This window comes from Brassica napus, chromosome C1 (assembly GCF_020379485.1).
Source record: "Brassica napus cultivar Da-Ae chromosome C1, Da-Ae, whole genome shotgun sequence".
Classification (NCBI taxonomy): domain Eukaryota; kingdom Viridiplantae; phylum Streptophyta; class Magnoliopsida; order Brassicales; family Brassicaceae; genus Brassica; species Brassica napus.
Genome location: NC_063444.1, coordinates 16,067,557 through 16,202,338, shown reverse-complemented (window position 1 = coordinate 16,202,338; position 134,782 = coordinate 16,067,557). Strand labels below are relative to the sequence as shown.

Genomic DNA, 134,782 nt, shown 5'->3' with positions numbered 1-134,782 from the left:
TTAACTTGACCGCTAAGAAAAGACACGTGAAAAACACTGCCCAGTCTCTGAGGTCACCAGTAAGAGCGTGTATTTCACGCGACATCAGATTCGACTGGCCTCAAGTAGAAACTAAAGAACGAACGTACGGCCACTTTCCTTTTCTCACAATTCTTCACCGCAAACACTTACCCCAAAAAAAGGAATCAGAAGAAGAAAGAACATTAGACAGAGAAAGCATATATACTACCACAAGTGTTACCAGCAGACAGAATCATCAGATCTGGTGTTTCAATGGCGGACAATGAAGAACAGGAGAGGACGACCTCGTACAAGCTGTTTTTGAAAGTAATAAGCAAGAGAAGAACATGGGTCTGTCTCTTTCTTGTTGTCTACGCGATCCTCTTGTCTTCTTCTTGGAACTCGCTGAACTCGATTGTAGATTGGTACGGTGAGAACCATCAGACGTCGTCTGGATGGCCGGCGGTTTACGCTTCGGTGCTTCTCGGGGTTGTGTTCGGAGTTCTATCGATGGCGGCGGCGCTGTTCATAGCCGTGCCGGCGATCGTGGTGATATGGATATCGGTGGTGGTGTCGATGGCGTTCGCTGGAAAATCGAGGAGGAGAGTTGTGGTGGAAGGGAGGAAAGTGACGAAAGAGATCGCTGGGTTTGTGTTTAGGGTTCTGCTCAAAGAAGGAAACGTTGTGGCTCTTCTTTGCGCTCTTCTTGCTTACTTCGTCTTCTTTAATTCTTACTCTATCTCTTCTTGATTCAGTTTAGCCACTTTGTCACTAAAAATAACATTTTCAGCTAGTTATCATCAGTAATTTTCTTTGGTTTAACAAGATTTTTGTGTTCTTGAATCTGAAGATCGATCTTCTTTGTTGGATAGTTCTGATGTCAGATCGAATGCTTCCACGTCATGATACCAAGTTACCAACACGTGAAGTAATGAATGACTTTTCTTTTACTATTATTTCTTCTTCTTCTTTCGGTCTGTCTCTTTGTCGGTCTCTCTGTCTCTGTCCCGTAAAAATACTTTTGAACCACAATTGGAGTTTAGAGCCCAGTGGGCTTAATATTTACCGTGAATAGCCCTCTTTATTTAATGAATTAATGGAAAACATGGTTGGTAAGTGAAAACATTAGATATATGGTTGGGCTAATCTTGTTTACAAATGATAATCTCTTAAATTTTTCAAACCCAGATAATGTCGTGGTTTAATAATTGATATATTTTAAATTTAGACGAGAGCCCAAATGCTAGGCTTTGCTATATATGGTTCTCTAATAGCAATGTACTAGGTATTTTGTCCACAGAGATAATATTTTCATGAATACTTATTATTATATGTTTTATTAATTAAAAAATCAGCATAATAATTGATAAGTTATTATTCTGTTTTCAAAAAGTTTAAATCAAACATACAATTATTTATATTTGACAAAAAATTCATCAAAATATATATGTTTATTGTGTATTAAAATTTTAAAAACACTCATATATTAATAATATTTTTGAAAATATCTTTATAAAAATATTTTTGCTTAATTAATATTTAATATAAAATATTTTATAATTTAATTGTTAACTTTTGTAATAGAATAATATTATTTTCAGAAGCAAAAATCAAATATATATAGAAACACAATATATATATATATAAGAATTATCATGTTTTCCTCCGGATAACAACAAAGTTATCTTATTTTTTGACAATTTTATTATATTAATTTATAATCATTATCTAGGATAACATATAAATCTAGCATTATTAATATAAATTTGTTTTAGTTATATCAAAAATTATATAAATAGATTTCATTAAGAGTATTAATAATATCTTAGAAAATATCTTTATAAAAATGTTTTTGCTTTAATATTTAACTATAAACTATTTTATACCTTAATTTTTAACTTTCATAATAGAATAATATTATTTTCAGAAGCAAAAATCAAAAAAATATATATATATATATAAGCACTATATATATATAAGAATTATCATGTTTTATAATATTATTTCCAGATAACAACAAAGTTATCTTATTTTTTGAAAAAAAAAATGTTTTTATTTTTGACAATTTTATTATATTAATTTATAATCATCTCTATGATAACATATAAATTTAATATTATTAATATGATTTCGTTTTTAATTATATCAGAAATTATATAAACAAATTTCATTAAGGATATTAATAATATTTCAGAAAATATCTTTATAAAAATATTTTTCTTAATTAATATTTAACTATAAACTATTTTATACCTTAATTTTTAACTTCTATAATAGAATAATATTATTTTCAGAAGCAAAAATCAAATATATATATATATATATAAACACGATATATATAAGAATTATCATGTTTTTACAATATTATTTTCAGATAACAACAGAGTTATCTTATTTTTTTGAAAAAAAACTGTTTTTATTTTTGACAATTTTATTATATTAATTTATAATCATTATCTAGGATAACATATAAATATAATATTATTAATATATATATTTTTAATTATATCAAAAATTACATATAAAAATTTCATTAAGAATATCATTGAGTTTAACCACTCTAATTTTTAACGTGGGAGTTCCGTTGCAAAAAATCATTTCACAAATAATAGTATAGATAATTATAAAATCTGATATTAATATATTAAGAGCACCTTAAAAAAATGATCTTGACGAGTCTCTAATAATTAATAAAGAAAAAAATAGAAATTATAATAAAGGTAAGCAAAAGTTCTCATTTAATGAACTTTCAGAATTGTACTATAACTTTTTTTTGCCACATGTCAACATTTAGCTATTTTAATCATTTAACATAATTTTAAAATCAATTAGGCTTGGACATTCGGATAACCGGTTCGGATCCAGATCGGATTTTTCGGATTTCAGATATTTCAAAACTAAAGAAATTGGTACCAATCGGATAATTTAAAATTCTGGTTCGGATACGGTTCAGTACATGTCGGATCCGGTTACATCCGAAATAACCAAAAAATTAACGGATTCGGTTTGGTTCTTAGTATATACCAAACCATTTAACCCGATACCGAATATAATCCAAAAGAATCGAAGATATTCTAAATATCCGAAAAAATATAAACAAGATAACTAAAATTACAATACAATAACATAACATAACCATTTTAATATAACCAAAGCAAAGTTTAATCTCCAAAATGAAATCAAGCATAATAGATTACTAGGGTTATTTTAATTAAGGTTTAATTCGGGTCTTTCGGATAACCCATACGGATATTATCCGTATCCGACCTGGTACCCGACCAAATTTTAAACTTTATCCAACCGGGTATTTTCCTGTATTCGAATCCGATCTGAAACCCGATTTTTGGGTAATTGCCGGTTCAAGTCTTCGGATCCGAAAAATATGTCCATGCCTAAAATCAATTGTCTCATTAATATTTGTTAAACTAATAATTTTTCTTTTGTGAGAACCTTATTTTGGGTATTAGACCGTTGAGCCTGCTCTAAGATGTCTAATATTCTTAATTAGTTTTAAAATATGATTGTAGCCTATACATTATGAAATAGATTGATTATGATGACAAAAGAAGATAGACTGCGTTTGATAGAGGAAGTGAATGTGAGTAGGTATGGTCAAACTGATGTTGTTGGGTAAAACCTATAAAGGTGTTGAGTAAGATGATTCTCGCCCCTTTCACACATTCTTCATCATGCATCGTTAATAATAGAGGTGAGAAAGAAGGCGCTCAATCTCAGTCAATGCATTGTCTATAAGATAATTCAAAGATATTATTATGCATGTTTGACAAACATGTTTCCATACTCATGATCTAATGTAGATTTAGAGTTCTCACACACCATTTATAGCATAACTTTAATTCCATTTCACATTGTCTTTAACTTTTATTTGGTCTCATTGGTTGGTGGTGTACATCATGGTTTCAAAAGGATAATTGGTCTGTCTGAGTGTTTTTCTTATTACACTTACGATGACTGCTTTTGTATCCTTTTTTTCTTTAAATTAATTTTAATTGCAAGATCTTAGATGGCTAATAATAAACTTTACACTTCGATTACTTACCTTTTACATCCTCACAGATTTGTCAGGTGTCAAGAAAAGCATTGCCGGCAAAAATAAGAAAAAGGGTCACCGACAACATTTAAGTATAGTAGTTCTGTCTTGGAGTGCTAGATAGTACTAAGGTGTCGGCAGAAAAGGAGTATTACCTAAGATTCTAGCTGATTTCTGTTTTTAAACTTTGAAAATTTTAAATAGTCAAGAAAACATAAGAAAAATACAAAGGCGGAGACGATTGTGATGAACATGTTCAGACAATTAATATATATTTGTTGCTAAACTACAATGATGATAAAAAAGGATATTACCACAAATGTAACTGTCACGCCTATCTGTGTTATTTTTATTCAATCATAGCAACGTGGACAACACCATGCTGTTTCTCAACATTTTCAACTAATAACTTAGATGTAAAATGTATTTATTTTATGTTTTTTTTTTGTCGATTTTCGGACCACAACGGGCCGACCCAATAGTCCAAACCTCCACCGAAGGGAAATCTTCACTTTATCAGGCAAGGAGGGATTGAACCCCTGATGCCAAAGTTCAAGAGGGACTGTCAATGGCCGCTAGGCCGTGAGCTACTCGGCAATGTACTTATTTTATGCATTATGCAGAACTGACTAATTTGATTTTTGAAATAAATTGGTATCCAGAGTAAGGGAATTATCTTGGAAAGGATCTATTCTCAAACGTGAAAGTGAAAGGTTATATTCGTTGGGAGTTCACAATTCATAATTATTTATAACATGATTGAACAAAGAACATTTCTCAAATGTCTTATTTCAATGGCACTCCAACGCATGTGACTCTTCTTTCTTTATTGTTCTTAAAGATACAAATGTTTATCTTTTTCGTATATGTTTCGAATTATATACATATATTATGATTTATATGGGAAAATAAAGTTATTTAAACGCTGAATTATAATAAAAAAATTTATATGGATGTTTAGAAATTATTTTTAATATGTTTAACGAAGAAAAGTAAATGATGAAACACTAAATAAAATTTTCATAATTGCTATAATTAGTTACTACAAATGATTACATGTGATATTATATGGATTGTTTGACAATTAATATTAACTGGTTTTAGGATTGTTTTCTTCTAGACTTGATTATAATAAATAAAATTTAGAAATTATTAACCAATCAAATTCTAGTACTTTTTTAATAAAAGATTTACCTATGACACATAAACAAAAGTTATTTAAGTAGATTTTTAATCTAATAGTCCTTCATTTTCAAAAAGATACATGCTTTAGAAAAAATTTTGTTTCAAAAAATGTATTTTTTTGTTAACTAATAATAATAAAATGTAAAATTCAAAAACATTAACTGTATTTTTTGAAATATTATTTGTTTATAAATATAGGAAATATAAAAGAGCAAATCTCCAAAATAGTACCTTTCTAAGTTTATATCACAAAAATAGCACTCAAAAACTAAAATGACCAAAATAGCACATTTCTAAGTTTATCCTTTGAAAATTTTAATTTTTTTTATTTTTTAAAATTTGAAATCTTATCCCAAAACCTCGTTTATCAACTCTAAACCCTAAACTCTAAACCCTAAACTCTAAACTCTAAACTCTAAACCCTAAACCATAAACCATAAACCCTAAACCCTAAACTCTGAACCCTAAACCCTAAACCCTAAATCCTAAACCCCACTCTTTAACTCTAAACCCTAAGTTTGTGACTTTTGATAAAACATTAAGTGCTATTTTTGTGACTTTTGACCTTGAGTGCTAGTTTGGGAACATAAACTTGATTTAGTGCTATTTTTGTCTTTTTCTCAATATAAAATTTCAAAAACTATGCATTAGTAACTAAATTTTATTATGTTTTATTAATAAATGTAAAAATCATAAAATATATATTATTTTGAAATGGATGGAGTATATAGCAACATCCTATCACTTTTTTTTTTCCGTCAAAGTTGGTACGATTTATATATATGATTGGCATAAAACCAATAGAGTTTAATACACCTTACATAAACCTTTTCCTTGTTACCTCAGCAACCACCAAAAAACAGAGCACGGTTAATAACGCCAAAAAACAGAGCATCAAAGCAAGTACAGCAACCCCTGCAACTAATTACTCCAAACCACATCTCCAACTTAGCTTCCCTTCTTGCCAAAAGACAGCTCTTTCATCAGCAACATCCTATCACTAAACTTATTTAAATGTTTATGTTTTTATCTATAACTTCAAATTAAAATTCTATTATTTCTTGGCTTCGGCTTTGGGATTACATATAATACAATTTTGTGTACAGTGAAACAAATCTAAATACAGAAAACATAGATCTGTCTTAGTGGGTATACAATTTTTCAATCAAGCTCACATTTTTCTAATGGGAGCGCTTTTCAAATCTTGTTATTTTGGTATAAAGAGATAATTTTCCATTTGGGTTTCGTAAGTTTGGATTCATTTGAGTGACCATTTATTCACGGAAGCGAAAGGACAAAACTTTTCCTAATTCTGGGTTCTACCGACAAGAGCTGACTTCGTCAATCCTGAGTTGAAGTTTCTCAAGCATGGTTCCGGCAAGGAACGGGTCAGCGATACCAGTTCTTGGGTTCTTGATATGTGCAGCTTTCATCTACCTCTCATTCAGGGACTTGTGGCTGAATCACAAATGGAGAACCGAGATAGGGTTTGTGAAACGGAACGGAACTCAGTTCGTGGTGGACGGTAAGGCTCTGTATGTGAATGGGTGGAACTCGTATTGGTTCATGGACCATGCTGTGAATGAACACAGTAGATACCTTGTGAGTGAAATGCTCGAAACTGGAGCCAAAATGGGTCTCACTGTTTGTCGAACTTGGGCCTTTAATGACGGTGGCTACAACGCTCTCCAGATCTCTCCTGGCCGGTTCGATGAGCGAGTCTTCAAGGTACATGTTACTTTACAAGATTGTGTCGCAAATGATAGCTTTAGATGTTTGCCTATGATGATTCTTGTTTAACTTGGAAGTTGTATAATGTTTGTTTAGGCCTTGGATCATGTGATTGCAGAGGCGAAGAAGCATGATGTTAGGTTGCTTCTTTGCTTAGTGAACAACTTGCAGGCGTACGGAGGGAAGTCACAGTATGTGCAATGGGCATGGCAAGAAGGTGTTGGTCTCAGCTCCTCTAATGATTCCTTCTTCTTTGACCCATCTATACGCAAATACTTCAAGAACTATCTCACGGTACTAACTGTTTGTGTGTGTGTGTGTGTTAATCACATCACTTCTCATTGAGTCACAGATTCTATTTTCTTGATTTTGCAGGCTCTGCTCACTCGCAAGAACTCAGTAACTGGAATAGAGTACAGAAACGACCCAACGATTTTCGCTTGGGAGTTGATAAACGAGCCTAGATGCACCTCTGATGTCTCTGGCGACACTCTCCAAGTCAGTCCTGCATTTTCTCACTTATTAGTTTATCACTTACAGATTGTTTACTATTCAACAAAAGTATCATCAATGTGTCTGTTCTTGTGGGATCACAGGACTGGATAGACGAAATGACAGGCTTCATAAAATCAATTGATGACAAGCATCTCCTCACTGTTGGCCTTGAAGGCTTCTACGGTCCCAATAGCCCGAAACGGCTGACAGTTCATCCAGAAATGTGGCCCTCTGAGCTTGGAACAGACTTTGTTCGAAACTCAAACTCCTCAAACATAGACTTCGCGTCCGTTCATATCTACCCTGATCACTGGTAATTCCGTTGTAACATTTGATTCCCAAGAGCTCATGAAAGGCTGAAACTTTAGACATACTTCCCCAGGTTTCATAACCAGACCTTTGAAGATAAGCTAAAGTTCGTGGTGAAATGGATGCAATCTCACATCGAAGACGGGATGAAAGAGCTCAAGAAGCCAGTCCTGTTCACGGAGTTTGGGCTCTCGAACCTGAACAAAGACTACGAGCCATCCCAGAGAGAACGTTTCTACAGAACAATCTTCGATGTGGTATACAAATCAGCAAAGAGAAGGAAGGCAGGGGCAGGGACGCTGGTGTGGCAGCTGTTCATGGAAGGCATGGAAGGTTTCAACGACGAGTTTGGGATTGTTCCACACGAACAAGACCCCATGTATAGGTTAATGGTCGAGCAATCTTGCAGGTTGGGTAAAGTCACAGGACGTCGTGAGGAGCACAAGTTGAGAAAACTCTGTTCCCACAAACATTGAGAGAATCATATGTACACTGAGTTGTTTTTGTATACAGTGAGATCTGATTCTAATTTTGATCCAACTCTCATAATAAAAATTTACTTAGTTCGAGTTCATAGAGTAATCATATATATAAGAAAATAAGAAATCCAAATAGTACTAACATATCATGAAATATATACCCTAGAAAAACTAACTTGAACAACGCTTAGCTAATCTTGGCGACGGCCTCGTTGAGCTTGACTCTGTCTTCTTCTTCTTATCCTTCACGATCGACTTTGATTCAATGGGTTTCTTATTTGCTTTGGAGTTACTCTCTCCAGCGACTCTATCGAAATCATCAGAGAGCTTTCTCCTGATGCTAGCCAAACAGATCTCTTCTTCTTCTTTTTCTTCATCGTCGTCGTTGAGATCTATGTACCTTCTTCGTTTAACCGCAACCGGAGCTGCGGGAGGAGAATCAAAACGAGATCTCTTCTTCAACGGACTGGATTTCTCGAGCTGAGCGCGTAGCTTGTCGACGTTTCCTTCGATCCGGCCCTGGAGACGGAGGCGCGTAAAGTTGAGACCGCCCATGGACCAGTGAGCTTCTCTGGCCCACGAGAGAAGAGGATCGAGCACAGAGAGCGGCGGATCGACGCGGTGAGAGTTGAACTTAGGTGTATCGAAGAAACGAGGACGGGGAAGACCGTTTCCGTAGAACTCCACGGGCCTTATGGCGACAGTTTTCTTCACCGGCGTCATCATTGTGTAATCGAGGAAGGAGAAAGAGAGATTATAGATGGAGGAAGATGAGTGAAGGATTATTAGAGGATGAGTTATATGGGCGGAGAATCATGGCTAGGCGATTTAAGGTTTATTTGGCGCGAGACTCTTCCGCGCTCCTTGAAATTAATTTTATTTGGCGCCTCCTTTGATTTTGCTTCCGCGCAATTTTAATTTGGTTTTGTGTATTTGGCACTTTTAATTATATTCATGAATGTTACTGCTTTATTTTCGAATATATTTTGTACTAATTTTTCAAATAAGAGTATAGATATCAAATGATAAGTAGACAAATAATTTCGTTTTGAATTATTATTTAAAATTAAGGAGCTTTCCGTTCAGGTATTTTCTATACACAAGGTTCCATATAAAAGCTGAAGCAGACAGAGACAAAGACAAACTCCCTCCATACACACAAAGAAAAGCAACTCAAAATCAGAGATTGGGCTCAAGAGTAACACTCAAATGATAGGGCATCGAGGAGTAATACACAACAGACCCAAATCTAATGGGACCCAATAAAACTAGGGCCTATAACGCAAGAGATGTGAGCCTTGGTAAAGGAAGGAAGCGGTTTTTATTGTGTGGAACATACACAAGTAAAGGAGCCACCGTGGGTTCACCACCCTCTGGGAGGCCCACCTGAAGACTGCACGCTCAGTTTGTCAAGGAGGGCGTTAAACTCTATAGGTTGGCCACTCTCCTCCATCCTCTGAATCACCGCTATCACGTGGTCTCCTCTAAAACCCATGCTCATTAGCTTCTCTATCAGTTCACCGTATTTTGTTCTTAACACAGGAGGTGGTGTCCCACTGTTTCCACCACCTGCCTGGTGCTGCTGAGGCGCGTACCCACCACCTTGTGGACCTTGCATGTAATGGGCTTGCTGCTGCTGCTGATGTGGTTGAGGTGGTGGGTATTGCATTCGACCACTTTCATATATGGCATTGGTATACCCCGGAGGTGGAGGCCCTGAGGGTAGATACCCATCGCCTGTCTGGGGACTATACGACATCTTTGTCTGCTGCGGAGCCTGTGGTGGTGGTGCACCGTATCCGTAAGCTTGCATCGACTGTTGAGGAGGTCCAGCGTATGGTGATTGCATTTGCATGCTGCTTGGCAACGGTTCTACTGGAGACTGGTTGCTTGGTGTCGCAAGCGAGAACATTGGGTAGGCTCCACTGGACTGTGGCCTGGCCTGTGGCTGAGGAGGCCAGTTTTGCTGGTACTGCGGGAATGACTGAGGTTGAGCTGAGCTTGGCTGCGATGGAGCAGGAGGCGGGGGCATGAACTGACCCTGCGCTGGTGGTGCTCGAGGTTGAGACGGTGGCGCAGGAACGGGCGCTGGTGCAGGTGTGTTTTGAAGCTGTGAAGTAGGAGGCATGTAATACTGCTGCTGATGCTGTTGCTGTGGCTGTGGCGCTATTTGGTGAGGCAAAGCAAGTGCAAGGTGGTTGTTGTGTGCATCTGAGGTGTTGTCGATCTTCTTAGGCTCTGGAACAGGAGTGGCAACCCGCTCCTCACCATGTGAAGAGGAAGATGAATCTTTGTGCACAAGTTGAAGCCTCGCTAGCTCTTTCTGCGTATCAAATAACTCTTGTTTGTCTCTAAGAATCTGGACAGACCTATGCACCTACATCAAAACTTACACACGGTCTTAACATCCATTGCTGATTCAGACTTAAAGCATTGCATAAAACAGACCTCTTGAAGATGTTTGTCCATAGATCTAAGCTTGACATCAGCCTCGTCGTTATCACGAGTCAAATCAGACCTCATCTCGCCAATAGTCTTATCAAGGTTGTAGCAGTAGAGCTCAAGCTGGGACAAGCGAGAGCTGATGCCTTCAAGAAAGCGCATCATGTTGTCAGAATACTTCTTCATGGTGCTTTCGACGGTTGCATTAATGTCTTGGCTCAAAGAGTCCTCTGGTGGACTGTAAGAGCTTGTAGGGAAAACAGAAGACCTCGCCATCCTGGTCTTGTGAAACTCCTGCAGAGGCCAAAACGATAAACAAAGAGCAGCTCTGTATCATATGATCAAGTGGATGATATTTTATTTCTATTTAACAATAATAAATAATAAATTTTAAAAAATCAACAATCGTTTGCAAAGCCGACGCTACCTTGTTGGCAGCGATCGCATGATCGGAGTTGGGACCATTAGAGGAGTCCTGGTTGGCGAAGTCGTCGTAGGAGCAGAGGATATCATCGGACCCGAAATCGAAGCCTTTCGATCCCGAGTTGACCCGATCCGACGCCATCGATCCCAGCACTGAAATCGATTTTCTAATGTTAAGAATCAAAACTAAAAGGGGAAAACGCTTGGATTAGTCTTGGGAGTTAAGCTAAGCTTTTTTTTTTTTCTTCAAAGCTTCGAGAATATGCAAAAGCAGGAGGAAAACGTTTTCTATCTTTTCTTTCAATGGAGGTTTTGATTAATTTCTGATAAGCACGAAGAGAGAAGGAAACAGCCAAACCGACTTCTTCTTTCCTTCTTTATTAATATTTTATATCTACATCCCCGTATATATTGCTTACTTTTGTTTTGCCCCGTTTGTTTCTGTTTGTTAATTTATAACCTTTGAATTTTCTCACCACGTTGTTATGTTGTTACTCCAGAATAAATTTTGAGGTTGATTTTGTAACACGTCGAGGGACGGAAACTCCGACACCGAGAGGTAACGAGTACAAAGTTTTTGTCCTTTTCTTAGGTTTGATGTAGAGGAAAGAAGATATCATGTGTGATTGTAAAACTGAAATTGAATGCTCTATGATCACTTGATCAGTAATGTCTATGTGAAGGAAACAAGCTTCTCGACATTGATAAAGTTCTTCCTTGATTTGTTTCTAAACATGCTTCTCTCTGCAACCAGGTCTACACTCAAAGTAAAATTGTTGGACTTGGATGAGATTTGATCTTGGTATTTTGTAGTCTAACCATCGTATTGCTCTTTCACTGCTGGTGGTTCTCTTATATTTATCTTTGATCACTACTCCAAAATCTGAACCTTATTTGGAGTTATCATTAGAATTAAACCGCTTCTCGAGATTACCACTATGCGTTATTGTCTCTATGGACAAGGACTCCAACATATAACACACTGACTTGCTTCGGATTCTTCTCTTCAACTCTTTGTAATAAACTATTGCTTTCAAACTCTTGCAGACATTCCACGATCACCTTTGGTGGTAAAATGATTCACGTTCTTGATTTTCGATATGATCACATCAAGATACGGATGTGGATGACCTAATCAATTTTGGCCGGTGAAAAAGTAAAGATATGTGGATTATATTATCATAAAACCCATAAAGAAACTAGCCGCAAAGTTTTTGCTTTGATTTTTATCCATACATCCTAATTAAAAAGCTTCAATAATAAAACATTAGTTAAGCGGTTCCTATATGTCACCATAAGATGCTTTAGGTGAACGATTATATCATTTGACCAAGTTTAGTAAATTATTCTACCTAACTAGGAATACTTTGTTTAGAAAAGAAAAATAATCGAACATAATTTGAGTAAAAATTTCACGAGGTTATAATGTAAGAATAAATGTGGCACCATTAAATTTGACGTAGAAAAATCTCACCAGAAAACCATATGGATTTGGATTTGTTAAGCTCCTCTTTGCCACAAGTCAGTCTGCATCCACTTGTTCAATGCCATATGACATTTATCCACACATAAAAACCTTATCTTATCAGCATAAAAGAAGAGTATAATCAGTGTAATAAAGAAGCTGACTTCGTATTCTGAAAAACACCAACTCAACAATGGCAGCAATGTCCTGGACACGTGGGTGGCTTAATAACCAATGATGGACCCATGTTCGTTTATAAGATCAACCAATCATGTAGCTCTTTGTGTGGTTCTAACTTCGAGGTCTAAAGTCCATTACTTTTTTGTTATTTTTGACGATATTAACCCTCCTCTCCTTCCATTCTTGTCCAATTAAAACTCATCTAGAAGATAAATAGATAATCAATTTGCAAATCACACGAGAATACCCATCTCTATCAAAACAAATCATCTCTATCAAAACAAATCATCTCTAACTGTGTCTGACACACAAGTTTAACATGCTTAAGGCATTTTAAAGAAGGGGCAAAAAGGGAATATAATAGATAAATGGTCAAATAGCATAGTTTAACTTTTCCCGTTGCGTATATAAACCGTCCATTATCGGAAGTTAACACGTTCTCTTCATCTGCCAACGGTTACAGATTTATTTAGTTTATTAAAGGAGAGTAGAAGAAAACGAACTTGAACCGTCAGAAATGAAGAAATCTGGAATTCTTGCAGCCTCTATCTCTGCAGTCGCTTCCGCCACGGCCATCTCCGCCGCGTCTACCAACACCTCCCTATCATTCTCTTTGCCGGAAACCAATCTTTCCCGCCAGGTAAAAAAACCTTTCTTTTCTGGGTTTAACCATAGTTAAGTACCTCTGTTTTTGCTTGTCTTTAAGTACTCACTCACTCGAGCTTTTTGCTGAATATGAAAGACTTGCCATAAATAAATAAAAAACTTTCCCTAAATAGGTTGTGCTTTTCATTGGTTCGGATGTGTAAGGGTAACTAATTGTAATATTATAATTACTTGGATGGTTTTCATTAGGATTTAAAAGAAAAACAGAGGAAGAAGAAAGGTTCGGAAGATGAAGGAGATGAAAAGTTTGCTCCAAGGTTTGATGGGTTAAGATTCATCGAGACGCTTGTTACTGCTCATCGGTGACCTTTTCCATTATTCTCATTTGTCAGAGTTTGCCATATTTTTTCTCCAATTGATAAAAAAAACAACAAAAAATCTCCTTTTTTTTAATTTCATCTCATTATAGTAACTTTCGGTTAATATGTAACACCCTGGAAAACTTTATATACCACCAAGAGGCATGTTCCTATTTGTCGTTCTTGATAATCATGCCTTCTTATATAAAAGGCCTTGGAGATTAACTCAGCCCATTATTAGTTACCAAAAGTTACACATGTTATGACATCCTAGTTTCATGACCACTAGGTTCTGCAGCATTTCAGATGATACTAGTGTTGTTGGTGCGAGATCATATGGGTTTAACCCCTCATTATGCATGTTATTGAGAAAAAAAAAACAAATAGTTCACGAGAGCGTAACACAAGAAAGAAAACTTTCACCTATGGTTTTGCAAGAACGACTTAATGGGTCGGTCACTCAACAACTAATTATATAATAACGACGGAATCATCATATATAATATATCTCATGTCATAGCGTAACATATGTCTTCAGAAGAAGTAAAAAAAGAGAACGGTGATAAGCATTGCGTGTGTGGAGGAGACAAGAGGGAGTGATGCATGAGCAGAAGAGGTAGCGGTGACGTTGGAGCAATCGAGCCCTTCTTTGCCTTCTTTGCACATGTTTGCGAATATTCCGGGAGGATAACGACCATAGATATTGATGTAACTAAACATTGTAGAGGCACAGTCTGCCTTTTCGTCATTAAGAGCTTCCGCGAATGGGCAAGCAAAGTCCTTGAAGGCCGAGCAACATGCCTTGGCTGGATAATTTGGTCCTTTGCATTTGCTCGTTATAATTGTGTAATTCTTGCTCGCAAAATCTTCCTTGCATGCTATTATTTTATCAGATCATTAATATGAATCTTGCTTATTAATTATAATTTGAGTTCGGATATGCTAATCATCAATGGAGCATGCATGAGTTCTTATTACGATCAATGATTCAAATTTTGTCTTAGCAACAAAAAAATGATTCAAATTTTGGGAGATTATATTTCTTACGTGTCTTTGCCTGAAGAAGAGCTCGGCTTGTGGCTGGATGTGACTCAAATTCATCAACTGCACGTATATACATTCCATTAAAAAGAACTCTAAAACAAGTTTTATAGACATGAATAAAATATCAAATGACTATAAATTACGAGAGATGTGGAGAGACGAGGCGAGTCCAGACAAAAGAAGGGTTAGAAGAAGAGAAACCAAACAATGAGGAGAAATCTCCATGCTTATGTTTCTTCCTTCTCTGTATTTGTCTTTATCACATTTGATTTTCTTAAACTCTTTTTTGCTGTTATTTTTGTTTGAGTTATAGGAGGAGAGAAAAATGTTGCGGATGTACCGGATCATTAAGTAGAATAAACAATAGAATCAGTGATATGCCAGAAATACTATTTACTATTTTAATCTTTGAAAAACCATCAAATAAACAAACATTGTATATAGAAAAGAAAAGGAATAAGTATATTATTTTGATTCAGCTACCACTAGTTGATATCCATAATCAACTGGGAGACGCCCATTTATTTACCCAGTTCTTCGAATCGTTAAAGGCAACTTGCTCCAATAATTTGATATGAGACTTTGAAAACATTATCACAGACTTGTACATCTATTTTTATATCTACGTCTAGAACAAAAGTATTTCTTTTTATCGACTGAACAATAGTATTATATATAATACAAGTTAGAACTGTATTCGGATTCCAGTCCTTTTGTTATCATTGTTTACAAATGAACTATATGACACAAAAAATCACTCGCACTCATGGCCGTCTACGACTACACCATCCCCGAGGGTTTGGGATAGACGGGTGCTCCGTAGGGTGATTAGATATGTTTTAGGTTCAGTTAACAATGTTTTATCATATGTTTATATTTAAACAATAGTAAAGGTATTTTCTTAATTTGATGTCTGCCCCAGGAATGTATTTTCTCAACAGGTTCGTCACTTATTACTCTTTTTTTTTTTTTGGTGTAAATGTTAATTACTCTTTTTTTTGTGTGCAATTCGTCACTTATTACTTAATCAGTGATATTTCTAAAACGTATATGCCTTATATAACAACACCCTCGGTGAAGTTGTAAAACACTCGAGAGAACTAAAATGTCATTGTTAGATATAACACCATGCTCTCGTTAGTGCGAGAATCGAACACCAACTTATGAATAATACGACCCAAAATGTTTTGGTCATGAGATATGGCTATGTTTATACAATCGGTTCGGATATGCGTGAGTGATGGGGGAGACGACCATTTCATATTTAACATATCGTGATATGTTTAATTTATACCAGCTTATATGACCGTATAAAAATATATTTGTGCTTTTGAAAATTTAAGAAACATACATTTTATTTATATTTTAGTAAAATCATACACCAGTCGTCAAATCAGTTGCCACGACATCTAATTTACTATATAGCATCTACGTCAGCTAGTTTTGTTGACGAATTTTTCATATGTACAATATTTTTTTTTTCAAAAATATATAAAATAAAATAATCGTTTTATAAAAATATTTTATTAGAAAATGCAGAATACAACTACCAATTTGAACTGGTGGCACATTTATATATTTTTATTATTTAGTAAAATTAACAAAATTTAATTAAATAATATTTCATATGTTTCTAAATAATGCATGTTTTAGATTTTTTCACAAATAAAAAAATTAATATTTAACTATCAATGCATTAACTTTTAAAATTATAACAATTTTCCATTAATTTAAACCAATATTAATTCAATAAATTCAAAATTGTCAATTAATATTTTATGAAGTTTATAATTCATTATTAGAAATACATTAAAAAATCTAAAATACTGATCTTTTAGAAACAAATAAAAAATAGTAAAATATGAATTATTTAGAAACGGAGAAAATAATTTTTTTTACTTCAGTGAATACAAACATCAGGCAATATATGTTTATTTATATAATGCACAATCAGGCAATATGTTTATTTATATAATGCACAAAATTGATCGCAGATACTGTGATGAATCTTCAAAACTAGAGATAGCAATAATGGGATTTGGACCGCGGGAATGGACCTTTTGCGGGATAGGCTGAAACGGGTCATTCGAAATTACATGGATCCGCATTTTTTTTTCATTTATTATTTTATCTGGAAAAAACGAGAGAGTGAGAAAAAAGCGATTTTTGTGACTTTTTCCCCGGAAAATATAAGGAATTTCGGCGATGATGATTCGAGATCCAATGATATGATTCGAGCTCTGGTAGTGTTTTGATTTGGTTTTTTCTTTTTATTACACACAACTATGAATAGTTTTATTACAACGTGAGATTTTTTGTTTAAGTTGATTGATTTTGTTTTCAGTACTGTGAAACATTGCTTTTCTTAAATTAAATTTGGTTACAATGATGTTGTTTAGGAGAAAAGTTAGTTGTATATCATGTCAATTGTATAATTTTACAAAGTGATTCACGAACTTTTTTTAAATCCAAAGAATTATAAGGAAAGATGGTTCAATGAAGACATATAACACTTGAGTCAAATTATTACAAAGACAACAACTCAATCAGATTCAAACTTAATAAAATCTTATGCTGATAACAAAAAAAGCTTTTAACTTAAGAACGTAAGCACAAACAAGAGTTTTATGGCATTGATTTTGATAAGGCTTTAGTGAAGCTTAATGAGCTTTCTACAACTCTCTTACACAACTCTTCCACTTGAATATTCACGAAGAAAGCTGTAGAAGACGGTTTGATAAGAAGACATCCCGCGGGATAGCCCGCAAAGGTCTATATATTCTACGGTATAGGTTTGGACCGGCATTCTGAAGACCGCAGTCCGTGCAGAACAGGACCGCTGTGATCCGCTTGATGACTAATCCGCTGCGGTACAGGATGGGTAAACCTGCTTGAATCTCAATTCAAAACCGTGTTTTTCATCATTAGACACAAACATATGGTGACGGCACAACAAATACATTTATTTAGGCGATGTTTTATCATTTCAAGGAGTAAATTTGCGGTTGCCTACTGACAATTAATTAAATAATACGGAATTAAATATGGTCTGGTGAACACCAATGGCTTTTTCCCCTGACGTATAACCTATTTTTGTGGTTTAAACTATATGGCTATTGGTTGATAAAGCCTTTAGTTAAGGCTTCAACGAAAATTTATTATTCCCCTAATTCTATTTAATGAAGCAACTTACCAAATTGATACTCCCTCTGTTTTGATATCCCTCTGTTTTGATATGTAAATAGTTTTAACAAAAAATATTTGTTTCACAATGTAAGATGTTTACGTAATCCAAAACACCTTTTACATTTATTACATGTTATATGACTAATCAAATAATTCATACATTTTTTTTATTGGTTGAATTTATGTATTAAATGCTATTTTTCAAAAGTAAATTTTTTTTTAATATTCACGCTTTTAACTAAAACTGCTTACAAATAAAAATAAAAGGAGTATTTTTTTGTCTAAACCAAATTGATATTGTTATTCATTCAGCACCGTTTCTTCTTTCAAGTCACTAATCAACACCTAATAATTACAAAATACACCTAATAATTACAAAATTTGAAAGAATACAAAGAAGTAAAGTACCGAAATAAGCAGAAGTTTTCAAATAATTAATGAAAAAAGAAAAAAAAAAACAAGAAAAAGCAATTGGAAAATAATGGCGTAACGGTGCAGCCATGGAGTCCCACGTCTTTAATTTTTTTTTACGTCATTAAACTTTGGGGAGTATCTATGGTGTTGCCAGAAACAGAAGCTGCCAATTTCTTATCTTGTGATATGGATAAATCGATAAAGTTATGGGAAAATTTTGCAATTTCTAATGTTTTGTGTCGTTTTTATAGGTTTATCAGCTGAATAATAATTGTTCCAAAAATATTATTAGCTGTAAATAAACATGTTTTATGTTATCTTGTTTACTTTTTTTTTTATAAACGATGCTCATCCGTTGCTGACCTTTTCATAAAATAAAGAAAGAGGCTTACGGAAGTTAAACAGGTATAGGAAAAAAGCTTTAAAAAGGAAGAATGGCGTTTCGTTACTTTATCTACTTATTTTTAATTAGGTAGACGTTTCTTCTTTAAAATCATAACTTTTGCGGATTTTAATTTTGCACCTTACAAGATAAAAATAATAATTGTATGTGTGTATAATATAAGCTCTTGTGCTTCTGCACCATTCTCTATCTGTTATTCTTCTTGCCCATTCTGCTTTCTCTACTTCCAAACAGTTCTCATCTCTCTCTCTCTTTTTAACTCGTCTCTCGTCTTCAAGCCATTGTCACATAAAGCAAACAAAATCTCTGCAGGTTTCGAAAGGCTTAATTAGCACTCAAGCAGAAGAGATCTATATATATACCTACAACCTCTTCCAAGGGTACGTCTCTTTTTAACTCCTGGGATCATTACCTTTTATTATATATAACTATGTCGTTGCGTTTGTATGTGTATATATTAAGGCGTATATATAATCAATATATTGGTGTTCCAAAAAAAAAAATCAATAGATCTGCACCGTTTATTTTGGGCTACTACGCACGAAGACGACAGTTTCAGATCATTCAAATGAACTACTTGTGATGTGATTTGATTAAATTCCTCTTTGTCATCACTTATTTGCTTAATAAACTACTCGGTTTCTTTAGTTATTTGGTTTTTTTCTTATTAAATGTTATATGCAGAAAGATAACGGTATGCTTGAGATTAAGTGAAAACAGAGCAAGGCATGAAAAACGAAAGTGATTAGGTCAAGTATTCAAAACCTGCTTAGCTGGTTAATACGCTAGCTTTACTGCTTGGGTTTCATTTTATTATCACTTTCCATACTTGTTTAGTTTCAATTTCAACATTCAGCTATTAGTTTTTTTTTTTTTTTGTAATCGCTGTTAAAAAATTGATATAATATTTTAACATTTTACCAAAAAGAAGTTTTCATAACCTCAACTTATCAGAGATCCTTTACCTTTCTGTTAATTAATTAATTAATTATCATAATCTTCCTTTTTCTCTCAATTTTTTTTCTTAAAGCAAGATCATGATTGGTGTGTAGCTGACTGTGTTTAGTTTGTATTGATCTATTTATCTTTGATGATATTTCTTCTTTCCATATATAAAATCAATGCTTTCAAACCTCTATTGAGGTTAGATCTTTTTTTTGTCAATATTGGAAGTAGAGTCACTAGACCATTAGTATATACTATTTAGGTGAAATCTCATTTTATAAACAACGACTAGTCAAGTCAATGAGTTTGTCTTGTACATTTCAGTAAAATGGAGATAGAGAAGGTAGAAGACTCAGCAGCATTGGGTGACTCCGGAGGAGACTTCGACTGCAACATATGTTTGGATCAAGTACGTGACCCGGTCGTGACATTATGTGGCCACTTGTTTTGTTGGCCCTGCATATACAAGTGGACTTATTCCACCAACAATACAAGAAGACGCGTCGATCAGTACGATAAAAAGGAGTCCCCAAAATGTCCGGTCTGCAAATCTGATGTATCGGACGCTACGCTTGTCCCTATCTACGGCCGGGGGCAGAAAATACCCCAGTCCGGTTCAAACGTACCGAACAGACCATCCGGTCCGCTTTATGACTCAAGAGGAGTTGGTCAACGTTTAGGAGAAGGTGAGAGTCAACGGTACATGTATAGAATGCCTGATCCAGTGATGGGTGTGGTATCCGAAATGGTATATCGGAGACTATTTGGAGAGTCTTCTACGAACATGACACCGTACCGTAGCGACCATGACATAAGTCTACGGTCAATGCGGCGGACAATGCAGGTGGATGAGTCGCTAAGCAGAGTCTACTTGTTCCTGCTTTGCTTCATGGTTATGTGTCTACTTCTCTTCTAGTTATAATGTCATTTCGCCTAATAATGAGTGTGCATATTACTTATACACATGGATCTAACTAAGAGTGTATATATGTTGTATGTGTATGTGTGTAAGAGTGTTGAATCCTGAAACCGCATGATGAGAAACATAATAAAGTCAAAATCAAGAAACGGCACCAGTTGGCTTTTAGTATAATTTTGGATGGTGATAAAAAAGAGGCTTATCTTCAACTCCATCGATCTTGTACCAACAAAAAGATGATAGTGGCATTCGAATGCGACGCAAAACGGTGTTGCTTGTCGGATCACAATATTTTCTAACATAAATAAGTATATATGAAACGGGGACCTACATTTGATTGATAACGGCGAAAAAAAAGACAGTGTTAGTCTGTTAGAGCACCCGCAACGCTGGTTTGTAATGAGTCCTTAGCGCGATTACTTAGGCAAATGACATATAAATAATAATAAAAAATTCTGTAACCGAAGGATTGATCCTTAATTAAGGCGTTTAAGGATCAAATCCTTAAAGACGTGGCAAGGCGTGAGTGGTCCGGCTGGGGGTTGTGTTTCGCGTGTGGAAAAAAACATTCACTCTCTTTCTCCATCACGAAAAAAAAGTTCTCTCGAAGGCGAAAGGCGATTCGGCGATTGTGAAACGGTGAAGGTAAATCGGAGGTATTTAGCTCAATATTTTTGCATCTGGAGTTGATGCATGTTGATTTAGTCAGTTTTAGGGTTCTATCGTGGGGTTTAAATCGATTTAAGGTTTCAAATCGAGTTGGGAATTTTTTTCGATTTACGGTTTTTCGTCTGGGTTTGATATTTTCTGTAGAGGTGGGCATATCGGTTTAGTTTCGGGTTCGGTTTGGTTTGGTTAATTTGGGTTTTATAAAACTCAACCCAATTAAAACCAAAGTAGCTTTGGTTTGGGTTCGGTTTGGGTTTAGTTTGGTTCGGTTTGGTTTAGATTTAGTTTGGTTTTCTTTAAAAATCTATGAAACAAAAAACAATTTAAAACTCGATGACAAAACTCTTAACCACGTCGAAGAAAGAAATACATAAGAAGCAAATAGCAGACTATTTGTAATCTAATTAGCGTAACAAAGGCTTGTAAGCATTCCAAAACCTATTAACTAAAAGACTATTTGCATCTACCTTTTTGTTTTTATTGATCCTATAATAACTTTGTTACATAATTTAGAGAATGAAAATTGGAGAAGATGAACGAAACGAGATGACTACAATTTAGATGCTTATAGTTTTTAGGTTTTGTTTTCAGTACAATCTTTAGGTATTAGGATTATTTGAATCATATTTGAATTTTTTTTTGAAAATATATGGAAGTTAAGAAAAAATGGAAAACGAAACTTTAACTAAAATTTACAATATGTATATATATATATATATATATATATATATTTATATATTTATTTATAGATAAAAATATATTGGATTATTGGTTTGGTTCGGTTTGGTTTGGTTCGGTTTGAACCCAAACCAAACCAAACCATTCGGGTTGAGTAAAACATGAACCAATTGGGTTATATAAAGAGCACAGTTTGGTTTGGATCGGTTTAACTTCGGTTGGTTTGGTTTGGATCGGTTTGGTTTAAGTTTTTTGCCCACCCCTAATTTTCTGCATCTCGATTCGCTTCTTTGTTGTTTTAGGGTTCTATCGTGGGGTTTTAATAGATTGAGGGTTTCAAATCGAGTTGGGATTGACTTCTAAATTGATTTAGGGTTCGGGATTGAGTTATAAATCATTTTAGGGTTCGGGATTGATTTATAAATCGATTAAGGGTTCGGGATTGATTTCTAAATCGATTAAGGGTTCAGGATAGTCGAAACCATTTGAGTTTAGCTATCCTTATAGGTATATACGAATCTGATAACTTATTTTTCTTGCAGGTTCTGAAATGGAGGAAGAACTTCGAGATAAGAAAGCACGGAAAGACTACTACAACATGCTCGATTTTGTTGCAAATGCGCAACAGGGGATTCCCAAACTGTGCCCCTATGGATCAATCATGAAGGAAACCGTTGATGAAGAGGATACGTACGACTACCTCCCTGGGAAAAGATACTTCATCTGCAAAGACTTCGAGGTATGTATTGTTTTTATTCTGGTTCTTTTTGTGTTTTGACAAATATTTATCTGTTTTTGCAGAATGACGGGCTGCATTTCAGGCAACCATGGGTCATGGCTATTCAAGAAGAAGTTGAGAGGCTCAAAGAATGGTATCACGAGCAGGCTAAGCTTCTGAGAGAGTGCCAGGCACTTAAGGTAAGTGATGAGTGATCTGTTATATGTCTTTAGGACTTTAGTTATATGTGTGTAGGACTATAGTTCACTAATAACTTTCTGATGTATGTTCAGTACCAGGTGAGAATGCTGCAGGACCAGGTGAGAATGCTGCTTATGCGTGTGGCTGAACTCGAGAGAGTCCTCTGAGGAAAAGAAGAAGAATTGGGAAAGATAGAAGGATTGTTGGAGTACTATTTCCATGTGAACCTAGTCACAGGTACTTTGTTTGTTTTAGCTTTGTATTTCTTGCCTTTATAAGTCTGTTTGTAGACTCGGCTAAGAGCTATTTCATTTGCTCTTCTTGTACTCAAAACAGGTTATGATGATATTTTAATTTCAAGCATCTGCGTTTCATCAACCATTGCCTTCATCTACTTTGCTTTGGCTTTAGGTATGCTCACTGATCTCATAGATGATAAGAGTTAATGATGTACTTCGGTTTGGTTTTAGGTGACTGATATGTATGCACTAGCAACCTATTTGATTCGTTCATTTCTGTTTTCGGTCATGTGATTAGCTAGAAGAGACTGTATATTGGTAGTACATGTGACTGATATGTATGCACTTGCCGATTTGTTTTATGGGTATGGGGGGAAGCCTTTTGTAAAGCTAGACTATTTACTGGTTGTGAGTTTTTTCTTCTCCCATGTTCTGCAACTGCAAGTAATGCCTCAACAAAATAGTTATGAATGCTATCAGGAAGTTCGACCGGCCTTTTTTTAAAACATGACCTATACAAACTAAATTGTGGCCGTTACTATGGCTATTTTTTACTAAACAAAATCTACTTCTTGAAAGTTGGTCTTTGTAAAAACAAACAAAAACTATTTTTTACTAAACAAAATCTACTTCTTGAAATTTTAATCATTTCCAATGTGTAAGCACAATTATGATTTTGGTTTTAACATACTTTCTTGATTTGATTTGAAGAAAGGATAGTCAAATATGGCAGATGAAGTCGATCGAAGATTATATGCGGTTTTGGATGAGGCTGTCGATGAATATATTGAAGATACATTGAACAACATCGTCGAGAATCGAACAGTTAAACCGAGAAAACGTGCATATGTCGAACGAAACCGCGAAGAGGACCACAACTGTCTATGAAATGATTACTTCAGTGAAGATTTGACATTTCTGGCTCATTTATTCAGACACCGTTTCCGCATGAACAAGGAAGTATTGTTTACATTTAATCATTCAATAAATGAATTTTAAATTTAAATGTTTTGCAAATTTCATAATTTTTAATTTCTAAGATTCAATTAAAAAAAAAAATATCTAAAGACTCCATAATGGATAACACCATTGGACATACAATTAGGAATAGAATCCTTAACTATTCAAAAAAAAACTACTATTATATTGCTAAAGACTCCAATGGTGGAGATGCTCTTAGATAGAAAGGTGGAAACATTAATTTAATAGATTATTGTCTTTGGTACGGTTCTTTCCAATACATTGAAGATGTTGTAAACAAAATTGTAAAGTGACTGAACGAACTGTTGTGAGCTGTTTCATTAAAAGCGTAGGGCAGTCTGGGACGAGAGTTATGGCCTTATGTGTCCGTGAGACAAGCCCCTCAGTTATGGGATCCCTTTTCTTAGCTTCAAAAGTTGTAATTTAGTTGGCTATATTGGTATATGTTTATAGAAAGTTCGATACTTGAGGATTTTTTTTTTATCAACACATACAATCTAAACACGTTATCTGCTTGTTTCCTACATTAAAACTCCAGTCGGTAGAAACGAACACGTTTTATGCTCTGAACTCTTTCCTCCTGCATTCCCAGATTTTATCTTTCTATTTTACAACCAAAGACGATCAAAATCGATATGTTGTGTAATAATATCCAAAAAATGAACCTGAATTTCAACCAACTTCAATTATATAGGTTTTTCAAAACGGCTACTTTTCTCTCTCATCGCAAGGCGATTCCCGACGACATTGCTCACACCGTGCCTCTCCTCTCCGCCTCCCACCGACGTCTTATTAGGCGTCGGCTCCTCGCCGAGAATTCCTCTCCCTCTCCTGCGAAAGTGATGGGGAAGCAGAAGGCTAAAAAATCTCCGTCAGCGAAATCTCCAGATCCGCCGGACCCGCATCCGCCGCCTCGGTCTTCAGCCCCGCCGATCTCGTTTCAACCCGCAGCTGAAGAAGAAAGGCTCCCTTCTCCTGTCTCTGAGGAAATTTCTGATGCCCACTGTAGTTCTCCTGCTGAAGTGGATGCTCAACTTCCTCTGATTTCAGTAGATCTGAGCCTACAAACTGCCAAGAACCCCTCCGACATGCCAGAGATCGTCGCTCAGGTGACAGATCCAGCTCCCGAAGAGGTTTCTTTGGCGAAAACAGTGGATGAGTTGAGCTTGATGGCGACGCCTACAAGCTCCTCGGTTACTACTGTGGGCGCAACTGTTGTCCCTCCAACCCTTGCTTCTGCTCACCCTGCAGAGCAATCAGCTGATGCTGTAGCCATGGACGCACCCTTGAGCTCGCAGAAAGCTGATACGATGCCCCCTCCTATCAACACCAACGGTGATAAGGGGGGAAGTAACAGTGCTGGAGCTTCTCACAACGTTCCCGCTGCAGTGGTCTCGCAGGACGAACCGGTTATAGCTCCAAACAGAGCCACTGACAACTGGTGTGATCGTGCTAAGGGGGTCAAACAATTATCCAGGAAAGGGGAAGCATTCATACTCCCTTCAGGGGAAGCTTGCGTCAAAATCCCAAACTCTGTGATTGAGAAAAACCGGAAAGCGTGGGAACCTTTTGTACTCGGTCAATTCTACTCTGACCCTCCCTCCCAGGGAACCTTGCACAACATCGTCAACGGAATCTGGAGCAAGCAGTACAGAGATATTGCTGTGTCTAAAATGGAAGGCTTCTCCTTTCTCTTTCGGATTCCGAACGCTGCAACAAGGAACAGAGTGATCAAGCAGAAGCTGTGGCAGATTGAAGGGCAGACTATGTTTGTGGATAAATGGGAACCGGGCATCATCCCAACCAAACCGGAACTCAAGCCTGCTCCTATTTGGCTTGAGTTAAGGAATGTCCCACTTCAGTTCTTCAATGAGGATGGGCTGGAGCGTATTGCAGGCTTGGTCGGAGATCCCAAGTTCTTGCACCCTTCAACAGCTAATAAAACTAATCTGGAGGTTGCGGAAGTATTCACTATCATCGATCCTCGAAAGCCGCTACCGGAGGCGGTGAACGTTCAATTTCAGTCTGGGGTCATAACTAGAGTTCTTGTCTCAAGTCCCTGGATGCCTCCAGTGTGTGGTTTCTGCAAGGAGATTGGGCATTCCACTAGGCGTTGTCCAACAGCTCCGAAGCCTTGCTCCATCTGTAGCGCCACTGACCACGCTGCAGCTAAATGTCCTCAAGCACCTCTAAAGGAAGCCAGGGGAAGGAAAACAAGAAGAAGCAGATCGAGGCAGAAGCAGAAATGGGCTGCAGTGGATAACTCAAAGGAAGTAGCTCATAACGCGGTCCCTAAGCAGACTAATCAGCTACCAGCCACAAAAACGAATCCAGGGGCCCCTATTGATACAAGCATGATTGAGGTTGCGATCAAGTCTCGGTTGGGTACGGATAAGTATAAGGTCAGGGGTGAATCTAGTGCTTCTGCTACTCGTCGCCAGTTCCCTAGAAGCCCGTCTGGCATATCGCGTTCGTCTCAGTCTGACCTTCAGGCGGATTCATCTGATGTGGAGTCTTCTGACTCTGAGCTTGAAGAGGGTGAGTACAGTAAGCATGAGCCGGACTTCGAGCTGGTTAGGAATAGAAAGAAATTCTCAGGTCAAAAAGGTATCCGGGGCAAGGGCCCCAAACTCAATTAATATTATGTCGACTTATCTTTTTTGCTGGGACATACGCGGTTTAAATAAACTAAGTCACCGCAGCGGATTATGTAAGTGGTATAGGAAGCACTCTCCACTTTTTAGCGCGTTGGTTGAAACGCATGTAAAGCAGCCGAAGAAAAATAAATTTATCTCGGATCTTTTTCCTGGTTAGTCATCTGATGAAAACTATGCCTTTTCTCCGCTTGGTAAAATATGGGTTCTCTGGCACCCCACCCTTTTTGTTACTACCTTATCCAAGTCTCTTCAGATGATAACAGTTGAAGTAACTTGGCCTGCGGTTCAGTCTATCATCACTATATCTGTTATCTATGCGTCTAATAATGTTGAGGAGTGTCGCGGTTTGTGGTCTGAGATTTCAGCGCTTGTGTCTTCCCATCAGCTCGACACCAAGCCCTGGCTAATCTTGGGGGACTTTAACCAGATAAGAGATCAGAATGAGCATTCTAAGCCTCACTCCCTCAATATGGACAGAAGAATCCGAGAATTCAATGAATGTTTGTTGAATGCAAATATTGATGACCTTAACTTCAGAGGCAACACCTTCACATGGTGGAACAAGAATAAGAAGAACCCGATCGCCAAGAAGTTAGATCGAGCTCTTGTCAACAGCGACTGGTACTTTCAGTTTCCATCCTCGGTAGCTTACTTTGGCAGCCCGGAGTTCTCAGATCATGCGGTTATCTCCATTACTCTAGACCCTACTGTGGATAGGGTCAAGAAGCCGTTCAGGTTCTATAATTTCATTACTTTGAGCCCTGATTTTCTTGGTATGATTTGCAATTGCTGATTCTCATTTAATGTTACAGGTTCAGCTATGTTCAGAGTCTCGCGCAAGCTGAAGTTGTTAAAGAAGTGTATAAAGGACTTCAGCAAATTGAACTATTCGGGTATTGAGCTCAGAACGGCGCATGCTCTTGTGAAGCTTACCTCGGCCCAGAACAGAATGCTTGCCATACCCAGCACGACCAACGCGGAGATCGAGCTTCAGGCAATGCGAGAGTGGGAAGAGCTCTCTAACGCTGAAACATCTTTCTTTTTCCAGAGATCAAGAATCAATTGGTTAGCTTTTGGAGATGGCAGTTCTCGGCTTTTCCACAAGTATGCGTCTTCTAGACAAGCTATCAATCGTATCCATTTTCTGGTCGATGCTAGTGGGCAGCGGGTTGACTCTCTTCAAGAAATTCAAGAGCAGTGTGTGGATTTCTTCTCTGACCTCTTGGGGGGTGATACTTCGCTTCAGATGTTTGTGCAGAGTGACCTTGATTTATTGTTTGATTTTAAATGCTCTAGGGAGCAAGCAGCCGACTTTGTGAAGGAGTTCTCAGCTCAGGAGATTCGAGATGCTTTTTTCTCTTTGCCTAAAAATAAAACGGGTGGTCCTGACGGCTACTCTGTGGAGTTCTTCACCGCTGCGTGGTCAGTGGTCGGCCCTGAAGTCACCGAAGCCATCTTGGAGTTTTACAAATCTGTTTATCTGCTGAAGCAATGGAATACGGCAAATCTCGTTCTTATACCGAAAACCCCAAACGCAGCGCATCCTTCAGAATTCAGACCTATCTCTTGTTTTAACACGGTTTATAAAGTGATTGCAAAGCTTCTAGCGTCGAGACTAAAGGAGATTCTTCCGCTGATGATCCCCAAATCGCAATCTGCTTTCCTCCCTGGTCGTCTTCTCGCGGAAAACGTGCTGCTTGCGACTGACCTGGTCAATGGCTACAATACTCAGAATATCTCGTCCAGAGGAATGCTGAAAGTGGATCTCAGGAAAGCGTTTGACAGTGTAAGATGGGATTTTATCTTCGCCTCGCTTCGAGCTTTGGCGATTCTGGAACAGTACATTAGCCTCATCTCTCAATGTCTTACTACTGCTTCCTTCTCTGTGGTTGTTAATGGAGCCACTGGTGGGTTCTTCAAAAGCACTAGAGGTTTGAGGCAGGGAGACCCCCTCTCTCCGTATCTTTTTGTGTTGGCTATGGAGTGCTTATCACGTCTACTGCTATCGAGATACGAGGATGGTAACATCAGATATCAACCAAGAACTGAGCATCTTAAGATATCTCACCTGATGTTTGCGGACGATGTGATGATATTTTTTTATGGCAGCAGCAACAGCCTCCACGGCATATCTGAATGTCTCGATGATTTTTCTTCTTGGTCTGGGCTTGAGATGAACACGACAAAGACGGAGCTATTTACTGCGGGTCTGGACCATAGTGAATCCCTTGCTATTGCTAGATACGGATTCTCCACTGGTTCTTTTCCCATCAGATATCTCGGTCTTCCCCTCATGAGCAGGAAGCTCAAAATATCAGAGTACGCCCCGCTCATGACCAAAATCACCAGAAGCTTTCAAGCATGGGCTGTCAAGCTGCTTTCTTTCGCTGGCCGGCTTCAGCTCCTGAAATCTGTCATTTTTGGCCTGATTAATTTCTGGGTCTCAGCCTTTGTTCTTCCAAAGGGTTGCATTTCGACGATTGAATCTCTCTGCGCACGCTTTCTTTGGTCTGGGAATATTGAGAAAAGAGGAATTGCTAAAATTGGTTGGACGACGGTCTGTCTCCCGAAGCAAGAAGAGGGATTGGGGATTAGAAGTATCACTGTGTGGAACCAAGTTTTGGGTCTTAAGCTCATCTGGCTATTGCTTTCTAACTCCCCCTCGCTGTGGTCTGATTGGCATAGAAGTGTTCATCTCACGGGAAACTCCTTTTGGACCATAGAACCTGCTTCTTTGGACTCATGGGCTTGGAAGAGAATCCTTAAACTCAGACCTCTCGCGCTGCAATTCTGTAACACCGTCATTGGCAATGGTGTCACCACAAGATTCTGGTTCGATGTGTGGTCTCTTTTTGGTCAGTTAATTAATTACATAGGTGCTGGTGGACCCAGAGCGCTCCGTGTGCGTAAGGAGGCGATGGTAGCTGATGTTATCTCTGGCTCATCCTGGTCGCTTCCTCATCCACGCTCTCAGCAGGAAGTGGCATTCCACTCTTATTTAACTACTATTCCTCTTCCACTTCCTAATGATGTTAATGATGTATTTGAATGGAAAGCTCCTGATTGTACTTTGAATGTGTTTAACTCTAGGGCTACTTGGGAGGTGCTGAGACCTAGACAGCCAAGCCAAGCCTGGCATGATGTCGTCTGGTTCAAAGGGGCTCTTCCGAAGCACGCCTTCACGATGTGGGTAGCGAACTACGATCGTCTACCGACAATATCAAGACTGATCTCTTGGGGTCTTGCAATTCCAGCGACGTGCCCTCTCTGCGCAGCTCATCCGGAAACGCGTGATCACTTATTTATCTCATGCCCATATACCGGCGATATATGGTCTCAGGTATTCGCTAGATGCAACCCTCCCGCGCGGATGTTTGCGGACTGGTCCGAGCTCCTATCTTGGATCCGAACAGCTACGTCAAAGAGGAAGGTCCTGCTAAGGAAGCTGGCTTCTCAAGCGGTGATCTTTCATGTATGGAAACAGAGGAATAACCTGATTCACAATGCTACTGCACTGTCTCCTACAACCGTCTTCATTTCTCTTGACAGGGAGTTGAAGAATTTAATCTCCTCTAGAAGAACCAAGAAACGTTTTAGCTCACTTATGGCTTTATGGATTAGATAGAGTTTTAAGTGGCTTTGTATCCAACTGTTTGGATGTGGTTGATCCATCTTGTTTTTATTCTTTTTGCCAAGATGTGTCCAAACTTAAGATCTTGCTTGTGTAAAATCTTTCTTTCATTTATATGATATTTACAATTTAGCAAAAAAAAAAAAAAAAAATCATACCTGCTAAGACGTCACTTGGACTGGAATGAGACATTAAAAAAAAAGAAAAAAAAAGTAATAATAATAATAATAATAATATCCAAACAAAGAAGAGCTAACAGAGTAGAGCTGGAATGAGGCTTCGATTTGGGCTGAAATACGTTTTCAGGCCCAGACAAAGAAGAGTCCAAGTAAGATTTGTAATAAGAAAAGACTCTCTCTCTCTCTTTGTAATCCCAAGAAAGATTCGTAAAATGAAAATATCATACCTGCTAAGACGTCACTTGTGAATTTATGATTTACTGATATTGAATCTTTTGAGTTTTCGTAGTCTTGCTAGAAAATTGGATTTTTCCAGGCTCTGTTTTGTCTCATTTGGTAAGCAAGTATGCATTATTAAAGTTAATCTGTCTAAATTCTGGCCTTAAGATTTATTAAAAGGTGAATTGTTTAGACGCGTAGTTGGTCAATGGTTAATTGAATCACATACTGCTAATTATAAAGATATTTAATTTTACCTTTCATGTTTCATGATGGTTAGAAACATATGAAAAAACAAAGAGGTGCAATCTTATTGATCAATCTGCAAGCGATCCAAAAAAATTTCGCATTCGGCGACAAAGCATGCACTTCGTAATGTTCATGTTATTGGGCCTTATTTATCTGGGCATCTCCGACTAATAACATTATTATATTAAGTAAATTTTATTTACAACTCAACTCTAAAATATTTCACGCGTTACGTTAGAATGGTATAATTTTTAGTATTGGATTGAAGAAGTTACATGTTTTGGAGTTGAGTTGAGTTGAAACTCTTTTATTTGATCAAAAAACCTCTTTTATAACTACTGGAAATTTTACAGTTGTGCATAGCGTGTTGTACTTACTTCTTTGTCCTCTTCGACCACAGTTTAAAACTATTTTCGACACTAATTAGGTTATAAATTTAAACGTCAAAGTATTAACATTTTAAATGAAAACTTTTATAAAACAAAACCCGGAGATGTGGGTCAAAAATAAAAGCCACAAGCTTTCTGGCACATGTTACGATGAAGTCTGCTTGGAAACTTCCTACTCGCGCTTCCGCCCTCATTCCGCCGCGGTCACCACTGGTGAAGGTCATCCTCTGCCTCCCACCTCTCCTGACCCTCCTGACCCTCCCTCCCCCTTCCCTATTAACCATTTCCCACCTCTCTCACCATCCCCTCTGAAGAACCTTATCCAAACTGCTTCTGGAAAAAAATCCAGATCCTCTCCACTACAAGTCAAAGTCGGTCTCTCTGATGACGTAACTATGGCTGAGCCTCCCACTGCTACTAATGAGATCTTGACCTCTGTCTCTAACTCTCTGAAAGTTGATCTACTTTCAACTTCAACAGTAACTACTGTTCACTCTTCTGTGAGTACAGAACAATCTCCACTGGCCACGCCGTTAGTAACTGGATAGGAGCCCCCTTCCCTTGAAACAACAACTCTCCCACCTACTGAACCCTCTCCCTGCTTTGAAACCATTCTCCCAAACTATATAGCTCTCCCCCAGAAACACTCCCCCCTCCTCATTAACCTGCCTCAAAACCACACTGCCCACCTCCTTCTAGTGATGCTGCTGAAGTAGCTCCCCCACCCCCTCGTGCTACTACTCCTCCCAATTTGTCTCTGCCCCCCAGGTCCCCTCTCTGGAAAAGGGAAGATAAAACTCAAAAAAGACTGGCCCCGTTAGCTATGTCTAATTCCGGAAGACCCCGAGTTCTCATCCCCGATACTGTCTTCAAAAAAGGAGCTGACATAAACAAAGATTTCATCGTCTGCTACTATAATGGTAGAGCCCCTCCTTTCCACCAAATCCGCAGTGTCTTTAACCACATGTGGGGAAAGGGTGGTCAGCTATAAATCCACAACAATCCTCTCCAGCTCTCAACCATCGTGCGCATTCCCAATGACTACCTCTGATCCAAGATTCTTGAAAAAAGTATATGGTATGTAGGAGAAACAATGTTCCACACTTCTCAATGGGGCACCTCTCACTCGTCTACTACCCCACCTCTCGACTCTATCCAGATCTGGGCCCACCTAACTGGAGTTCCCCTTGACCTACGATATGATAAAGGGTTAAGTCTTGTTGCCGGTTTAGTTGGAGAACCAAAAGAAACTGACGATTTTACAAAGAACTTGGTGAGTCTTACTGTCTCACATGTCAAGGTGGAGGTGAATCTTAACCTTCCTCTCCCAAAAGTCGTCGAATTCGAAAGAGAGAGTGGTGAGGTAGTGGAGGTTCAAGTTAGCTATCCTTGGGTACCCCCAACTTGTTCACACTGCTCAGAGCTTGGACACATTGCTAGGAACTGTCTCAAGCGGTCCCCTCCTCCGCAGGACACTGTAAATCAAAAGGAAAAATCAACAGTCAATGATCCTCCACCTTCTGCTTCCAAATCCAAACGTGGGAAAGCAAAGGACAAGGTTTATGTAGAAGTGCAACGTGGTAAAGCTAGAGTAGCTCCTGTGGAAAATAAAGTACCTGAAGCTGGAAGGAGTAGCTCAGAGATTGCTGAAAACTCTGCTTCGGTTGCTGGAGTCTCTGTCCCTGTGCAACTTGCGCCTTGCGAGTTGGCTACTATGGAGGCCTCTGGGGGCTCTGTTCCACCATCTGAAACCTCCCTTGCTCCTGCTGTCTCATTTCAACTCCCCCTTGCATCTTTCTCTTCTCCTACTGCCATTCCTCGTAGACCCCTTAAACGTTCCTGATCATCTCCTTCCTTATCTCCTCCTCTAAAGTCTGATACTTCTCCCCTTTCTCAGGAAGTACTGGACGTCAATTCAAGCTTGCCTCATTCTTCTTTACTTCTTTCCAACAAATATTCGCTTCTTTTGACTCATGGACCTCCAATTTCTTCTGGGGGTCATCCTTCCTCTCTTTAATGTGTTCAAAACACTTTTTTTGGAATATCCGTGACCTAAATGACCCGGATAAGCATCAACCCTTTTGTGATTGGCTCTTTAAATATAAGCCTCTCTTTGGTGCTCTTTTGGAAACCCATATCAAAGAACCTAACTTGTCTTCTTTTATGTCTAAACTTTGCCGAGGCTGGAACTATCTCTCAAACCATGCCTGTGATGATGATGGTAGAATTGTTATTATCTGGAAATACCCCGCTGTCCTAAAACTGGTCCATGAGTCGAGACAGTCAGTAACGTGTGAAGTGAGTCTCCCCTCGGCTCCTTCTTTTCACTACACTGCCGTCTATGCTGATAACACTTATCAGGAGCGATCTGATCTTTGGGTGGAACTTACTGATGTCTGCTCGAGGTACTCCCGGTGCTCTTCCCTATGGATGATCACAGGTGACTTCAACGAGATCTTGCACCACTCTGAACATTCCAGTCATCTTCTGAACTACATAACTACTGGAATGGCTGAATTCATAGATAGTCTCCAGCAACTAGGTGTTTTTGACCTCAGATTCAATGGACCTCTTCACATCTAGACCAATTCCTGCCCTGTCTCCCCCATAGCTAAGAAACTAGGCCGTTTACTCATAAACAACCACATCCTCTCCATCTTCCCTAATGCTTTCGCCTATTCATCCCTCCCTTGCCCTCTGACCATTCTCCCTGCCTTACTGACCTTGCATTTCAACTCCCTAAAGTAGGAACCCAGCCTTTTAGATTTCTGAACTACTTGACTAAACACCCGACCTTTCTCCAAGTGGTCTCTCTGGCGTGGGCTGGGGCCGGAAGCTCTGCAGTAAATCTCACTAGCCTGTGTTGGAAGCTGAAATGCATAAAAAAGGATCTGAGAGCACTAAACAAACAAAATTATTCTGATATTCAGAAAAAAGTGTTAGAGACTAACTATTTGTTGCAACTTGCGCAGGTTGAATCACTGCAAAATCCCTCCGTGCAGACCTTCCAAATAGAACGTGATCTTCATACTAGGTGGTCTTTCTTAAGGGAAATTGAAGAATGTTTCTTTAGACAGAAATCGCACATCAACTGGCTGGTAGAGGGGGATCTAAATACCACCTACTTCTTCTGAATCTGTCAAACTAGAGCAAGCTACAACGCAAAAAGATTGTTCATCCTTCTCTCAGGAGAAGTTATCTCTGATCCAGTAGCAATGAGAGACCATGCAGTTAACCACTTCTTCTCCATCTTAGGCCAACGCTCTCAAGCAACAAACTCTTTGTGCTCGAACCCTGACTGGTTCAATGCTCTATCTCACTTCAGAGTTGCACCTGCTCTTCTCCAGAAAATGACTGCGATTCCAACAGGTGAAGAGATTAGAAAGTTGTTTTCAAACTCAATCCTAACAAAGCTTCAGGTCCAGACGACCTTACCTCTGCTTTTTTCAAAGCCTCGTGGGACATCTTGGGAGAAGAAGTCATTGTTTCTGTCAAGCACTTCTTCTTGCACTGCTTCCTGCCTGCAACTGCAAATTCCACAATCCTTACTCTGGTCCCTAAATTCCCGGGACCAACGAGAATTTCTGAGTTTCGACCGATAGCTTGCCTCAACACGATCTACAAAGTCATCTCTCGTCTTCTGGTGTCACGGCTGAAGCTTATTCTTGTGGATCTCATCGTTTCAAATCAAACCGCTTTTGTAAAGGGCAGGCTTCTCGTTGAGAACACCACCCTAGCAGCAGAATTGGTAAACGGTTACCACAACAACAAAGGTGCAAGGAGAATAACAATCAAAGTAGACATTTCAAAGGCATTTGACACTCTCTCATGGGACTTCCTACTCAACTGCCTCAGAGCAATGGAGCTTCCTGAACCACTTCTCACTTGGCTAAAGGTCTGTATTTTCACACCCTCCTTTATGGTAGCCTATAATGGGTGTGTCAATGGTTACTTCAAAGGCAAACGAGGATTAAGGCAAGGGGACCCACTCTCTCCATATCTTTTTGTTATAGCAATGAACTGCCTATCCCAAATGCTAAATAAAGAGGCGGCTGAAGGCTCCTTCTCCTATCATCACCAGTGTTCTCGAACTAAACTAACCCACCTCTGTTTTGCTGACGATCTCCTGATATTCCTAGATGGTTCCCTAGCTTCACTACAAAGGGTTTTGCAGATTCTGAAAGAATTTAAGCTACGGTCTGGACTAGCAGTGAGTATGCAGAAATCATGTTTCTTTTCATCGGACCTTTTGGCTCCAGAGGTGGAAGCTATTCAAGCCTCTACAGGAATGCCTGCGGGTTCTCTACCTATTCGCTACCTATGTGTTCCCCTCTGCACTAAGAAGCTCTCTCTACAAAACTGTGAACCTCTCATTCAACAGGTGAAGAGTAGATTTACCTCTTGGAGTGTGAAAACTCTCTCTTTTGCTGGTAGGCTACATCTCATCAAGACGGTTATTGCTGGAATCACCACCTTCTAGTCCTCTGCTTTCATTCTTCCAAAAGCTTGTGTAGCGCGAATCAATTCCCTTTGTGGGTACTTCCTGTGGAAAGGTAATTTGGAAGGTCACCATTCAGCAAGAGTCGCATGGTCGGAAGTAACGAAGCCTAAGGAATCAGGAAGTTTAGGAATTCGTGACCTTCTCTCCTGGAACAAGGCAGCTTGTTTAAAGTTTATTTGGCTTCTGTTCTTCAGACAAGGCTCCATCTGGGTTGCTTGGTTCTGAACTGAAATATTAAAAGATGATATCAATAACTTTTGGACAATGAAACCAAACCAATCAATGTCCAGGATGGCTAGAAAATTGTTGAAGATGAGGGACACAATTTACCCTTGGATTCATCTGCGTGTGGGCAATGGAACATGAACTCGTTTCTGGACAGACAACTGGTCCCCCTATGGGAAGCTGACTAACTACCTCTCTGCAACTGCGACCTCACATCTTGGAATCCCATGGAAGGCTTCTTTAGCTTCGCTTCATAGTAACAACGCTTGGGCTCTTCCTCCTGCAAGATCAGAAAATCAGGTAGAGGTCGCATCTTTCCAGGTAGAGGTCGCATCTTTCCTAACTACTATAAAACTACAGGAACATGAAGATCAATATGAATGGCGGATTGGAAACAACTCATCGGATAACTATAGAAGCAGTCAGGTCTATCAGGAGTTGAGAGGCACTCTACCTAGAGTTAATTGGTTCTCTGTGGTTTGGATCAAGAGAGGCATTCCTCGACAATGTTCCTCACTTGGATTTTCGTATTGAACAGATGTCCTACAAGAGATAGGCTCATCAGCTGGGGAATTCAAACACCACCAACTTGTCTCCTCTGTAACTCAGCCTCCGAAAGTAGAGATCACCTACTATTCTCTTGTCCTTTTAGTTTTGGGGTCTGGAGTGCCACTACGGCTCGATGCTCCCTGCAACCTACAGGTGACTGGACCGCCTCTCTTCTCATCATGCAGACTCTCCCAACCAAAAGCTTGTCTACTCAACCCGCCCTCTGGTGCTGGCAGGCTTCAATCTATTCTCTCTGGACTGAAAGCAACTCAAGACTTCATAGAAACACTTTCTGCTCGATGGACTCCCTGATCAAGCAGATTGATCACCAAATCAGGAACAAAATATCCTCCCTACGGCCAACTAATCCACGATTGTCCTCTTGTCTGATGCAGCTCTGGTTTTCCACGTCGTAGGGGCTCTTCTCTGATCACTATCACTTTGTATTCTCCGCTGAAGAGGCAACAAAGAGTCACTATTAGATTCTAACTTATGGGTTTATTTTGGTTTAATATGTAATGTGCTAGGCCCGTAAGTAACTAAAGGCAGAAGCCTTGTAAACTCTTTTTTTTTTCATGCATTTATATAAGCAAGCCAAGTTACAAAAAAAAAATCCGGAGAAGTGTATTGTATGTAAATGGGAAGAAGGGTAGTGAGAGTCTGGTTGGCTGTAGGAATAATTATCCCATTCTAACATGAAACTGTGTAAGATTCTAATGCTTTTAATTCAACTAATAAATTATTCAATTCTATCACGTGAATCTGTTATCATACACATTTTGACTTATGGTACACTCGTTTCACACACACTATGATCGGCCACCTAACATTAATCCGAAACCACGAACACGGGACATTAATAAGGTGCAAACTGTCGAACCGTTTGTAATATCCAATGATTGATTATCTTTTCTGTATAAAAGATGATGGATGCAGTAAAATCTTGAAGTGAAAACTTTGCAAGCATCATTTGAGTATATACACCAAACAAATCATGGATGCCGTGAAATCTTGAAGTGAAAACTTTGCAAGCATCATTTGAGTATATACACCAAACAAATCAGTCATGTCTATCCGAAAATAAAATTTTCTAGAATATGCAACTTATTAAAAATTTAATAAATATTTATAATTTAATCTATTTTTTACTTTATTATACATTTTCCAATAACTTTCCACCAACGAAATTTAATCAATTAAAATATTCTTAATTATTGTTCTTCAAAAGTATAAAAAAAATATCTTAACAATATAGAAAATTTATCTTTGTGGAACAAGAAAAAAATCTAAAAAATCTCATTTTTGGGAACGGGAGAGTATATTTTTGGCACTAACACTTTAAATACCACCATGAAATATAATCATATTTAAACAAAACCTACCGTAATTAACGCTAGAAATATCTCCCTTTATACATTTTCTCATAGCTTTAAGAAAGTAACGTCACATTAACGTAGGGTCGTATAATACAGAGTATAAATTTGGTCATGTGCTTTGCTTATAAAATAAAACAAATCGTGGATCCACCTTTTAATAAGATCTGGGACTGAGTGACCATCAAATAGTTATTATCTTTTGCCCTACCATCGTCAATAATAACAAAACAACGAACTAATATGTCACTAGTGAGCTAAAAGGTGGTTGTTCGTTATAGCATACGAATTAGCGTGAAAACCGTTACCTCTATTATTATAGTATATATTCGCAATGGCAATGATTCAAGCGTTGTGCGCACGAGATTGGCCACAAAGTTTTGCTTAACGTAAATCATATAATATATTCATCCCTCCATTCAAGTACACTCAATCATTTCATCGACTAATATACACAAACAGTAGTAGTTTTGTAAAAATGTACTAGTACAGATGTTTAAGTTTGTATATAACTAAATTATATATCAATATATATGTAATGAAGCATAAAATCTAAGAACATAACACGTGAAAAATAAATAGGAAGAAAACAAATCAGAAGATAAGAGATTGGGCAAGGGCAAGTCAGTGTCTTAACGGATTCCTCTTCTCTTCCACAGAATCTACGGGAGATTAACAAGGGTCTAAACTAAAAAATGTACCAAATTACCCCTATAGGTCCCATGACAATTACACACTGGATCGAGCGAAATCGACGCCTTAACTGTCGGTAGGTCTTATCAGAGTGGCATCTCACCGTTAATAAGAGCAACGGCAAGGGACCAAACTGGCAAAGACTTCAAACAAAAAGAGAAACCACAGAAAAGCAGTTTGCTTATTTTTCTCTATATAACAACAACAACACTGACATATCAGTTCCACAACTCACTCACTCACTTTCTCTCTCTCACTGTCGGCAAAACATACTTCTTAGGGTAAAATGCAGCTCTCTCTGGCCATCATCTTAGCCACGCTCTGCATTTTCCTGCGGCTTCTGAATAGCTCCTCCGCTCCAGTGACATCCAATAGCCACGCCTCAAACTCGCATTGGCTTCCTGCAGTTGCCACCTGGTACGGAAGCGCCAACGGAGACGGAAGCGATGGTAACACATAATTAAACCTCACTTCACACTATCTAGTGATAGAAATGTAGAAACTTTTGTCTCATTACATACCGGAATACAGGAGGAGCGTGTGGTTACGGTACGTTGGTGGACGTGAAACCGTTACATGCGAGGGTTGGAGCGGTGAATCCTATCCTCTTCAAAAACGGTGAAGGCTGCGGAGCTTGTTACAAGGTTCGGTGCTTGGACAGGAGTATATGTTCCCGGAGAGCCGTCACCGTCATCATCACCGACGAGTGTCCCGGCTGTTCAAAAACCAACACTCACTTTGATCTTAGTGGCGCGGCGTTTGGTCGACTGGCTATCTCAGGAGAATCTGGTCCCCTCCGCAACCGAGGTCTCATCCCCGTGATTTACCGCCGGTACATGTTTACTTTATTATTCTCTTTTAAAGTCATTTATTAATGTTTATTTTCTTCATCAATGACAATAACTAACTCGTGACAGTGCACGAGCGAATTAAAATATAGGAATTATGTGGTTAGAAATTATTAGATTTTATTGCAATTGGTGAGCTTTAGCGGCGAGATCTCGTTTTTAAATGGTCCCTGACATTTTTGACCGTTGACCATTTCATTTTTGATTTTTTGTTGCATAATATTAAAAAAGGACGGCATGCAAGTATAGAGGGAAGAACATTGCGTTCCATGTGAACGAAGGATCAACTGATTTTTGGTTGTCTCTGCTGGTTGAGTTTGAAGATGGAGAAGGCGACATTGGCTCCATGCATATTCGCCAAGTACTTTCTTTTTCTTTATAACCAAACTCTTTTTTTTTTTAAATCTCTTTTTAGACTTTAGTTTCCCATTTTCTTACCACAAAGTCACTTCCACTTCAAAGTATGCGTTTATTTTGTATAATACTAAAACGAAAAAGGAGGAAAAGTTTTAGTGGAGTGAGCACACTCATGGTTCTTTATTGACCAACTAGAAAGGCACACCAGTAAAGTCTGCCAAAGTCTACTAAAGTAACAATAAAACAGACTCAAAAGTGTAAAGATGGGTTTCCTTTGTTAAATGGTGCAGGCAGGAGCGAGTGAATGGCTAGAGATGAAGCACGTATGGGGAGCCAACTGGTGCATCGTTGGAGGACCACTCAAAGGACCATTCTCCATCAAGCTCAACACTTTGTCAGCGGGCAAAACACTGTCAGCGACCGACGTCGTGCCTAGAAACTGGGCTCCTAAAGCAACTTACACTTCCCGCCTTAACTTCTCCCCCGTCCTCTGAAAGCTTCATATACCTATTCCTACTACTATATGTGTGATGTTTTATTTTGAAGAGTAAATGGAGGGAGACTGCTGGCCGTAGGATGGCAATTGTAAGAGAGTCCAACTGGTCCTACGTTCTCTCCTCTTCCCCGTTGTGTTGTAGATCTCTGTGTGTTGTGTGTGTGTGGGTGAGTGTGTAGGAGCCACTGTAGCCATCTCCAAAGGGGAGATAGAGCTAGGAATAGTATTCGGTGGTGTCATGTTTCTTTTCTTATCTAATTCTTGTCATTTTCTCCTTCTATTGTGGGACACTGCATGCTATATCATCATATGAATATTTGTCACTCTCTCTTTTTATTGTGGGGCATTATTACATAATATATCATATGACTATTCAGTATATTTGAAAAAAAAAATGAAACTCTACCAGAACAGAGTATCTCCTTAATTCCCGTCTCAAAACCCAAGAAAAAATGAAAAATGCTACAAACATTCAGGTTTGTTCCAAGAACTGAATCTTGGGGATTGTATTTGTCCTCAGCTGCTTTTTATCTCCTATTACAAAGGGCACAAACTACTTCACAGGAACCAATCTTTTCCAATTTCAAATCATGCATATAGATCATGGTCGGTTAAGTTAATAAATATAGACAAAACTTATAGCGTATATCATTCTACTTTCCAAATGATTTAAATATTAGTTTGGTTAAATGCATTTTTCTAACACAACTCGTTAAGTGATTTGGTGTAAGTTTTAATTATTGAACTAAACCCGGTTGATCTTATTACATGTTGAAGCCCATTGGCATTGGGCTTTCTCGTCTAATAGACTAATAACATTAAAAGTGCCACGTGGGAAGGAGAACGATTAATAGGTTCAATGTATTGGGCCTGACCTAAGTGAGGTCATGGACCATAGTCGATGAAAATTGAGAAAAAGTCCATGCATGTGATGTAACGTGTTAACAACAGTCATGGACTCATGGTCATTATACGGGTTGATCAGCAAGTGCTCGTTGATGTAAGATATCTCTACGGCTTAAATTATTTTTACAGCCCATATTTTTGCTAATCACACTTGTAATTTTTTTTTAAAAGTACAATTTTTTTTTTATTTACTTTTACCTGTGAAAAACCATAAATCTAGAGCATTTATTTTTTGTTTTAGAAAATATATATGTAAGAGTGTGATTAGTTAGAGCTGTGATTTCATTTTTTGGCTGTAAAAATATTACTGTGACTTTTTTGGCTTCGGCTCTAGATTTTTTAGGCTGTAGAAATTTGTCTCTGCAGAGCAATTATAAAGACATAAATTTAAAGAAGTGTTGTGGACTAAAAAAAAAGAGCTGTGAACTTTAAAAAAAATATAAATCAAGATTGGTGTAGATTTAAAGCCGTGGGTATAATTGTGGTTGTGGAGAGCAACTACACCAATAGCCAATCACACCCTAAATCGTTGAATCTTTTTAAACATACGACTAATATTCTACATCAAAATTATCTATATCCACAACAAAAAAATCTACAGTTTTATTTCTAAAGCAAAAATATAAAACTACACCTCCTTCCAATCATCTGTATAGTATTTATCTAACTCAAATTTGAAATATACAGATCCAAAACATGAAGTCGATGAAGCAGACATGACTAATCAATCTACCCATAAGATGAGAGAATGATCATATATCCTCACGAAGCTAGACCCATGTGTTTCACATAATTGTAAATAAGGGATTACTTTCCAAAACAACAGTCACAGATATATATAACACTAGGGTCGGTCCGGACTGCTCCCGGAATTATTCTATAATATTTATTTTTAATTTTATTTTCTATTTATTTCAGTAATATATATATATATATATATATATATATATTAATATTAATATTATTAAAACATAAATCATTAGACAATTTTCCAAAAATGTAGGTTTTAATTAATATTTTTCTTTTTCTTTTTGTCTAACAGATTTGAACTTTTACCACTTAAAATTTGTTATTTTTTTTATTGAAAATTATGTATCTCATGATGAAAAACATAAAATAATTGAAGCTTAGTTTAATCTGAATATTTTTATCTTACTTATATAAGCTTACTAGGGTCGGCCCGGGCTACGCCCGAAATTATTCTATAATATTTATTTTTAATTTTATTTTCTATTTATTTCAGTATTATATATACATATATATATATTAATATTATTAAAATATAAATAATTAGAAAATTTTCCAAAAATGTAGGTTTTAATTAATATTTTTTGTTTTTCTTTTCGTCTAATAGATTTGAACTTTTACCACTTTAAATTTGTTATTTTTTAATTGAAAATTATGTATCTCATGATGGAAAACATAAAATAATTGAAGCTTAGTTTAATCTGAATATTTTTATCTTACTTATATAAGCTTATGTAAAATAAATGTTACAGATCTGGGATTGAGAAGACTTAGAGATTCTCAAGTAGTGTTCTCTCTTCAACTGATCTGGCGGCTGTTTACTCTAGGGGGATCATTGTGGGTCTCTTGGGTACAGCATTATCTACTCCGAGACAGCTCTTTTTGGGACGTAAAAGAGGATCAGAAGGGTTCTTGGATTTGGAGGAAACTCCTAAAGCTTAGAGACATTGCTTACCCTTTCTTGAAGGCGGCTGTTAAGAATGGCAATGCTGCATTCTTCTGGTTCGATAATTGGCTTGATCAGGGGAAGCTCATCGATATTACAGGCGACGCAGGTACAATACACCTTGGTGTTCCGCGCAATGCTCGGGTTGGAGATATTGTTAGTAACGGTTGCTGGAGCATCAGGGGACGACGTGGGAGACTGTTCCCTTCCCTCATCCGTCAGATAAATTAGAGATAAGCGTGAGACAGTACCTTGGAGCAAGGTCGTGTGGTTCACGCATGGGATTCCTCGTTATAGTTTCATGACTTGGTTAGCCGTAAAGAATAGGCTATCTACTGGAGATAGAATGCGTAACTGGGGAGTCAATCAACATTGTACTCTGTGTGGGAAACCGGATGAGACTAGGGATCATCTATTTTTCGCCTGTCCCTACAGCTACATGGTTTGGGACAACGTGGCAGAGCGCTTACTTGGTCGAAGGATGAATCCTGACTGGTCTGTTACTCTGCTGTTTATTCAGCGCACTCGTACTCCATCTCTAGACTCGGTGTTGGTCAGACTGGTATTTCAACTGACCATTTACAGTCTCTGGAGGGAACGAAATGGGCGACAACACCAGCAGCCATGGTCTACAACAGCGCAGATGACGCGTCTTATTGATAGAACAATACGAAATCGCATTTCCTCCCTCAAGTATCGCCGGGGTCACAAGCTAGAAGGTCTTTTACGCAGATGGTTCGAAGTGTCACCTTGATTTTAAGCTCATTTTTTCAAACTATGATATTTAGTTTTTATATTCTTTTGTAGGCCAATTCTTTTGTAAATTTCCCTCTGATCAATAAATATGAAATTTCATCAAAAAATAAAATAAATGTTACATGTACATTTTGTTTGAATTTTATTTTGGCTTTAGAACCATTAAATTTATAACTTTCAAGGATATTAGGAAATTTATAATTTCAAAAAATTTCAAGTGGTTGCTTACTGAGAAAATATAAATAACTATGCTCAAACAACACGATTATACCTGAGTCTATGTATTGCTCTTTAGGTATGGTCTGCAATGTGTCCAATTTGGAGAGGTAAGTAGGAGACAGCCATGACGGTGATTATCGTCAAGGAGAGCGTTGGCTGAAAAAGATGCTTCTGAAGAGATGCGTAGATTGGTGTTTATGAAGTCAGTATATCTAATTATATAAAGAAGAGCTATTGCGCCACCTAGGATTCCACGTCATAAAATCGCCTCCTGACGTTGTGACATGTGTCTCCTTGGTAAAACTCACCGTTTCTTTGAATCCGATGGGCTTTTATGTTACACATAATGTGTAATTGTCTCTTTCTTTTTCCCCTTTCCAGAAACTAAACAGCTTTTCTTAAGTTCATGCTATAAAGCTTAATAACAACAACCCCACTCTTTTCACCACCTTACTCCATCTGCCGCCATTGCCGCTATAGTCTCTGATCTACCCGCAAATGTCAAACCTAGCGTTCTCCAGGTTTCGAACCCTTTCGGTACAAAAGCCAAAGACTTTCATCTCCAATCTGACCCTCAAGTCAGAGCCTCGATTGATTCTCTCGCCGGATTCGCGGCTCAAGATTGCACTGCTTCGCAAGCAGCAACGTCGGTGATGTTTCCGGAGATTTTCAAAGCTTTAAGTGCTAGAGGAATTCAGAAACCCTTTCCTATTCGGGTGCGCTCTTCTTTCTGGATTGGGGTCGATTGAAAGTTATCTGATTTTTAACTCAATATTGATGTTTATTGTTCGTGTAAAGAATTGTGCTTGAGCCAGATATTGCTAGGACATGAACTAGAAAGACTCTTGCTTTTGGGATTCCTGTCATTGACAGAATCAAAAAGGTCTACTCTAAACACGGGTTTGTCAATCCTATGATTGTACTTGCATATTCGAGGACTCAAATATTCACACTTTATATGGTTTTTATGTAGATTTGATATGTGAAAAACGTGGGAAGAACCCTATTTGTTTGGTTTTTATGCGCTGAACAGAAGAGTGAGCAACCGTCTGGATAAATCAACAACAGGTGCATATACATGTCAGTGGAACGCCGTTTCTGAAATTTGTTCTTTGTCAAAATGAAACACAGACAATCGTTACTAATGTTAATCCTAAATTGGTTGCAGGTATATAGCCATGTCCAAGATTTGGTTAATCTGCTCCTGTCTATATCACCATTGGTGATGGAGAAAAATTGGAGCATCAACACTACTACAAAGGAAGCAGAGGGAGCAGAAGCCAAAGCAAAAGCAGCTCAAGCTTACACTGAAGAAGCTTCAAAGACACTGAGAGGACGAAACATCTGCAAAATGGTAAACACAATCTCCTTATATCACACAACACACGATAAAGAACATATTTTTTCATGGTCGTATTAAAAATTTGATATTATGTAAGGTGACAGAGGAGTAAGAAGAATGTGTTTCAGGTGAAGAAAAAGAATGTGTTGCAGGGCTAGAGAGAGAGAAGCCTAGAAGTAGTGTATGTTGATGATTTTCTACTTGGAAACTCTTTTTAGTTGTAACCAGTAATCTCAGATGCTAAAACTCTTCCTATCTGTAACAAATAATTCTTTAGCTGGAGAACTTTTAGCAGATTAAAAATGTGTTAGATATTGTGAAATTGGAAAGATATGCGGGCAAGTTATACTGTTATAGCAAGTACAAAATATTTGTTTTATAGTCTGAGAAAGACATCGGTGGAGCCATTAACAAATCGAAAAGAATGCTTTAGAAATGTTTGATTGACAATTACTTATTTTTTATCTGCTACATTCTTTGGTGTTTATTATTTGGTGTTTCATCGGTGGAGCCGTTATTCTTTGGTGTTTGATTCTTTGATTGTACGTATTTCCGCCTTGCTACACTAAACTTTGAAGAAGAAAGTTTAATCTGTCCCAAAGAGTTGCTCATAAGATTTCTCCTCTTGAGGTACATCTTATACATATTTGAATGTTTATTATTTAGTAAATGTTTCGTTCAATTTATTTTAAAATTTTTATTTGCAAGTGAAACACCAAAGAATAACGATACTTCCATCTACCGTTTACTTTGGAAAAAAAAAAAGCTTTTGGTATTTAAATATAGTCTCCTGAGTATTTGAGCTTATAGTATTTGGATATATGAAATTGGTTTTCTTGCTGGTCCACAAATTTTTAAGAAATTCTATCGTTGAAGTTTCCTCGCACTACAAGGATGAAAATAACATTTAAATCGCACAATCTCACACATAATTGATAATACTACACAATTTCAATAAATATTTCCTTCGTAGTTCGGTTGATCATTTTAATTGATAATATTACACAATTTCAATAAAAAAGATACCAAGTGTTTCAAAAAAAGGTAACTCATGGTGATCATTTTTTGTCAACAATTCATGGTGATCTTAATCATAAAAATACCGAAGTCTTATTTATTTCGAGAAAGATATGGAGGCTTCAAGGGTCCTTAATAAAGTTGAATATAAACCTTATGTCCTTTATCCGCCGGGAACAAAAATGCCCAGTCTGTGGAAAGTAAATAAGACTAATTCCAGAACAATACAAAGAAGATTAGCATGGTTTATGTGACTCCAATACAGTTAACCTAAGCACCACATTAAATAAAAACATGTCTCGACAAACTTGGATGACATCATAACGAAAATATGAGAGATAAGTTTTGGAATCAAACTGGGTTTTAAATGGCGTGTGGCGAGCCAATGCGATTAGGGGCTCGACTCTCGCCAAGCGCCGTGGCGAGGCAAGTCGATCACCATGTGTAACACATTTAAAACGGTGTTTTATTTATTTATTTATAACTCCATGTTATGACATGGCAATAACAAAAACACAGTAAAAGATAAATTAAACAACAAATTCATTGAGTTATTCTTCTTGGATGATCCTCCGGTCTCATACATAGTGGAAGTTCAAAGTAGAAGAGAAGAGTATGAAACAAGGGAAGAATGATGCGAGAGGAGAATAGAGGTTTGCTTGATAGGAGAAAATAGTATATGAGAACAGAGAACTAACCGCGAAAGAAAAGAGCTAGGGAGAAGATTTGTAAGGCCGTGAATAGAGAAGAATAATATCAAAGAAAGAGCTGATGAAGACTTTTGGGAATTATCATATAGTAGATTTGAGTTAGGGTTTGTTGATAGATTATATTAGACGGCAAAGCTTCATGTTAAAAGGACCTCGGTTTAATAACCTAAATCTGTACAAACCAAGTTGGTTTGTCTAAAATCAATGAAGCTTCGCTATAGGCGCCTTAGGAACTACTACTAAAGCGTTTAATAGCGATCGCTATGTGTACCTCGCTTGGCTTTGAGGTGATGAAGCGACGAGGTCACCGGTACACCTCGCCTCGCGCCATGGCGACCAAAGAGATCGCTATTTAAAACCAAGGAATCAAATCAAGAAATCATTTACAAAGTACGCTTAGAAGAACTCCGATCCTATGTTACATATCAACTATACAGAATCCAAAGGCGAGAATAACATGAGACCCAAACAATATATATTAACGAAAGATGCTACCTATGCTACTACTATAAACAATAATAAATTTTTGTCTGCTTCCTATGAAATTCAACCAGTTACTTATTATCGTCAATCATTTAGCTACAACATATGTTAACGTACATAACTAATAAAATATATTATTAGTATATTAAAAACAAAATCCACTCATCAACCAATTGATATCTGATAATATGAACAATACAACTTAAGGTTATTAAACAACATATCTCAACTTCAAAGAGCTACTTTCCCCATCACATAATCTCATTTGTCCATAATTAGTGCCACCATCATGGGACTATTACTAAATTAGAAAGAAAAAAAAAACAAAAAATTAACACAATTAGCAAGTCTAATAGTTAATTTACCATATAGACAATAGTATCTAAAATCAAAGATTCACGATAAAATTAAACAATTTAACTAATATCCCGCCCTGCGGGCGGGCCAACCCTAGTATATATATATATAAGAACAATTTTTCTTCTTCCATGTTTTTTCATTAGTTGCTTGTTAGCTAAGGAACAAAATAATGAGTTAATCTACTATGTATCTGATAATAAAAAAAAATACTTCTGATTAGCATATAACGGTGACCAACCTAATGGGATTGGCTGCTTCAGTTTTGTTGATCGTCTGAGCATACGGGCTTGTCGAGATGCTCTTACTGAAACTGTTGCATGATCACAAAAATGTAATAAGCATGTACAAGAATGTTGAACGGATGATACAAACTCAACTATGCAACATGATATTGTGGTATAAATAATTTGTAAGACTTGCTGCACTCTTTGACAAACCTATTTTCTAAAAGAATATAAATAAGCTGCACGAACCTGAGCTACAGACTTTCGTGACATCGGGAGCGTTAGTTGTGTCAGCGCCGGCGCCCAAACCTCTTCCCGTGTTAACACCCATATCGCCAGTATCAGATTCTGCGATACTTCTAGATGTATTATTCATCATTACTGAAAGCAGTTCTAACTAAATTAAGAGATATATATGCAAAGGAATGTACGACTGCAATGGGTCTGATTATATACATAAGACTGATGGTTGAGGTGCATTTACTTGACAGTTACAGAATAAGTAGCTTGGAAATGTGAGAGGTTAAATCATATCTTCTAGACAACATGCCAAACTAATTAACTGTTTTACATAGAATGGATGGATCCGTAATTGGTGTAGTTTCTTTGGACGGAAAGAAAGCCAAAGGACGGTATGGGATCCCAAGCGAACTGAATAGTCAGGCCGAGTTAGAAAATCTGTATCCAAGATGGCTGAGGACGAAGATGGTGAGAAACCCTAATTGGCTATGAATGCGTGTTCGTAAGAGGAGCTTTGTTCGCCAGGGGCTTGGCAACAGCGTAACAGAAGGCCCAAAAATAGATAAAGCCCGACTCAATTGATTTTTCAGATTAAATGAAACATAGTGCTCTACCGGCGGGACACGTGTCGCAACACCAGAGCTCGAATTTCCTAGGTGGAATCCTATGTGGCGCAAGGATGAGAGAGCAAAACACAGTTTCATAATCGAGATCAGATAGTTGAGGCTGATCCCATAATCCGAAGTAGGCATGGGCGTTCGAGTATTTCGAATTTCCGGGTTATCTGGTTTACACTCCTAGGTCCTATTCTAATATTTATTAGTGTGGGTCGGTCGGGTTCGGATTATAACATTTCGGGTACGGTTCAAATTTGTATTGCATCCTAAAATCCACAAAGTAACCATATATCGTTCGGATTCAGGTTATATTGGTTCGGTTCGGATATATTCGAAGTAAAAATAAAATTTAAAAACAAAGATAAAGATAAAGAAAACCACTTCTAATTTGAATAGAAATTAATCCAACACACATCAGACTAATAAAATAACAATAAAATGTTAAATCAAGTATGAAAACAAATATTGTTTCTAAACAATATGCATTACTTTATCGAAAATAGACTTGTTATTTCAACGAACAAATTAATGAAGTATTTATTTATAACTAATTGGATATTTAAGGTATTTATCTAAATTTTAATATTTGTTTTATATATCACATCAACATAAACATTGAATTAATTATTTGAAATACTTATATATATATATATTTTTTAAATATTTTTATTGACTATTAATTTCGGGTTTTTGGATTACCCGTTCGAGTTCGATTTATAACACTTCGGGTTCGAATATGTTTCGTACCACCCTTCAAGACAAGTTCTGATATTTTTACATTTTGGATTAGATAACTGGTCAAGCTTTTCGGTTTGAGTTCGGTTCGGATTTCCTCCACACTACACATCTCTTTAGATGCCTACGACTTTCTTTACAAATCATTCCTTTACTTACTTAGCGGATTAATATAATGCAATATCTTTTATATAGCAATCTCAAAGCGTTTCATACATGTTGGGGTCAAAATCGGTCACGACGGAATCGATGTCCGAAAGTCCTCAGAAAAATCGAATCTCGGTCAAAACTTCAAAAGCCGAGAAAACGAATAGCCGAAACGGATCGCCCGGCGAGCTCGACCATGACACGATCCAGCTCGCCCGGCGAGCATGACCGTGTTGCCGGTCGACTCGCCGGCGAGCTCGGCCGTGACACGAGCCAGCTCGCCTGGTGAGCACGACCGTGTTGCCGGTCGGCTCGCTGGCAAGCTCGACCGTGGCACGGATCAGCTCGCCCGACGAGCGCGGCCAATTGTCCGTGGACCATTCGGAACCCGGTCCCATCCCATAACCATGCATCTTCGTCCGAAGTTTCCGTAACTCAGTCTTCGGGTCCATGGATATGACACCAATGTTCCGTCTAAAAAACATCGTCGAAAGTATTCGGGAAGTTGGGAAGGTTATGTCTCTCGAACGGTTTCCTAGTCTTCGTAGTAGAGCAGGTTATAGTTAACTTAACACCAACTGCCTCGACTATGCGAAGAAACAGAGTTCCGTTGGAATAACCATGCTTATACCAACGGATACTTCGCGAGTAAAATCGTAAAAACGCTTAAGTCTCGATACGGCCCAAAGAGGGTCCGAATTGCGGACAACGGCCCATCTATGGTCCCAAAGGACTTGAGCCCAAAGACTGGTATGACGGTTTATCTCATCCGCGGGAAGAGATAAATGTCAAATTTCCGAAGATAATCACAAAGAAGAAGGAAATATGGAAAAGCCCGCTTCGCGACAAATCCGGCCCAAGAAGAGGTAAACCGACCTAAGGAGGAGTATATAAGGAGGACCTAGGACGAAGAGGGGGTGGAGATTAGAGCACATCAGAGCAACTTAGCACTTAGAGCAATGTAGGCATCTTTTTCCGTTTTTACTAATCGAACTGCGACTCAACTAGTTTAGATTTAGGTCGCTAGACTAGCGAACGTACCGACAGCTCTTGTAGCCTAGGTCTTTACTTGTTGTTCACGCTCAAACGCGAATTCGGAAATAAGATCCTCTTATTCTCCTTTTCTGCTTATTTTCATTTTATTCTTTCATATTGATCGTGTCGTGTGTAGCCCAGCAGATAACCGGGACCTTCAGGGAAGGCTAGGTTAACTTGGCTTTCCTCCGATTAACAAAACTCGACGGTGTGAATTTCGGTTCCCACAATACATACATTCTCTTTCTGTGATAATTTTTGTTCTGTATAACAAAAGAAATACTGATTGGTTAGGTTAGACTTAATGATGAGAGCACTTACAGCAAAATAAAACTCACTAAAGTAACGATTGAATGTGAGTTATTGAAACCGGTAAGCTACTTTCAGAGCAAGACCCTAAAAAAAAAGCCAGATCCACTTCGCCTCCCGCGGCCGTCTCCTCCTCTCGCCGTCGGAGGGCCTCTCTCTCTCCCTTTGATCCCTTTTTCTTGTTGCTTCAACCCCCCCCCCCCTTCACCCGCCTCCGATATGTGGTTGTCCCTGGAGCTCGGTCGTCTGCTGGCGGAGGAGCCTAGGCCGACTCCGGCGGTTGATTCGTTCCTCTGGTGCCGCTGCGAGGTGGTTGTGGTGATGGGTGGAGGTTGGGGTCGGCTCTTTGGGTGGGGACTCTCCGGTTTCTGGTTTTCCGTTTTCAGATCTCTGGCTAATCCCTCTGGGTGGATGTGCGTGTTTTCGTCGTTAGGTTCCTCCGTCCCGGATCTGTTCGTGTAACGGTGTTTATTGTCTTTTCTATCCTGGCGGAGTGGCTCGCGTGCGCGTGTTACTCCGGCGTTTGAGGCGTCACGACGTTGGGTCTCTCGTTACCCAAAAGCAGTAGGTTCGGTGAGGTCTCTTCTCTTCGACGCGTCTGGGACCTCTCTGGTTTCGTCGTGTGTAGTATCCGGTGGCGTCTCGTTTGGCGTGTGCGTTCGCGGTTAAGGTTTCGATTTGGAGTCGTCTATGGCTTCGGCTCCTCCTAGGCCGTGGTGCTCCCTGCTTATCCTCTTCAGACCTCGGCTCTCCCTCCGCTTCTCACTTAGTCCGTCTCGGCTGTGCTTCCTTGCTTTGGTTATGTCCCGATTTGCAAGCCGGTCAGTTCCCTGGTTCTTAGGGACTGTCCTTGTCCGAGCTGCTCCTTCTCTCCGAGGGGTCTTCGGTGTAGGTGGAGGTTTGGATTTTCCTTGGTTGAATTCATCTTCCCAGCATTGGAGCCGATCGCCTGCGCTCTGCCTCTTGTGGATGGGTTCTTCCGGTTTGTGTAGACGGCTAGTGTTCGGTTGTGGAATTACTGCCTCTCTCGGCCTGTGTTTGTATAGTTTTTTTTTGGCGTGTAACTGCTTGGTGGTTGCAGCCGGAATAAGGCAAGGTCTTGATGTTGTGGGTGTGTTTGGCCCTCTTGCAGGACTGGTTTCGATGTCGGTGGATGCTCATGAAGCTTTTCTCGAGCTGTTTTCGGTTGAGTCAGATCTTTAAGAGCAGATTATCGGGGAGGCCAAAATCACCGGGTTCTGTCTCTCGGAATAATTGTGGCTTGGCTCTTTGCGGCAAGGGATAAGTGTGGATTGGTTGAGGCCTCATGGGTTCGGTTCCGTTAGTTGTGTTGACTTCTGCTTTGTCTTTTTCTTGTTGGTGTTTAGTGTTTTTTTTTTTTTTTTTGCTTCTTGTTGCCTTTGTATTTCTGTCAAAAAATCTTAAAATTGGTAATAATATCTTTAAATTTTTACCAAAAAAGAAAAAAAAACTCACTACAGTAACGGGAAGCAAAGGAGCAAGAAGCATCGAAGGGCCTTCGATAATACCACGTGAAGGTGCTCATGCAAAACGAATAGCCAGCTTCCACGTCACCAAACCACTTGTGGGCTTCTAATTTTGTTTTGGGCCTCCCATAAAAAAACATATACAAAGACAAATTAAACAATTTAACTAAATTGATTCTGATTCTCTCTTGCTCCCATATAAATCTTTATAAAATTAATATATTATAATTAACTGATATTTACTATTTTTAAATCAATTTTTTAATTTATATGTATAATTTATACTAATAATATTATATTATTATAGTTATACATATGGTTCTCTATATGGTATATCTACTCGGTTTGATTGTTTTAGATCAACGATCGATTTGTTTATCACTTGGGTATATTAGATTGCATCTATTTCTCTGAATTCAACTATAATATTTTATTCTAATATATTTAATTTTGATTAAATTCTTATTTGCATTTAGACTGGTTATTTTCTTAGATATGTAAATATAGTTTTATAAGATTATGTATAACTTAATATATAGTTTCTTAGATATGTTATATCTAGTCGGTTTGGTTGTTTTTTGGATCAATAATCGATTTGTTTATCACTTGGATATACTGGATTGCATCTATTTCTCCAAAATCAACTATAATAAAATCAACTATAATATTTTATTCTAATATAGTTAATTTTGATTAAATTCTTATTTGCATTTAGATTGGTTATTTTCTTAGATAAGTAAATATATTTTTGCAAGATTATGTATAACTTAATATATATATATTCTTAGATATGTTTATATATAGTCGTTTTTGTTGTTTTTTGGGTCAATAATCGATTTGTTTATCACTTGGGTATATTGGATTGCATGTAATATTTTATTCTAATATAGTTAGTTTTTATTAAATTCTTACATGCATTTAGATTGGTTATTTTCCTAGATATGTAAATATATTTTTGTAAGATTATGTATAACTTAATATATATTATGGTTAGAATTAAATAAAAAATAAACCGGATTATTTGATTCAAAATTATATAAATAAATATAACGCTAATATTCTGAACTCTCATGCATATATATAAAACTATATTGTAACAATTAGTTAATATTTTATTTTATTTGTTAATATGTTTTGATTCATCATGTAATTTATATAAATATTATAAAATTATATTTTTCATATTTTAGTTAAAACTTTGATTTTGGATATAAGTTAGATTAATCGAGTCACTCATGTTGTGAGTATATTTAGTTACATATATATTCTTTCAAATTCAACCTCAAATATAATTATTTTTTTATTTTAATTAAGTCAAATCAAATTAGTTTTATTTCTCGTTTAAATATGCATGTATGCCATAAATTTGATCAATAGGAAATTACATACATAAGTAAAGCTCATAAATTTTTGTAAGCTCATGAACAAATATCAATATTTACAATAATTAAAATATTTTATTATTCTAAATAGTTGTATGCTCTAGATTTATTGAAAGGTAAACTGAAATTATTATAAATAATGTTAAAATAAGAATTCTGATTTGCTTGGGTATTTTGATTATGGGTATATAAAGTTCCACAAACACAAAGAAACCATAAAATTAAAAAGAAACTAAATATTAAGAAAAAATATTTTTTAATAATGACAAAGTATCATATATATATATATATATACATCATTAAAATTAGATGCTATTTAAAAAGATTTTTTAATTATTTGATTAAAATATGCTTATCATAAAAAATATTTTTAGGTTCCATTTTTAATATCTCTTAATAATCAGCACTAAAATTGTGATTGTTTTTGTGAAATTATATTATATAAGTAAAATATAATTTATAGGTTTTCTTGCTGTAATTGTAAGATATTATAGCGAGGTAAAGATTATGAAAAAATATCTCATAATAATAATTATAAATTATTTTTAGTCAATTAAACATATAACGGTTTATGTTATTAATTATTTTATGTAATCATCTAAGAAAATAGATAGATATAAAGAAAAATATTAATTTTACTTTGAAAATATATTTACTTTATATTGCATAAAGTATGTTTTAAAGGAATAATATTTATTTTTTAATATCAAGATTATCTTTGTGACTTTTAAATGAAATCACATTATATAAAAATGTATTTTGTTTTCATCTAAAAATATAGATATAAACAAAGTATTTTTATTACTGAAATTATATTTTTGTTTTGTAAGAATATATTTTAAACGAAATATTACTATTTTGTTAACTTTCTTTTTTAATGAAATCATATATTATATACATATATTTTCGTTTTTAAACTTTATAACTGTTTTCGATAAAAAAAAACTTTATAACTGTTTCATTTTTATTATATATGGTATTTGTAAAGTAAAATGGAAACTAAAAAATATAGTATTTAAATTTAATATTTTTAATTCATTAAGGGTACCTCTGTAAATAACTATCGTAAGAATTAACGTGAACGCAACACTTCAGAAATTGACTTCTCAAATAATATTATTAAGATATATAAAAGAAGGTTTTCTCTCTCTTTATAGAGACACCTCAACGCCAGGTAACAAAGTCATTGATGTTGTCTCGACACCTGTCCCGCCGCATCACTTATTAATTCGGCAATCATATGGGCTTTTTCTTACGCGTATGTTTGAAGTGTTAATTTGGACCTTTAACAATTTCTGGGCTTCCTATTATTATTTTGTTTTCTTATAGACGCTGATCCAGCCTTCAAAGGAAAACAATATCTTCTTCACGGTTGCTAGGTTTCATCGTCCTTTCCCGATCTCTGACAACAGAGTTCCAAGATGGTGTGTGGATCGAATTGAATCTTCATGAGGAATCCGTGGTCGAGTTTTACTGGGGGCAATTCGTAGCTGAATCGTCACGAGGAATCCGTGGTCGAGTTTCATTGGCATCATTTCGTATAAGATTCTTCTGCTATGATACGTTACGAGATCCATTAAGCACGCCATTAACAATCATCTCTAAAGGCGGTGGATAAATACCTATAAAAAGATCAGCTTTGTTCCTGTGAACATCATCCTTAACTCATAACCACATCAGAAACTTATTTTCATAATCATGTTAAACTAAAGGCTGGATGATCAGCATGTACTTTAATATCGCTGTTTTTTTTGCCAAAATCAATAAAAGAAAATTCCAGTAACCAGAACTTTTTCCGGGAAACCAGCGCAACCATAGCTTCTGATTGCTCTGACTGTTTTGATGTGAATTTTGGAGAACTTGCGTATTCAGATTCAGAGGTTAGAATAAACTATTTCCTACTGTTGTTAAAGTTCTAAAGAACACTTACTCTTTCACTTATTTAAAGGTTTATACTCCAAACTTTTCTGCCACGTAGTGGCACCACTGTTTGTGTGAGTGTTTTTGACAGCCTAGCTATGCAACAAAGGTGATGAGGATCGAAAGGTGATCGTTGCAAGGAGCTTAAATCCCAAATTAGTGGGAGGTAGGCCTCGCGACTCCTTGTTGTATTATATTTCATTTCCAGTCCAGCTATTGACATATGTGTTAAGAATTTTTTTCCCCTCCGAAAAGTCACTTCTTTCTCAATGCAACCTTAGGGTCCCATTTCTAGTTTCATAGTGAGTCTACACAAATAATGTTTAAGCACTTTTGTGTGGATGTTGACACAGCCTAATTCAATGTCTAATTATCATGTTTCTCCAATATGTTCTCTGTTTGTAATGTATCTATTTCTTAAGAAAATTGAATGTATTGTAATATGATTTCTTGAAGAAGCTAGACAACTCATTTTATGTTGATATATATATGTAGAAAGAAGAGGAGCTTAATCAAGGAGGTTAAAGACGCTGAAGAGGATAAGGCACTGCAAGAGATGACCATAGGCCCATAGAAAGATGATTGTTCCAAGGTCCACAACAACTTATCAGATATCTAAGAGCAGCCGCAACGGAGTAACATGCGGAGTCCTTAGCGGCAAATCTTAGGTTAGGAGGAATAGAATAATATTATAAAAGGCAAATAGTGTAAGGATTTCATCGGATCAGTCCTTCCGTAAGAGGTTCAAGGACTTGATCCTTAAGACAGGTGGCAACGGGTTATTGGGCAGGTGATGTTTTGAGTTTGGTTTTGTCGGCAATTTACGGTTCGTTTTGTTTTTTTTTTCAATCGATTTGGAGATTTTTCGTTTGAAATTAGGGTTTCATTTGATGATGTCTACAAATATCCATAATATTCTCGGCATTCGGGATGATGTTCACGATACCCAGGCACATCATCGATTGAAATATGATTTAATAGAAAATATTTGGAATAAATTTGGTGATTCATAATCATGTTGTATTTTAAAATTTAATCATCTTAAATATTTATAAGCTCTCATGTTGTATCTTTATATTTAATCATCTTTTTATCTAATCATCTTATAAACTCTTATGTGTAATCTTTATATTTAATCATGTTTTTATTTAGGAATTTTTCTATCTTTATGTTAAATTATTGTTTTTATTTTTAATTGTTATATTTATATGTTTAATTTTTATTTTTTAAGTTTTTTTCTAGTATTTTATGTTAAGTTATTCTATTTAATCATTCAATATATAAAAAATTAAATTTCACTAAACAAAAAAAAATTTATATTTTTTTATTCCTAAGGATTCCAACTTCGGGTTCACCATTGTACACACATTTTTCACAAGAGTCCTTAACTATTCAAAAAAAAAAAAAATTTGTTAATTTATTTCTAAGTACTCCACGATGGGTATCACCATTGTGGATGCTCTAAGTTAGACGACATCTCTTACTCTGTTCGCAATGTAACTTTTCATATTTTTGTTGGTTTTGGTTTCATGTCATGTACAAATTTCTAAGATTTGCAGGAAATTGGTTAATATGATAGGAGAGTGAAATATGGTATTTTCCGAGATCTAACCGAAAAAACCACGGACCGTTTTCTTTGGTGCAGCTCTGCAGATGGAAATCTTGTGGTCATTTTCCGCCAGTGGAACTCTATAGCGGAAGCTTTTGTGACTTTGGCAAAACTATGGCTTTTGGTGAACTCTTTCCCTGCAAAAAAGGTTTTTTTTATACATTCACTGTCAGAGGTGAATGTTTATGTAATCACTTTTCACCACCACAGGTTAGCCTCCAACTTAAAACCTCCAGCTTACTCTGCAACTACCCTCATACAAACCCAAACACTTGCAGGCTGCATCGTTCCTATGCACTCGGAAAATTGACAGCATTGAAACAGCAAATGTGTGGTGCTACATCTCATGATGATATGCCATGAGTTGGTGCCATGATATGCCATGAGTTGGTGCTGTGAAAAAAAAGATTAATCCCGAAGTTTTGAAAGCGGCTTAGTTGTCAACAACAGCGGCCCCAATAATCATGTTATGGTGGAAGGCTACCCAGGATGAAATACTGAAACAAGGATATCTCATATATAATAATACATATAAGATTCTAACAAACATGTATATGTATAAATAGTAATGACAGTTTCAGGTTATCTATTTTAAAATATATATTTATTTTTTTGTCATCGACTTTTACAAACTTAAACTCATTCTGCAAATCAAACTGGTAATTCTGCATCCATGTGAACAACGAAAGACGATTGTTTTCTGACACACTACGTGCTAGAATATCCGTCTTTAAATTTTTCGTTCTTGGTACAATATTTTAAATAAACAATATTTTTATTTATAATGAATAATTTATTTTTTAATATCGTGTAAAACATTAATTTTAAGAAAAATTGTATAATACAACAAGAAAAAACAATTTATCGCATGAAATAAATATAAAAATAAGACAGAAATAACTTTATCTTACTTATTATTTACACCACCACTGGATTTAATCCATCGTAGTGTTTTAAAAGTTTTTTTACTTATTTTTATTAAATTAAAATAAACATTAAGAGAAACTAAATAATTATAATTTTAAATATTATAATAACTATACATCATATAATTTCAAAAATTAATATTAAAATAAATAGTTAGAATAATTGTGAAAATTTTATGAAAATAAACGCTAATTTTAGTTAAAATAAATTAAACATTTTAAAGTATAATTATTATTATAAATTTATTTCATAATAATCATGTGTGTTTTCCTCATTTTATCATAAAAATGATATACCATACCAAACCGTAATGCAAACTTTAGTTACAACTTAAGATAATTCAAATAATTTTATATTTATTTAGTCTGCCGCCAATAATTTTCACATGCAAATAAGGATTGAACCGAGTGCTGAATATACATGCCCACACACTTAAGATCCCAAACTAAAGCTATTCACAATTAACTAACAAATTATAGATTACTAATTATTAAAAAAAAAATAGAAAATCCACGTACATTTCAAACACAATTCGTACAAATTCTAATGTTAGTTGAGACCGTAAGCGTTAAAATACATTGTTTCAGCAAAAACGAATATAAAATACACACAATAAAAAATACAATTATATAATTATATAGATCACATGTAAACCAAATTTCGCGAGTAGTGCGGACTCCTAGTTAAATAATAAAAACAGCAGTCGCTTATTATCGCAAAGACAAAATGGTTGTGGGCCCCAACATAAGGAACCCATAATTGAAAGAAATAAGAGATGTCACTCATCTTGATGATAGGCCGCCACTTGTTTTTTCCTATACCTGGATCCCACCGTTCCATGTGCACGGTATCGCTTTTTCTAGATCTTTCGAAGTTACCATTTTACCCTCAAAGCCAAGATACCTCCTTCGCTATATAAGAAGAACACAACTTATCTCTCCTTCATCTTCCGGCACGATCTAATAATCTCCAGTTTTCGAAAAAGCCTTCTTAAATCCTTCTAAAGATTCCAATACCAAGAAAAAATTTAACCAAAAGAGATGTGTTATCTGAACAAGGTTTGGATTGCAGCATCGTTTGTGGCTGCTCAAGGAAACCCCGATCACGGCGTGAAGTTGAAAACCGGGCTCAGCTCCGCACACCACCTACAACGCCGGCTTTCCTCCGATATCCGCCCTCTCTCCGCCACAGCTGACCCCGTAGATGGTCCGCGTGTAGAAGAAAGACGGGTTACCTCTTCTTCCACTCCTGATGAATCTCTCCGTCAGATCATGTACCTCAACTGCTGGAGCCAAGGCTAATTCTAGTTCCATGCAATCCATCCACAGATGTTGATGGTGGCTCGCTCTTGGACCTGCTGAGTCGGATAAAGCGAGATGGATCTTCTGATGATAATTGTATATATGTGAATATGTTCAAAAAATATCAAAAACATGCGTTCGTTAATGAGAAACATCGTCTATTTTCCAAATTATCATCAACGTTTCGTGAAATCTTATCGTGATTTTCAACTTTATCCACAGTGAATACGATTCTCAATTAAAATAATAATCCAAAACCATCATTATCCAATGGGACCAGACAAGTCAGTCACTCCATAAAGTTACTAATTTTCTTATGGTTGTCATTATTGAGTTTGGTCTTGTTTTGAATAATTTAAGAATTTTCGGTTTAGGAAAAATTTAAATCATGCATTTTCATTTTGGACTAAACGAGTATTAATATATTCATAGGCCCACATTCTGTAATTCTCAAATATTTTGCCCATTGAATAATACTGGGCCGAAGCCCATATTATGTAGCGTAACTTCGCTTTGAATGAAATCGGAGCGTATCTGCTCAATCCAACGGTCCAAATCTCACAACGCTCCATCAATGGAGTAACGTCTCCTCTCCCAACGGTCAAATAATCCTCAAGAAATACTCCCTCCCTCCTTCGTCTTCCTCACCAATCACCATTCTCAATCCCTAGTTTCTCGCACAAACAGATCGATTACTCTCACAATGACTTCAACTGAGCATACAGAGACGCTCAACGCTCCAGAACTTCAGATCTGGAACAACGCTGCTTTCGACGACGGCGATTCCAATCTCACTACAGCCATCGAAGCTTCCTGGTCTAACCTCAACGCATCGTTCGATTCCGATTGTAGCAAGGAGAATCAGATTCCTGTTTCGGTTTCCTCTTCGCTCAAATCCTCAGTCTCCTTCTCCACCGATGATCCGATTCGCTCCGGTAAAGTTAAAGAAAAGCCACACAAGACCGTGAAGGCGAAACATGCCGATATTGATGCAGAGATCGAGGAAGTAGAGAAGGAGATGAACCGGCTATCGATCAGATTGGAATCGCTCCGGTTAGAGAAGGCCGAGCAGATCGCAAGAAGCATCGCGATAAGAGGAAGAATCGTTCCGGCGAAGTTCATGGCGTCTCAGAAACCGACGGTGAAGTTCGACACAGGAGTGAAACCAAGAACAACCCCGCGTAAAGGCGTTAGTTTGGGTCCAGGGGAGATATACTCAGCCGCAACGAAGTCGGAGACGGTGACTCCTCTTCAATCAGCTCAGAATCGGCGCAAGTCTTGTTTCTTCAAGCTTCCTGGGATCGAGGAAGGGAAGAAAGCAGTGACGAAAGGTAGAGGACGAAGTCTGAGTCCTAGATCTCGCAAAGCTAAGATGACGGCGGCGGCTCAGAAGCAAGCAGCGACGACTGGTGGGTCAAAGAGAGCGGTGAAGAAAGAGGAAAGTGTTTTATCGTCGATCCAGCCTAAGAAGCTCTTCAAAGAAGAGGAAAAGAGGAAGCCTTTGAAGCCAGGAAGAGTGGTGGCTAGCAGGTACAGTCTGATGAGCAAGACGGCGGAGAAAGATGCGAGGAAACGTTCGTTGCCTGAGAACGAGGAGAAGGAGAATCACAGGTCGGAGAAGAGAAGAGCTTCTGATGAGAATAGGAAGAGTGAAGGGAGAGTGAAGAAGAGATGGGAGATTCCTAGTGAAGTTGAGGTGTATTGCAGTGGTGTGAGTGATGAGACTCCTATTGGTAAAGACCTGCCTAAGATCAGAACGCTTCGTGGTCGTGTTGGGGAGAGCCCTCGTGACTCAGGGGCTGCTAAAAGAGTTTCCGAGTTGGAAAGCAAGAACCGTGATTTCACGTTTTGCCAGCTTCTGAGGTTTGAAGAATGAATGATCCATTAGTCATTTTGAGTTGAAAAAGTCCACAACTCTTGTTGTGGTGATATGATTGTGAATTTGGTTTGTTGCTTAATGTCTAAATACACATATTAAAAAGATTATGAGTTTTGTTGTCTTATCTTCTGTAATATCAGCTCCATGAATAATGAATGAGTCTCGTAAAAGATTTTTGCTTCGTCACCAATCACAAGGAGTCGCAGCTTTAATTATTGGTTTTCCGTTAAAGACGATGCTCTATCCTATTGAAACATTGGGCCAGCAAAGCTAAGACTACTGGGCAGCAACCTGAATAATCACAAACAAGGAGACCACTAAGGCTCAATTCCTCAGCAAAGCACCATGATGATATTTCACTTCATATCATCAAATTGGTTTATTGATTTGACGCAAGTGTTAGTCTCCAGATATGCAAGTCAATTTTCATCTTCTGATTAAAATCTCCGAATTCGATGCTATTTAAAATCTTTTTTCCACAGTATGGTTAACTGGCAACATTTGCAATTATACATCGAGAAAAAGACAAAAATAGCACTAAATCAAGTTTATGTTTCCAAACTAGTATTCAAGGTCAAAAGTCACAAGAATAACACTTAATGTTTTATCAAAAGTCACAAACTTAGAGTTTAGGATTTAGTGTTTAGAGTTGAAAAATGAGGTTTGAAAAACAAAAAAATTAAAATTTTCAAAAAATAAACTAAAAAAAATGCTATTTTGGTCAATTTAGTTTTTGATTGCTATTTTTGTGATATAAAAATAAAAATATGATATTTTGGAGATTTGCACTTATACATTCTTGGTAGAGAACAATATATTGGGAGATTCATCAGACTGAGATGGATAAATGAACCCAGAACTTCATTCCCTCGTTAACTTCCAAATTAGAGTTTGAAAAAGGATTTTCTAGTTCTTTTGGCAAAACAAACTGGTATGTCTAAGATCAAAATTCAGCAGCCCACATACAGTTATAGGCTCAAGAAGGTCGCAACTATTAAATCTAACAAACACAAGCAGTCCCCTCTTTTGTTAATTCAGAGATCGACCAATTTCATCTCGGGCAAGGCATCTATTTCCACCACACCAGCTAAAAGAACAGAGCATAACTAATTACGAACCACGTGTTCCATATGATTCTGTATATATTTCACCACTCAATTCAAATACGATCGGGACCAATTGAAGCTAAAAGGTAGATAAGCATACAAGAGATTTAGCGGATAATTTTAGAGGCGAAACTATATGATTTAAGTAAACCTCCACGTTTATACACCGCGATTCAATTTATGCCTCGATGACTAGCATTATTTTCGTTGAGTATTCTTGAAAACAAGCTAAAGGTGAGTGAGGCATTCAAACCAAAAAAACGGTTTCTTTCCTTCCAACAAAAACAAACAAACAGCAAATTCAAAAACGGATCCAGAATCAAAACAAGATGCACAAATGCAAAATAGAAGCTGACGATGTGAGATATGTCTGCGGAAGAAGGTGACTTCACATTATATAGGGTTCCTGTAAAAACCCTAATAAAAATGCAGTTAAACCTAAATGGACCTCAGATTTTATTACTTGGGCCTTAATTAAGAGCCCATAAGTGTAGCAACTAGTATAATCAGAAATTCTTTTGAAACTTTAGATTACAACACAAAGTAGTTTTGTTGGTCTCTGATTGAATGGATTTTTAGACCTTTTTATCATTTTTTGGTTTCTTTTGAGACCAAAGTTGGTGTTGGTGTTGGTGTTAAGTTATAAGTTTTTGTATTTGTATTACGTTTATTATTATCGATATAATTATTTGAGGGAAAAAAATATATAGTTTTGTTGGTTTCTTTGTTTCACAAAACTTGAATCAGATAAATCAAACAATCATCCAAGTCAAGTGCCTGTAACCAGCCCACTTTGCAGCAAGCCGGACGCCAATGGCCAATGGCCAAGGCCGCGGCCAACAACGGCACTGGTGGCGCCTTCCCCAAGCTCTGTCTATCTTCTTCAGATGAGGTCTTAGTTGAATGGTGATACATGGCTAGAGCTAAATACCCTGTGATTGCCACAACTCTCACCCAAGGCTCCCCAACTCCTGCCAGAACAGCTGCACAAGGTAGCGCCGAGGTCACATGGTCTCTCTTCTTTATCAACCGCGAATATCCATACAAACCCACCAAGACAGTCCAGAAGAATGGCTCTGAGATATAGCTATGCACAACTGCATACCCCAAGAGACCAGCAAGAGTAACTAAATACGGCTGCTTGCTGATCGAGTTTGGAGCAACTGTTTCTCCTATTGCAAGCACAGAGGATGCAAGAAGGATCACCGTGGTTAACTCTCTCACAGGTGTGTATGCAACAATCCCGGAGTAGAACGACCGGATGCTGTAGATTGTAGTCTCAACAAAAGCGATGAGAGAAGTGATGGGATCGCCTATAAAGTGGAAGACGAGGGCCAATGCAAACTTGGAAAGGTCTCCAAGTAATCTAAGGATAGCGAAAGCTGCGTTTCTCCAGTTGGATAGTTCAAACAAGACTGCTCTCCACGCATACACCAGAAACGCTAACGCTGCAACAGAAGACAACATCATGTTACTTCATGTAACCAAAGATCATATATGTTCTTCCCCTAATCCAAACTACACAATTAAGGTATCTACACAAACAACACAAAAAAACTGAAACCACTAAACTTAAAGTTCAAATGTTAAACTGGTAAAACGAGAAGTGTAAAACGGTGTCGTACCGACGAACCAAGGCCATCTAGTAGGACTGTCTTGAGCTTCTTTGGTCAAGTATCTGAATCTATCAGGCATCGTGCTCTCTCGCCTCGCGAATCGCTCCGCTTCATCATCTACCTCACCGTTCTTTGCATTTTCTTTCTCGCACCTCGTCGAAACCCTAAGTCTCACACTCGGGAACTCACCACGGAGGCTCCCGCCGGCATTCAAAAACTGTGGTGGAGCAAGTGTAAGCTTATTAACACCATTAAGATGATAATTACGAGACAGATGAGAGATGCTGATAGCAGGAATGCGAGTATTGTGGCAGAAGGAAGATGAAGAGAGAGCGTAGAACGTCATCGTCATCGTCTTCCTCGAGCTTTTCCTAAAGCAACAGAAATAGCTTTAGCTAGTGTTAATATTGGGCCATTGACTAACTGGGCTTTACGGCCCATTAAAACGAAACCTGGACGTTGCTTCAACTCGTGCTCTTTATGAAAATAAAGAGCTGTTCATATCGCTAGATGAAAAAGAAAAAACGGACAAGGATGGGTCTGATCTGATGATGAGAATGCTGGTGAGAGAGTTGTTCTCCAGGCCATTTAGCATTTATAGTGGAGCCAGTGTGGCTCTTCCATCTAGTTTTGACTTGAGGAAGCGTTGTTTTTTGAGATTCTGGAGGCAACAAATTTGTCGCAACGATCCTGAATACTGGAATTGGCTTGCAACTTGCAAAGAATGAAATAAGTGGTGGTATTAGCAAAGAGACCGTCGTAGAGTCTGAAAATCTTCAAATGCAAAATGCTATTCAGCATTTATAGTGGAGCCATTGTGGCTCTTCCATCTAGTTTTGACTTGAGGAAGCGTTGTTTTTTGAGATTCTGGAGGCAACAAATTTGTCGCAACGACCCTGAATACTGGAATTGGCTTGCAACTTGCAAGGAATGAAATAAGTGGTGGTATTAGCAAAGAGACCGTCGTAGAGTCTGAAAATCTTCAAATGCAAAATGCTATTCAGGTAAACCTCACCTTCACATATGTGTATGCTTATAACTAAGGGTAGCATATTCATTAAATGCTCAAGCCTGTAAAGAAACTGGCAGCCATAGTTGTCTTCTCTGCATGTCCTTAAAATGAGGAACTTACTCTAGCTCTAGCACATTCTGTTCAGGCTTACTAATAGAAATTACAATGGGGTCTATTGGCGCGCAAGAAAGACTCTGAAGGAATCAGCGGATTTCGTAGTTAGATCTCATTTAGTGTAGCTTGATATGTGTGGATTTCGTAGTTAGATCTCATTTAGTGTAGCTTGATATGTGTGGATTTTAGTTTTGAGTTATTTGATCCACAGGAACGAATTAAGGTTTTGCGATCCCAGCTTGTCTTCGTACCGGTCTCATATGTTCAATGTTTTCAATTAAAAACTAGGTTCTCATATCTTATTTATCTTGTGACGACTTGGGCCTTGTGTTAAATAAGAGATTTAAGAACTGGTTCTTAGCTTTTTTAGTTAAAAATTAAGAGACGGATTCTTATATTCCGCTAAGAACCCCACCCCAAGAGCTCTCCATTGATCATAGTCTTAGTTGATGATTATAAAAGCATGCAGATTTAAATTCAACAGTGTTCCAGATAAACAGCTCGGGGCTTTTTGGGCAATATGAAGTAGGAAACGTCTCTATTCCCATGTCCCATCTCCAAAAATCACAGACGGTAGTAACTGGTGCCATTTTGACATCTTCGTCTCTCAAAGCTGTCAACAGCTAATTAAAATTAACAATTACTTTATTTATTTTTTTCTTCCACCACTAGCCAAAAAATCAAAGACATGCACTCACTCAGGCATGCTCGTCTGCATGTTCTTCTAGGAAAATCAACTTTTATTTTTGTTTTAACTTTTCCAACTGCTCCATTCAACGACCCATAAGATAACAAGTAGATATAACAGTTTCAGAATTTTAGAAATAAAAATATTAAACGCAACCAAGTCTCTCTAAAACATTTTTCACTAGAAAACGTTTTGATTTCTTCATGCCTTGACGTTGCTGGTGAAGTCGACGCAGGTCTGGCAAGAACAATCAGAGAAACGGCATAACTCGCAGCCAAAGCAGACGCAAGAGGTGCAGCCTTTGCAAGTAGGTGAACGTGTGCAGCCTTTATACACCTTCCTGCTTCCTCTCTCTTCCTCTGCCTCACATGTCATCCTGCAAACCAAACCATAATATTATTCATTTCTTTGCATAATATAACACAAAATAAAGAAACCTTACTTGTCGTATGGAAAGTCTGAGCATTTCCAGTTTGGATCAGCCATTGCGTTGTGGTGCAAGCGGCATTCGTCTCTGCTCCTCAACCTGAACCTCCTCTCCTTACCGCATTCGATGCACCCAACAAACTCATCTCTGTGGAATACTTTTGTACCTTGTGATTTGTTTGATCTATTCAATTTCTTTGACGCTTCGTTGTAGTATTTGAGCAATACTGTCTTTGACAATGGAACTTTTTCTCCTCCAACGATAACCCACACGTTGTTCTTCCATTTCCTAGCCGTTTCTCTGCCAGAATGCTTCTCGAACGCAGCTGGTGTTAACTTGTCTACAGTCAAAAAAAGCGTTCATGTCAGATCAAATGTGCACATTTAGGAAGATACAAGAGATCGTTCGCAATGGTACAAGCTACCTCAAGAACTAATGGCAATGAGGTTGCATCAAGCTTTGGCATTAATAGTCCATTAAGTGAGGAATATCATATGTAAATAAAGCCTACTACTTTGGCCACTAACGAAGAGACCCATCATCATTATAGATACAAACAACCAAGACATGACAATGAAGCAAACCAAAGTCATGTTATTTATGGATCTAGCATAGACTTTTTAGCGAGTCTATTGACTTGTTCAACCATATTTATATATATAATAAATATGGTAACTAACTAGTTTCATTGGTAAGAAAGAAAGAAGCATACTTGTTGATTCAGATGTAATCACGCTAAAGACTTAAAAGCTTTACTAGTCCAAAGTCATGTTAGCATAAAGAAACAACAAACAAATGATTGAGGAAACCGTCGTTGCCTTAAAGAAAAAAGAAAGCGAGAGGCATCAACGTTAAATCTCACACACATTCACATGTAACATGCACATAAATCAAAACCCATTTCGCCAGAAAAGCAAAACAGGCTGGGAACAGTGATATATAGAGAGAGCAAAAAAAAGGAGAGACCTTCGTCACATCCAGGCGTGCATTCGCAGGTGATTTCGAGATCTCCGTTGGGAAAAACCCTAAGCCTAGCAACGGCATCGCCGTAACGGTGGCTAGTACAACCACACATGACCTCAACGTAACCGCCACCAACGTTGACCCCACTCATCTCTTGTAGCTCCTCTTGCTCGAACAACGTAGACCCACATTGTATCTCCTCCTCCTCCACCACACTCGACGACATCTGGGATCCTCTCTCTCCGGTTATAGCGTATGAGAGAAAGGGGAGAGAGAGAGGTGAGAGAAGGAGAGGCCTCGTTTTGGGGTATAAAAGGAAAGCCCTAAAGGAGCACGCATCTCAAAAGCGTGAGAGTAGATAGAGAGAGAGAGATCTGATATCAAAGCAAAAGCTTATTAAGGGGCTTTTCGGGAGAAGAGAGAGATAAATAAGTAAGAAAGATAGTCTCTTTGGCCTTTTGGATTTTGGGGTTACAAAGAAAAGATGTGAGCTTTTATTTTGGCGGATGCGATATTAGCTGGCCAACAAAACAAGAATCGTGGGGGCATGGGTCCTGTTAATACTATACTATTATAATACTAATAATATTTACCCGAATCATAATAATATATATATATATAAGTAACCTACATAACAGTGTCATAAGAGCAGCATAGAGGCGGTGCGTGAGAGAGCTTTTTGATAAGACACATTAGAGGAGGAGGGAGGAGGAGGAGAATAAGATGTTGAGGAATAGGGTGTTGTGTCAAGTGTTTCAGGTCCTCTTTTGATTTTATAAATGTCGTCATAGCTTTTTTTTTCTTTTCTTTTCTTTTTTTTTGCTTTGTGTACTTCTTTCTTCACACTTTTCTCTGCCTTCTCTTGGAGGTTCTGCAAATTCTTGGGCTCTTCCCTTTCCTCAGGATTCATCGGTTACCGAGTCATTTCTCCCCCAATGGCCATTTGTTTTCTTTAGTAGTAGATGTTAATGTAGATTTATAAAGTTTGGGTCTTTAGTTGAAAAGCAAGTTAAATCAAACTACTTGTCATAGTTGTAACATTTATGTTATTTGAAATTGCAAACCATTTCTCAAAAAAAAAAAAATCAAGACTGTCTATAAAAACAACAAGTAATTAACCAAGTACACGACGACGACGTCATTGACATCTATGTCTGTTAGGTATTCTGCAATGCGCTCAAACCCCAATGTCATATCTACTACTATATGTATATTTTTTGTGTTCGAGGAACTCATTATTTAATACAAGACTAGACTAGTGATGTCTATAGACCATATGAAAACTATACATATGTTATTGTTATCTGAAGTATATTATAAAGATGGAAGAAAATGAAATAGTTTTGTCAACTTCTTAAAAAAGAGTCGGATATTTAATTATTTAGGCTACGGATTTATATTAGTCTAGTTGTTATATCACTATCCTGGTTGAAAAAACATGATATGATGCGTCTTAGAAAAAGAAAAAAAATATGCATTTGGACGAAAATGTAATTGATGTCAACATCTTTACTCTCTTTCCTCCTAGTTGATCCCATAAAAGTTAGCAGATGGGAGGTCAACTTTATTGTTATTGATGGCTTCACTAACAATTTGTGTTATTTTTTGGGTTTGATGTATACAAACTAATGGGCTTGGATTTGATTTATCGGATTTACAAGCATGGGCTTTAATTTAAGAAGATTATGAGCCCATTATGTTTTATTTTCACATGGAACCATGTAACACGTTTGTTACCTATGAAATGATTTTGCTGTAGCACAAGAGAGTTTTGGATTATTCAGCATGTTACTTAGATTAGTTACATCACATGTACATGTACATCTCACTGTTCTAAAAATAGGCCGCCTAGACGCTACGCGTCACTCTTCCTCCCCGATTTATGCCAAATCGGTTTAAAAAATCGGATATCCAATTTTTTCCGCCTAGACCGCCTTTTGACCGCCTAGCCGCCTAATCTATTTTTTTTTTATTATTATTATTATTATTATTTTTATTTTATTTTAAATAATATTTTTATTTGTTTATTTGATCTAAAAATTTATAAATATCATTTATATTCATAATTTTGATGAAAATTACACTATATTAAGTTTATATATTCTATTTGTGTGTTTTATACGATCTTAAACATGAAAATATATTAATGTTATACACAATTAAAGATTAACATGTTTTATAACATAGTAAACCATCTAAAAATTCCGCCCCGCATAATTTCCGATTAATCTACGATTTTCTCTTTAGGCGCTAGACCCAATCCGACCGCCCGACTAGCGTTCCCGAACAGGGGTACATATACATATACATAGACATTTCTTTTTCTTTTTCATCTAAGGCATTTTGGCAAGTCCCTGTAACTTCTTGTGTGTTGAAATCGTCTCAGAAATGACGGGTCATTATCAAGCGAGATATTGTCCATTAGCATGAAATTTTGAATTTTTTTGAAGCATACTTTTACAACGAACGAGAAAAGAGCACTGTCGTTTTGTCTTGAAATTATCAATAAGACAAATTTCGGATTCGTCAGAGCAGATTAAAATAATATAGGAAAGCATAGATGGAGCCCGGAGTAGGTATGGGCCCATCTTGAGAAAATAGGCCCATTAAGAATACACGTATATCACGGAAGAGAAGGGAGAGAGTGTGAAAGCATCAGAAAAGCAGAGAGAAAGAAATGGGATGCTGCTTGAGCGCCGGGAAAGTCAAAGCTCCGCCTGTCGCCGCCGCCCAGACACCTCCACCCATTGAAGAAGAAACCGTGAAGGAAGTCGTGGTCCAGTCAGTCTCTGTCTCCGTCCCCGTACCGGTCCAGGTCCCTGAACCGGACCCCATTCCCGTCGCCGACATCGTTCCCACCGCAGCAGAACCTCGCAACCCTCCTCCTTCACTCCCAACGCCGGAGATCTCTCACAACAAGTCCGACACATGTAGCGTCTCTCATAGCTTCTCCACCGCCACCACTGCTACTGCTGCCTCCATCCTCGAAGACGACGCAGTCAGCAAACCCCACCACCGACATCCTCCCCCTTCTTCCACCTCTCGCCGCAACATGTCCGAAAGAATCTCCAGATCTCCAGGAGGTCGCCACTCTCCCCAGGGGAAGCTCCGTCCCAGGTTGGTCCGAGAGAGACAACCTCTTCAACAAAACCCTACCCACAACCGGCGAAAGGCGGATTCTTCGGGTCCTCTCCCAAGAAACGGGTTACAAGAAGGTCCGAGGCGTCGCTCTCGTTCTCCGGCGACTCGTGCCCCAAGTTCCTCAAGAAGAAGCCCCATGAAGAAGCGAGAAGCAGGTCCGGATAAGGACGGAGGAGCAGAGGAGGCGAAGGTGAAGAAGGAAGAGGAGAAAGTAGCTGCTGAGGAGGTGAAGAAGAAGGAAGAGGAAGATGTCGTAGCTGTTAATGACCCTGAAGTGTCTATGGAATGCTTCATCTTCCTCTGATTTTCTCTCACTTTTGTTTCCTCTTTTGTGATTTGTAAATTGCAGAAATGTAACGACCTAACCAAATCTTTGAGGATCTTTCATTTATCTTTTGTTTATTGACTTTTTTAAAGTAAAAACCAAAGACTACGCACAACGCTTCACAAAATTCCATAGCTTTATTCATGGAGATTGCTGCTCTTTTGCTCTGATCTAAGCAGACAGAAGACACTGTTCTGTTATAAAAACACTCTACTACATAAACTCTTGTCTTTTTCCAGTTCATATTTTAAAAACAAAAAAAAAAAGGTTCTAATAAATAATAATAAGAGAGTGAATAACGGTAAAAATTGAAAATTCAAGAAGATTTTTTTCAGAATGATCTTGAGTAGGAAGGAGGACATGGCTGAGCAATGAAGGTTGGAACTTCTTCTCCAGGCATCAATACTGATATTTCTCTCTCACACACACCTATCTACAATACAGTACAAAAATATTAGGTTAATTATGTGTGACATCATCCCCTAAAAGACAACCAGTGTGTAGACAAATAAATAGTGAAAAAGCCTCTCATAAACATAACTACTTTTTTTTTCATTCTACTCGGTGAATATTCAAACCTCGTTGCATGAAACAAGGGGTTTTGTATCCCCGTAAAAAATATTACTATACGTTTAATCTAAACCTGTTTTGGGACTTTGCAACATTTCAAAGATACGACAAAAATAAAGCTTCCTCCAGCATAAACTCGATCTACATTATAGACAAATCAAGCAAAGTCTTGACTATAGACGTCATCAAATTGATATGAATCGTCAGGACTAAAAGAGAACAAATGGTTTTAACTTCATCTAAAGCTCATGAGGATGTAAACAATTCATATAAACTAGCCTTTAGTCTTTCTCGACTAAGTTAAAAATCAACACAAGCAAAAACGTAGACAAAAGAGTAGAAGCAAATAAGAGAGAAGAGGTGTAGTAAACCTTGGGGGAAGCGAAAGGAGGAAGCTTTGGGTGGAAAGGTGGTGATGTAGTCTGTCGAATGAACATGAACCTCTCAAAGAGTGCGAGTAACAAGAAGATGGAGATTAAAACTGCGGTTGCCACCAAACAAAACGGCACCGCATTCACCGAGCTCTGAACACGTCCTTCTCCTTCATCCTCCGCTGCTAAAGGAGCCGTAGTTCCCCACCTTAGATGGTTGTCGCTGCCACTCATTTGGAACTGGAAAGAGACTAGTGAACAAAGGAACAACAAGAAGGAGAAGGTAGTTTAATCGCCAAAAAAGCTGTCAGTTGATTAGTCAACACTACATATGGATGTTGAGCTCTTTATTGGGCCCTATTAATATGGGCTTATTTAATGGGCCTGTCTCGCTTAGTTTTTGACTTTTTGTATCGCACCTCAAAGTCGCGAGAAAGCTGAGAAGAAGAAGAAGAAGATCGATCAATCTCGGAGACAATGGCGAGGATTGAGCTCATCGACGACGAGGAAGAGGATAAGATGAAGATGAAAAAGCGAAGCCATGGATCGACGAAGCTATTCGTGTTCGTTGACTATCTTTTCATCTTTATATTTTTCTGCTTCCTTTGTTTCACCATCTTCAAGGTATTGGACACGTGAATCTTACATCGGTTTGCTTTGGACACGAAAGACTTTGTCTGTTTTCATAATCGCCATTGTTTTATGAGCTTCTGGGATTTTGTCTTGATCTGACCAAACTCTAATTGTTCTTGTTTGTACTACATTTTTGGTTTGCAGTTATGTCTTTTTATGACAGCACATAAGCAAAAGCTCGTGATATATCCAATACATTGTATCTTTTTCTTGTGTATTGAAAGAGAGGGGATAACAAAGATATGTTGACTCTTATGAAATGACTAGTAGACTTGTTACAGACTCTTTTGCATCTAGCAAATGCGTATTCGTTGACTGTTTCAAGTCACGGTTGTGGAACTGGTGGAACTTGATCTTCTCTGGATCTTGGACCAGAAGCTTCGTATCCAAAGTTTGGTGCAAAGCTACTAGGGGTTCCATTAGAAGAAGTGGTGGGAGCAGCAGGAATTGGAGCTTTGTAAAAATGGAATGGCTTAAGACTTGGTGGCAGTAAGAACCACCCGAGTCCAGGAATGACACCAGATGGTTGGGCCACGAGGTTTACAAGAAAGTTCGAATGTTTGATCTCAGTGTCATTGGAGGAGTCGGGAATGTGACGCATTCCGGTCACTCCCCTGCACATCTAAGAAGCAGACTGTAACACCCGTATTTTCCAAAATAAATAATAAAAATAATAATCGTGAAATCCTCATTTATTAATCTTCATGAATTGTCTCCAAACACCATAAATTAAATAAATAGCCATAAATCCAAGTAACGTAATAAATTCCGAAAATATCGATAAAAGCATAAAACCGCAAGTCTGAAAAAGAAATGAAATAGAACACCCAAAGCAACAGCCCGATAGCAATCACTCCTGCTCGTCAGTCTCATCTGAAAGAGGAAGGAATAGGAGGGGTGAGCAACAGGGGAGTTACTCCGTGAGGTATGAGATGCTAAACACGCAAACCACTGACTTGAGTAATAGAACTTCCACTATGGAAGTTTAGCTCTAACATGAACAAACAAGACGCCTAAAGCATCACACAAACACAACACAAACAATGCGATGATAGCATATAGCTAGTCCATACACCCCCGCATCTCCTCATATGGATATATAATACGTAGCGTCGATAGTACAATATGTCTCTGTATCCCTGCCCTCTCAAGTAGCGTCCATGGTACAAACATCTCTGCACCACACGCCCGCAAAAGTAGCATTGCAAGTCCAGACGTCTCTGAACCCCTGCCCGTACAATCAAAGTAGCGTCGCTAGCCCAGACATCTCTGAGCCCCCGCCCGCGCACATAGTCCCTACTCATAGCCTTGGTTTTAAAAGGCGACCGCTTCGCTCGCCATGGCGAGTAGCGACCTGAGGCGACCTCCAAAACGACTCAGGACCCCAATGCTAAGCGAGGTACGAGAGTCGACCGCCTTTCCTCGCTACACCTGTATACACTGAGTCGATCATTGCGTCGCTACGTTGTTGATAATCAAACCGTTAACAAAATTTTGGTTTCAAAATAAGTAAAATAGCATATAAGTGTATTATACTCTAAATATCCTCTAAATATACTCTAAATATACGCTAAATATACTCTAACCGAATGCCCTAATCCATCTAAAAAGTAAAAACCCTAAGTGAATGTACTATATAATAGTAATACGTCCCCCTTACTTTTTCACAAGTTCTCTTGCTTTCTCTAAGCTACTGACGGCATAAGCTATTCTTTACTTTATCGGTTTGTTTTGTTAGTTAAAGTTTTAGTGTTTACCACATCATGTTGATCACATATAAGGCTCATAGTGTCATATCTTCTTTATCACATACCTTCTTTATTCACGCAAACCTCTTATATATCACGCATCATTCATTTTGTTTGTTAGAGGTTATTTTCTTAGCTTGTGTTAAGAACCTTATACGTTTATGTACCTAGTTTGTATTATATACGTAGCTTAACATTCTTTTTAAATTATGTTTACTATGTTTTTTTTCAAAGTTTCATATAATTCATGGTATTAGGAATAGAAGGTACCTTTTGAGCGGCTGATACGCGATGCGATCGCCATGAAACGCCATGGCGAGTGGCGAGTGTCGAGCCTCCTTTCGCCAATCCTCGCCACACGACATTTAAAACCAAGCTCATAGCTATGTGTACATACATATATATATATCGCTTCTCTTAACATCACGCAATCAATCAACGGTTGAATCCATCCTCTAGACTCCTAGTTCCAGTTTACAGTGAATGAACTAACTAACAACCAAGACTCAATTCAAACAGACAGATCATGATACGAAATCTAAACTACGATAGAGAGAATTCTACACTGGTACGGGATTTAATGAATAGACCCTCACCTTAGCCATGTTGAGAAAACACTCGGGATTTGTCCAACAAACTTCTTCGGTCAGGATTTAACAAGAATTAATTCTCAAATAATTCACACCTTAAGTCCACAATGGTTTCCCTACGCATGAACCAATTAAGGTTAAATTATATAAATGAATTTCTTGTAGCACAAGAAATTGAGAAGAGGACACTCAACTATCACGGCTCGGGTTTACGTTAGTGGCTCTCGTACTCCGACAACACGGGCTCCATCTACGATGACTAACAACTCATGGTCGTGCAGAACGGTGGTCGGCGGTGTTGAGACGGTGACTCCGGCTTGGCTCGTTTCCTCCTCACGTTCACTTATCGGATCAATATTAAACCAACCACAAAGCACTTGCGATTGATCTTGAACTAGCAAAGGTAGTGACATCACGGCGGTGGCTCTTCGGTGATGGATGGTTCGCGGGGAACGGATCGGTGGTGGTTGGTGTTAAACGCCGCAGCTCCAATTTAGATAGTGTATCCTCCACATCTCTTGGATATGATAACGACAATGACGAGAGTTGATAAAAGCTCCGGCGCGGCAAGGATCTCTTAACCCTCCTCCGGTAAGCATGGCGACTTTGGTAACATGCGGTGAGACTGCTCGTTTCCCTTACTCTTTCTCGGATCCAATGAGTGATGATGTGATTAGGGTGATGCACAAAAACTGACTACCGGTGGCTTATGATGAGATGAGGCGTTAGCGTGGAGAATAAAGCGCAGAGTGTATCACTAAGATGATGAAGCGGAGGTGGTGATTATTGTGGTCGGTGGATGGCAAAGAGAGAGAAGGCGGCTGAGATAATAGTAGAGCTTTAGGTTTTCTTTTCTTCGTGAAGAAAGGAGATAAATATGCATATACAAACGATCCCGTTTCGCAATGACCAATAATGAATGTAGGTTTTGGTTTAATTATAAATCTATTTAAACAAACCAAACCCGGTTAGCGTAACCGGGTCGTTACACAGACTTAGCAGAATCATTGTAGCAGTCAGTGTTTGCAGAGAACTCATTGTTGTTGTTAATGGAGAATAGAAGTAGGGAGATTGTATGTTTTTGGTTTGTGGGGGAAGGAGGAACAGAGTATTGTATATAACCCCTGTTCGTTTTATCAACGCGGCGGCATGCGACTGCGGCTCTAAATTATCGCTACAGTTAGGGCATGCACAGCAAAGTCACGACAAAATGGATTTGTTATTCTGACGCGGCGGCAAATAAAGTTCGGTAAAGAGAACGCTGATAATATTAGCGACAGCGGCAACACCGGTTTCCTGCCTCCCGATTATCAGCTTGCGGCTGGCTGCGTCTTTAAAGCTCCGAATTTTCTTCTTTCATAGGGTAATTGTTGGCCGCTGCCGCCACTAGTGGCGTCTTTAAAACGAACAGGGGTATAGTGAAATGGGTCAAGCTAATTATGGGTACATTAAACGAACATTAAGAAGTGCTTTATTTTCCAAAAAGAGAGCCTACAAAGTCCGGTGCCATCTTTGTATTTTTTTTTTTGGCTCAACTTTAACTTTTCATTAACCAATTCGTGGTAACGAGATTACAACCTCACAAGATTTTCACCCCACATACAATATCGGGATCTAGTATCACCTAGGAACACTTAGAAGGATCCTACGCTACCCGAATCAATCCGATATCGCATTTTTCACCACTCCGAGAACAAGTTCATTCCACTACTCGTAATGAACCGTCTCTTAAACCACTAAATTCTACCACTAAAAACCAGAATACAAAACATATCCTTAGCCTGCTGAAACCAATAATGAGAATTCTAAGAAACGCACGTAGCGAATGGAGCTATTGATTGGACTTTTGAGCTCGGCCATTGCTCATCACCGGAAAGGTGCTTCTTCTCACGATTGAGCGAGGTCTTCAATTAGAGCTCTTAGCAACTGGATTAGAGATCAAAAGAATTTGGCCGACCAGTTACTTCAACGCCAAACCGGCGCTTACTCCTCTCCATGTATCTAAGGGCTTCGGGACAGCGGTTTCGTAGCTGGGGAAAAACGGGTTGAGGTCATGGCTCCATTAACGGACAGCTTTAAACCTGAACAGCAGAAGAAGAGGCATAACTACCGGATAAGACAATAATCGGTACTGCGCATACCATGCCTCTAATCATGATCACCATTGGTCCTTCGAGCTCTCCCGCAGACCACTCGAAAAAGCAGAAGGACCGTCATGACTCGTCTCCGAGAACCGAAGAAACAACTTCTCCTAATTAGACGACTTCGCGCCAATGTCGCAACACTGCTTGAACAGAGAAGAAGCACTTCCCTTCCTTTCTCTGACCAAACCATTGACGATTCTTTACGGTCTCCGGAAAGAAACAGTACACACATCGCGAGAGAAAGTTTGGTGAACACACGTCCTCCGTACGAACCTCGGTGTGCCTCCATAGAGAGACTCTGGAGTTCTCTTGAGCGGTAGAAGACATAGAGCATCTCACACGCCGAGACAGCTCCTATTGTCACCACATCCACCCCTTCGTTGCAGACCTGAAACAATGGTCGGCAAGGTGAGACCAGCCTCCAAATCCGCATCCAAAGTGTCAAGCAAACAGTCATGCGCCACCGCCTCTTTACTGGGAGCCGACGAGACCAAAGTAAAACGGCTCGAACTGAACTCGACAGTAGAACCCTAAAAGCCGACCCAACTAGTGACCACCTCTTCACTCGACTCACTGCCGCTCCAGATCCGCTTTCGATATGTCCAGATCTTGCTCCGACGCGGTCAGAACAGCCACTAGCCACCATTAAACTCACCAGAGACAGCAAGTATGTCGCCGAGGGATGGAATGGTACCAGAAAGGCAAAAGGAAAAGGAGAGGGAGAGTTGAAGGAGTAGCCTCTGATGCCGCTAGTGTCGCGGACGCCGGGGGAGGAGCCGCCGCGTTAGGGTTTCTTCAGGTCACGAGGGTTTCGAGGGAGAGAGGAGCGTTCTTTTTTTGGAAGAACTTACAATGGTGCCATCTTTGTATTAGAGATGAGTTAAGTGCATGATTATCCACAAATGCTAATTAGTAAATTAACTAGTTACTCAGTTGACTTTCGGATGTGGAAGAAATGGAGAACTAAAACAAGGTATACGTTTGGATTGAAATACAATGCAAGTGGCCCATTTGTCTATCGAGGCCGGATAGTGAGTGGGCCTTCAGTTGTGACATCAAGGAGAGCTATTGTAATAACTTTAATATTGTTATAAATCATATTGTGGATGTCCATAACAGGCCCGGTTCATAACTGGCCCAATGCTAGAGAGAAAGAGAGTCGACCGTGAGGAGAGAGAGAGATAGAGAATCGACATCTTGATTTTTCCTTATTAGATTATGATTTGTACTCTTTCCATATTTGTATTTCTTTTCTTTAGTCTTTCTATTATTCTATGACGGTGTAATTCCCTATATATAAAGGGCTCCTTATGTTTATGAATAATACATAAACATAGATTTTATTCTCTAGTTTCACAACACGTTATCAGCATGATAGAATCTAAATCCCTAAGCTAAAACAAACCGCGTAAAACCCTAACCCTAATCGGTGAACATCCTTACCGGCGAACCATCCTATTCCCGATCGCGAAACCTTACATCCCGATCCTTGTTTACAATCTGTTCCCGATCAGCTTCAGCTCAAGGCGTTCCTGATCCTAGCTCAGACGATCTTGGCTTGTTCAACCTCAGCTCGTAAACAAGACGATCTCAGACAGCTCGCGGACAGCTCGCAACCCGATCAGCACGTTGGACAGCTCGTGTTCCCGATCTCAGCAATTAGACAGCTCGCGTTCCGATCAGTTCCAGCTCGCGGTTCATCTCTTTGGTGGTCCATTCAACCCTACTTGAGGTTAAGGTAATTCGATACCTTAAAGAGAACCCATAATCGAATTTGATTGTTTGATAAGAATCGAAATTATAAAAACTACAAACCCTAATAGTATGATCTAATGTTGAAATCAAAACCATAGGGTAATAGATCAAAACCCCAATGAGTAAATCGAAGCTCATAATCATATGTTCGATACCCCAAACCCTAATCGAGATTGATTGTTTGATCAATTAAAATCGAAACCTTAATGGTTTTGAATCTCAAAACCCCAATGATCTAAGATCAAAATCGAAACCCTAATATCCATGATCCTAGCCGCATACGTGCTTATTGCATGAATGCATGAAATCAATTTTATTTAAAACCTTAATACTAAAACACATTCGATTTTATAAACCCTAATTCGAAATCAAATTGATTGATTGAATGAATTAAAATCGAAACCCTAATCTAATGCTTTGAATCGAAATTGATTGTTTGAATGATTGTATGTTTGGATATAGTATGCTAGTCTTGATTAATTAAAACCGTATTGAATTTGATCACATAGAAATCGATTGCTATGATTGGTAATCTCATTCTTGAATTTGGTTGTTTGAATTGATAAAACCGATTGAATGATTTTCAAATTGAAGTCGTATTGATTGTTTGATCGAAACCCTAATGTCTTGAAATTAAAATTGAATACTATCTTGTTTGATTGATTAAAACCGAATGCTTGAATTGAAATAGAAATCGCTTGCTAGGTTAAATGATTTATGCATTCTCGTCTTGATAATGACCCGACTAGTATTGATAGTTTTCATACATTTTCGAATGAACCCTAATTGTTGCATTGCTCGACTGTTTGATTGCAATTACACATTGAACTCTTAGAAAACTGTTTGCTAAGATTGAAAACAAATAACCATTTTATTGATTGCATTGAAACCGTTTGCTAAGATTGTAGTCGTGCGGCTTGTTTGCATCATGCATGCATAATAGTACGAACTGATTGCATATAGAATCTGAATGCTAAGATTGAACATGTATGCATCATATACGAATGACCTATTTGCATCATACCTAGAATCCGGATTGCTTGAGCATATTGATTGCATTCGCTTGAACACTTTTAAATCTAAATTATGAAACATATGATTTCAGATGTCGAAAATCAACAACTTGGATTTTGCTGCCATAAGTATCTCTGGAGATAATTACTTGCAATGGGCACTTGAAGCTAAGATCATCTTAAAATTCAAGAGACTCGGTGAATGTATCATCGAGGGCAATAATGCAAGTGAGAAAGATAGAAACAGTGTGATATTAATTATACGCCATCATCTAATTGAGAGTCTCAAAGATCAGTATTTGACCATTGAGAATCCTCTAGACCTTTGGACAGAGTTGAAAACGAGATATGATCACCAGAGAACGGTGTTATTAGCAAAGGTTATGTATGATTGGAGGAATCTCAAAATCCAGGACTTCAAGTCTGTGGACGACTATAACTCGGCCCTGTTTAAAATAGTTTCAAAATTGAAACTGTGTGGTGAGGTTATAACCGATAAGGATAGAAAACATTTTCCACCTTCCACACAAGCAATGTGTTATTACAACAACAGTACCGTGAGAAGGGCTTCACAACTTATGCTAATCTGATCTCTTGTCTCTTGCTCGCTGAGCAGAACAATGAACTGTTGATGAGAAACAGTGAATTGAGACCTCCTGGAACAAACCCATTACCTGAGGCACATGCGACCGTAGAGGTTAAGAAAGAGTCGAACCATGTCCAGAGTGATAGCCAACACAACCGTGGTCGTGGAAAATGGCATGGACATGGTGGTCGAGACCGAAACTCGTTTGGTAGAGGCCAAGGCAACTCATATGGCTGTGGCTCCTATGGAGGCCGTAGACATGGCCGAGGCCGTGGTACATCTTTCAAGCCACAAAACTCGACCAAATCCATGTGCCATAGATGTGGTATGGATAATCTTTGGGCTAAGACATGTAGGACTCACAAACATATCGTTGACCTCTACCAATAGAGTTTGAAAAGAAAGAATCCTGAAGCTCATATCACTTATCAAGATGGTGAAGATGATTTCAATCATGAACGAGACGATCTTATGGATTATGAAACTTCAGATTGTTTTAAAGAATGAAGTTGAATTCAACATCTATGTTTCCGTGTTCTTTGCTTTATGTTTTCTATGTTTTGTTTGCTTTGAACTTATTTTATTAATGAATGAAAGTTTTTATATGAAGTCTGTAAAGTATCATTCCGTGTATAGCCAGTCTCATAGAGGGCTACGGCCACGCTAACATACTATTGCCTAAGGGTACGCATCTAGAAATATCTGATGCATTGTATTCACCTAGCTATAAGAGAAGCCTATTGAGCTTTAAAGACATTCGAATGAATGGCTTTCATATTGAGACTAAGGGCGAAGGAAACAAAGAGTTCCTTCAGATCATAGAGATCGGCCAAGGCTATAAGAAAGTCCTTGAGTCTATACATGCACTCTCTACTGGCCTTTTACTATGCTAAGGTCGGAATGATAGAGACCAATGCTGGTGAGTTCACGTCCCAAGCGTTTAATGATTACTGTATGTCCATTGGGGTAAGTGTGGAACACTCCGTGGCACATGTACATACACAGAACGGCTTGGCCGAATCATTCATAAAATGAATTCAACTAATAGCTAGACCATTGCTTATGAGGTCTAAGCTTCCGGCCACAGCTTGGGGACACGCGGTCTTGCACGCGGCCAAACTGATTCGTATCAGACCATCTAGTGAACATAAATATTCCCCATCACAATTGCTTACGGTTCATGAGCCAGACATATCCCATCGTAAGACATTTGGTTGTGTCGTCTATGTACCAATTGCTTCACCACAGAGAACAAAGATGGGACCTCAAAGGAGGATGGGGATATATGTTGGATATGATTTCCCCACGATTATAAAATACCTTGAGCCAACTACGGGAGATTTATTTAAGGCCAGGTATGCGGATTGTCACTTTGATGAATTCGAACATCCAACATTAGGGGGAGATAACAATAAGCTGATAAAAAAAGATTACATGGAATCAAACATCCTTATCTTGGCAAGATCCTCGGACTCAGAAATGTGATTTAAAAGTCCAAAAGATTATACATTTACAAAAGCTAGCTAATCAATGCCAGATTCCTTTGATGACCCTAAAAGAGTGACTAAGTCATATATACCAACTGCTAATGCACCAAACAGAATTGATGTTCAAGAGGGACACAATCAAGTTGCTATAGAGTCTAGACAACATTTGAAACGTGGTAGACCAATAGGTTCCAAAGATAAGAACCCTCGGAAAACTAAGAAAGGTGCAGAGAATGAAACCGAGGTTGTTGAAACCCTAGACAAGACCGCGGCCGTTCCTAAATCCTGGGACTTAACCGCGGCCGATCCCAAAATCCTAATAGCGATCGCGGCCGATCATGAATGCTTAGATGCGGCCGGCCCTGATGTATCTAATACTGATTCTTGGGACGCCAAGATTCAAGGTACTGAAGGTCCTGATAATAATGAGATCTCAATAAACTATGTCATGTCTGGGATACAATGGAACAGAAAGAATGTCGACATTGATGATATATTTGCATACAAGGTAGCACTTGAACTTATGGATTTGAATGAGGATCATGAACCCACGTCTATTTATGAGTGCACTCAACGATCAGATTGGATCAAATGGAAAGAAGCTATAAACGTGGAGTTAAACTCTTTAAAGAAGAGAGATGTCTTTGGACCAATAGTCCGGACACCATATGATGTTAAACCAGTCGGCTATAAGTGGGTCTTTGTGAGGAAAAGAAATGAACACGGCAAGGTCATGAGATATAAAGCACGGCTTGTTGCACAAGGATTCTCACAGAGACCAGGAATCGATTATGAGGAGACATACTCCCATGTGGTGGATGCTACTACTTTTAGATTCCTGATAAGTGTGGCTATAAGAGAGAAATTAGACTTGCGGTTAATGGATGTTGTAACTGCATACTTATATGGGCCACTGGATAATGAGATTTATATGAAAGTACCAGAGGGTATAGAGTTGAAAAACGAATCGAGTACTCGAGAAAAACACTGTATAAAGTTGAATAAGTCACTTTATGGATTGAAACAATCAGGCCGAATGTGGTACAATAGGTTAAGTGAGTACCTAGAGAGAGAAGGATACAAGAATGATCCGATCAGCCCTTGTATCTTTATAAAGAAATTCGGCCAGGGCTTTGTGATTATAGCAGTGTATGTTGATGATTTAAATATCCTAGGAACCTCTGGAGAGATCTCCCAAATAGTTGAATATCTTAAGAAAGAATTCGAGATGAAAGATCTTGGAAAAACAAAGTATTGTTTGGGATTACAACTTGAGTACATAAGAGATGGAATCTTTGTGCATCAAATGGCATATATAGAAAAAGTACTCAAGAGATTCAATATGGCTGAGTCTCACCCATTGTCTAGCCCCATGGTTGTGAGGTCTCTAGGCTTGGACACTGATCCGTTCCGTCCTATGATGGACGATGAAGATGTCCTAGGTCCCGAAGTGCCATATCTCAGTGTCATAGGAGCTTTGATGTATCTGGCTAGTCACACACGACCAGATATATGTTTTGCTGTGAACCTACTATCTAGGTTTAGCTCTTGTCCGACCCAAAAGCACTGGAACAGGATTAAACATGTTCTTCGTTACCTACAAGGAACGAAAGACTTGGGTTTATTTTATACTAACCAAAACAAAGAAGTTTTAGTTGATTTTGCTGATGTAGGTTATCTTTCAGATCCACACAATGCTCGATCACAGACAGGCTATGTTTTCACACATGGTGGAACAGCCATATCATGGTGTTCCATGAAGCAGACGATCGCGGCCACATCTTCAAACCATTCGGAGATCTTGGCTGTTCATGAGGCCAGCCGCGAGTTGTTCAGAACATGGGGAGTAATACGTGTTGTACTCTTTTTCCTTCACCATGGTTTTATCCCACTGGGTTTTCCTGGTAAGATTTTAATGAGGCAACATCTAAAGCGTATTACAATCCCTGTTTGGTTATGGCATCCAAGGGGGAGTGTTATAAATCATATTGTGGATGTCCATAACTGGCCCGGTTCATAACCGACTTAATGCTAGAGAGAGAGAGTTGACCGTGAGGAGAGATTATGATTTGTACTCTTTCCATATTTGTTTTTCCTTTCTTTAGTCTTTTCATTATTCTATGACGGTGTAATTTCTTATATATAAAGGGCTCCTTATGTTTATGAATAATACAGAAACATAGATTTTATTCGATAGTTTCACAACAATATTCATCACTATCGGATTCTTAATGGATATAAAACGTGTAATTATGTTGACTAACTTTTAAAAAGTTTTAGATGAGAATCTAAAATCTAATAGAAACAATTTTATACCAAATGTCCCTGATCCTTTGCCACTAAACCACCACCATTTAATTGTATGATTGTATCTTATTTTTTTGCCATTACATATATTTTACATAATAGCTACGGATTTCAAGATTTAGTTTAATAACTCACATATGACTAATGACTAGATTAACACACAAAAAAAAAAAGATAGAAAATGTATAGTTAAGACTGAAATGCCCCATCGGTTAAAAAAAATTAGTTCCCAGTAAAAATAAATTAAGGCAAAATTACTCTTACTTGACCAAAAAAGATGAAACCTCTTAGAAAAAAAAATACACCTCCACGATACTTTTCTCTTCCATGACCCCAAGAACCCTAAATCCCCAAATTGTGAAATCCTCAAACTCTTGACGCTCTTTAGTTTCCATCATGATTTCTCATCGATTTCTTCATCTCCACACCCTAATCAACCACTAAAACCTTCGATTCACATAGAAAAAGTGAATCCAAAACCCAAGCGACGAACCCTAAACCCCCTTTCTAAAAATTTCAGCTGCGTCGAATCTCAAGGCTTTCATCACTTATTCTCGTTGATTTTGACACTCTTACAAGCTCCTCTCCACATCAATCAGTTTAATTCACCTATTTTTGCCATCAAAGGTTAGTCTCTGTCAAATGATTTTTTTAATATTGAGTATCAAATGAATTCGATTTTGTTTTGATACAGAGTAGATAGAAGGTTGAAGTTCACAACTTAGGGATTCTTGTGGAACATGGTCTGATTCAGAAGACAAGCAAAAATATGGTAATCTAGGTGCCACGTTAGACCAGTTGGCGGCATCAGTCTTGGATGGACCTTTGCAAAAACGCAAGCCACAGCTGACAAAGACCCAAGTGTATCCATATGTAGGTAACTCAACTGTCAAAAGGATCATAAAAGGTGATGTCTCTAAAGCCTACTATGATCCCTTAGCTAAAGTTGTTGAGACAAAATTTAAGAAGCTACTGCATTATCTGCGAAGTCTTGAGTAAGTTTAATTATTAACTTGCCTTATTTGTTCTTAATAATTTGTTATTGTTAAACTAACTTGAGCTTGTTTTTTATTCATTACAGTGGTAGATGTAGACACACTTCTATATGAGGCTAATAACGCCAAGAAATGTGTGGGAAACTTATCGTTTTGGGTGGCTGTCAGATTATGTAAGTTTATTTCTTTTTCTTGTATCAACATGAATCCGGGTGGCTAACACACACTTTTTTTACAGCATATGGCATCTGCAATGCTTATGTTTCATAAAAGAGCTATGAGGGACCCTTCACCATACTCAGCAAAGATAGCTTTTCTTGAGCACTGGTTTGTCAAGATGTGGGTCAGAGACTACAAGAAATATGATCCTAAAACTTGGAAGTTCTCAAATACTTACAAGAAGGTGTTCAATGGCAATTACCCTACAGAGTTTTCCAACAACAGAAAGTGGCTGAAGGATGTGGATCGGTTGTTTCTTTGCCACTTGATAAATGGTGACCATTGGGTCGCTTTAGAAGTGGATCTTGACAAGAAAATAATCCATGTTTACGATAGCATACAGACAGTTGTCCCAAGCAACACGGATCTTTTAGAAGAGTGTCGTCCTTTCACGAAGATGATTCCTTTATTGTTGAAAGAAATGGTTCCAGAAAGGAAGAGTTTACAGCAGTTCAGGATTTCAAGACTTAAAAATGTTCCGCAGAATGAAGAGCCTGGTGATTGTGGTGTTTCCGCTCTGAAGTATATAGAGTGTAAGGCGATTGGCTGTGGTTTTGAAGGACTTTCTGATCAGTGCATTCTGGCAATGCGTATTAAGTTAGCTGCTGAGATCTATGATGAGGTTTCGGGTCTGTAGTATTTTAATGGGTTTTGGGTCGATATTAACATGTCTCTTATCTAATCCGTAGTCCTCATAAACCATGTTAATCATATCTTCAAAGCTTGTCTTATCACTGATTGGAATTACTTTGCTTCCTATTCTGTTATCAACGTGAAACATCCACTTATCCTTCTCGAATAACCACTGCCCACAAACGGCTATAACCCTCTCCATCAGTTTCTCTTGAGATTAACGTGAAATAGTCACTTGTCCAAAAAAATGATCGTGACTTGGAGAAGAAGAAGAAGTTTTACGGCTAAATCTAGGTTTTAATAACTGGTTGAAGGTATGGTCGGAATTTTGGTTTAATTAGAGCAAACCGGATTTTTTTTACTAATTAGTTAACTAATTAAGTTGTTAACCGATTCTGGATGAAAAAGTCTGCCATCCCTTGAAAGCCTGCGGTAACTAGGATAAAGCATGCCGTAAGTATGCCGTAACTAGAAGCATACTTATTCTGAAAGTTTGTTGTTTGTAAACATAGAAAGTATAAGTCTGCCATAACATGAAAAGAAAATATGCTAAATTATAAAAAAGTCTACGAGATAAATCTGCATGCCAGTACAAAACTTTCGACATATTACAAAACCTGCTATCATAGGAATAAAATCTGCCACTAAAAGTCTGCCAACGTAAAATAAATCTGCGAGTGTAATCAAATCTACCATCATGTGAGGTAAGTATGTGATCGTATAAGTCTACGATACTAAGTTTTTGGTAAAAAATAAATCTGCAACAGTTTATTAAAACTGCCATCAAGTATTGCAGCTTTTTTATAGCAGACTTATTTTACTATTTCGTTTAAAAAAAATTTTGATGACGTGCAGTAATTTTTTTTTCTGTAATTTTTTTTTGTTAACAAAGAAAATAAGGGCATTGTAGGCATAAAAAATATTTTAGTAATTAAAAAAATTATAAGTTATTCTAGTAATAATAACATAATTTGATGTTTTTTTAGTAATCTTCCCTTAGATTTATACATAAAATTCCTAAATGTTTAAACTATATGTATTCATCTACAGATATAGAAGATTTGAAGAACAACATCATGCATATACGGACTTGAGATAATACGTTGCAATTTAGTTACAAAATGAATGATGTTGTCTAGATAATAAATTAAATTAATTGTCAAACTAGCTTGGTCGGTTTTTAAAACCAAAAGAAAAACAACTTGGTCGGTTTTGCGAGTGTCTTTTTCCGAAGTGGAGAAGAAGAAAAAAATATTATAAAAAGGTGAAAGCTGAATTTGACCAATCGCCGCCCAGAACGACTGATTACAATAATCAAAGTATGTACATATTAAATACAGATAGCCCTAACTAAGTACTAGGTTGTCATCAAAATGGTAATTCTTGTGGGATGTTATCCTTAGCCGCGATTAGCCGACCATGACCAAATACAATACCATCATCAATTATTACATTCAATTTACATTAACTTCGGCAATCTCTTACTTACTGATATTTTTAACAGTCTAATCTTATCTTCTGAACTTGTGACTTGTCGCATTTAGAAAGCATGAATGGAATGTCTTCACCGTCCAAAAGAACAGAGAATGCCACGTAGCTGTACGGACGTGAATGTTTGTATCTCCGCGTTGTGTTTTTATCTTGTAAACTTTCCAAATGGACGGGGAATGAAAGAATTAGAGTGGAAGCAAAGAAATGATTACAGTAACCCCAAAAAGATAGTATTTGAAATAATAATAGTCAACCGAAAGCTGAAGATATTTTTATAGCTAAATACAAAAAGCAGTTGCCCCACATCTAATGTGCTCTCGTATTTAAAGTCCATGGAGTCATCTTTCTCTTACAAATAGAAGAAAACAACAACAACAAAGTGGAAGATGGACTTTGACGAGGAGCTCAATCTTTGTACCAAAGGTAAAAGTATTGTTCCTTCTTCTGGAGAAGCCTCTTCAACGACGTCCCCAAGATCTATCAAGAAGATGAGAAACCCTGATCATAGATCCAAACCCTATTTCCCATTTTCCTCTCCTTATTCTAACTCCTTGCCGGCTTTCCCTTTTTCTCTTGACCCAACGATTCAAAATCAACAACAACAGCAACTAGGATACCTTCCTATTAATCCTACAATACAAGGGCAAAACCAAATGATCTCGTTTAGTCCTCAACAGCCTCAGCAACATCAGCAGTATATGTTCAAGTATTGGAGTGACACATTGAACCTGAGCCCTAGAGGAAGAATGATGATGATGAACCAAAAAAGTGTCCTGCCTTACAGCTCAACCAAGCTGTATAGAGGAGTCAGACAACGTCAATGGGGAAAATGGGTCGCAGAGATACGTAAGCCACGGAGCAGAGCACGTCTCTGGCTTGGTACCTTTGACACAGCTGAAGAAGCTGCCATGGCTTATGACCTTCAAGCTTTTAAATTGAGGGGTCATAATGCAACACTTAATTTTCCCGAGCGTTTTGTGAATAAGGAAATTGAGCCTAGTGATTCAGCTGGTGCGTCAAGCTCGCTGCATGAGAAACAACCAGAAACGCCACAGCCGGAGGAGCAAAAAGAGGTTAACTTGGAGAGCAAGGAAGTAGCGGTGAGTGATGGTGTAGTAGAGGAAGGGATGGCTGAGGCATGGTTCAATGCGGTTGCAGCGGGATGGGGTCCTGAAAGTCCTCTTTGGGATGATTTGGACAATTCTCAGTTCTCACAAAGCTCAACATCTTCCTCTGCTTCTTGTCCCATGAGGCCTTTCTCATTTTAGGTTGTAGTTTAGGGTTTAGCTCATTAGCATTTGGATGGAGACAGTTTTTTGTGATCTCCCACTCCATACATAGTCTATATATATATATATGTGTGTGCGTTCATCATTTATATGTGTGTGTGTGTGCCGCTGATTATGCTACATATATAGATGTCCTATTAGTTCATCGAGTTTGTTTTCTGGCATTGTATCTGCACTTCAATAAGTTAGGACCCTCCCATATTATCCAGAGGTTATCTTGACAACTGCTTCTTATTATTTTTGTGCATCTGTCACTAGTTGTTGAACATTATTTTGCTATTTCACGAGTTTTATATAGGGTTTTTTGCAGAATTGACCTATAACTTAAAGTCAAACACAAAACTAACCTCCTGTTTTTTTTAAAATTGGTTTTGCCCTATTCACCCCACAAGTTCATATAATTTACGAAAATGCCATCAATTTTTTTTTCTTTTTTTTTTCGAAAATGACATTTTTACTCTCTCACCCTCATCATCTTCAAGTAATTACAAGATTGCCATTGTCATCAATACCACAACCACCATGAACAACCAATTTGAAGCTCTTAATGCTCCCAAAATCGATTTACCCTTCTTCTTTTTCCATTCTTGTGAATTAAACACAACATATCTCTCACTTTCTCTCCACAATGAGCTAAAAAAACCCAAGATTTTGATTCTAAATTTTTTATGGTTCATAGAGTCATAGAAGCTAACGATTCTGGGTGGTTACTTTCGTTTGTGATTCTGTGTGCTTGGAGAAGCCTTATGTATGCTAAGGAACTTATCTCACCAATTTAAGGTATGACATCGAGTTTTTTTCCAGATATGTTCGTCAGACGACTTACTTGGGAAGTCGTCTGGCTGTAGACAACTTACCTGGAAGTCGTCTGGTCAACGCAGAGGTTATTTTTGCAATTGACTTTGAAATCTGTAACCTGAGACGACTGAAAGTTAAGTCGTCTGTTTTTGTTTGGTTTCAAAAAAATTTCCAAAGAACCTAGACGACTTACATTTCAGTCGTCATAGGTTAGTTTTGCATTTGACTGGATAATTTCAGAAGTTTGACTTCCCCAGACGACTTACATTTCAGTCGTCTGGCGAAAATTAAAATTATAATATTTTTTTAAAAGTAGACGACTTACAGTTAAGTCGTCATAGGTTAGTTTTGCAATTGAAAAAAAAACTTCAAAATTTAATTATACACAGACGACTTATACTTCAGTCGTCCACGAGACGACTTACTTGTAAGTCGTCCAGGATTTTTTTCTGAGATTCTGGTCAAACCTCGTAAATCCTGGACGACTGAATTATAAGTCGTCTGTATATAATTAAATCTTGAAGTTTTTTTTTTCAATTGCAAAACTAACCTATGACGACTTAACTGTAAGTCGTCTACTTTTAAAAAAATATTATAATTTTAATTTTCGCCAGACGACTGAAATGTAAGTCGTCTGGGGAAGTCAAACTTCTGAAATTATCCAGTCAAATGCAAAACTAACCTATGACGACTGGAATGTAAGTCGTCTAGCTTTTTTGGAGTTTTTTTTTTAGCCAAACAATAGTAGACGACTTATTTTTCAGTCGTCCGAAATAACAGATTTCAAAGTCAATTGCAAAAAAAACCTCTGTGTTGACTAGACGACGTATAGTTTAGTCGTCTGGACAACTTAGATTGAAGTCGTCTGCGTCTTCTCCGCTAGTTTTTAAGTCTTCTACGTTAGTTTTTGAATAACTTGTATTTTTAAGAGTGATAAGTAACTTCAAGATATGTAAAACTCATATTTACAAAATATGTTCTCTCCCTTAGTTTTACTAAATTTGACTAAGTTTTTCAACGCAAACTTATAATAAAATATGATATGCTTTGACTAGTTACTATTGTTTGTTTCCATCTCTTAAGTATTATTGTTATAGACAATAATGATGACTATTGTTATGAGTTGGAAGAAGGGTTAAAATACTTCTTAAAATGTTGTATCAATATAAAGCTACCAACATTCTTGTTTATTAAGATGAGAAAAAGGCCATTGGAGTTTATTATTGCATATGAGAGATCCAAAGATAAGAAAAAGGCTACTGAAGTCTATTATTTCATTGATTTGTAAATGTGTAAACACATTGTTAGCACATTTAATACATCTTGGAAAACATTATTACTTATTTTACAAAAAATTCACAACTAAAAGAGTAGACATGCAATTCACAAAACAGACCACAAACAAAACTATTATAGATCATTCCTCTACAAAGACAAGCTTGGATTCCACTTGAGTAGACAAGACCACACGACTTTTAAGAAGTCCAGACGACTTCTAAGAAGTCCAGACGACTTCCAAGAAGTTCAGACGACTTTGTCAGAAGATTTTTAGGAAGTTCAGACGACTTCCAGACGACTTTACAGGAAGTCCAGACGACTTTGTCAGAAGACTTCCAAGAAGTCCAGACGACTTCCAGACGACTTCCAGACGACTAACAGGTAAGTCGTCCCAGAAGTCTTCCAGATCTGAAAAACCTGCATATTAAATCCAGATCTGAAAAACCTGCATATCCAAAAACGTTCAAATGGCTTAAAAACAGAAAAAATGAGTGAAAGATTAGATAAATCTACCTTTACAGAACACACAAAAATACATATCTAAAAATAATAGATCTACCTTTAAATTAGCGGAAGATGAGTACCATCTAATTAAAAACCTGCAAAAAAGATAGATTAGTAAGAAAGACATGAGACAAAACTGGAAAATTCATATAAAGTTTGGTGTTTTCAAGTCAAAGAGATTAGAGTGGGTTTGGAGAGTTTTAGTTTGGGAAAAAAGTAAGAACTTTATACAACAAGAAGTTCCCAAATGAAGAAAAATCAGACATAAGAACTTACCAAAACGCTCAGATCTATTATGAAAGGGAGACTTCGTCAGAAGACTTCCATGAAGTCCAGACAACTTCCTGGAAGTCCAGACGACTTCCTGGAAGTCCAGACGACTTCCTGGAAGTCCAGACGACTTCCTGGAAGTCCAGACGACTTCCTGGAAGTCCAGACGACTTCCTGGAAGTCCAGACGACTTCCTGGAAGTCCAGACGACTTCCTGGAAGTCCAGACGACTTCCTGGAAGTCCAGACGACTTCCTGGAAGTCCAGACGACTTCCTGGAAGTCCAGACGACTTCCTGGAAGTCCAGACGACTTCCTGGAAGTCCAGACGACTTTGTCAGAAGACTTCCAAGAAGTCCAGACGACTTCCAGACGACTAACAGGTAAGTCGTCCAAGAAGTCTTCCAGATCTGAAAAACCTGCATATCAAATCCAGATCTGAAAAACCTGCATATCCAAAAACGTTCAAATGAGTTAAAAATAGAGAAAATGAGTGGAAGATTAAATAAATCTACATTTATAGAACACACAAAAATACATATCTAAAATTAATAGATTTACCTTTAAATTAATGGAAAATGAGTACCATTTGATTAAAAACCTGTAAAAGAGATAGATTAATAAGAAATACATGAGACAAAACTGAAAAATTCATATAAAGTTTGGTGTTTTCAAGTCAAAGAGATTAGAGAGAGGTTGGAGAGTTTTAGAATGATGAACATTACATTTTTGTTGCAGCCATTTGAGAGGAGGAGAGAGAATGTGTAAATTTTTCTTTATATAGGGAGACAAAAAATCCAATTAGATTAAATATTTTTTACTCAGACGACTTCCTGGACGACTTACATTTCAGTCGTCTGGTAAAGAAATTAAAACAGACGACTTACATGTAAGTCGTCCAGAAGAGTTTAATATTTTTAGCGGGAAATTAAATATTTTTAGCGGGAAACTAAAATAGAAGACTTTCCAGACGACTTACAAGTAAGTCGTCTGGTTTAAATTATTTAAGCGGGAAAATAATTTTTTTAAAAAATTTTAGGCGGGAATATTTGGACGACTTACATGTAAGTCATCTGTTTTAATTTCTTCACCAGACGACTGAAATGTAAGTCGTCCGAGTAAATTATTCAACAGACGACTAAAATATACGTCGTCTGAGAAAATTATTCAACAGACGACTGAAATATAAGTCGTCCACACCCTAAACATAACCCCTAAACTTAATTATCTAATTAAAGACTTCATAAAATCAAATCAAACTTGAAAAGTGTTTACTATACACATAAATAAACACATATAGGTGAAAACTAATTTTTGAAAAAAACATTTTAGTTTTCCAAAATCTAACCCTAACAATACATACAATACTACAACATATGTTTGCCAAACTCCTAAACCAATGTATTTCATGATTCACTACTTCCACTCATCTATCTTCAAAACAAATCAATTTTATCATATCTTAATTTATATCACTTAAAACTGTTTATAATTACTTGATTTTTATTTTTTACGCATCAAAATATTTTTTTACAAGATTTATAAATTATTTTTAAAATAAACCGGTACCAGACGACTTACACTTCAGTCGTCCAGACGACTTCCAACATCTCAGGCGACTCAGACGATTTACTAGGGCTATATTCGTAAAAATGGCTTCTGTTTTTTTGTTTGGTCACAAAGGGCTGAGCTGTAATTTCACTAGGCTTTTAGGTTAGTTTTGCATTTGATTCAAGTTTGGGTATAAGTTTGGGGTTAAAATCAAGTTGTGGGTTAGTTTTGGCAAAAACCTCTTTTATATATTGGTTGAAATAAAGTTTAAAGCATAGATATCGCATAAGGGCGAAAGAATGTGACATAAATGATTGCACCAAACTTTATAAACTCCTCTCCACCATTAGCCATTGATAATTCATCTTCATTTTCGTCATCACTAAACCGGGCCGTGAAAAATGACTCTTTTAAACACAAAGTGTCCACGTCGGTAGTTGAAAGGGATCGTAAGCTATATATAAGATAGATGGGTCACTCCACTTATCATCAATTGATTTTAGGTTGAAAGCTCGTCTAACTTAACATGGTATCAGAGTCCGATCCACATCGATTTGGCCCAAAGCTGGTCCATCGATCATTTATTTTATTAGTTAATCAGTATTAATATTGTACCAATTATAAAAATCAAAAAGTAAAATAATACGGGTTTTGCATATGGTTAAAAGTTCGGTTTAGTATATTTTACTAAAACTTTTTTATCTTAGTTTCAAACGGTGAAAACCTACATAGCCAAATATATAATTCAAAGACATAGTTTATGTGAACAAAATAATAATTTAAATAATAAAAACGTATTACATTTATTGTTAGTTAATTTTTCACTCCATATAACTATTTTACTTATTAAAAAACTCTTTCTATTTCACTCAATTTAGCCAAACAAATAAAAAGAGTTTTTATTTGTTCCATACATAACAGTTAGGCATGGACATTCAGTATGAGTTGTTTCTTTCGGATATCATTTTTAGGTTTTGAAATCAGGTTCCACTCGGATATTATAAATTTATGTGTGAATTTCGAGTTGAGTCATTCTAGATCTGAATGAGTTCGGTTCTGATGTATAGAAATTTAAAAATATATAAATAATGAATGTATCTGCAATGAATTTGATATTTGTGCCAAAAATAACCATATTATCTCATTCGTTCGGGATCTTTTGAATAAAATTAGTTATATGGCGACACATCTAAAATATATAACACTAATCAAACAATAATATCAATGTATAAAAATATAAGAACTAATACACGCACGGATTAAGCTGTAGTGTAATTTTATAGACATGAGGAGACTGGAAAAATAAATGAACCGCAAACTCGGGCACTGGCAGACAATTATTGCCAAACGTTAATGATGGGTTCAGTTTACAAGTGAGTAAGCCCATTACATTATGAGGACTAGGCCGATCAGTAGCCCATTAAGTAACACGCATGCCCTTTTCGAGAAGCTCCCAAAATGTGATGACTTGACAGAATCTCTGACTTGACATCATCATCTGACGCTGGCTAATCCAGAAAACCTAACCTAAAAGAGAGTTGATGGAATGATGCACAAAAAATGAAATGAAACGACAACCCCATAATACATTTCTTCCCACGTGTCATAGTCTGCGTGAATCCACACATTGTGAGTGAACATATTTTAAGTATATAGACAATAGCTTCGGTGTGAACTTCCGCGAATCTGTGGTTCTTGAGCTAAGGGGATATGTAATTCAAAGTTTGTTGCACAGCTTTCCACCAACATTTTAACAAACAAAAAACCTCGATTATTTTTCATATACTCTTTAATATAATGTTGCGTGGATGACTATGTTCGTAGAGACCCTTTCACAAGCAACCTCTACTATTGAACTTGGGAGTTGCCTTAAGTAAAAAGTTAATTTGTAATTCGCCTTATCATCTTCAATTTTGATAGCACAAGGCACATAACCTTAACACGTTATTTGAAAAAGATTTGTGCGTATTTGATGAGAGAATCCAACTACTTTACCGTCCTCACTCTCTTACTCATTGAAACTCTATGATTTAGCTTTCAATATTCAACGCAACATACATTCTCATACCTTTTTGGTTTTCTAAACAAAAAAATGCATGTAAAGTCAACTGACTTATATATACCATGCAAAGTCAACAATGTGCTTTACTCTGACTCTCAGCAACCATCAGGCCTTAAGGTAAACAAAATTACTCACACAACCAAATGGTTACCCCCCACCAAAGTCTTTGTTAATCTCTTAGTTGAATTACTTTTCTATAAAAAGTAAAACAGGCGTACATTACATCCACTCCAAAATCATATGCATATATAAAATATATTATTGTACTAACAGAATCCAAGTTACATGAACTATATATATATATTGTAGTTGCATAGACAACACTATCACGTCGATTGCTTCTAGAATATATTGTTTAAAAAACGTTAAGCTAATAGTATATGCTGTCTATGCCAAGCTAACACTTGTTTTTGTATTTAATAGTGGCTCAAAAGGACACGTGGCAAATTAAGCCCTTGCCAAATGCGATTGACATTTGGCTCTTCCACGTTAATTAAGTTCTTCGCATTCACATCCTTATATAAACAAATGAAACGGAGAAGGTAAGAGTGCACCCACGGATTGACATTTATAAAACTTAAGAAACTCCTTTTGCTCTTCGACCCTTTTATAAGAGAACGAAACTATTATTCTCTAACGTCCATCGGTGTATACATCCTTTTTTGAGTTACCAGCTAAAGATGGGAAGATTACCTTGTTGTGACAAGAATGGAGTGAAGAAAGGACCATGGACGCCTGAGGAGGATCAGAAACTCATCGATTATATTCGACTTCATGGTCCGGGCAACTGGCGTATTCTCCCTAAAAATGCTGGTAAGTATATAGACACATCTCCTGATAGATTATATATAGTCTCTATAAATTGAGCTGTACATTTATAAGTCGTATTGTACAAACTAAAGGACTCCAAAGGTGTGGAAAAAGCTGCCGTCTTCGATGGACCAATTATCTAAGACCAGACATCAAGAGAGGAAGATTCTCCTTCGAGGAAGAAGAAACTATCATTCAGCTACATAGTGTTATGGGAAACAAGTAAGCCTTATTCACATCATATTCGATCCATTAGCTACAATTTTTGTACGTTTAATTTTATGAAAAAAGCGAGAGTATACGTATGAATGTGGACCGTATATTTCAACATTTAGGCCATCAACTTCACTAAACTATTATTATTCATACGTATTGACCTATATATTTTAATATAAGGCGAGTTATATATTTGTTATTGACCACTAATTGAATTGAATGATGGACTATATATAGGTGGTCCGCAATAGCAGCTCGTCTACCTGGAAGGACTGACAACGAAATTAAAAACCATTGGAACACTCACATCCGCAAGCGACTTGTAAGGAGTGGCATCGACCCTGTAACTCACTCCCCGCGCCTTGGTCTTCCTGACTTGTCCTCACTTCTTGCCGCAATTTTCAATCAACCAAACTTTTCATCAGTTGCAACAAATGCATCGTCTCTGTTTAATCTTGATGTATTGAGGTTAGCTTCTCTTCTCTTGCCTCCTCAACAACCACTTCAAAACCCCAATACACTTTACGAATCGAACCTCGACCAAAATCTTCAAACTCCAAACACATCAGTGTCGTCTCAAGGCACTCAACCACAAGCCGAGTGTACAGCTCCAACAAAGGATGAAACTTCATATTTTGAGCCTATGAACGCAAGGCTAGAGGTCGGTCCTTCAGATGTACTACCACCTTTGTCAGAGAGTTTTGACTTAGACTCACTCATGTCAACGCCAAATTATTCTCCACAACAAAATAACATTGAAGCAGAAGCCAACTCCAGCAGTTTATTCGACTTTAGGTTTCCGGATAATTTTACCTTTGATGACTTTATGGGGTTGCTTTAATTGTCTTTTGTCAACATATGCATATCTCTACACATATCTCCCTGTGATTCATGATTTGTTGCATTTTTTTTTATGGTTTAATGTATAAACTTATTGTTTTCCGTCAAAGATAGACATACTATTCTATACAATTTTTCACGAATGTGTAACGAATAAGGGCGAGCTATCTTCAATTTTCTTCATACGTCAAATATGCAGAGGACTACAGTAAATAACTAAACATATAAATATAAGCATCAGTCAAACTATCGTAGAGGTAGTTGAAGTCGTATATCTTCGAGAACGAATGAAACGGGAACACATTCCATGTTGTTTTTAATAGGCACGCCTCTCTGTATTCCGTACCGACCGTGTACGTAGCATAACATTGTCTTTTTCCCAAGTAATGTTGATGAGATAAAGGTCATGTTGGTATGGTGGGTAAGAAGTCGTTAATTAGGTACGTAGGTAAAAAAGGAGAATAGTCTTACGTAAATTGGGCCCAATCGAAGATCTGTTTTGAAGCCCTTTAAGTCATTAAGAGCCCAATCTAAGGCCTATTTTCAGGAAGCCTTAGCTATTAGCCTATTATGCAAGTCAACTGCATACGGTCATTCTAAAGTAAATAGGTACTCTCTTTTTTCAAAAGAACAATTGATATCAAAATATGAGTGGATTAGTTTAGGTATCGCATATATAAAATAATGTTTTCTTTTTCAATTTGAATCAATAGATGAGTGTGGAGCAGCTGAGACTAACTTAATGGAATTTGAATTTGAGGGATTTAGGTATTTGGTATGGGAAATTAGTGAACAAAGAATGTGTGAAAATGTTTAAAGAGGAAGACGACTAGGTGTTGAAAAATTTAAAAGAGGAAGAAGATTAGGAAAAATAAAATGAGTAAAATACTCCTTTTTCTCGCCTTTTTTGGTTTCACTTTTTCTGACGGCACGGTTCCCAAGGCGAGCTCCGGGTTCTCTTCTGCCCGTTTAAAAAAACGTTACAAAATCCATATACTTTTTTGATTTGTCAAATGCTCGAAAAAGCGAATCAATGATATAGTCTATGATTGTTGGAGTTTTTGTTTGTGTGTTTGGTGATTGTCCTTTGCAAATTGGCCCTTTTCTTCCTGTGACTATACCATATTCGCATCTCATCTCGCATTGTTTTAGAGTCCAATCTCTTCTCCACCATTCATATTATTATTTTTTTTCATTTTCTTGCTCATAAGTTTATTTTTCATTTTAACATATTTTTGGGAGCATTTTACAAAATCAAAAGCTCAACCATTATACCTAAGCCTACGGGGACATACAAATGCAAAACACATGATAATGTATAAATACAATAAATATGAATCATACAGTATTTGTATCCTATTGTAATTACTTAGTTAAGGATCTTAGTTACTACTTACTAGTTTGGTCCAAACCAAAAGACAGAAGCCTGATAATTTCCGGAACTAACACAGTTTACAAAGGGGTTTACAAAACTCTAAAAACAAACCAGAAACTGCCAAAGTCAGGAATCTCTTGTTTTTTCAATCACATCTCTCTCTCTCTCCACAATAATCCTATAGAAAGAACAAAAGAGAGAGAAGATAGTGAATAATGGAAGGCTGCTTTTCTTCGTGAATCTAAAAGACAGTCACAGAGAGATTTGAAAGCGTCATAATTTCATAAATCCATTTCTCTCTCTCTCTCTCTCTCTGTAGCCTCTAACAATGAAGAGAAGCTTCACTTCACTCCTCATCCTCCTCTGTTCTCTCCTCTCTCACACCGTCTCAGCCAATCTACTCCTCGAACCGGTCACACCCAACACCGTACCGGCCTTCCCGGTCGAAACCCAAGCTCAAACCTGCCGTCTTGACCTCTCCGACGAGCTCTTCGGCGGAGTCAACGAAGCATGCGGGAGAAACCTCGACCGGAGCCGGTGCTGCCCTGTTCTCGCCGCTTGGCTATTCGCAGCTCACGCTCGCTCTGCTCTCCAGTTACCAGCTCCTGCTCCGACGCCGGCGTCCTCCGACCCCGACGAGCCCATGAGACCGGACGACTCTCAGAAGTGCGTCAACACATTGCAGAGCGCGCTTCTGACCAAACACATCAAGATCCCGCAGCCTAGTCCTAACTGCGACGCGATTCTGTGCTTCTGCGGGATTCGTCTCCACCAGATAAGCTCACTCTCTTGCCCCGCCGCTTTCAATGTCTCCTCCGGTTTCCGAAACGCGACTCCGACCGCCGCCGTGAAGAATCTCGAGAAGGAATGTCGGAACTCCTCTTACTCTGGCTGTACCAGATGCCTCGGTGCTCTTCAAAAGGTTCGCTGCATTTAATGAAATTTTTATTATCCTTTAAAAGCATAATAAATGTTACATTCTCATATTCGTGACTCGAATCGAAAAGAATGTTCATTAACTGTCGCTCTCTTTCCACTGAGAAATTAACATGTTTTATTAGTTTTAATTAGGCTCACTGTTAGTTTTATTAGGGTTCTTGTTGCTCTTTCTTTAGGTGAAAGATACACAACAAGCGCATTGTATTTTTCTTTTGGGTATCCTTTTACGTTGCAAACAGTTGGATATATACTTTTTCAGAATTTTTCCTGTTTTGTATAACCCAAAGCACTGCCTCCTTCTGAAACACTGACCATTCACACGCAACCTTTTCTTTCTTGTTTTCTTAAAAAATTAGTATTTTTCTTAAAGATCTTGTTTTTTTTTTTTATGGGATACAGCTCAAAGTAAAAGGAGGAAGCAAGAAGACAACAACGGAGAGAGCAAGTAAGATGATGAGCAAAGATTGTCAGCTTATGGGACTCACATGGCTACTTGCTCGTAACAAAACGGCATACATTCCCACCGTTTCAGCTGTGTTAAGAGCCATTATGTATAGTCCACACCCTCCTCACCTCAACAAGTGTAGTCCTGACCAAGAGAACATGCCATTAGCCGTTGACTCTCTTCAGTTCCAGAGGAGCCTTGCTGCTTCATCTCGTTTTTCTGTGTTTCCGGTTTTACCCCTAATCCTCTGCATTTTTCTCTTCTTGTAGTTTTAAATTTATTTTGTTTTTGGTCGGAGGGAAAGAGTCACGTGAAGCTACAAGACAGATTATGTGTGCATGTAAATGGCTCTTTTTGGTTTTGTATCTCTAACCCTAAAAAAAATTTAACTGTGTTTTGTCTAACTAAACACATTGTCCTAGGTCTTAAAATTTAAAATCATCTTGAGACTAGAAAGTTGTCATATTGGACTATATAATATAAGATCCATATCATGTGCACTTAATAATTAACAAGAAATAAAAAAGCTTGAAGTAGTCGAATCCCAAGGACTACTAATAAAGCATCTTGGTCGTCTCTACTAATGCGAATGTATTCTCCCAAAGTCAAATCCAAAATGCCCTCGCCCTTTCCTCCAGTAATAATAACTTTTGAATATGCATTTGTTTAGTTGTTCAAAAAAAAAAAGAATATGCATTTGTTTTCTCATTCTCAAAACAGTAAGATATACTAACAAACTTTGTATAGGGAACCAAACATGACTGATGAAAAGAAAAATGCCTTATACTTACTCCTGCGCACATGCTATTGAGAAGCTTGTAAAGTTGTATTTAGACCATCTCCAATTAATCACCGTATTTTTCGCTCTAAAATAGATTAACTCTCTAACAGTGTTGTGATATTTTCCAATAGTACTTGCTTATTTTAGAGTAAAAAATAGAGTGATAAAAAAAAAACAATTTAGTCTATATATAGAGTAAACCTATTTTTTTACTCTATTACAGAGTAAAAAATAGAGTATTATTGAAGCCCTTACCGTGAAAGTTCAAATGAACACATTGATTGGACTTTTTTAAACAACAAGCAAAATACAAAAAATGATACTCCGTCTGTTTCATATTATAGGTAGTTTTAGCTAAGAGCACTATTATTAAGAAAATGGTTAAATTTTTAAAAGCAGCATTTAATCAATTTTCTTTTTTTTTTGTCAGTTGTACCATTTAATCAAAAATTAATTTAGCTAATTATAAAAAAAATTGCTTAAGTAAATTTAACTAAATTATAAAATATTATATTATTTAATTGGTCACGTAATATCTAATAAATGAAAAAAGTACATTGAAATATGAAAACTATTTATATTGTGAAACAATTTTATTTTGCTAAAGCTACCTATAATATAAAACAAATGTGTTATAAAGTAAAGAAAAGAAGACATAAATTGGTGTATCTTATTTCATGAATAATGAATTCCTTATATATGGATACAATATGATGATTTAGCTGGGAGACAAAACTTTCTATAATCGACATCACAATATTCATAACACTTCCCCTTGATGTCCATTATACCAAAGTACTTTCAAAACGCCATAGATGCTGCCTCGTTAAAAATCTCATCAGGAAAACCCAATGGAAAAATTATGGCTAAGGAAAAAAGAGTGCAACGCGTAATGACTTTCCCTCATGTGTACATACATCGAGATCTTTGAGACGACGTAGTCTGATAAGATGAACTCACTTCTTGAAAGTTGCAGTGGTTAGCGCTTTAGTAAGTCAGAGAAATTGTCATTTGAACGAACTTGTGGGACGAACATCGCTATTCTTCTGCAGTGTATGAGTCTTGATATGATTTGATCTTCTTCGATTCTTTTGACTTCAAAAACTTTAGATCTGTGATAGACTTTCAACTTTGAAATTATAATAACTCTTTCAGGTGTCTATCATTTGTGTGTTCTTTGTTGCCTCGTTAAAACCTTGTTAAAGAAAAACCCAGTGGGATAAAAACCATAATAAGAAAAAAGAGTACAACCACACATATTTCACATTTCTTTCTTTGAAAGCAAAATCTTCAGAATATGTATTCCAGTGAGATAAATCTCTTTTGAAATTGAGAATATCATAATGCTCTTTCCATTAGAGTATGCAAAGTATATAGACTTCTGATCTACAATTCTTATTTGATATAAACAATACCTCTTTGGTATATTTGGACTTCACACCAATTTTTTACATACAATCTTCTAGACATTTGTCTCATACATACGAGTAACTCATTCGTAACTATAAAAGTTACTATTATGATTTTCTTTCTTGTCATATGAAATTACGTACATCTTTCAGTTCTGAAAAAGATTAGTAATTTGCTCAATAACACTTTATATATGAGACTTCAAGACCAAACATATATGACCATCTTAAATAAAATCCTTTAAGGATCTTTATGATAACATCTTATTTTTAGGTCTCCAGTTTGGAATACATAAAGACAATATGATATTATCAAGAGTTTTTTTCCAAAATACAATTTTTTATAACTCTTCAGGAGTTTTTGATTATATTCAAATCTGTGACTCTATTGATCTATAATCTCTTGATAAATATAAAGATGTATTGACTAATTTCAAATATTTCATATATCTCATAAAACATATTTCGATCGAATAGTTAGAGTTCCCGGGAACATGATTTTGATATCACCAATCCTTCAGAGATTCTATTTTTTAGAGATTCAATCTTTTATGGATTATTAGTTTCCAGTGGGTTGTATAATTCAAGTTCTTCTTTTATTGCCAGACTTATAAGGAACATGAAAGTAGTTTCATCTACCACATGAGACTATGTCTCTTCACAATCAATTCCATATTTATTTTCTCAACTTCAAGTGAGAGTATGAGTTCTAAAAAGAAATTCTTTGGATCTTGACCTTATTTATATCTACATTCACGTCTACAACCACTTTTATTCATTTTCTTGAACAATATTATTTGTGTGGATTTTCTTTCCACAATATTAATATCCTATTCTCTTTAAAAGAATGGATCATAATAAATTAGACGTGATTTATCATCTTACATTAATAGCTCATTGTTTTTCTGAGTCTCAAGGATACAAGATACAAATATAAACTTCTTTAATCTCTTTTCTCAATCATGTGTGTGCTGGACAACATTACTTGTATGAAAAATATATTTTCTAATATATATGCATCATTGAAATTTTCTTCAAGAATATTTACTTTCAACTTAACATCCAACATAGTTGGGATTTATTTACAAACTTCAGGTCTTGTAATCTTTAGATACAAAATACAAAATGAGCCTTAGATAATCACATTCAGGTAATCATACCTCTTGTTTTTTTTCCAAAACTTATGGCTTCTTAAGGTCAAGCCTTAAACTTAAAACCCTCATATATAAAATATAATGAAATATGACTCTCATATACATAATGGTATTGAAAAATAATAATAAACTATTTCAAATTATAGAGATGTGTATAAGCATATTATTATAAAAAAAATACTCATATAGCAATTATTTCATTCATAATATTTTATTAGCATACCATTAATCATCTTTCTATAAGTGAAATAAGGAAAATGCAAAATCATTAACGACGAGCAAATTATGTAAAGAAATATCGACTTTGGAAATAATATATATGCTTAAACTTTTAACAATTATAAATCAATAGGTTCCAGTCATATTTCTCATACGTGAATCCTCATACGGCAGGTATAATTATCGACTGTAGAATCGTCTGTAATATTTTTCATAGTTGTAATAACATAATTATCTGGCGTTAAAAACAAAAATCGATAGGTTACAGCCGTACACACAAATAATTCTTAACCCATTATTTCAATAGACAACCCTATGCTTTTAATAAATATGCACTCTTACGTAACAGAATATTAGGAGCACCCATAATACATGTTGACTAGCTAATACATTTAAGCAACAAAACATAACAAAACATATGAGAAAAGAGATAGCATGTATAAGAAATAAAATCAATAATTGAATTAAGTGATGTATAAGGAATACAGTACAATGTCAATTGGTTTTGACTACGTAACTAGGGTTTTCGGTTTTGCTCAGTGGCTAGAGTTTCATACTGATAACGTGTTATAAAGTAAAAAAGAGAAGACATGAATTGGTGTATCTTTTTTTTTAACGCTGATTTATTATGATATTACAATTATGAGAAAGATTACATAGACAATTCGACAACCGACAATACTACATGCCTTATGAGGATCTACGCCTAACTGCATCACATGAGCTGTCCTACGAAGACCTACGTCTGACCGGATTTACTTGCACCATGTTGAAGATCCATTGTAAGCCTTTCTTCCATAGTCTGCATAATTGATTAATAAATCGCTTTCTCCGGGAATTGGTGTATCTTATTCCATGAATAATGAACTTCTTATATATGGATACAATACGATGATTTAGCTTGGAGACCAAGTACAAATAAATCTTGGTAAACAAAACTTTCTATAATGGACATCACGATATTCATAAAAAGATTAAGTATATTTTAGTGTCAACGCTTAACTAACCTTTTTGGTTAAAAAGCTTTACTAACCCTTTTGGTTAAAAAGATTGCTTCTACTTAAATTGTTTATATCGAAATGATTTTACTTCAAATCAGTCTGAGTTTCAATCCGATTTAGGTTCAATGTTTCTGTTATTTCATGTCTAAATATAGAACATCATAACCGAACGAGAGTATGTTTTTAGTTGATGATATAAATAACCGGCTAAGTTTTGATAAGTTGCATGCTATGATATGCTCTATTGTCTCGGCTAAAAAGCTCTTTTCTTACAGTTCTCTCTCCTCTAAAAAGTAGCTTATAATCCAACAAAAGCGATCAAGGCACTTAGAAATGGCCAACGGGTGCGAGATTTGCTGTGAAATAATGATCGCTATACTCCTCCCTCCACTCGGTGTTTGTTTAAGGCATGGATGTTGCACTGTATGTCTTATCTCACTCTCTCGATTTCGCTTCTTTCTAGTTTAGAGCTTACTTGATTATATATATTTGTAAAATGCCAAAATGAAATGTGTAGACAGAGTTTATGATATGTCTGATCCTGACGCTTCTGGGATACATACCGGGGATAATCTACGCACTCTATGCAATCGTCTACGTTGATCGTGATCAGTTCTTCGACGAGTACCGTCGTCCACTCTTCTACGCCCATTCACCTTGATTTAATTTATGCATTTTCTATTGTCTTTTTTATAATGTTTTGATTTCTTTTTTTGTTTAATCTATTCCATCGATTAAATTTTCATCATTCTTTCAATAATTTCCAAGATCTTTTATTCTTGAACACTTGTTTTGTGTCATGCTCAGTTTTGTCTGTGAGTTTGTTTATTTGATCAGAATCAAAAAAAAAAAAAAAGAAGCAAAACTGTAGAATCGGTCAAGGTCCGGTGGTGGTATGTGATGAGAATTTCATGCGACAAACTCTCATCAAATAGTAGACAAAAATAGTAATGTAATCAAAAAGTAATCTCTAGTCACCTTTTTAATATTTTTCCTAATCTATACTACTAAACGATCATTCCTAACAACTAATATTGTCTACATTTGTTATTTACTGATTTATTTAGCAGTAAAAAAGGTATATGTGACATTGTAGGAACGTGATGGATTCAAACAAAATACATAAAAGATAGGCAAATGACGATGCTTTTATTATAGACAATAAAAACTATAATGAAACAGATATCAATAACAGAGTTTGAGACTGTTTGATAAATTTACATAAATCAATACAATAGACAAAAGCATATTAACTCTGAATATGTAAATCACGATCACTACAAACGGAACTTATAAAAGGAGAGCGAGGAGGAAAGAAGAAGCAGCACCAATATGAAAGGAGCTTGGCAACATCATAGGTGAAGCTGCGGATGTTGAGTTGCGCGGCCCTCTGTTTCTTATTCGTTTTCTCATGACCACTGCAAGATTCCTTGAGCCATCCTCGTTAGCTGAACACAACAGAAGAGTCTCGGAGAAGAAGAAGAGGAATATGATAGAAAGGAGGAGTATGCGTCTGGCTTTGATCTCGCTCATCTTTGGCTATTGTCTTTCGCTTAGTTCTGATGGATGTGTTAATAATGTGAATCGTGTGATTATATAAGATAATGCAGAGGAGTAGTTGTTATTAAAATGAATCAATGACGATGGAAAAAGTCTTATTCGGAGGGATAAATATAAAATTAACATACGCGCTACAGGCTAGTGGCCTGATTGGGGCAACGAGCTAGTGTTGCAATATTTTATGCTTATCATTGTTGCAATATTGACCAACGTTACATAATCAATATGTATGTATGTTGAAGAACGGAGAAAAAAAACAGTTTGATTAACCAATGCAATCAAAACTAATTTCATTTTAGTTCAAACAGTAACAAACTTTTAACTGAAATAAACCGAAACCAATTGCAAATCTGGTACAAATTCCTTATATACTAAATCACAAGTCAACTAGCTAATCAAATTCGGACACATGGAATAAGTTTTTAAGAAAATTTAGATCCAGCTTTTTCTAAAACTCAAACAACATTTCCTAAAATCCCTCACGTTATCACCACCAAGTTCAATCAGTATAAGTTGAAACTGATTATCTTTTATGTACCTTTTATCTATTTATTTTACTCTCTGTTTGATATTTCTATCTCTCTTTTAGTCTACGTCTCTCTCTTTCATTTCATCTCTCCCAAACATTTTTTTTCTGTTGAGTTTTTCACTGAAAAACAGTCCATACAAGTTTACGATTACTTTTATTAAGATTCATTTTCCTCTTATTCCCAATTAATATTATCTTAACTGTACTGTAAATTTCAGGTTAAAAATGGAACTTGAGTGTTCTGTGCTCAAAGTAGAAGAATACAAAAATAAAGTTTTGTCTACCAAAGAAGGTAACAATAAGCATCTCCCTCTTATCTACAAAATGGATATTATAAATATGTTTTTCAATTGCTTATATTTATAAAACTGCTTGTCTTGCTTTTGCTCGGAAGAAATACATAAACATAGAAAGAGAAAAACAAAAGACAAACAAAAGAAATAAAAAAGCTTTAATTCTCTGCAACAAACTTAGAAGAGAAACCGAACAGTTATTAATCTAAAAAAAACAAGTTGTATATTTAGTTCTTCTCTTAGGTTAGTCTTTAAATATCTTTATTTTGTTTTTGTAGCTTTGAAGAAAATATATATCATGGCTAGCAAAATAATAATATGATGCCACCGAGTAAAAAAAATATGAACAACTATGATGATGAAAATTGTATATTTACAAATTTATTTGATATCATTTGATTATTTTCACAAATCTGTTTTAACAAATCGTATTTGACTATCTAATAATTCTTTTGTAAGCTATTATAAATTCAATTTTGATTAAAAACAACAAATAAAGAATACTATAGTTTTATTATTTTATAAAAATTTAAATGCAAGAGGAAATTGACGTGTGCTTAGCACGGGGTGATGCTACTAGTCACTCAAATAGATCGAGATAATAATTCGTTTGAAAATAAATCGAGATTTTGCCCATTTTAAACCTCTTTCCTTCTTAAACACTTGTTTTTATTATTCAAAATCATGCATTCGTAATTTGTTCATTTCATCACGAAAAGCAATACTAATTCGGCAACCAAATACTATGGAATCGGTCGACACTAAAAGAAACTATAGAATCAGTCCAAGAGTCAAAGTTCGTGTAGAGGCGACAAGGTGACGTGTTGAAAAGACAACTTCGTTCGATCTTTTCTCTCGTACTAGCTAGAGTCATCTCGGTCCGTCGTTCGGTCTCAACAAGATCAGAAGTCACCACTGTAGTGACCAGGCAGGCTCTTAAAGAGGTGCTTAAAGAATCATGCAATGAACACATATGTAAATATAGGGACAACTGAGAAGACAAGTGTACTTTTGTTTTTATCATTGACAAGGAAGAATATGTAATGGAACACATGAGTTATTGACAGAGTTTGAGACCATTTGATATATTTACACAATCAATTCAACATACAAGAAAAACATAAAATGCAATCACTTTTTTTCTTTAAATCACAATCATATACAAACATAAGCTATAAAAGGAGAGCGAGGACGAAAGAGGAAGCAGCGCCCATATGGAAGGAGCTTGGGAACGTCATAGTTGAAGCTGAGGATGTTGAGTTGCGTGAGCGAGACCCTCTATATCTCACCCGTTTTCTCATGACCACGGCAAGGTTCCTTGAGCCATGCTCGTTAGCTGAACACAAAAGAAGAGTATGGGAGAAGAAGATGAGGAACATGATAGAGAGGAGGATTACGTGTCTGGCTTTGATCTCACCCATCTCTAGCTTCTGTCTTTTAACTTGCTTAATCTCTGATAGATGTAATTTATAAAGATGAGGCAGAGGGAATGTCTCTACTCAGGTGGGTTTCAGATATTAGACTAAAATATGCACTACCTGGTAATGGCCTGTGTGGGGGCAGCCTGAGCCAGCAAATGTTGCAAATATTGACCCAACATAGTCAAACAAAAACTTATTCCACGCACGACTGAATCAGGGAACGTTAGAAGAAATAGCCCAACTTCATTCATCTGTCCCGTTTACCATTTCCTTTTGTATGGTTGGTATCATCTGTAAGAGTCCAGCGCTTCATACTCGATTTTTAGGCTTTTGTTTTGTCTATAAGAACATCAGAAGTATATTGCTTTGCCCAGGCCCATACCTACCTACTATCACAATCTTAGGAGGCTTCATTGCTCATTATTTCTTTTACTGATCAAAAGATCGACCAACTTCCAAGAAAAAGATGGGTCTGTGCTACAACACAGTTTTTTATAAGATGATTGATGTCAAAAAGGATAAGCTGAGATCCTATGGTTCGGTAAACAATAATACAACACGCTCGTGATGGCATTTCCGCAATCACGCTATATAAAACTACAAAGAAGGCTGTTTCTCCTGCAACATTGTTGAGTGTTGTTCCAAGTATTCTTTGCTGTTCATCTCTGTCAATCTGTGGAACGCATCAGAGATCATTAGTCAAACTCAAAACTATAAAACAGAGTAAAGGCAGCAATTGCTAGATCATACCTGCTAATGGTCCGGTCTTTAGCAAAACCAAGCTCGTTGTCCACGCATAGGTCGATATCATCACTCTTCCTTGACCTTGAGGAGGTTCTAGGTGCTATTTGCTGCGCATCAGCTATTGTCACTATACTCTCCAGCAGTTCTAGAGGGCTACCCTCTGCTGTGCACAGGAGCCTGGCTTTCGTCTCATACATCACCTGTAAGCAATTTTTGTCAGAAAAAAAGATTCCTGGTAATTTAATGTAGAAAGGAGAGGTGAAGTGAGATATACATCAACCAGCGTCACAAAACGGTAAGCTGCAGTCCTGTTGTGGAGGCCGAACATGGGTACACCTTCCAGAGCCAATGTATGAAATTTCTCTGCAGTTAAATTTGCATCTCAAGACTAAGCAGTATGAACGACCTCACAAAAGTATGATGTTTATGGTGTACACTTACTGAATAATCCGAGATAATCTGCTGCTCCTAGGGGTCTATCACAGAGCTCTTCAAAAAGAAAGTAGGCACACCCATCGGCAGCCAGTGGAACCTGAGATCCAACAAAACAAAATTAGAAGAAAATAAAATGACCAACGAACATGAGATAAGCTATTTATTGGAATGGTATCTGTGAAAGAAGAAGCAAAAAGACCTGCAGTTTCCTTCCCATGACTACTTCAACCACTTGAGGACCGGCCGGTTCATCGCCAACCAACTGCTGAAACTTCTGTTTAAGAAGTCCAGAGATATCCCTTCCAATGAAGTAGAATCCCTCTTCAGCCTGCAACCAAGAGTGTAGAGCTATAAGAGTGTGACCACAATGCCACCAAACCTAGACAGAGTTGATGAGAATAAGGGAATTACGCACAGAGGTCAGTTTTCGATAGTCCACCGATGAACCAATTTCACGAACCACACATCTTTCCTACAAGAATTGCTTCTTAGTATCAGTCACAGAGCATAATGGATCCCATGAAACGAGTTTAGTGCATTGATAACAACAGGAATTTGCATACCTTTAGTGCGGCGATAAACGGAAGGAATAGATCCCTCTGTAAACCCCTTTCATAAAGATTATCTGGAGCACGGTTGGATGTAGCAACAAGAACCTACACTTACCTCCAGTTACCGACATAATAAACTTTTTAAAAACTGTCGGTGCAAGTCCAATAGGTTAGAAAGACGAAGGTTGTAGAGATAACTTACAATGCCATTGTTAAACAAGTGTCTAAAGAGACGGTTTAGTATCAGAGCATCAGCAACATCATTGACCTTTTACAAAGAAAAAAGATCAATAAAGAAAGGTAGAGCAAATTTATCACACGGTGAAGATGAGCGTCACATACCATGAACTCATCTAAGCAAAGTAATATAGCCTCGTCGGCTATTTCCAGGCCAACGACTTCAAGTGGATCTTCAAGACCCTTGTGCATCTACAGAACGATATTCAAAATGACAAAGAAGTGCAAGCCTTAGCTTTAAAAAAGCAAACTTGGAACTGGAATCTTACCTGCAGGCGGCTATGAACACTGAGCATGAAATTGTGAAAGTGAATCCTTTGTGCTCTCCAACTACTTGGCCTATCAAAACAAGGATCCATCAAAACATGTAGAAACTATATGAGAATGTGATCTCCTAACTTACAACTGATGAAAAAACAGATCCATGAGCATAGTCTTCCCAGTCCCAACTCCTCCATAAAGGTATAAGCCTTTGACAGGAGAGACAGAAGAGTGAGGAGACACAAACTTGTTCCAGAACCAATTACTCCTGAGAGAGATATATATAAAACAAATAAAAAAAACACTATCAACAACCTCTAACTCAATACAAAAATATGAAGGAAACATAAACAAAAACCTAGTGGGTTTTGCGGACGCAGAGTAACGATCCAATCGACAAGCATCAGCGGATTGAACAAGCTCGTCGTAGAGTCTCTGAAGCTCTCTTAAAGTACCAAGCTTGCCAACAAAGGAACAAGATTTAGAATCAATAGAGGATGAAGGAAAGAAGATGGATATACCTGACATAAGTCTCCATCTAATAGCTCTCCAGCTACGATTCTGCGTTCATACTCCACCAGAGGCCCGGCAACCTTGGCGTCGTCTCCATTGGGATGTGAAGAGGAGGAAGAGTGGCGGAGAAGGTAAGGAAAGGAAGAGGTGGGATTGATCGGGATCGAACGAGTACGAATGGGAGCGAAAGCGTGAGGTTGTTGATGATGATGCCTTGAGAGTAGAGTTACGCGGCGGAGGGAGAAGAGAAGCGAGCGCATGGTGGTGTTTGATGACTGTGGAGCATCAGAAACCTTGGGGATGGCGGATTCGACGAAGAAGAAGAAGAGTCTCGCAGACGCAGAGATGCACCTCCCTCACTGCTCAACTCCTCCTGAACCAGAGAGAGAGAGAGAGAGAGAGATCCAACAACCCAAAATTGAAATCGGCTAAACTAAACCGGCTTTAACCGAAACTTGAACCAGAAAAAAGAGTGAAGCCTATAATTTTAGGCCCATATATAGTAACTGTATGGGCCCAATTCTGAAAGCGGCCTCATTGGAGATCTTCATTTTTCAAAAGACTGCTGCGTCTCCTCTTTCTCCTTCACAGCAAAATCTTCTCATCGAATCAGATCAGCCATGGAGGACGAGGTAATCATTCCTATTATTTAATATATTTAACGTACATACGATTAGCTCTGGTTTCCCCCGAGAGATTGTAAATGAGGGAGGACTTGTTGTTTTTTTTTTTGGAATTTTTGGTTATGAAGTTTCAACCTTGATTCAAGATCTGGCTTTTTCACTTATCCTCTCTCTCTCTCTCTCTCTCTCTCTCTCTCTCTCTCTCGTTTCTTCTTATATTGATGACCTGCTTCCTGAGAATATCAGAGAAGAAATACATGTGATTGGATTGGAATTGTATAAAGGGGAGGGGGTGATGATTTTCTGTTAGATCCTTTTTCTCAAACACCTAGTTTTGTTGCTTGTGTGGTGTGTTCAGTATTGTAAGAGGTAGGCTAGCAATTGAAAGGCCAAGAGATATGAAGCTTTGAATTCTTAAGACGTTTTTGAAGAGAGAAGATTAATATCTGATTGCATTGGAATTGTATAATAGTGTATCAGATTATTTTTTCTGCCAAATTATTTTTTCAACACGCGTGGTTTTTGTTGCTTGTGTGATTTGTTTCATAGTGTATCAGATTAGGAATTGAAACTTGAAAGGGAATATAAAAGCTGAAACATTGAATTCTAAAAGACATTGTTGGTTTCTTTTCTCAATTGGTTTCATCTCTGTGAGTCACTGGGAAGTGTATCTCGGAGTCTTACTCTTTTTTTTTGTGTGTGTTTCTATTGAATCAGATTGAACTGAAAACTGCCCCTGCTGATTTCCGGTTCCCTACAACGAACCAGACAAGGCACTGTTTCACCCGTTACATTGAGTTTCACAGGTACTCTTGTTCAAATGTTACATTTGAGTTTCAACATGTACTCTTGTTTGATTGAGTTAGTGACTTGATACAACAAAACCATATCTTCAGGTGCACAACTGCAAAGGGTGAGGACTCCAATGACTGCGAGAGGTTTGCCAAGTACTACCGCGCTCTCTGCCCTGGGGAATGGGTATGTCTTTGCTCTGCTACTTGTTTATCATCTTTCATCTTTCTCCACCCACATATCTTGACTATGCGCTAATCTCTCTGCAGGTTGACAAGTGGAACGAGCAGAGGGAGACCGGAACTTTCCCTGGTCCTCTCTGATTCAAGCAATAAGTCTCTCTTTTTATCATTTTATGCTTAAGGCCAGAAGAAGGTCGTGTGGATTTGTTCACACCCAACTCTATCTTCCGTTTTGAACATTTTTTCTGGATGATCAAATACAAATAAATTGGAAAGACATTCTTTTTGATTAATAAATGCTTTAACTTGGACCTGGATTCAGCAATTTCAATTCTTAAGCCAATTTCGTCATTCTCAACAAGTTGAGGGTGTAATTTGCAAAAAGTTTTATCATTAAGACAAAACTTATCCAGCTGTCGTTGACTACAACAGATTTCGTAACTGACAAAACTCTTCATTTGCCTAAAGATTCACAGATTCACTTTCGGTTTCCGCCGGAAACAAAAATAAAAATCTCTCCGCCGAAAAGACCAAACAAAGAAACAAACAAACATGGTGCAGTGTAGCAACAACCTTCTCGGAATCCTAAACTTCTTCACCTTCCTCCTCTCAGTCCCAATCCTCTCCGCCGGGATCTGGCTCGGCAAAAATGCAGCCACCGAGTGCGAGCGTTTCCTCGACAAACCAATCGTCGTCATCGGAATCTTCCTCATGTTCGTCTCCATCGCCGGTCTCGTCGGCGCTTGCTGCCGCGTCTCGTGCCTCCTCTGGCTCTACCTTTGCGCCATGTTCCTCCTCATACTCCTCGGGTTCTGCTTCACCATCTTCGCCTTCGCCGTCACCAACCGCGGCGCCGGAGAGGTTTTGTCCGATAGAGGGTATAAGGAGTACCGCGTCGGTGATTACTCGAACTGGTTGCAGAAACGAGTGAGCAATGCTAAGAATTGGGATCGGATCAAGAGCTGCTTGATCTACTCCAACGTGTGCTCCACTTTCAGCACTCGCTACGCTAGCGTCAACGTTGAAGAGTTCTACCAGACTAATCTCAATGCCCTTCAGGTCACATTCGATTTCAATCTTGTTTATCTCCAATTTTGAGATCCGAGTTTCAAAAAGTGAATCTAGCTTTTTCCTTTAAAGTACTTTAGCTTTAAGAACACACAAAGCCTTTCTAAAAGTTGTCTTTTGATCAATTCCTTCTTTTTTTAAATGCTGCTTTTACACTGTAGATTCTTGTAGGCTGCATCTTGTTATGTAACATGAAACTTAGTTTCGATTTCACCAGCTCTTTTTTTTTTTTTTTTTTGCTTCACTTGTGTAGTCTGGTTGCTGTAAGCCGTCCAATGATTGTAACTTCACGTACGTGGGCCCCACTAATTGGACAAAGACCACTGGTCCTTACACAAACGAGGACTGTAACGTTTGGGACAACAGGCCGGGAACTTTATGCTACAACTGCCAAGCGTGCAAGGCTGGCCTGCTAGATAACCTCAAGAACTCGTGGAAAAAAGTGGCTAAGGTGAACATTGTCTTCCTCATATTCCTCATCATCGTCTACTCCGTTGGTTGTTGCGCCTTCAGGAACAACAGGAAACGCAGCTATTATTAGATCACAAGACCAAAAAGATTATCTTACTACTCTTGAGTCGGTAAAAATGCAGCCTTTAAGACTAACTTGTTTGATCGCTTGTCTTGTGTGTGAGAGGTTGCAATTCAATGTATTTTTCTCTTTTAAAATATGCAACATAATGACTAAATGAGTTATTACAAAAAACACTTGCTTTGTGCTTCTATTTCGAGTCTTTTTTTTGTCTGTGTATCAGCTTCTGAATATGTTGGGACGAGTAAAGATTTGTGAAACAAGTTCCATTTCATTTTACTTTACTTTGTCCAAAAAACTTATCATTACACCATCTAGAACCGACTTTAAATAGAATTTACATGAGAAGAGGTTCTAGGAGCTCTGAACTACTAAAAGCCCTATCGCCAATCATAATGGGAACAAAGTCAGATTGGGAGGTAGTGGTGTGCTCATTTTGCAGTTTCAGGTCAGTTGCTTCTTCTTGTAGATAGTCTTCGGTTTTGCCCCATAGAACAATGTAGAGACCCAGGATGATAGCCAAAGCCCCCAGCAAGCTGAATAATAAACGAACAAAGCAGATGAAGTTGTGAAAATTACAAGACAATAAGAAAAGAAAAGAAACCAACAAGGCGTACCTGCCAAGGTAAGTCTGCTCTTTTAGATACAGGGCGCCGAAGAAAGTGACAATGACAGTAGAAAGAGGGTTGAAGAGTGCAGAGAAGAGAGGTCCTTTCCGCGACACGCACCAAGCTTGTAGAAAGAAAGACACCGCCAATTGGAGTCCAGAGTATACGCAGCAAGAGAGCTTCAACGAGGAATCAAGCTTCCAGGACGTTAAGTCAGTGTTTCCTAAGGCGAGAGCCATGAAGAAAGAGGCTATGGTAGCCATGAAACAAGTCCAGGAGGACGTGTACAAATGATCATGACAATGATTAGCAATTGGAATTTGAAGGATCAACCAGGAAGACCAAGCAAATGTGCTAACGAGAAGACATAAGCAACCCAGTAACCAAGTGTTGTTGTTGTCTTGGTTCAACATGGCGTTGAGCAGCTTAGGTCCTCTTAGAAAAGTCATTGCCATGGCTCCTCCTACACAGACACCTGTTCCTATTACCTTTGCTACACTTTTCAAACTTCTCCTCTTTATCCTCTCGAATCTGAAACCAATATCAAAGCCATGTAACCATCAATACATAATCACTAACATATTGGTAACAAAAAAAAATTATAAATACCAACCCAACAATGATGGAGATGATGAAGGTGACAGCAGGAATAAGATTGGTCATGGCACAAGCCATGGATGAAGAAGATAAGTCAATGCCTTTAAAATAAGCGTTCTGATTCACAGTAACACCAAAAAAAGCTGTGAGAGCCACCCACCAAAAGCCTCTGATTCCAAGAGAAGGTTTGTTTGCTTTGCTCCTATTTTACCGTCCACAAAAACACTGGAGATAAGTTTTCATTTCAAGTTTTTTTTTTTTTAAAGTTCTTGATGATAAGTAAACCGGAATAGCCTAGGTTTAGGTGTATGTGAATATTATTTGGTACACATGTATGTTCATTTCGATGCAACCAATATGTTACATATCGTTAGAGAAAAGCTCTTGAACTTACCAAGCGGAGAAGAAAGAGATGGGACAGATGAAGAGAGTAGCGATGGCTTGACGGTAAACGACGAAGACGGTGGGATTGAGTCCTTCCATGAAAGCAGCTTTCGTGAAGAGTGCAACTCCTGCTGATGTAAACTGCAGCAGCACTAACGCCATGACCGGCTTGTACTTCTCCATCTCCATATCTCTCTTGCACCTCTCTCTCTCTCTCTATTTCTTTCTACTTTTTTCTTTTAATATCTAATATATCACTACGAATGAATCTCTCATTATACATCTTGGCTGTTTATATATATCAAATATGAAAGTACAAATAAATCCACCATGTGTCAAGCGAGTCTGCGTGTGTGTGAATTATGTGATAGGGAGTAATAACAAGCTTGACCGCCGCGTAATGAGGTAATGATCAATTCTATTATTATATAGATAGTACATTACATCTTCGTAATAAGTAAGAAATTAAGTATTATATTGGTGAAACCTTGAAATAACTAGAAGAAAACAAAGAGAGAAATGAAATATCTAGATATGAGGTCTTATAGGTTCGCTTTATTTTATTTGATTACTAATGTTTATCCGAAAATTTTGTTGTTTGTTACTTGTTTATATTGTAAAAACGATGTCAGACAAGCGAAAATTGGATCCACATATATAAAGCATGGAATGAACAACAAAAGATATATTATACTATATCTTATAACTGGTTTCGGTTCCGAAGTTCCGCATCACAAAGTAAGCAATTAATTACTCTGATTTTGTAAAATACAAATTGACAAATAGCTTCGTGATCATATATATATATATATATATATCTCTTGTTAATCATTAACTATATATGCGGGATCACGAGTAATGTAATAATACGTTCCACGATTATGCAAACTATGAAAAAGTACATTGCCTGTAGTTATGACTCCCATGTGATGCGTTTCATGTAGCATTTTGTAAGTATATGAATTATTTTTTTGAAAAACGTAAGTATATGAATTATATAATTTAGAATACAGGTGTATATTATAGGACACACAGAACATAATTGTCTGAGATAGGTAAAATATCATATGCGTGAACATGTCAAAGTTAATGAGCCAGTTTGTCTTCTTATATCTATCAACCAATACGTAACGTAGGTTTTCTTTTCTATTATTGGTGAAGTGATTTGTGTGTGTTCACTTGGTATTCGTGGACCAATCAGAGGCGATGCATGAGCAGACATACAATCATAGGATAATGACAAAGGCTCTCTGACTCAAACACATCATCTTCGCATCATCATCCTCATCCTTCCATACTTTGCAACCATTACTTTATTTGCGACTATAGATTCGAGTAGTTAACCACATCATCATGCATGAACTAACACTAATCTCCCCTCTTAACTACGTGTATACATATTACAACTTGTTCATTTTCCATAAATATTATAAGTAACAATAGATAAATTGATATTAGGTACGTTTTGTTGACAAAAAAAAAGAGATTAGGCAAGTTCAAATGATGAAAATCAAACGTGTTGTTTGCGATGATAACAATGTTTTTTTTCAAGAATATATAAGATGACACATAACAAACAAAAAGAACAAAAGGTGATTTTACATTTTGTTTTTGTTTGTTTGTCAATGATATTGGTTTGATATTGTGTGGCTCTTATGTGTTTCGGATTATTTTCCTAGAAAATCTATGGGCCTCATATTGAGCCCAAACGCTAGAGCTCCATATTCCATATTGAACCTTCTGGGAATGGTTCAAACGCAGACGAACGGTTGCGGTTACGAAAATTTACCGATGCAGGTGGTTACGGTTTTTAACGATTTTAAGAGATTTGTATGACTGATTCTACGGTTAAAATTGATGCGTTTGCAGAATACTTATGACTGATTAACTACCAAATACAGCAGCAGTTAAATAATAAATTAACAATATTTACATTTTATATAATTATAAAAAAATCAAAATTATAGTATTATAATAAATATAAAAATTATATTTAGAAAATTATAGTTTTAAATTTTTAAAAATTATACATTAATTAAAATACAATAGATATATTTTAGTATTTTTATAATTTCAATTTAAAATTTTTATTGAATATTTTTATTTTGAGAAATACTCTAGGATAGCACTACAAAGTTTTGATCACAAATATAGACTCTAAAGATCAAAATGACCAAAATGTTTCATTAAAGAAGTAAATATATATTTATACCCTTTGGGTTAACTAATCTAAACTTTATGGTTTAGAGTTAAGGGGTGTGGATTTGGGATTGAAGTTTAAAATTTTATAAAATAAAAAATAAATATTAAAAATTTGAAATAAAAATTTTTAAATTAGTTTCAAAAAATATTTTCGAATTACAAAAAGAAAATTTGAAAAAATAAAATTAAAAAAAAAAAATTAAAAAAAAAATTAAAAAAAAAATTGAAAAAAAAAAATATTTATAAAAAAGTTCAAATTTGAAAACATATAATCTAAAACTATAATTTTTTTTTTTATTTTTTTTTTTAATATATCTATGGTATTAGAGTCCTTTTAGCTATTAAATGAAATATTTTGGTCATTTTCCTCTTTTTAGTCTATTTTTGTGACAAAAACTTAAAAATTGTCTATTTAGAAGAATTGCGCTTTTATTTTTGTATTTATATTTATATTGTTTTTGAAAAAAAGAAATAAATTTATCCTCCCGTAATCGCAAACTGGAATCCGTTTTTGAATTTACTACCGGTTCGAAACAGCTTAGAATGGTTCGAGTGGTTATTACATAAAGCCAACAACACTACCAACAGCAAGGTAGCAGGGAAACCAGTGATAAGCTGCTTTCGGTGACTCAAACACACGGGCTCAGGTCTTCTCCTTCCTGTAGTCTCCGGTTACCTCCGATCTCTGACTCACACATATGTGCTCCAGCTATCGACAGGTCAGCGATCGTAATATCCGAAACGGTGTCGGAGGAGGAGCTTTGTGCTTCAACTTGCCTTCGCGTGGGGACATTCAACGAACTGAATCCTTCGTCTTACGATATCCAAGTCAGTTATTCTCTCTGTTCGTATCATAATTCAAGAATCGATAGCTAGTTCTGTCAACACAACATTCAAAGCTGAAACAAGAATGGGGAGAAAGTGTTATCTTTATCCTCCTTTCTATCAAAGCTTTTTAGGTATCCTTGGTTTAAGAAGATCTGTAATGCGGTAGAAATCAATTATTATTGTTGTGTGATTAGTTTTGGAGTGTTTCTTTTTGAGTTTTCTTATGCTGATGTTACGTTTTGATGTTCAAGTTTCATTAGGATCACAGAAGATAATTGGCAGAGCGTGAGTTCGAAGCGCTTAAGGATAGAGTTTCGGGAAAGAGGTTTTTACGCGTGTATCCTGCTTAAACGCTACCCTTCCGTTGTCGCAACTATCAACCTTATTCAATTGGTCTTCTTGTTTTACATGTTCATCTCTGTTAAGAGTTAGTAAGGTAGACTTCACATTTCGGTTGTCTATGCTTCATTTGCTTTAGCTGTCGGTAAATTTTTTATCAGTTCTCTGATGGGATAGAAGATAGAGTTGTGGTGGGGAGCCTTGATTCTTAACCAATGTCGTTGGCTTCCTGATGAAATCTCTGGAACTAAACCAGAGGTATTTTTGTATGCTAAACTTAAATCTGATGATTGTAGACAAAGTGAGAAGCGCTTATAGTCCCTTTTTTTTTTTGTTTTTTTTTTTTAATGTAGATTTTGCTAGGGCGTACTTGAGCAACGTCTGTGTTGCCAGAGAGCTGCATCGTAACGGAGTTGGTTACAAACTCAATGAAAAGTCTAAAGTAGTTGCTAGAGAATGGGGTAAGAAATGTTTTCATCAAACCCATCACACTTTCGAAATTGGACTTGTAAGAAAAAGAGAGTTGTGATATATGGCTCAGGGATAACGGATATGTACGTGCATGTGACGGTCAACAATGAAGCAGCGAAGAGGCTATACATGAAAAGTTGGTTCGAGCAAGAGAGCGCTGAGCCAGCGTGGCAAGCTCTATACCTCAACAAGCCACAACGGCTCCTCCTCTCCCTTCCTATTACCTCCTGATCCATGTCCAGATGTAAATCTTTTCATTTGTCCAATTTTTATCCATATTCTTGGCAGTCAATTTGCATAGACGAGAAGTGTTTTGGTGTTAGTCTACTCACTGCCGTGTATACAAATTGGAACTTTTATTGGATAATGGATATAAGGTTTAAAGATATTCTTGTATTCTTTCTTTCTTGTTGGTGGACAGAAACGGCAGCGTTTTCCACTGGCCATTTGGTTTCGTTTACCGAACCATATAAAACAGCGTAAAGCGCTTGGAAAAAATATGAAAGGCTTAGAAATGGTGGTGACGTCTTTCTCTTCAACGCCTCCTATCTTCTTCTCCTCCTCCCCGCTTTCTTCTTCGAATCTCCATGGACGCTTCACGATCCCTTCCTCTCCCTCTTCTCTCTTGTAAGTCTCTCTTTTCATTTTCTCATTCACGTGTTTACTACTTCCATCTCTCCGTTCTCTAATTCTGGTGAAGTTTTGAACTTTCGGAATGAACAGCGTTATGTAGTGTTCTGCCTGGTAATTTTTAGTGTTCAGGGTTATGATTTTCTGCTGTTATGCGCCACTAAATTGTCTGTTTTTTAAATTTGAATTTGTATAACCAACTATTAAGTTTGGGTAACTGCCACTAGTGAGCTTTCTCCAACTGTGATTTTGATTTCTTTTTCCTGTGTAAATGAATGTTGGAACTGTGTTTTTTTACTGGTTGGGTTAAGATGTTGTTTATGTGTATTGCCTGGTAACGGTTTAGTTGTTCCATTTTGGATCTGTTTCATGTCACATATCATACTTGTAATGTGAATGTATGCTCTTGCGTTTGGGACAAGTTTACTTATTGTTGTTACCCATCTCTTCACACTCTTTTGGTGTATTTGTTTAATTAGAACCATTGATTATTATTTTATTCTCCTTTTTCTGCATCTTGCTTTTCTTTTTCATGCTTATATGTCCGTACCTTGTCTCTTGAATTATTTTATGAAAATTTTCTATCTAAGCTAGTAATAAGATCATAATACCGTTGTATGTTTTGTCAGAAACGGACTAAGAAGACACCAAGATGCGAAGGTGGTGGGAACAAGGGTCAGAGGTGGAGCAGTTCGAGTCCTAGCAAATCCAAATGTATGACCTTAGCCTCTTTTTGCCGTGATAGATTATCTGTTCCATACGCAAATAAATGGTCAAAAACTAAACAAAAGGATGCAGCTCTCCGTTATACTTTATTATCCCTTGTTAGTGCTAGTAGGATGGTTAAGTCTGAGGAAACTGTGAATGGTTGCTGAGTGTCCAATGAGTTAACAAGTTTCTTCCATACCGAGTGTTCTTGTAGGCATCATCCCCTCCTCCGGGGAGAGTAAAGGCCAAAAAAGAAGTAATCATGGTAGACCCTCTTGAGGCCAAGCGGCTAGCTAGTAAGCAAATGGAAGAGATCAAAGGCAAAGAGAGGCAACAGCGAAGGCGCGAAATAGAAGCTATAAACGGAGCCTGGGCAATCATAGGGCTCTTGATAGGGCTTGTCATCGAAGCTCAAACAGGAAAGGGTATTCTAGCTCAGGTATTTTTATTCTTTAACTTCTCTCAGTCTTGCTGAGACAAGAAAAGGCTTTTAACTAAGAAGTTGGTTTGGTTATTATAAATGCAGTTGGCTGGCTATTGGTCTGCGGTTATGCATCTATTCACTTCATCAACACATAATCTCCCACAGTAAACCAAAAACCGTATACTATGTTTTGTTGAGTTTCATTGATGTTGTTCATGTAATCTTTAGCAAGAGCATTCAGCAAGACATAAACAGTTAAACTTTATATTAATAAGATTGAAGTGATAAATTAACTGTACATGTTTTATTTACAGAATAATGTTTAATAAGGTAATACTAATTAATGGAATATCAGACACAGAGAGATGAAAACTTTGTGGAAGATGTATAGAGGAGTGTTTTAGGGCTATTAAAGAAAGTAAGAGAGCTGTTCCTTCTTCCTGGAGCCTCCTTCTCCATACAAATCATTCCACTGCTTTAGTTCATTCATCCCTGCTCCTTTTGCTGCAAAACTAGCAGCAACCTGCAAATGCAAATCAATTAGCTTTTCTTTTCTGCACAAGATCATCAAACACAGCTAAGTGTCTTAACTTACCTGGCTTTTAGCTACTCCCATGTCTTCCATGCTCAAAGCTCTCAGCGTTATGACTCTCTCCTCAGATGCTTCTTCTTTTTCTTCGGAACTCTCTTCACTACTCTTCTCTGCTTCATCTCTCTTCTTCCTCTCCTGGTCTTTCAAGCACTCCTGCTTTATCAACTCCCTTACAGGTCGATATGCAGCTGTTGTGCAAAAGTTCTGTTTGTATAACATTCACTATAATCAGTCCATGAAGAGAAGATTCAGGTATAGGTAAAGCGAGATGAGAATCGTGTCAAACCTTGAGGTCACTTCCACTGTATCCATCTGTCATCTGCGCAAGCTCATGGAAGTCAAGATTTTCTGTTTTCTCTTTTGACAATAAGGTTCTCAAGATCTTCTCCCTGCTCTCCACCGATGGAAGACCCACCATGATTCTGTTTCCCAACAAAAGCTGGAGTTAGTACAACTCAAGTTCAGGGTTTCAAGTGAAAGAAGTACAAGATCCATTTACCTTCTCTCAAACCTCCTAATGATGGCTTCATCTAGATCAAAAGGCCTGTTAGTTGCAGCAAGAACAAGAATCTTATCACCTGAATTCGACATAAGCCCATCCCAATGTGTCATGAACTCATTTTTAATCTTCCTCATAGCTTCATGCTCTCCAACTCTTGTCCTCTGCCCCAACATGCTATCAACTTCATCTACAAATATAATAGTTGGAGACACTTTGGCTGCTAAGGTGAACAAAGCTCTCACATTCTTCTCGTCTTCTCCAAACCATTTTGAAGTGATTGTAGACATTGAGACGTTTATGAAACTAGCTCCAGCTTCGTTGGCAATGGCCTTTGCCATCATAGTTTTACCAGTACCAGGTGGTCCAAAGAGGAGGATACCCCTGCAGGGCTTGAGGAGACCACCTTTGAAAAGGTCAGGCCTACGGAGAGGAAGCATTACAAGCTCTTGAAGTGATTCTTTGGTTTCATCTAGTGAGCCTATATCAGCAAAGGTCACACCAATCTCTTTTGCTGGGATAACTTCTGGTCTTATCCGCTTCTCAAATTCATTATCAGGAGCCACCTCCTACAAAACCAAAACCTGTAAGGTAAGGCAAATACATTTGAGATATGAATGTTTGAATAGTATGTTTTAGTTTACATTTACAGGTGCTTTTGGAGGTAGGGGACATTCATTCTTTGCTGCAGGAATCGATCTTTCTAAATCATTTTTGTTTTCAGGAACCGTCTCAGATTTGGACTCACTCTTTACTATCTCTTCACCTTCTTCTCCCTGCACCAGGGCCAGTAATATTTAAGTTACTTTAAGATTTGAAAAGCACATGGTCAGAGATGTGAATACCTTGGAGTCAGTGTTTCTATCCAGCTTCAAGGAGCCCTCAGGGTATCTGCTACCTTCCTGGAATATACTCAGTCCATGGGACAAGCTGGTGCAGAACCGTTTAATCAGAAGGTGTAAAAAAATTTGTGTTGAAGAGATTAGGCCTGCGGATTTTGTCCAAACTGAACCAGCCGATCCGAACCGAAATTTTTGATTTTCGGTTCAGTTTCGGTTTTGAGTCTTGTTTGGTTCGATATGGTTTTGAAAAATTATTCGACTTTCGGTTTGTTTTTTGATTATTATTATTTTTAAATAAACGAAAATAGTCGAAATTAACCAAAAATATTCAATATTTTTTAGAAAATTATACCAAATTCTAACCAAAAACCAAAAAGTATATCGGTTTTTAGAAACAAAATTCAAAATCAAGATTAACAGAAAATCCTAACCGAGTCAATTTTCCCGGTTCACTTCGGTGGGATTGTGGCCAAACCAAATAAACCGAAACCGCAGGCGTAAAAGAGACCATTATTATTCCTAGTACCTGTTGGAAGATATTACAAGCCTCCCGTTTTTGTATTCAGGTTCTTTATTGTTCATCAGATGGTAAGAGATTGCAGAAACAACAATCTCCTCAATGTGGCTGCTTAGGAAAATTGTATCCGCATGGCATATGGAACCTAAGTCATCACATTCGAGATCATTAGCCGCAAGAACCTCAGCTATGTGGTTCTTGTTGTCCTGAAACTGAATCAGTTTCATGTCATCTTCAAATCTAGTTTTCCAGCTCATGAGCTGAGATTCATCCTCTGGGGGTCTGATCTCGATGTTGTAAGGAAACAAAGCAGAAATGCCTTCTCCTACTTCTTGGCAGTCATCTTCGGGTTCTAATAGTCTTGATACGAGAAGTAAAACAGGACCAGAAAGCTTAGTCAAGAGCCTCTGGAACAACGTGTAGAACCTTTCTGACTGAATAAGCTTCTCAACGTCCCTTAGGTATATTATTATGGGATTGGTTTCAGAAACCGAAACCAAGACCTTGTAAAGTGACTGAAGGAAAAGTTTCTCATCAAAGCACAAGTTTGTACTGCGTTTGCTTGAAGCTAGAAATGTGTATAACAGGAAAAAAAAATAAGAACAAGAGGTATAGATTTTAAGAGGCTTCAGGCCTAATTTGACGTAAGAAAGGAAAGAAGAAGATGGTTCCACACCTGAAACAGAACTTGCAGAGCGGGAAGATATGCTACTAATATCAGAAGCAGCAGAAGCATTTCGCTTCAGTCGATTAGGATGACTTGAGCCTTCAAAGCCCCTGGTACTTCAAAGGAACTAGTGAGCTTACATAAAACATATAAAGCTACCTCTTCCAGCTTTTATTAAAAGCCGCCAAGAGAGTTTCAAGCTACACCAAGAAGGAAAAAAGAAGAAGCAAAATGTACCTTGAGGTAAGATCGTTGCCACTAGTGAGCCTACGCAAGGTCCCTACCATTTACAACAAGTCAATAATGCTCACACTTGAGGTTTATTAGGGGGAAAAGCAATTTTAAGGCCAAGGATTTTGATAATGTATGTACCTCTTGTTTCTTCCCTTTGGGTGAGCATGGAGAAAGACTCCATCAAATTAGACATTTTGTCTAATGTCATCTCAGAAATAGACCTCTTGTGACACTAGCAAACAATAGGAATGAAACAAAAAACACAATAACCGTCTGTACAAAAGACAAAGTTAAGCTACAAAGCATATGATCACAAAGTAACGTACAGGTTCCTTCTTGATGCATCCGTACTTGCTTTGCATCTGTATCAATGAGCAAGAAAACATAAAAGCTTAGAAACTCTTCTTTTGTTGGAAATAATTAAAACTATATGCAACAGTTATTATCACCTTAATAGAGAAGTCGGTTACATCTAGTAGCAATAGTTTTGATTCAAAATAATGAGCCAATGCTTTTGCAAGCATTTGCTGATAGAATTCTGCAGGAAAAGAGAGACAAGACCAAAGTTACACTAGATTTGGATAATATCAAGGAGACAAAAGGTTGGAACACAAAAGTACGAGAGATGTTTACCAGCAGGTCCAGATAGAAGAATAGCCTTACTCGCAGGTGCAAGATTACGTGTGTGCTTGGAGATATCGAACTGCTTCAGGTGAACATAAGCTGCACTTGTCAATAGAAGCCGAGTTTTCTCGCTGCAACATCAAATATAAATTTAACATTTGTACCAAAAAAAAAGATCATATATAAAACATCATCAGTATTCAGTAGAATAATATTGGCTCCAACAAAATCAAATAAATGCATCTTTCTTGTAGGAGAAGCAATGTTAATGTGGTTGTTTTGACCTAAGGAAGTAAGGAAACTCATCGAAAGTGACACTACTTTCTCTTCCATCAACAATCTGCCTCACCAACTCTTGCTCAATCTTTTCTCCTGTAAGCTCATCCTCTGCAGCAACCGAGCCGTTTGCCCATTTACCTAAACCTTGACCTGACGCTAGCCCGAGACCTAGCCCAACACCAACGCCTAACGCTGAAAACAACACGCTCTTCTGCTCCATTTATTCCAAACAAATCCTCTGTTCAAACTCAAAAGCATTCCCTACTAAAAAATGTGGTCTTTGTATTTTTATTTTTTTTTCCTTTCTCAAATAACCAAGTTTGTTTTGCTCTCAAGTTTTTGTAGTGGATGATTTGTTTTTGCGGTAAATAAGAATGTGGTGGATGATGGAGAATACAAATAGGTTTCATGGGTGTGGGACGATCGTCCTCTATCTATAGAAATGCTTGCATTAACTCTTATGGTCGTTAACCCTTTTGCCGGGAAAATCAACCATTTGGAAAGTTTTTAATAAAAATAGACTAGGAGGATATATTGATTTTTTAAGAAAATAGTATTTGAAAGGCCCATTACTGTTCTATGATTAATTAGTATTTGTAAGCCCAACATTATTGTAACACATAACTAATTTAATGTACTCCGAACAAGGCAGAAAAATCATAAGCACAAACTGTTTTATATTAAATTCATGAATAAAAACATAGAATATTCGACTTCATTTTGAATGTACGGATAATAGTGGAAAACACAGACGCGGCTAACCGAGAGGGCAAAGAGCCACTTCTTTCGTTGACTATTTGACTTTGGAGTCCAAACACAAATTCGAAGGAACAATTATCGCCGAATTTCTTAACCTGATTGTTTGTATATTTTACGCGAAGGTTCTTGTATACTCTTCACAGTCGTTATATTGTTGCACTAATAGTAATAGGTTCTTTTGGCAATAGCATGGGACAAATCTCAGACCAAAAATCACCGCTTGATGAAGCACAGAACAGATAAGACAATTAAAAGTGCTTGTAGACAACGCACTACTAGTCAAAACACAACTGCTTGAATACAAACAAAAGTGCAAAGACATCAAACTTTATCTTTCTTTCTTTCGACAGCTATAAAACTTTATCTGAACAGCACTTTATCTTTACGTAACTATCCCGTTCTACCGCACATATACAGTATATTCTGGTCTCTCGGTGGACTTAATTGACTTATATATGGGGGGCAGCCACTGTCCCCTGCCCATACCTAATCACTACTCTGTTCTTCACGCTGATCAGATCTACATCTTCTGTTTCCATCACTTTCTCTGTAAGTATATATGGTTTTTGTGTTAAATACAGGTAACCTAGTAGTATGTATCTTTGAATGTAACGTATTTGGATGATCTTTATGAGTGCAGTTTATGTACTAAATCAGAGAAACGATGAATAATACGAGATCGGCTAGTTCTTCAGTTTCTCCAGCAACTCCAGATCTATTAGACAACCATCGTCAATCGAGTTGTGGAGAGTTCTCACGATTAGAGAAACGAATGGGACCGAGGAACATGACGTTTCACTCCAAGTCTATGCCTAGAGGTTCCATGTTTCTTGACCAAGAAGCTTTTAGGAGCTCGCACGACAAGAGGTATGACCTATTCAGGACCATGTCAGGGAAGCTCGAACGTCAGATATCGAATTTACGTGGAAAACCTATTGACAGCTCGTTGCAGGAGGAGGATAAAGAGATCACTGAATCTCTACCCGCTGATAGATTCTTTGACGCTCTTCAAGGTCCTGAACTTGAAACTCTCAAGGTATATTATTCTTGTCCTTGTTCTTGATTTTTTTGTTACTTCATATTAACAAACACGAATTAACTTTGAAGAAAGCAAACACATATTGAGTAAAATATCCGTTTAGAATTTATTTATATATATTATGTGAAGAAATATTTATAATCCTTACACTCGTACTTTAAAGCTGATATATTTTTAAGAAACCATTTTTACTAACTAAAGTTACTTTTCTTAATTCTAAATAGTTTTTTTTTACGGGTGCACAAAGATTTAAAGTTACTTCACGAAGTTTATGATGTTTTGTATTGGTGAAAGAACAGGAGAAGGAGAAGATAGTTTTGCCTGAGGACAAAACGTGGCCGTTTCTTCTACGCTTTCCAATAACATCGTACGGGATGTGTCTTGGAGTAAGCAGTCAAGCCATCATGTGGAAGACCTTAGCAACCACAAACGCTGAGAGATTCTTGCACTTGACGCAAGTGGTCAACCACGTGCTTTGGTGGATCTCTCTCGTCCTCCTCCTCGCCGTCTCCATTACTTACCTCTTCAAAACCATTTTCTTCTTCCAGGCGGTTCGCAGAGAATTCAAGCATCCGATCCGAGTCAATTTCTTCTTCGCTCCTCTCATATCAGTCCTCTTCATGGCACTTGGAATCCCACATTCCATCACCTCGAATCTTCCCTCTATGCTTTGGTACTTCTTGATGGCTCCGGTCTTGTTTCTTGAAATGAAGATTTACGGACAGTGGATGTCTGGTGGACAAAGACGCCTCTCCAAAGTTGCTAATCCTACGAATCACCTTGCCATTATTGGAAACTTCGCCGGAGCACTTCTTGGAGCATCAATGGGGTTGGAAGAAGGACCAATGTTCTTCTTTGCCGTTGGTTTGGCTTATTATTTGGTCTTGTTTGTGACTCTCTATCAGAGACTTCCCACAAACGAGACATTACCTAAAGAGCTCCACCCTGTCTTTTTCCTCTTCGTGGCTGCACCGGCTGTCGCTTCAATGGCTTGGACACAGCTTTGTGGTTCTTTCGATCTTGGTTCCCGCTTTTACTACTTCATTTCCTTGTTCTTGTACTTCTCTCTGGTAATTTTCTTCTTCAGTAACAAAGTTGTAGTGAAAACAAAGCAAAGTTGCCTGCTACACAAGAAATGTTAATCACTTCACTTGTTGTGGTTCTTCTTTCAGGTTGTGCGGATCAACTTTTTCCGTGGATTCAAGTATAACTAATTATATAAGTCTAGAAACCAAATAAATTAAATGTAATCTGATTTTTATATATTGTGAAATGGCAGATTCTCGCTAGCTTGGTGGGCTTACACGTTTCCTATGACGGCTGTGGCCACTGCGACGATAAAATACTCAGGCGAAGTCACCGGTTTAGCAACTCAGGTCTTGTCGATTGTGATGTCTGGAGCAGCAACTCTGATGGTGATAGGTGTCCTGGTATTGACGGTGATGCACGCTTTTGTGAAATGTGATCTCTTCCCTAATGACGTTGCCATTGCAATAAGTGCTGAGCAACCGAAGCAGAAGAAATGGTTCAAGCAGCTCAAAAATGGAAGTTTTGGACTTAAGGTTTCGGACAAAGAAGATAATCAAATAGATGTGGAAGCCCCTCCTTTATTAAATGCACACACGGTTTAGTTAACCATATCATCTAGCTTAGCAGTATAAAACAAAGTATAATAAAGCACAAGGCAGCAACTAAGAAAAACTCTCTAGGGAGGGAGGATACTGGATTACTGGTTGCAAGCTCCTCAAATTTAGGCATGGGTGTTTTACAACTACTATTTTTGTCATGTCTTTGACAAGATCTAAGAAAACATAGCTACAGCCGTTAAATCTATTTCCTCAAGTAAATGTGTTTCCTTGTCTGGACCGGACCTTCTAGTTAAATTGATACATATGTGAATTGTGCAAAATTTTGGGCCAGGAAGGATCAGACTAGTGGGCTTGACATGGGTCATCAGTCATCACCATCAACTAATTCTAATTAACACTTAAATATTATGTTGTTCTAATATAATTTTGCAAAGCTTATTCATTCCAACCAAACCAAATTTCCTTAACTAATGAGAGGCAAAGAAAACCCAAAATTTATCAGAAAATGCAAAGAGTTCAAACAAGCCTCTTGTACAAACAAGTCTCTTATATGATGTACATGTACTTAAAAGAAAAACTCATGGTCACATCAACCATTGACTCCATGGGGAATCTGTGAAAGCAAGGAAATGGACGCCAGATGATTCGTTTACAAAAAGTGATACTACAACTCTCAGCCGTCGGATTATACGAGTTATTAACTAACACTCAAAACGACGTCGCGTACGATGTGAATGGAGCAATCGGCGGCCACATAATAGGAAGGGGGACGAAGCGCGTTTTTGAAACAGTAGTATAACTTTTGATACCGTAAGTGCAACGCGAAGTTAGGCCCACCCAAAAACAAATATTATAATTATTAGTATCTCTCGAATAAAGAAGAGTCCCCCACTCAGAAATAAAATCAACGAAGAGAGAGAGAGGACAAGATTACAGTTTCCTTTCTCTTCCCCCTTTATTATTATTAATTCTTCCCCTAAATTTCGAAGAATCTAAGCTGAACGCGAAAGGTATAGATTTTGTTGAATCTTCCCGTCATAACGTATTATTATTAGCTCTCTGACCCTTTTTTTTGTTTTTTTTTGTTTTGGATCGTAAAGGTCTTTGAGATGGCATCGAAACGGATTTTGAAGGAATTGAAGGATCTGCAGAAGGATCCTCCCACTTCATGCAGCGCAGGTTACCTTCAACTTTACGATTCGATTATGTATTTGTGTTTGCTCCACCTGATGATGCTCTGATTTAGGATCCTTAGTTTAGAATTTCGCTTTTGTTCCTGTATGGCTCTGGTTTTGGTATTGATCTCTCTCGTTAGCTTAGATCTAATCATTTGTCCGTCTCTCAGTTTTTTTTTTGTTTTAATTAATGTCCCAAAGTTTCAACTTTTGTTACTTCTTAGATCTGTCGGATATCTTCTTTTTTTATCTTAATTTGTCAGCTGCTTGCTTCTTTACATTCTTTTTGTTGCTTTTATGGTTTGATGATATTCACCACTCTTGGTTGGTTGCATCTTTTGACAGGACCTGTCGCGGAAGACATGTTCCATTGGCAAGCCACGATAATGGGCCCATCGGACAGCCCTTACTCTGGTGGAGTTTTCCTTGTTACCATTCATTTCCCTCCTGACTATCCTTTTAAACCTCCCAAGGTACTTTTGGAACATTGCATGTTGTTTCTCTGTTGGTTGCTTCCTTTGATTGCTCATGCGTATGGTGTGACAAAATAAAAATTTAGGTGGCTTTTAGGACTAAGGTGTTCCACCCGAACATCAACAGCAATGGGAGCATCTGCCTCGACATCTTGAAGGAGCAGTGGAGTCCTGCCCTCACCATTTCCAAGGTTTTTTTCTTTTCTTCTTCCCCAATTTTTTTCTACCATATGAGAACCGATTAAAGGCTATAGATGTGCAAGTAGTAAGTAGTCCGTTACTTATGAAAACAAACTTTGCGTTTACACCAATTGAAACCTAGTATTATTGATTCGTATGCATGCGTGTGTGATGCAAATAGGTGCTGCTGTCGATCTGTTCGCTGTTGACGGATCCAAACCCGGATGATCCTTTGGTTCCGGAGATAGCTCACATGTACAAGACCGACAAGAACAAGTACGAGTCCACTGCCCGTACCTGGACTCAAAAGTACGGAATGGGCTAACACTCCGCAAGGACGAGCCCCCTTAATAACTAAAAACTCTTCTCATTTCTATGTAATCATATTTATAAAACTTTTCTGTCTTATTAAAAAAAAATTGTGAAGACAAGATCATTAAGAAATCACATGATCTCCATTCTCTTTTCAATCCTGTGGAACTTGTAAAACTTAAATCATCCCGTTCCCATTTGCTGTTTGTTCTCTATATTAAAATTATGAGCTTTTTCAGTGGACTGAAACACCATTGTTATTACATTCTTTCTAAACTATAATCGCAAGCATTCTTGTTAGTTTCTTTTAGTGGTTTATATGGGCTTAAGAGCTGCATGAATGAGCAAAAGACGTTAATCGCCACAGCTGAACCAATGAGCATAAATTCGGAGAAGAAACAAAAGCTACAGCACCTCCATAATACCAACAAGCTTGAAGAAGGAAGGAACTAGCTAACTCGAACAACAAGTCACAACACCATAGAAAGAAACGTAGGATCGCAACAAAAGAGAGCAAATAGTTATTACTACACTAGACTAGCTCAACCTCTCTAAAGAACCAGAGCATTCGAGAAGTTCTAGGTTGAGGGCAAAGAAACCTTGATCTCGGATTTGGAAAACGCCAAAAGCCTAACAAATATTACATGCAACATTCGCAAGCCATTTTTAATTTGCCGTCGACAGATAAAAGATAGGTCACATTTTCGCAAGAAAGTAGCTAGAGAACAAGATCACTGATTCAACTTGAAGACGGCCTTGCTAATAGTTGTCTTACCTTTGAAATTTTTTCCCCATTTTCTACCCCTCTTCTTTTATTGTTTTGATTCGGGTGTCTTCCTCTTCAGTAACAAACTTTTGATTCTAATTGTTTTGTATTTTTTTTTTCTTAATAGATATCTTTAATCTTTGACCATTCATCTCGTTATACTAAGATAGAACCCGACTTGCTCATTTGCAAATTTTGGGATTACATAATGTCTTGCGCAATTCAAAGTCCTGAGATCTTAACTCTACGAGCGAGAAACTAATTTAATTTTTTTTTGCAATTCTGAGGAAGGAACATACGCCTATCTTTATGAAATTTAAACCGTGATAAGCCATTTAATCTTCAGGTTTCGTGTTTGTAAACAATGTATCACTCATAGTAGTGGTGCAAGTTATGGCTGAAAAGCATTGCTGATTCTGAAAACTCCATTGCCAAAGCTTTTACGTGAGTATAACGGATTATCCCAAAAATATTCCACAAGTTTAGAATAATTATTTTTTTTTATCTAAATCCACTAAGACTTTTATCAAATTATATCAGCCAACTAATCGCAATGGAAAATATTATAAGAAGTCAAATATCAGTTTTCAAGAAAAGTGGCAAGACTAATAACTCCCGATGCAACACAAATAAAACATTATTGACCATTTTATAAAGGACTGTACTTATAAGAACCATCATAACCTTTTTTTCAAATCTAGCTGACGGCCCAAGGCTTTAATTATTGTTATATAGCCGACATGCAAAAGCCTGGAAAATTATGTAAAGTATATAACAATTCCTATTACATGTGTCAGTGATTCGATCGATCGATAAAAGTATGTTCGAAGTCTCCGTAACTTAGCAAAAGAAAAGTATTTCGGGTGGGAGAGGTCGTGCCCAGGAGAGCATGGTGAACGCCAGGCTCATTATTAAATCGGACTAATAAAAATACTTGAGGCTCAATAAAGACCTTAATTACAACATGAGTTTGGAGATTAACAATCTCCCGTTGTCTTAGATGAATCTGAGAATCGTACCCTTGCTGGCCTCCACTTAATATGTTTCACTTTCATTTGTTGCTGGAAGTTGAAACCGTATAATTCAAAAGACGTTCCTGTTTTTAAAAAAAAATAGTAATGAAAACTTCTTTTCCAAGTATAATATATAATCAAATAACCTTAAAAGTTTATAGTGATATCACTGTGTAGCTTTTAACGACTGTCAAAAATCAAAATTATGATAAAATATGCTAACTAATGTTTACTTTATTATCAGTATACGCGCTTTGTCAACTAAGTAGTGCTTAGAAAGGAGTATTATCTAAATAATCATGTTTATAATAGTCGTATACATCAAAAAACTATTTTGAATTATTGGCTTTGCTGCATGTTTCATGGCAACCGTACGAAGGTGACTCTCCACATGTTATCCCAAGTTTAGCGGATTTTTCAGCACAATCAAATACAGATTACCCTTAATACATCTTTCTGCATTCTCTATTTGTTTTTATAATACATTTCTTTGGTTATCATTATACATAATACAATCACTAAAACATATATACCAGATTTTGACTACTAAATTTGGTGGTGTACGTTTGTCAATATGAAAATTGTTTTTTTTTTTTAAGTTGCGGAAATATTTAAACTAAATATTAAATTTTACACATAAGACCAACATTTCTTGCTTGTAAACTAACTGTCGTTGAGAATGACTTGAATAGTACTCACGAGTTGCGACCACGTAGCTTCTGCCCCAAGACACACTAACTTGGGAAAACTCAAAACTCCCATGTTACCGTTAACTTGTTTAATAACTACTCAAGTGGTGATCACCTTCTCTAGTCTTTAATTGTCCATTAAAGTTCGAGCTCATAAACTCTTAGTTTAAAGCTATGCACCAAGACCAATGTACATCAAATATATAAGTATAACCCACTAATGGTGATATATTAAGCTTTCAATGTTTTGCCATTTTGAAGGGAGGCTCTTCTTTTTAAGATGGATCTTTGTCCTAAATTTTATTTGAACCAAGTCTCTTTCATTTCTATTTGGATTCTTCGTTCAGAACCGTAGATAGACCCGTCCACATGCACATATTTATATTAGCTCTGAACGTAGTCGGTAGTGTAACCTTTTTACTAGCTAGTCCCTGTCACCGATTAATGGTGAAAATCATGTGCTTATTTTTAACTGAAGTAGCAAGAAAAACTAACTCATGAGTTGCATATATATTGTCAGTGGTTATCGCTCGAAATATAAAAGTATTGATCACCTTATGGTACAGATTTTAGGACTGTGCATGCGATACTCCATTGTGATTGGCAACAAATTTTGAAATCAAAACGATGGTTGCAGTTGATGTTCCATCATCACTATTGGCATATATCCTCCCACCTAAATCGTGTTAAAAAAAAAAAAAAATCCTCCCACCTAAACAAGTAAAACTAGTGAAGAGAGATCATCATTCAAAGTTCTGATGACAAAAATGTAACATTGGATTTGTGTACATCCCAGTGAAACATCCAAATTATTATGGAAAATAAAATTATTGAAGTCCTTACTAAATGTTTATGCCCCAATATTCGGTTTATCTAAATTTTAATCTCAGTTATAATCCTAAGTAACACACACATAACCTATAACCAATTATTATATACGAA

General features: G+C 37.4%; 29 protein-coding genes, 2 long non-coding RNA genes, 1 other non-coding gene and 1 pseudogene across 52 annotated transcripts in view; 20 read left to right on the top strand and 13 right to left on the bottom strand.

Annotated features, from left to right (window-relative positions):
- BNAC01G20860D overlaps positions 1-871 on the top strand; it is a 1,108-nt gene extending 237 nt beyond the window's left edge. The window contains exon 1 of the mRNA XM_013814511.3: positions 1-871. This exon is cut by the window's left edge and continues 237 nt beyond it. Coding sequence (XP_013669965.1) covers positions 274-750 — 477 coding nt within the window. The 5' untranslated portion in view covers positions 1-273 and the 3' untranslated portion in view covers positions 751-871.
- Positions 872-6,008: 5,137 nt separating this feature from the next.
- On the top strand, positions 6,009-8,343 carry LOC106376165 (mannan endo-1,4-beta-mannosidase 5). The gene is made up of 5 exons (XM_013816231.3): positions 6,009-6,964; positions 7,064-7,261; positions 7,343-7,465; positions 7,564-7,775; positions 7,845-8,343. The coding sequence occupies exons 1-5, from the start codon at positions 6,605-6,607 to the stop codon at positions 8,245-8,247; spliced, it is 1,296 nt and encodes a 431-aa protein (XP_013671685.1). The 5' UTR covers positions 6,009-6,604; the 3' UTR covers positions 8,248-8,343.
- On the bottom strand, positions 8,318-9,121 carry BNAC01G20840D. Its single transcript, XM_013816232.3, has one exon. It carries the CDS (start codon positions 8,974-8,976, stop codon positions 8,422-8,424), a length of 555 nt encoding a protein of 184 aa, XP_013671686.1. The 5' UTR covers positions 8,977-9,121; the 3' UTR covers positions 8,318-8,421.
- Positions 9,122-9,291: 170 nt separating this feature from the next.
- LOC106376164 (proline-rich protein LAS17-like) lies at positions 9,292-11,473 on the bottom strand. The gene is made up of 3 exons (XM_013816229.3): positions 11,120-11,473; positions 10,699-10,986; positions 9,292-10,627 (listed from the first exon to the last, which is right to left on the bottom strand). Exons 1-3 carry the CDS (start codon positions 11,255-11,257, stop codon positions 9,614-9,616), a joined length of 1,440 nt encoding a protein of 479 aa, XP_013671683.2. The 5' UTR covers positions 11,258-11,473; the 3' UTR covers positions 9,292-9,613.
- A 1,536-nt stretch (positions 11,474-13,009) lies between these two features.
- BNAC01G20820D lies at positions 13,010-13,898 on the top strand. Its single transcript, XM_013816234.3, has 3 exons — positions 13,010-13,131; positions 13,224-13,400; positions 13,616-13,898. The coding sequence occupies exons 2-3, from the start codon at positions 13,278-13,280 to the stop codon at positions 13,730-13,732; spliced, it is 240 nt and encodes a 79-aa protein (XP_013671688.1). The 5' UTR covers positions 13,010-13,131; positions 13,224-13,277; the 3' UTR covers positions 13,733-13,898.
- On the bottom strand, positions 13,722-15,057 carry LOC106452817 (GPI-anchored protein LLG3-like). Its single transcript, XM_013894996.3, has 3 exons — positions 14,913-15,057; positions 14,773-14,829; positions 13,722-14,603 (listed from the first exon to the last, which is right to left on the bottom strand). Exons 1-3 carry the CDS (start codon positions 14,992-14,994, stop codon positions 14,260-14,262), a joined length of 483 nt encoding a protein of 160 aa, XP_013750450.2. The 5' UTR covers positions 14,995-15,057; the 3' UTR covers positions 13,722-14,259.
- A 3,563-nt stretch (positions 15,058-18,620) lies between these two features.
- LOC106376161 (E3 ubiquitin-protein ligase RMA2) lies at positions 18,621-20,790 on the top strand. 4 transcript variants are annotated; one of them, XM_022694837.2, is made up of 4 exons: positions 18,621-18,841; positions 19,085-19,152; positions 19,457-19,521; positions 20,042-20,790. In XM_022694837.2, the coding sequence occupies exon 4, from the start codon at positions 20,046-20,048 to the stop codon at positions 20,631-20,633; it is 588 nt and encodes a 195-aa protein (XP_022550558.1). In that variant the 5' UTR covers positions 18,621-18,841; positions 19,085-19,152; positions 19,457-19,521; positions 20,042-20,045; the 3' UTR covers positions 20,634-20,790. The 4 variants fall into 4 exon arrangements, with proteins under 4 accessions (XP_022550558.1, XP_013671680.1, XP_013671681.1 ...); XM_048744325.1 differs by having other exon boundaries at positions 18,744-18,774; XM_013816226.3 differs by lacking the exon at positions 19,457-19,521 and having other exon boundaries at positions 18,625-18,841.
- Positions 20,791-31,550: 10,760 nt separating this feature from the next.
- On the top strand, positions 31,551-31,994 carry BNAC01G20790D. Its single transcript, XM_013813428.1, has one exon. It carries the CDS (start codon positions 31,551-31,553, stop codon positions 31,992-31,994), a length of 444 nt encoding a protein of 147 aa, XP_013668882.1.
- Positions 31,995-38,977: 6,983 nt separating this feature from the next.
- LOC106376160 (expansin-B3) lies at positions 38,978-40,811 on the top strand. Its single transcript, XM_013816225.3, has 4 exons — positions 38,978-39,236; positions 39,319-39,619; positions 39,867-39,996; positions 40,283-40,811. Exons 1-4 carry the CDS (start codon positions 39,074-39,076, stop codon positions 40,484-40,486), a joined length of 798 nt encoding a protein of 265 aa, XP_013671679.1. The 5' UTR covers positions 38,978-39,073; the 3' UTR covers positions 40,487-40,811.
- Positions 40,812-44,412: 3,601 nt separating this feature from the next.
- On the top strand, positions 44,413-45,758 carry LOC106374501. 2 transcript variants are annotated; one of them, XR_007317927.1, is made up of 4 exons: positions 44,413-44,945; positions 45,036-45,142; positions 45,231-45,416; positions 45,502-45,758. It is a non-coding gene; the product is annotated as an uncharacterized LOC106374501 (long non-coding RNA). The 2 variants fall into 2 exon arrangements; XR_007317928.1 differs by having other exon boundaries at positions 44,423-44,778; positions 44,861-45,142.
- A 13,888-nt stretch (positions 45,759-59,646) lies between these two features.
- On the top strand, positions 59,647-60,080 carry LOC106376159. Its single transcript, XM_013816224.3, has one exon. The coding sequence runs from the start codon at positions 59,647-59,649 to the stop codon at positions 59,905-59,907; it is 261 nt and encodes an 86-aa protein (XP_013671678.2). The 3' UTR covers positions 59,908-60,080.
- A 221-nt stretch (positions 60,081-60,301) lies between these two features.
- On the top strand, positions 60,302-61,960 carry BNAC01G20740D. The gene has a single exon (XM_013816223.3). The coding sequence runs from the start codon at positions 60,611-60,613 to the stop codon at positions 61,781-61,783; it is 1,173 nt and encodes a 390-aa protein (XP_013671677.1). The 5' UTR covers positions 60,302-60,610; the 3' UTR covers positions 61,784-61,960.
- Positions 61,961-63,580: 1,620 nt separating this feature from the next.
- On the bottom strand, positions 63,581-64,886 carry LOC106373218 (annotated as a pseudogene).
- A 1,473-nt stretch (positions 64,887-66,359) lies between these two features.
- On the bottom strand, positions 66,360-68,261 carry LOC106376157 (protein ULTRAPETALA 1). Its single transcript, XM_013816222.3, has 3 exons — positions 67,716-68,261; positions 66,765-67,089; positions 66,360-66,698 (listed from the first exon to the last, which is right to left on the bottom strand). The coding sequence occupies exons 1-3, from the start codon at positions 67,936-67,938 to the stop codon at positions 66,524-66,526; spliced, it is 723 nt and encodes a 240-aa protein (XP_013671676.1). The 5' UTR covers positions 67,939-68,261; the 3' UTR covers positions 66,360-66,523.
- Positions 68,262-70,307: 2,046 nt separating this feature from the next.
- On the top strand, positions 70,308-71,255 carry LOC106376155 (E3 ubiquitin-protein ligase RNF12-B). The gene has a single exon (XM_013816218.3). It carries the CDS (start codon positions 70,390-70,392, stop codon positions 71,155-71,157), a length of 768 nt encoding a protein of 255 aa, XP_013671672.1. The 5' UTR covers positions 70,308-70,389; the 3' UTR covers positions 71,158-71,255.
- Positions 71,256-71,296: 41 nt separating this feature from the next.
- LOC106373217 lies at positions 71,297-72,407 on the bottom strand (the record flags this gene model as incomplete). The annotated part of the gene is made up of 2 exons (XM_022694832.2): positions 71,297-71,611; positions 72,120-72,407. Coding segments are annotated over 2 exons (390 nt in total), but the record flags the coding sequence as incomplete, so codon positions are not given.
- A 148-nt stretch (positions 72,408-72,555) lies between these two features.
- LOC111202252 lies at positions 72,556-73,036 on the top strand. Its single transcript, XR_002655151.2, has 2 exons — positions 72,556-72,743; positions 72,897-73,036. It is a non-coding gene; the product is annotated as an uncharacterized LOC111202252 (long non-coding RNA).
- Positions 73,037-73,077: 41 nt separating this feature from the next.
- LOC125575179 (putative cell wall protein) lies at positions 73,078-73,353 on the bottom strand. The gene has a single exon (XM_048743719.1). The coding sequence runs from the start codon at positions 73,351-73,353 to the stop codon at positions 73,078-73,080; it is 276 nt and encodes a 91-aa protein (XP_048599676.1).
- Positions 73,354-73,426: 73 nt separating this feature from the next.
- Positions 73,427-76,159, bottom strand: LOC106376156. Of its 2 annotated transcripts, none has more exons than XR_007317926.1 (3): positions 75,285-76,159; positions 74,771-75,206; positions 73,427-74,192 (listed from the first exon to the last, which is right to left on the bottom strand). It is a non-coding gene; the product is annotated as an uncharacterized LOC106376156 (transcript). The 2 variants fall into 2 exon arrangements; XR_007317925.1 differs by having other exon boundaries at positions 73,427-74,183; positions 75,285-76,143.
- Positions 76,160-88,059: 11,900 nt separating this feature from the next.
- LOC106374499 (ethylene-responsive transcription factor ERF054-like) lies at positions 88,060-89,154 on the top strand. The gene has a single exon (XM_013814510.3). The coding sequence runs from the start codon at positions 88,107-88,109 to the stop codon at positions 88,986-88,988; it is 882 nt and encodes a 293-aa protein (XP_013669964.2). The 5' UTR covers positions 88,060-88,106; the 3' UTR covers positions 88,989-89,154.
- A 4,492-nt stretch (positions 89,155-93,646) lies between these two features.
- On the top strand, positions 93,647-98,551 carry LOC106374498 (transcription factor MYB41). Its single transcript, XM_013814509.3, has 3 exons — positions 93,647-96,283; positions 96,373-96,502; positions 96,734-98,551. The coding sequence occupies exons 1-3, from the start codon at positions 96,151-96,153 to the stop codon at positions 97,335-97,337; spliced, it is 867 nt and encodes a 288-aa protein (XP_013669963.1). The 5' UTR covers positions 93,647-96,150; the 3' UTR covers positions 97,338-98,551.
- A 207-nt stretch (positions 98,552-98,758) lies between these two features.
- Positions 98,759-100,499, top strand: LOC125580181 (uncharacterized GPI-anchored protein At4g28100-like). Its single transcript, XM_048744322.1, has 2 exons — positions 98,759-99,633; positions 100,050-100,499. The coding sequence occupies exons 1-2, from the start codon at positions 99,040-99,042 to the stop codon at positions 100,362-100,364; spliced, it is 909 nt and encodes a 302-aa protein (XP_048600279.1). The 5' UTR covers positions 98,759-99,039; the 3' UTR covers positions 100,365-100,499.
- A 4,338-nt stretch (positions 100,500-104,837) lies between these two features.
- Positions 104,838-105,447, top strand: LOC106376154 (UPF0057 membrane protein At2g24040-like). Its single transcript, XM_013816217.3, has 2 exons — positions 104,838-105,082; positions 105,177-105,447. The coding sequence occupies exons 1-2, from the start codon at positions 104,993-104,995 to the stop codon at positions 105,318-105,320; spliced, it is 234 nt and encodes a 77-aa protein (XP_013671671.1). The 5' UTR covers positions 104,838-104,992; the 3' UTR covers positions 105,321-105,447.
- Positions 105,448-105,789: 342 nt separating this feature from the next.
- LOC106375044 lies at positions 105,790-107,356 on the bottom strand. The gene has a single exon (XM_048744321.1). It carries the CDS (start codon positions 106,190-106,192, stop codon positions 105,950-105,952), a length of 243 nt encoding a protein of 80 aa, XP_048600278.1. The 5' UTR covers positions 106,193-107,356; the 3' UTR covers positions 105,790-105,949.
- A 500-nt stretch (positions 107,357-107,856) lies between these two features.
- Positions 107,857-108,675, bottom strand: BNAC01G20620D. Its single transcript, XM_048744320.1, has one exon. It carries the CDS (start codon positions 108,460-108,462, stop codon positions 108,214-108,216), a length of 249 nt encoding a protein of 82 aa, XP_048600277.1. The 5' UTR covers positions 108,463-108,675; the 3' UTR covers positions 107,857-108,213.
- Positions 108,676-108,915: 240 nt separating this feature from the next.
- On the bottom strand, positions 108,916-111,614 carry LOC106376151 (AFG1-like ATPase). The gene is made up of 13 exons (XM_013816215.3): positions 111,212-111,614; positions 111,049-111,149; positions 110,833-110,958; positions 110,699-110,768; positions 110,535-110,621; positions 110,395-110,460; positions 110,205-110,297; positions 110,057-110,113; positions 109,841-109,969; positions 109,648-109,738; positions 109,481-109,569; positions 109,213-109,406; positions 108,916-109,135 (listed from the first exon to the last, which is right to left on the bottom strand). Exons 1-13 carry the CDS (start codon positions 111,461-111,463, stop codon positions 109,060-109,062), a joined length of 1,431 nt encoding a protein of 476 aa, XP_013671669.1. The 5' UTR covers positions 111,464-111,614; the 3' UTR covers positions 108,916-109,059.
- Positions 111,615-111,724: 110 nt separating this feature from the next.
- Positions 111,725-113,117, top strand: LOC106376150 (cytochrome c oxidase subunit 6b-3). The gene is made up of 4 exons (XM_013816214.3): positions 111,725-111,835; positions 112,544-112,632; positions 112,723-112,804; positions 112,888-113,117. The coding sequence occupies exons 1-4, from the start codon at positions 111,824-111,826 to the stop codon at positions 112,939-112,941; spliced, it is 237 nt and encodes a 78-aa protein (XP_013671668.1). The 5' UTR covers positions 111,725-111,823; the 3' UTR covers positions 112,942-113,117.
- Positions 113,118-113,223: 106 nt separating this feature from the next.
- On the top strand, positions 113,224-114,593 carry LOC106376149 (tetraspanin-7). The gene is made up of 2 exons (XM_013816213.3): positions 113,224-113,859; positions 114,122-114,593. Exons 1-2 carry the CDS (start codon positions 113,353-113,355, stop codon positions 114,407-114,409), a joined length of 795 nt encoding a protein of 264 aa, XP_013671667.1. The 5' UTR covers positions 113,224-113,352; the 3' UTR covers positions 114,410-114,593.
- A 56-nt stretch (positions 114,594-114,649) lies between these two features.
- LOC106376148 (WAT1-related protein At4g28040) lies at positions 114,650-116,350 on the bottom strand. The gene is made up of 4 exons (XM_013816212.3): positions 116,000-116,350; positions 115,622-115,807; positions 115,018-115,539; positions 114,650-114,936 (listed from the first exon to the last, which is right to left on the bottom strand). The coding sequence occupies exons 1-4, from the start codon at positions 116,176-116,178 to the stop codon at positions 114,738-114,740; spliced, it is 1,086 nt and encodes a 361-aa protein (XP_013671666.2). The 5' UTR covers positions 116,179-116,350; the 3' UTR covers positions 114,650-114,737.
- Positions 116,351-118,681: 2,331 nt separating this feature from the next.
- LOC106376147 lies at positions 118,682-121,889 on the top strand. Of its 11 annotated transcripts, none has more exons than XM_022694829.2 (9): positions 118,725-118,838; positions 118,901-119,019; positions 119,271-119,616; positions 119,712-119,819; positions 119,900-120,073; positions 120,251-120,456; positions 121,089-121,173; positions 121,382-121,606; positions 121,694-121,889. In XM_022694829.2, the coding sequence occupies exons 6-9, from the start codon at positions 120,329-120,331 to the stop codon at positions 121,757-121,759; spliced, it is 504 nt and encodes a 167-aa protein (XP_022550550.1). In that variant the 5' UTR covers positions 118,725-118,838; positions 118,901-119,019; positions 119,271-119,616; positions 119,712-119,819; positions 119,900-120,073; positions 120,251-120,328; the 3' UTR covers positions 121,760-121,889. The 11 variants fall into 11 exon arrangements, with proteins under 11 accessions (XP_048600271.1, XP_048600276.1, XP_022550550.1 ...); XM_013816209.3 differs by having other exon boundaries at positions 118,753-119,019; positions 119,271-119,455; positions 119,520-119,616; XM_013816210.3 differs by having other exon boundaries at positions 118,758-119,019; positions 119,271-119,455; positions 119,539-119,616.
- Positions 121,874-126,644, bottom strand: LOC106376146. 2 transcript variants are annotated; one of them, XM_048744312.1, is made up of 14 exons: positions 125,851-126,644; positions 125,576-125,697; positions 125,392-125,480; positions 125,269-125,304; positions 125,081-125,174; positions 124,946-124,988; positions 124,718-124,818; positions 124,051-124,609; positions 123,528-123,612; positions 123,333-123,458; positions 122,683-123,251; positions 122,470-122,605; positions 122,187-122,387; positions 121,874-122,114 (listed from the first exon to the last, which is right to left on the bottom strand). In XM_048744312.1, the coding sequence occupies exons 1-14, from the start codon at positions 126,063-126,065 to the stop codon at positions 122,001-122,003; spliced, it is 2,490 nt and encodes an 829-aa protein (XP_048600269.1). In that variant the 5' UTR covers positions 126,066-126,644; the 3' UTR covers positions 121,874-122,000. The 2 variants fall into 2 exon arrangements, with proteins under 2 accessions (XP_048600269.1, XP_048600268.1); XM_048744311.1 differs by having other exon boundaries at positions 123,327-123,458; positions 125,851-126,635.
- A 342-nt stretch (positions 126,645-126,986) lies between these two features.
- Positions 126,987-129,536, top strand: LOC106376145 (S-type anion channel SLAH2-like). 5 transcript variants are annotated; one of them, XM_022694826.2, is made up of 6 exons: positions 126,988-127,153; positions 127,245-127,471; positions 127,547-127,640; positions 127,943-128,713; positions 128,816-128,847; positions 128,923-129,536. In XM_022694826.2, the coding sequence occupies exons 2-6, from the start codon at positions 127,269-127,271 to the stop codon at positions 129,272-129,274; spliced, it is 1,452 nt and encodes a 483-aa protein (XP_022550547.2). In that variant the 5' UTR covers positions 126,988-127,153; positions 127,245-127,268; the 3' UTR covers positions 129,275-129,536. The 5 variants fall into 5 exon arrangements, with proteins under 5 accessions (XP_022550548.2, XP_048600270.1, XP_022550547.2 ...); XM_013816207.3 differs by having other exon boundaries at positions 126,989-127,153; positions 127,245-127,640; XM_022694827.2 differs by lacking the exon at positions 128,816-128,847 and having other exon boundaries at positions 126,987-127,153; positions 127,245-127,640.
- A 473-nt stretch (positions 129,537-130,009) lies between these two features.
- Positions 130,010-131,610, top strand: LOC106376142 (SUMO-conjugating enzyme UBC9-like). The gene is made up of 5 exons (XM_013816204.3): positions 130,010-130,242; positions 130,333-130,411; positions 130,753-130,880; positions 130,967-131,071; positions 131,242-131,610. Exons 2-5 carry the CDS (start codon positions 130,342-130,344, stop codon positions 131,383-131,385), a joined length of 447 nt encoding a protein of 148 aa, XP_013671658.1. The 5' UTR covers positions 130,010-130,242; positions 130,333-130,341; the 3' UTR covers positions 131,386-131,610.
- The last annotated feature ends 3,172 nt before the right edge of the window (positions 131,611-134,782 follow it).

Excerpts from the sequence above, each read along its gene's own strand:
- LOC106376161 (XM_022694837.2), top strand. The coding sequence starts at position 20,046 with ATGGAGATAGAGAAGGTAGAAGACTCAGCAGCATTGGGTGACTCCGGA.
- LOC125580181 (XM_048744322.1), top strand. The coding sequence starts at position 99,040 with ATGAAGAGAAGCTTCACTTCACTCCTCATCCTCCTCTGTTCTCTCCTC. Across the intron at positions 99,634-100,049 it reads GCCTCGGTGCTCTTCAAAAG|CTCAAAGTAAAAGGAGGAAG; the intron begins GTTCGCTGCATT and ends TATGGGATACAG.
- BNAC01G20790D (XM_013813428.1), top strand. The coding sequence starts at position 31,551 with ATGTGGGTCAAAAATAAAAGCCACAAGCTTTCTGGCACATGTTACGAT.
- LOC106376142 (XM_013816204.3), top strand. The coding sequence starts at position 130,342 with ATGGCATCGAAACGGATTTTGAAGGAATTGAAGGATCTGCAGAAGGAT. Across the intron at positions 130,412-130,752 it reads TCCCACTTCATGCAGCGCAG|GACCTGTCGCGGAAGACATG; the intron begins GTTACCTTCAAC and ends ATCTTTTGACAG. Across the intron at positions 130,881-130,966 it reads ATCCTTTTAAACCTCCCAAG|GTGGCTTTTAGGACTAAGGT; the intron begins GTACTTTTGGAA and ends ATAAAAATTTAG.
- LOC106374498 (XM_013814509.3), top strand. The coding sequence starts at position 96,151 with ATGGGAAGATTACCTTGTTGTGACAAGAATGGAGTGAAGAAAGGACCA. Across the intron at positions 96,284-96,372 it reads TATTCTCCCTAAAAATGCTG|GACTCCAAAGGTGTGGAAAA; the intron begins GTAAGTATATAG and ends TACAAACTAAAG. Across the intron at positions 96,503-96,733 it reads CATAGTGTTATGGGAAACAA|GTGGTCCGCAATAGCAGCTC; the intron begins GTAAGCCTTATT and ends GACTATATATAG.
- LOC106376157 (XM_013816222.3), bottom strand. The coding sequence starts at position 67,938 with ATGTCGTCGAGTGTGGTGGAGGAGGAGGAGATACAATGTGGGTCTACG. Across the intron at positions 67,090-67,715 it reads CACGCCTGGATGTGACGAAG|ACAAGTTAACACCAGCTGCG; the intron begins GTCTCTCCTTTT and ends TTTTGACTGTAG. Across the intron at positions 66,699-66,764 it reads TCAGACTTTCCATACGACAA|GATGACATGTGAGGCAGAGG; the intron begins GTAAGGTTTCTT and ends TTTGGTTTGCAG.
- LOC106452817 (XM_013894996.3), bottom strand. The coding sequence starts at position 14,994 with ATGGAGATTTCTCCTCATTGTTTGGTTTCTCTTCTTCTAACCCTTCTT. Across the intron at positions 14,830-14,912 it reads CTCGTCTCTCCACATCTCTC|TTGATGAATTTGAGTCACAT; the intron begins GTAATTTATAGT and ends ATATACGTGCAG. Across the intron at positions 14,604-14,772 it reads TCTTCTTCAGGCAAAGACAC|CATGCAAGGAAGATTTTGCG; the intron begins GTAAGAAATATA and ends ATAAAATAATAG.
- LOC125575179 (XM_048743719.1), bottom strand. The coding sequence starts at position 73,353 with ATGCGTCACATTCCCGACTCCTCCAATGACACTGAGATCAAACATTCG.
- LOC106376160 (XM_013816225.3), top strand. The coding sequence starts at position 39,074 with ATGCAGCTCTCTCTGGCCATCATCTTAGCCACGCTCTGCATTTTCCTG. Across the intron at positions 39,237-39,318 it reads CAACGGAGACGGAAGCGATG|GAGGAGCGTGTGGTTACGGT; the intron begins GTAACACATAAT and ends ACCGGAATACAG. Across the intron at positions 39,620-39,866 it reads ATCCCCGTGATTTACCGCCG|GACGGCATGCAAGTATAGAG; the intron begins GTACATGTTTAC and ends ATATTAAAAAAG.
- LOC106376159 (XM_013816224.3), top strand. The coding sequence starts at position 59,647 with ATGTGTTATCTGAACAAGGTTTGGATTGCAGCATCGTTTGTGGCTGCT.
- LOC106376149 (XM_013816213.3), top strand. The coding sequence starts at position 113,353 with ATGGTGCAGTGTAGCAACAACCTTCTCGGAATCCTAAACTTCTTCACC. Across the intron at positions 113,860-114,121 it reads CTAATCTCAATGCCCTTCAG|TCTGGTTGCTGTAAGCCGTC; the intron begins GTCACATTCGAT and ends TCACTTGTGTAG.
- LOC106376151 (XM_013816215.3), bottom strand. The coding sequence starts at position 111,463 with ATGCGCTCGCTTCTCTTCTCCCTCCGCCGCGTAACTCTACTCTCAAGG. Across the intron at positions 110,959-111,048 it reads GCGTCCGCAAAACCCACTAG|GAGTAATTGGTTCTGGAACA; the intron begins GTTTTTGTTTAT and ends TATCTCTCTCAG. Across the intron at positions 109,570-109,647 it reads AGATTATCTCGGATTATTCA|AGAAATTTCATACATTGGCT; the intron begins GTAAGTGTACAC and ends ATTTAACTGCAG.
- LOC106376150 (XM_013816214.3), top strand. Across the intron at positions 112,633-112,722 it reads CGTTACATTGAGTTTCACAG|GTGCACAACTGCAAAGGGTG; the intron begins GTACTCTTGTTC and ends CCATATCTTCAG. Across the intron at positions 112,805-112,887 it reads CTCTCTGCCCTGGGGAATGG|GTTGACAAGTGGAACGAGCA; the intron begins GTATGTCTTTGC and ends ATCTCTCTGCAG.
- LOC106376155 (XM_013816218.3), top strand. The coding sequence starts at position 70,390 with ATGGGATGCTGCTTGAGCGCCGGGAAAGTCAAAGCTCCGCCTGTCGCC.
- LOC106376154 (XM_013816217.3), top strand. The coding sequence starts at position 104,993 with ATGGCCAACGGGTGCGAGATTTGCTGTGAAATAATGATCGCTATACTC. Across the intron at positions 105,083-105,176 it reads TAAGGCATGGATGTTGCACT|ACAGAGTTTATGATATGTCT; the intron begins GTATGTCTTATC and ends TGAAATGTGTAG.
- BNAC01G20840D (XM_013816232.3), bottom strand. The coding sequence starts at position 8,976 with ATGATGACGCCGGTGAAGAAAACTGTCGCCATAAGGCCCGTGGAGTTC.
- LOC106376145 (XM_013816207.3), top strand. The coding sequence starts at position 127,269 with ATGAATAATACGAGATCGGCTAGTTCTTCAGTTTCTCCAGCAACTCCA. Across the intron at positions 127,641-127,942 it reads CTGAACTTGAAACTCTCAAG|GAGAAGGAGAAGATAGTTTT; the intron begins GTATATTATTCT and ends GTGAAAGAACAG. Across the intron at positions 128,848-128,922 it reads AACTTTTTCCGTGGATTCAA|ATTCTCGCTAGCTTGGTGGG; the intron begins GTATAACTAATT and ends GTGAAATGGCAG.
- LOC106376164 (XM_013816229.3), bottom strand. The coding sequence starts at position 11,257 with ATGGCGTCGGATCGGGTCAACTCGGGATCGAAAGGCTTCGATTTCGGG. Across the intron at positions 10,987-11,119 it reads ATGCGATCGCTGCCAACAAG|GAGTTTCACAAGACCAGGAT; the intron begins GTAGCGTCGGCT and ends TGGCCTCTGCAG. Across the intron at positions 10,628-10,698 it reads TGGACAAACATCTTCAAGAG|GTGCATAGGTCTGTCCAGAT; the intron begins GTCTGTTTTATG and ends GTTTTGATGTAG.
- LOC106375044 (XM_048744321.1), bottom strand. The coding sequence starts at position 106,192 with ATGAGCGAGATCAAAGCCAGACGCATACTCCTCCTTTCTATCATATTC.
- BNAC01G20620D (XM_048744320.1), bottom strand. The coding sequence starts at position 108,462 with ATGGGTGAGATCAAAGCCAGACACGTAATCCTCCTCTCTATCATGTTC.
- LOC106376147 (XM_048744314.1), top strand. The coding sequence starts at position 120,329 with ATGAAAGGCTTAGAAATGGTGGTGACGTCTTTCTCTTCAACGCCTCCT. Across the intron at positions 120,457-121,088 it reads TCCTCTCCCTCTTCTCTCTT|AAACGGACTAAGAAGACACC; the intron begins GTAAGTCTCTCT and ends ATGTTTTGTCAG. Across the intron at positions 121,607-121,693 it reads GAAAGGGTATTCTAGCTCAG|TTGGCTGGCTATTGGTCTGC; the intron begins GTATTTTTATTC and ends TTATAAATGCAG.
- LOC106376148 (XM_013816212.3), bottom strand. The coding sequence starts at position 116,178 with ATGGAGATGGAGAAGTACAAGCCGGTCATGGCGTTAGTGCTGCTGCAG. Across the intron at positions 115,808-115,999 it reads ATCTCTTTCTTCTCCGCTTG|GAGCAAAGCAAACAAACCTT; the intron begins GTAAGTTCAAGA and ends ACGGTAAAATAG. Across the intron at positions 115,540-115,621 it reads ATCATCTCCATCATTGTTGG|ATTCGAGAGGATAAAGAGGA; the intron begins GTTGGTATTTAT and ends TATTGGTTTCAG.
- LOC106376165 (XM_013816231.3), top strand. The coding sequence starts at position 6,605 with ATGGTTCCGGCAAGGAACGGGTCAGCGATACCAGTTCTTGGGTTCTTG. Across the intron at positions 6,965-7,063 it reads TCGATGAGCGAGTCTTCAAG|GCCTTGGATCATGTGATTGC; the intron begins GTACATGTTACT and ends ATGTTTGTTTAG. Across the intron at positions 7,776-7,844 it reads CATATCTACCCTGATCACTG|GTTTCATAACCAGACCTTTG; the intron begins GTAATTCCGTTG and ends ATACTTCCCCAG.
- LOC106374499 (XM_013814510.3), top strand. The coding sequence starts at position 88,107 with ATGGACTTTGACGAGGAGCTCAATCTTTGTACCAAAGGTAAAAGTATT.
- BNAC01G20820D (XM_013816234.3), top strand. The coding sequence starts at position 13,278 with ATGAAGAAATCTGGAATTCTTGCAGCCTCTATCTCTGCAGTCGCTTCC. Across the intron at positions 13,401-13,615 it reads AAACCAATCTTTCCCGCCAG|GATTTAAAAGAAAAACAGAG; the intron begins GTAAAAAAACCT and ends GGTTTTCATTAG.
- BNAC01G20740D (XM_013816223.3), top strand. The coding sequence starts at position 60,611 with ATGACTTCAACTGAGCATACAGAGACGCTCAACGCTCCAGAACTTCAG.
- LOC106376146 (XM_048744311.1), bottom strand. The coding sequence starts at position 126,065 with ATGGAGCAGAAGAGCGTGTTGTTTTCAGCGTTAGGCGTTGGTGTTGGG. Across the intron at positions 123,613-124,050 it reads CTTGTAATATCTTCCAACAG|CTTGTCCCATGGACTGAGTA; the intron begins GTACTAGGAATA and ends GTTCTGCACCAG. Across the intron at positions 123,459-123,527 it reads ATAGAAACACTGACTCCAAG|GGAGAAGAAGGTGAAGAGAT; the intron begins GTATTCACATCT and ends GCCCTGGTGCAG.